Source organism: Coffea arabica, chromosome 1e (assembly GCF_036785885.1).
Source record: "Coffea arabica cultivar ET-39 chromosome 1e, Coffea Arabica ET-39 HiFi, whole genome shotgun sequence".
Lineage (NCBI taxonomy): Eukaryota > Viridiplantae > Streptophyta > Magnoliopsida > Gentianales > Rubiaceae > Coffea > Coffea arabica.
The window spans coordinates 46,074,021-46,210,447 of record NC_092311.1 but is presented as its reverse complement, the minus strand read 5'-3'; the positions used below and the strand labels follow the sequence as shown (position 1 = coordinate 46,210,447).

At 35.4% G+C, this 136,427-nt stretch overlaps 14 protein-coding genes, 1 non-coding gene and 1 pseudogene across 32 annotated transcripts; 8 read left to right on the top strand and 8 right to left on the bottom strand.

Moving 5' to 3' along the window:
• Positions 1-3,567: 3,567 nt before the first annotated feature.
• On the top strand, positions 3,568-8,545 carry LOC113707215 (lactoylglutathione lyase). Of its 6 annotated transcripts, none has more exons than XM_027229448.2 (9): positions 3,568-3,917; positions 4,262-4,393; positions 4,538-4,599; positions 5,115-5,175; positions 5,341-5,420; positions 5,545-5,615; positions 5,946-6,035; positions 7,608-7,736; positions 8,285-8,545. In XM_027229448.2, exons 2-8 carry the CDS (start codon positions 4,298-4,300, stop codon positions 7,706-7,708), a joined length of 561 nt encoding a protein of 186 aa, XP_027085249.1. In that variant the 5' UTR covers positions 3,568-3,917; positions 4,262-4,297; the 3' UTR covers positions 7,709-7,736; positions 8,285-8,545. The 6 variants fall into 6 exon arrangements, with proteins under 6 accessions (XP_027085249.1, XP_071914544.1, XP_027085256.1 ...); XM_072058443.1 differs by having other exon boundaries at positions 3,780-3,917; positions 5,073-5,175; XM_027229455.2 differs by having other exon boundaries at positions 3,780-3,917; positions 8,178-8,326.
• Positions 8,546-14,906: 6,361 nt separating this feature from the next.
• Positions 14,907-16,967, bottom strand: LOC113689597 (transcription factor RAX1-like). The gene is made up of 3 exons (XM_027207356.2): positions 16,701-16,967; positions 16,433-16,562; positions 14,907-15,976 (listed from the first exon to the last, which is right to left on the bottom strand). Exons 1-3 carry the CDS (start codon positions 16,834-16,836, stop codon positions 15,148-15,150), a joined length of 1,095 nt encoding a protein of 364 aa, XP_027063157.1. The 5' UTR covers positions 16,837-16,967; the 3' UTR covers positions 14,907-15,147.
• A 15,915-nt stretch (positions 16,968-32,882) lies between these two features.
• On the top strand, positions 32,883-36,410 carry LOC113707176 (alpha-L-fucosidase 1). Its single transcript, XM_027229373.2, has 3 exons — positions 32,883-33,717; positions 34,380-34,616; positions 35,517-36,410. The coding sequence occupies exons 1-3, from the start codon at positions 33,095-33,097 to the stop codon at positions 36,268-36,270; spliced, it is 1,614 nt and encodes a 537-aa protein (XP_027085174.1). The 5' UTR covers positions 32,883-33,094; the 3' UTR covers positions 36,271-36,410.
• A 308-nt stretch (positions 36,411-36,718) lies between these two features.
• LOC113707184 (uncharacterized) lies at positions 36,719-42,387 on the bottom strand. Of its 5 annotated transcripts, none has more exons than XM_027229408.2 (11): positions 42,234-42,387; positions 41,329-41,363; positions 39,966-40,032; positions 39,398-39,463; positions 39,065-39,158; positions 38,858-38,974; positions 38,533-38,633; positions 38,178-38,252; positions 37,991-38,083; positions 37,217-37,541; positions 36,719-37,126 (listed from the first exon to the last, which is right to left on the bottom strand). In XM_027229408.2, exons 2-10 carry the CDS (start codon positions 41,340-41,342, stop codon positions 37,227-37,229), a joined length of 942 nt encoding a protein of 313 aa, XP_027085209.1. In that variant the 5' UTR covers positions 41,343-41,363; positions 42,234-42,387; the 3' UTR covers positions 36,719-37,126; positions 37,217-37,226. The 5 variants fall into 5 exon arrangements, with proteins under 5 accessions (XP_027085209.1, XP_027085186.1, XP_027085202.1 ...); XM_027229385.2 differs by having other exon boundaries at positions 36,719-37,130; positions 42,234-42,386; XM_027229401.2 differs by having other exon boundaries at positions 36,719-37,092; positions 42,234-42,386.
• Positions 42,388-42,993: 606 nt separating this feature from the next.
• LOC113689586 (uncharacterized) lies at positions 42,994-44,805 on the top strand. The gene is made up of 3 exons (XM_027207349.2): positions 42,994-43,392; positions 43,562-43,682; positions 44,416-44,805. Exons 1-3 carry the CDS (start codon positions 43,108-43,110, stop codon positions 44,586-44,588), a joined length of 579 nt encoding a protein of 192 aa, XP_027063150.2. The 5' UTR covers positions 42,994-43,107; the 3' UTR covers positions 44,589-44,805.
• A 769-nt stretch (positions 44,806-45,574) lies between these two features.
• Positions 45,575-48,717, bottom strand: LOC113707167 (serine carboxypeptidase-like; annotated as a pseudogene).
• Positions 48,718-49,954: 1,237 nt separating this feature from the next.
• Positions 49,955-53,581, bottom strand: LOC113707162 (serine carboxypeptidase-like). Its single transcript, XM_027229351.2, has 8 exons — positions 53,168-53,581; positions 51,951-52,119; positions 51,596-51,715; positions 51,257-51,400; positions 51,019-51,169; positions 50,800-50,888; positions 50,439-50,697; positions 49,955-50,340 (listed from the first exon to the last, which is right to left on the bottom strand). Exons 1-8 carry the CDS (start codon positions 53,509-53,511, stop codon positions 50,120-50,122), a joined length of 1,497 nt encoding a protein of 498 aa, XP_027085152.1. The 5' UTR covers positions 53,512-53,581; the 3' UTR covers positions 49,955-50,119.
• Positions 53,582-56,566: 2,985 nt separating this feature from the next.
• LOC113707143 (serine carboxypeptidase-like) lies at positions 56,567-60,837 on the bottom strand. Its single transcript, XM_027229314.2, has 8 exons — positions 60,485-60,837; positions 59,704-59,872; positions 59,024-59,143; positions 58,475-58,618; positions 58,238-58,388; positions 57,424-57,512; positions 57,058-57,316; positions 56,567-56,969 (listed from the first exon to the last, which is right to left on the bottom strand). The coding sequence occupies exons 1-8, from the start codon at positions 60,820-60,822 to the stop codon at positions 56,713-56,715; spliced, it is 1,527 nt and encodes a 508-aa protein (XP_027085115.1). The 5' UTR covers positions 60,823-60,837; the 3' UTR covers positions 56,567-56,712.
• A 4,973-nt stretch (positions 60,838-65,810) lies between these two features.
• LOC113707157 (vacuolar protein sorting-associated protein 24 homolog 1) lies at positions 65,811-70,354 on the bottom strand. Its single transcript, XM_027229337.2, has 6 exons — positions 69,915-70,354; positions 69,722-69,798; positions 67,979-68,081; positions 66,839-66,960; positions 66,200-66,385; positions 65,811-66,099 (listed from the first exon to the last, which is right to left on the bottom strand). The coding sequence occupies exons 1-6, from the start codon at positions 70,024-70,026 to the stop codon at positions 66,040-66,042; spliced, it is 660 nt and encodes a 219-aa protein (XP_027085138.1). The 5' UTR covers positions 70,027-70,354; the 3' UTR covers positions 65,811-66,039.
• Positions 70,355-81,369: 11,015 nt separating this feature from the next.
• LOC113707151 (xyloglucan endotransglucosylase/hydrolase protein 31) lies at positions 81,370-83,830 on the top strand. Its single transcript, XM_027229324.2, has 4 exons — positions 81,370-81,705; positions 81,838-81,938; positions 82,028-82,245; positions 82,985-83,830. Exons 1-4 carry the CDS (start codon positions 81,402-81,404, stop codon positions 83,343-83,345), a joined length of 984 nt encoding a protein of 327 aa, XP_027085125.1. The 5' UTR covers positions 81,370-81,401; the 3' UTR covers positions 83,346-83,830.
• Positions 83,831-87,285: 3,455 nt separating this feature from the next.
• TRNAY-GUA (transfer RNA tyrosine (anticodon GUA)) lies at positions 87,286-87,377 on the top strand. The gene is given in 2 exon segments: positions 87,286-87,322; positions 87,342-87,377. It is a non-coding gene; the product is annotated as a tRNA-Tyr (tRNA).
• Positions 87,378-89,986: 2,609 nt separating this feature from the next.
• LOC113707138 (probable glucuronoxylan glucuronosyltransferase IRX7) lies at positions 89,987-92,736 on the bottom strand. The gene is made up of 4 exons (XM_027229301.2): positions 91,935-92,736; positions 91,467-91,828; positions 91,102-91,352; positions 89,987-90,996 (listed from the first exon to the last, which is right to left on the bottom strand). The coding sequence occupies exons 1-4, from the start codon at positions 92,248-92,250 to the stop codon at positions 90,531-90,533; spliced, it is 1,395 nt and encodes a 464-aa protein (XP_027085102.2). The 5' UTR covers positions 92,251-92,736; the 3' UTR covers positions 89,987-90,530.
• A 14,904-nt stretch (positions 92,737-107,640) lies between these two features.
• Positions 107,641-110,023, top strand: LOC113707131 (protein NUCLEAR FUSION DEFECTIVE 4). Its single transcript, XM_027229294.2, has one exon. The coding sequence runs from the start codon at positions 107,951-107,953 to the stop codon at positions 109,721-109,723; it is 1,773 nt and encodes a 590-aa protein (XP_027085095.1). The 5' UTR covers positions 107,641-107,950; the 3' UTR covers positions 109,724-110,023.
• A 1,338-nt stretch (positions 110,024-111,361) lies between these two features.
• LOC113707116 (uncharacterized) lies at positions 111,362-115,235 on the bottom strand. Of its 2 annotated transcripts, none has more exons than XM_027229280.2 (7): positions 114,962-115,235; positions 114,627-114,784; positions 113,202-113,284; positions 113,012-113,098; positions 112,384-112,532; positions 112,162-112,293; positions 111,362-111,844 (listed from the first exon to the last, which is right to left on the bottom strand). In XM_027229280.2, exons 2-7 carry the CDS (start codon positions 114,772-114,774, stop codon positions 111,655-111,657), a joined length of 789 nt encoding a protein of 262 aa, XP_027085081.1. In that variant the 5' UTR covers positions 114,775-114,784; positions 114,962-115,235; the 3' UTR covers positions 111,362-111,654. The 2 variants fall into 2 exon arrangements, with proteins under 2 accessions (XP_027085081.1, XP_027085088.1); XM_027229287.2 differs by having other exon boundaries at positions 111,465-111,844; positions 114,627-114,781; positions 114,962-115,163.
• Positions 115,236-117,123: 1,888 nt separating this feature from the next.
• Positions 117,124-123,311, top strand: LOC113707057 (uncharacterized). Of its 8 annotated transcripts, none has more exons than XM_027229244.2 (13): positions 117,130-117,649; positions 117,763-117,949; positions 118,328-118,390; positions 118,490-118,601; positions 118,795-118,899; positions 118,981-119,057; positions 119,169-119,298; positions 120,192-120,264; positions 120,375-120,566; positions 121,537-121,657; positions 122,351-122,575; positions 122,648-122,700; positions 122,843-123,311. In XM_027229244.2, exons 1-12 carry the CDS (start codon positions 117,573-117,575, stop codon positions 122,693-122,695), a joined length of 1,410 nt encoding a protein of 469 aa, XP_027085045.1. In that variant the 5' UTR covers positions 117,130-117,572; the 3' UTR covers positions 122,696-122,700; positions 122,843-123,311. The 8 variants fall into 8 exon arrangements, 7 of the variants coding, with proteins under 7 accessions (XP_027085045.1, XP_027085031.1, XP_027085038.1 ...); XM_027229230.2 differs by having other exon boundaries at positions 117,131-117,649; positions 122,808-123,311; XM_027229237.2 differs by having other exon boundaries at positions 117,131-117,649; positions 122,648-122,723.
• Positions 123,312-124,540: 1,229 nt separating this feature from the next.
• LOC113707108 (uncharacterized) lies at positions 124,541-127,248 on the top strand. The gene is made up of 8 exons (XM_027229272.2): positions 124,541-124,983; positions 125,079-125,116; positions 125,202-125,310; positions 125,413-125,436; positions 125,520-125,588; positions 126,316-126,394; positions 126,481-126,544; positions 126,786-127,248. Exons 1-8 carry the CDS (start codon positions 124,822-124,824, stop codon positions 127,081-127,083), a joined length of 843 nt encoding a protein of 280 aa, XP_027085073.1. The 5' UTR covers positions 124,541-124,821; the 3' UTR covers positions 127,084-127,248.
• The last annotated feature ends 9,179 nt before the right edge of the window (positions 127,249-136,427 follow it).

Genomic DNA, 136,427 nt, shown 5'->3' with positions numbered 1-136,427 from the left:
TATACATTGAACAAAGCTTTTGCAGCTACGAGTTCTTAATTTATTACATTCGTTGATGTTTCGCAATCATCTGTTGTTAACCAAGTTTCTTTATCAAAGGTGTGAATTCGCCTTGATGCAAGATTGGAACAATCTGGAGATATAAATGAAAGTGCATCAGAACGTGGCGAGGCTACCATAATAAAAAAAAAAACAAAGAAAAATTGATGATGATTTTTTGTTCCTCTGTTCTACAACTATAAGTCCTTTGTTAATGCTCACAGCGTTGATTATGCAGCAAAATTTCAGTGAACTTAGAGCTTTTGAAATTGTATCTGTAACCTATTGACTTGTTCAAATTACTTAGAACTTACAACAAATCATGTCAACTGTATCATTGAACATTGGTTCTCTTCCTTTTCTTTAATGGCGTTCATTAGAAGCTGGACAAGAATTTTGACCTCTCATAATGTCTTTGTAGTTTGTTACTATACCATACAAACACAATTGCAATAAAAAAAATTACAGTGGAAATGCTATTCCAAAATTCCCCTTCTCCTTCGATTATTGATTAAAAAAAAAAGTAATGGGAGTACACCCAACCACTAATGATGTTGATCAAATTGAGCATGATATGTTCGATATCAGGTCTTGAATCTGCTTCGGTTGCAAAACAAGCCATCACGGGCTTCAATAGCCTGCATTCGAAATCCTCTTCGTAGTGCCATATTGGAACATCATGTAGTTTCCAAGTTCACCTTACCTGTAGGATCCTGGAACTGTTAATATCAACTATGGGTCCAAAAGAATCAAAGCATTAGCTAGCCTAAACAAGATCAGGCTTAAGCCACCCATATTAGCATAGCGTGGTATTCAAAATTTGACGTGTCGGATGACTCGGAGCAATTTTTGACAATGAATAAGATCTGTCAATGGTTTTTGGTTTGTGGTATTCAAAATTTACTAATGTATTATCCATCTAATCATGATAGTGTATATACTGACAATATATATATAATTTACTCTATCTTTTATTCCAGCAATGATTAGGCTAGTGGACTGAACTCTAAATTATGGGCGAGTTGGAGTAAATTATCGATCTGCCTAAGGACAATAGGATGTAGGTGAGATTAAGGATGGCAATGGAGGCGGCTGGCGCAGGGGGCTATTGGGGCAGGGGGTAGGTGAGATTAATTAAATTATATAATATTTAATTTAATTAGTTACAAACTTATGATAATAATATTATTAGTTATATGTATTATATAATATATATTAGTATATGTAATATAATTGATATTATCAATTATACTAATAATTATATATGACTACTAATAGAAATTATTAATTAGTTATATTAAATTTACTAATACATTTATACTAAATCCCTAATTACACTTAATACAATAACATTTTTTCTCAAAAAAAAAAAAACACAAGCACAATAATGAATTAGTGATTGTATTTGTGCCAAAAGTAAAAACTTGACTACTTTGGTTGTATTTATTTCATCATGTTGGATTGTATTCAAATAATTTTTGTTTGATTGTTTTTATAAGTTTCAATTTTGAAATTACAATGAATAATAATTTAGTGATGTGTTGATATTTTAGTACTTGATTATTTGCTAAAATTTAACTATAATAAAATTATATAACAAATTTTTATTAGCCCGCGGGTGCCCCCGTGGGGTAAGCGAGAAGGGGCGGGGTCGGGACGGGGGGAGCGGGGGGTGAGGGGTGGGGGCGGGGGAGAATTTGTAGGTAGCGGGGCGGGGGGGTGGAGGAGGGGTCCCTCGCCTCAATCCCACCCCATTGCCATCCTTAGGCGAGATGGCCCTTTTACTTGGGCCTATCTAAGGGCCTGTTTGATAACATAAAAAAGTGCTGAATCTGAATTTTTTCAGACATTCAGATGTTTTGAGTGTTTGATAAATGAAAATCTATCTGCTGAACTTGTTAAGCAGTGCTGAACCTGTGTGTATTTTTTTCAGCACAAGAATCCTAACTGAATGCTTAATTCTGATAAGAATCAATAGAATTACTTCAACTATCTTATCTTATCTACCAAATCTACCCTTATTTGTTAATTATGTTCAAAATTCTTATTTAATTAAACAACCTAATATTCTCTATCTAACGATTTTTAGTTTCTCTTTTCTCCCTTTTTAATGACTTTCATATCTTCTCCATACTCCTCATATAATATATTTCATCATTTATATTAATTTGATTTAAAAATAAATATTGTCATTTTCATACCTTACAATTTTAAACTAATTAAATCATAGATTCTATTTCTTTTTTGAATGAAAGGATATAAAGGCAAAATTATCAATTTAAACTTATTAAGCATTCAGCTATAAATATTTATCAAACAGTATAAATAGATTTAGCATTAAAATTCAGACATTCATATATTTTTTTCAGTGTTTAAAATTCAGCAAATTAATTGTTTCAGTATTCATTTTTCAGAATTCAGACTTCAGAATTCAGATTCAGTTTTATCAAACGGAACCTAAGTTCCAAAAATTGTAAATAATTTGAACAAGATGTCTAACTAAAATAAAGGAGTCCAATATTAAGTTGTCTATCGTTTTTGACCCTTCAAATCATCTATTTCAAATTTTGTTTCTGTTCCGTCTGTCTCATTTTTATTTAACTACCTTGTGTATTGTACTATTAGACTTATCCTCAATATAATACTATAATAAAATTCTAAAAGTTATTAATTAATACACATAGCAGTTAAACAGAGACGGGACAAAATTGAAAACGAGACAGACGATTTCAAGCCATCATTTGAATAATATGTCTAACGCACGAGTAGGATGTTAAGTTGTCCATAATCAAGATATCTAACCCCCAGCTAGTTCCAACACCTTAGTAACTACTGACCATTGATCACAAAAATTGTATTATGCCTACCACCATGTAGTGGCGAAGCCAAGATCATAGAGTGAGGAGATCAACCACCATGTAGTGATGGAGCCAAGATCCTACGGTAACGGGATCAATTTTCATTATTACATAAAATGACGTAATAGTATATTTAAAGTTAATCGATGCTTTTGTTAAACATATAATCTCTCTCTCATTTTTAAGTTTAATAAGTTTTGAAGTTCATAATATTCTTAAATTTAGAAGTCAAAATCATTTTTTCTGTTTGAATTTGAAAATTTTGAAAGAATTTATTTTAAAATAACTTCCACAATTGAATTCAAGGAGATCCAAAATTCTAGCATATAGTAATAATTATGAATTTCTAATTATTTGGAGGTCAACGTAGATTATAAAGTAGAATGTATTAAATTTTAGTGGGGATAAATAAGGGTAATTTTAAAATTTTCTAAACCTAAAAATTAATTTTCTCAAATTTAATTGCCCCCACTTAAATATATGCGGTTCCGGCCATGCCACCATGCATGATACATGTTGCCCCCCTCTTCAGTACACGTGGTTCCGTCCATCCAGCCGTGCATGACGACACTTGCGGCTCCGCCCCATGCCACCATGCATTGACTCTCCCCAACCTCAGACAGCTCTCATTATACAAAGCCAAAGGTGGCTGTCAGCTTCTTTTACTTTTATGGGCCAATTAGAGGAAAACTTCTTGGTTACATCCACCACCTTTTTTAAAAAAAAAAGAAAAAAGAAAATATACAGCCCATTAGGAAAATGTTTAAGCGTCAGACCTCGTTGTGAACCAGATTGAACAGTGTATTTGTAATGGAGGTTTTTTGTTTTTCTTGTATCCAAACAATTTGTTCGGTCAACGGTGGTTATCGTTAATAAGCCCAAGGGGCATTTGGTTAAACCCATTGTTATCTCCATAAACCGCTTTGTGCTGCTGACTGCTTGGGTGTATATATAGTTCACAAAATCACAGAAGTTATCCGAAAATTGAAGCTGCTTTTGTCTCTCCTAAAACTTCACCAGGTACACTCACTCATGACTCATCTCGTTTATGTCGCTTCCATTTGCACAGAGTCCCAGAGTGATGTACTCAATTGTCGCAACAAATGGCCGCTTCACTCACTAAAACCGCCATCTCTCAAATTCTTCGATCAACCATTCTCATTACCAAATGTCCTGTATCTAAAATCCCGTCTTCTTCCATCTCCCCTTTCCCCATAATAACTAAGCCAAAGGTCCCAACTTCCCACCACCCCTTTTCTTTTCTTTAATAGTAGGCATCAATGATTATTAAAAAAATCGCTGTTTTGATACTCTTAATACCATCCATTTGCTCGAGCTTTTTTAAATGGTAATTCTGTCTGCAGGTTCCTAATTTTCCCAAATTCATAGCATCACAAGTAATGGCTTCATCAGGGTCCAAGGAATCACCCGCCAACAATCCCGGACTCAATACCAACCTTGATGACGCCACCAAAGGTTACATCTTGCAACAAACTGTAAGCTTTTGATCTCAGTTCATTTCATTTTCCATGATCATGTATTACTGCGGTAATCTATACCGTCAAATTTGATTAAGTATCTCTTTAATAACCCTTGTGTCTTTTTCATTTTTTCCCCCTGCATCTCTTTTGGCTTTTCAGATGTATCGAATTAAGGACCCAGAAGCTAGTTTGAAGTTCTACTCTGAAGTGTTGGGCATGTCGTGAGTGCTTCTTATTCTCTTCTTGTTAATCTTGGTCAATTTGGGAATTTGATCTTATTCATTTAGTTAAAGTGATATGCTTAACCTTTTGCTAACTTCAGAGCTTTAGGTGATTAATTTAGTGATTATCTTGTGGTAGTTTACAAGTACAATTTTGATATGCTCTCTTAGTGTTAGTGTAATTCTTTTTCCGAGACTAGACAATCTCACGGGACGTAGAGATAATGTGTAATATGGATGGTGAAATGACTTACTTGATTAGTTGCTAGAATGATCCACCGTTGTAATTCTAGATGTGCCTGGGGCTGAAACCAGAGCTCCTGTTATCAGAAAGTTGTTCTTATACATTTTTGACAAAGGATATGATTCTCCACAAGCTCTTCCTTCTGCATTTATTTGGATACATTTGAAGTCTTAAAATGGCTTAACCTTTCCTAAAAATTCCATTTTGTCAAGTTTAATTGACATTGCAGTTGTTTCTTGTTGTGCTTTCTGTTGTTCTTTCTGAATCGCAGGTTACTTAAGAGGTTGGATTTTCCAGATATGCAGTTTAGCTTATACTTTTTGGGATATGAGGTGCAGCTCGAAATTTACTTATAGAAGAACTCGATCACCTTCAGTTGCATTTTTTGTTTGGCATGGACTTCTTGTTCACTGTTTGTTCTGAAGTATAGATGTTAAAAGACTTGAAACTTATGATTTACATCTCTTCCATCATCTATTCTCTATCCTGCTCTCTAGGATACGTCATCTGCTCCAAGTGATCCAGTTGAACGTACTTCTTGGACCTTTGGACGGAAAGCCACGATAGAGCTTACTCAGTAAGGATTACCCCCCCCCCTCTCTCTCATATTTTTTTGGGGGGTGGGTTTCTACTTGGAAACTCATTTCCTGCTTCACCTTTTTTATGAGAATGATATTTGACATTCATTGTTTGCATTACAGTAACTGGGGTACGGAAAAGGATCCTGATTTTAAAGGTTATCATAATGGAAATTCCGACCCTCGTGGGTTTGGTGAGTAGTAAATCAATAATTACTTTGATGGGCTTATTTCTTTCTCAATTGCTCACTTTTTGTCTTGTGGATGTGAGGTTTTGCCTTCATTCCTTGTCTTTAGATTGGTACTTTAAATGTCATGTGCAATTGGTTTAAGTTGTTATGTGGAGTGATGTAAAGTTGCATCTGTACCTGTGTACTTTTGGCTGAAAAAAGTTAGAAGAAAAGACCTGTAGTAACAGTTCTTCAATTTAAACAATGAGAACAAGTTGTGGCTTTTTGGGGAATTGCAGTTGGTAGATGTTTACTTTCATTATCATTGGTCATAACTTGGGTCATTTTCTGCAGGACATATAGGCATCACAGTGGACGACACTTACAAGGCGTGCCAGAGATTTGAAAGATTAGGAGTGGAGTTCGTAAAAAAACCTGATGATGGTAATTATGTCCTCATATGTATTCAGTTTCAGTATAAAATTTTGTACTTCCAGAATGTTGGCAAATACATGTGAATGTGCTTTAAGGAATGTCTTCATGTTATGAGATGCCATGTCGTAAGAAACGACTCACTAAATGCTACCACGTGAATTTTTCAGTTCATGGATCTTGTATCTTGAGGTCATGCATCCATATTTGCACAGAAAGTATTTGTTCACTAGAATATTCCTTCCTCTGAAATATGTGAAACCTTAGAAGGGACAAGAAATTTACTTAGAATCAGATGAAAATCCTTATATGATTTTTGAAGTTGGACATATGGAGTGAGAGCAGGAAGTGACTTATCTACTCTAAGTGCTTAACTTGATATGACAAGAAATTAAGGGGAATTTGAGTTCTTAAAAAGCCATGTTTCCTTTAACATGAAATTGTTGGATAGATGACAAGAACTCAGCATTTGGCTATTTAGTGCATATTTAGCATCATCAAGAAACTAAATCTTTTTTTCTTCCCTTCTTTACAATGAACTTGTATAACCTTTTGTGTATTGCATGATGTATCTGTACTTTCAATTCTTGTATACTGGACTGTTTGCATGTCTTGCTAGGAAGAATTTACAGGACAACAAACTCTGTGTCGTGGACAAGTTACATGAATTCTTTTTGCCCATTTTTCCTTATAGAAGGTTGCATCCTGATCAAGTGCCATCAGCAGGTTATAGATAACAAACTTCTTGACCTGTTTGAGTCTAGACTAAGTAATATTTTTCCTGGATATCAGTTGCCATGAAGAAAAAATGACTTTTGGATTGTAGTTACCATTGACCTCTTACTTTTGTGCTTTGCGTAAAAAAATAAGGAAAAACTTTTGCTCTCTGCTCACTTCAGGCATGGTCACTCTATCCAAATTTTTGAGAGAATGCAACCTTAGATGCGTCTTTGCAGTGCATGTCTAGCCTCTTGTCTCCTTTTCTCTCTTTCCCTCTCTTCTTTTATTCGGACGCATTCCATGACTGGGTTTCGTTGGTTTCAAGATCCAAATTTCATGAGGAGCAGGTCCTTGAAAGTGGGTTAGGATGTAAAATAGAAGGTGAAGAAAGAGAGGAAGTGGATCTGGGGCATTTCCAAACTATGAAGAAGAGTAAAGCATAGGCCTGATGAAATAACTTGACGTGATAAGAAACATAGCATATTGATAAATCTCCTTTATTGCTGAACAGGCTTTTCATTCATGTTGTTACACATCTTATTCATCCACTAGATGGAAGGGGTCCCAGGGGGAGGGGTAGTTAAACTACCGATGGTTGTGAATGGTTTCCTCATGGGGAAGTGTGGATAAATGTCATCTTAGAGGACATTTTAGTATCAATTCCTCTCACTTTAGAGTTTAGAGGGCACTTGTGTCAATCCTTGTTCTTTTGTTCAATATGTTTAAAGTACATCAACATTATATTGAAAGTTCAAAGCAACAATACCTCTAAATTTCTTTACTTCTGCGTGATTTGTCTAAGCATTTTTAGTTCTATCTTGTGAAATACTCTAGCTTCTTGTCTAAATTGGCCACTGGTTACAGGAAAAATGAAGGGGATAGCATTCATTAAAGATCCTGATGGCTATTGGATTGAAATATTTGATACCAAAACAATTGGAGGAGTGGCTGCTGATGCTGCTTGATATAGTAATGGACTTGCTTGTATTGCAGGTAAGAGTGTTTTTGCTATGTTCTGAATTCTGATACAAGTTGATATTGCCTATCATGCTGCATCATGTGTTGTTTTGTAGTAAAAATAGGTATATTGATGATATTAGGCATTCCATGGTCAATAACATGAATGTCTGTCGTCGTTGCCCAGCATGTTTATTTAGTCTTTTCCAGCAGTCTTCTGAACTTGATTCTGTTATTCAGTGTCTGTATATCAAGAGTCTTGTATGCCATATGATGATTTTGGTTTTAAGTCAGATTATCCCTTTCAAACTTTCCAATCAAGTTTTTGGCACTAAATTGCTGATCTCGTGCTTCACAGTTTACCCCTTTCAATTCATCGATTAAATAACTAACTCTTCACATTTTGCTCTCTGTTTTTCGAAATATTTTAACTAAATAACTAACTGGCTGGCAATTTTGTTTGGTGAATTTCCACAGAATTGTTTTCAGGGCTTTGTCCGCCAGGGGCAGTAGAGTGGAACATGACTAGTTTGTATGTTTATCTAATAGGGAGGTTTTTGGAGTAAAATTTAATTTTGATGCAGGAGGGCAGAATCTACTGGTCTGGATTCCAGTGATCTCCAAAACGCGAAGATAACTTTGAGGAAGGATATTGTTCATCGTGTTTATTTCATGAATGTACTGTTTCGTCTTGCTGATTTATAATTCTTAGAGGCGCAGTAAACTGTTTTGAGCTGTAGTTGTACTAGCATTTGGTTTTCAACATTAGCTGGTGTCTTGCTTGTATGAACTTGGAATCTGTTGTGAGCTTCATGAGCTAATGAACAAATCAAGATTCAGGGGAAGCAGAGACGTTGTGTCCTTACTTTGGATAGAATATGTTACGCTTCTTTCACAACGCGAAGCATATTATTTGAATATCATGATTTCAAAATCCAGCAGCTGCCTCCGTCAGCTGGCCCTTTTTTATTAAACCCCTGCCGTATTTTGCATATGGGCTGCGTTTTTATTTTATTTTATTTATTGTGAGCTGTGTTTTGTTCTTCCTTTACCATTGAAACGGATTTATGTCATTACATGCTGGTTAGCCTAAGAGTGGCATATGGCGAATTTGAGATTCTCTCCGAAATTATTCAAAATATAGTTGTTTCATTAGGATTGGAATGCCACCGGACCAGACGGGTGTAATGGCACTCGCTGGTGAAATTTTCAGGAAATTCTAGACAAGAATATAGGTCGAAGGATTCGATCTTTTGACCTACACCCAAAAAAAGTTTTTAAACTCTCTCTGGTGGTCAACTACTCTAGAAGTAGCTTGTATATTCCACTAAATGTTAATTTTGGATTTCGAGTTGGAAATATTAATGTTAATTTTTCAAACCTAGCATGAGATATCGAATATTTCTTAGAATCATTTTTCACGAACATGGCAAGGGAGTGGAACAGAAAAGAGACGGAAGATTCCGCAAAGTTTAATTTTACTTAATCCATCCATCTCTTTGCAAACCACAAAAAGAACAAAAGGGGAAAAAAAAGAAGAAGAAAGGTAAAAGGTGAGAGAGACAGAAATGTAGAAGTTAACGAGGAAGAGGAAGGATGTAAGAGGTTCTCCTTGATCTTGTTAGGTTTTGCGGAACCAATCTCTGGCTAAAAGTAGGTTGGAGGACACTGGTTCCCTGTGTAATTCTTTCGTATAAAAGCTGCGAAGTTGGACAGGGTCATATTTCTCGAGACAATAAATAACTCTCTGGTCATCACCATCAACTCCCTAGCGATAAGAAGAGGCATATTGTCATGACATTCCACACTCTCGGATTTGGAGAAAACTTCAACCACAATAATAACTCTCTCCAGCTGAATTCTCAGTGGAAGAGAATTAGAGGCTAGAGACCTCATCACATCATTTGACCTTTAAGGGTAGTAAAAACTGTCGGCAGTAGCAATAAAATTAAATACAAAGCCAAAAAAACTAGTACTACCTGACTTCTCACTTGCCCTTTTGGAAGGTCTCTTTGCCTTTTCAGTTGTAGCCAACAAAAGAAAAAGGAAAGAGATACAACGGAGGATTCCTCGATGTAGTAGCAGTACTAATGTTCAGAGGAAATGGTCCATGTGATCCTACTAGTATTCAATTCACTTGAAGAAAGAGATCTAAGAAGAATCCTACATTTCTATTAAAATATGAATAGCCAGAAGCTGAAGCTTCAGGGATATGTAGGAAATTTTATGCTTGTTTCTTTAGGCAAACTTGTAAAGTTATTATCCGTCGGGCCCTTTTTTTTTTTTTTGGTTAAAAAAAATTCAATGTCAAGACAGCATATCATTATCCAAAGGGAAAACTGTTAATGAATATTTTGGATTTTAGTATTTACATACTTCAGGTGCCAGTCAGTAAGGTTCCATACTTTTTGACCTTTCTCACAATTTCACTCGAAAAGACTTTCCTAGAAAAGAAGCTCTTCCCTTCCCCACAGCCACAGCTAAAAGACAAGCGACGGGATTAAACAACTAAGACTATAGCTGGCAAATGGCAATAGCAGCAGCAGCAGCCCACTAATTTACCCTTAGGAGGAGGACCATTGTACATTTTTGTTTGTGTCTTGCATTCTCTAGAGCTCATTTGGGCTGTCAACACGTGTATTATTATTGTTATTATTATTATTATTTTCCCTCTGCTTTTTTTTCGATGAATAATATAAAATGGGTTGCAAAGTTGCAATTGTTTAAAGAGTTAAGAAAAGACACGCTAGTATGATAGTTAACGTTTGGAGAATAAGATGTACAGATCTTTATAAGGTGAACTTTTCCTCAACAACAAGAAGGTCGTACTATTAAACTCCAACGTTGATAGCTAGTTTGGCTTTGGGAAACCCAGACATAAACATGGGTGTGTTGCAATCTGACCAAGTGGGTTGGCAGGCACCTAAACCGTGGGAACTTCAGTAGGTCTTTCTTCTGTAGTGTAAAATCTAGGATTTAGACATGTTACAAGTTGAGTTGGGACTTTCAAATGTACGTTCAACGAATAATACTTCTGTTTGCATTGCTATTTTATAAAATTTTTAAAAAAAAACATACCGTAGCGATTTGATTTTGACGTGAAAAAATTAGCAAACTTCTAGATGACAAGTGACAATGCGAGGGAGTTCTTGTATTATATTTACAGTTTTGTTTTAATAATGGGAAACATTGAGCACGGAGAAGAGATGCTGATGGTCTTAAATTTTTCAATCCTCGACTTCTGCCTGTACTATGATAGATAGAAGAAGACTAATGATCACATTTACTACCACAAGGATTAGAAATCACAGAAACAAATATCAGGAAATTGTTTTGGCATTTCCATGATTTGTCTATAAGATCTTGGCATCGAAATTTACTTTTCAGTTTAACCCTTTAAACAAGTTGCAGTCGGGCATTCAATCTTGGTAGAGTACAAGTTACTTGAGCATTTGCACATGGAAAAGTTGGGACTCCATTCATATTAATCAAATATCTGCAGGTGGCCGTGGCAGGGGAGGAGGAACTGACGTCAGATGTTGTGTTCGTGTAATTTTGGACCATTTGGGCTTCTTCCCAACGAGGATTCTGATCACTTTGGCACAAAATCAATTGAAGATGTCTGTATCTTTTTATCATTATCTGTTGTTTGCTCACATTTAGGATTTTGACGTTTTAAGACTTGAAGTCATTGTCTCATTAATAAAGCTTGCATTTCTTTTTTTACTTTTTGATCAATTTTGTTGCTGCTTTACTTCTTACTAGTCCTCACCCATGCCAAAATACTTCCTCTCCTCAGAGTTAGTATAATCTTTCTTCTAATTAATTGAATTTTCATCTAGTCTCAATCTCTCTAGTACTTTTACAATATTGGTCTCATTACTAATGGAATACATATAAATGTATTCAGCAACAAAGTAGGATTCCTTACACCATTTTATGTGTTTTATTAGTTAACACTTGACGTAGGTTATGAGTATCCAACACCTTGGAACACATTGATACAAGACAACTCAGATGACTTTTAAGGGCTTCAAATTGAGAGCATACTTGCAAGAACATTAAAAAAGGAAAAAAGAAGAAGAAGAAGGAAAGAATGAATTTAACTCGAAACAAACTTCAAATTGAGAGCATACATGAAATGATATTCACCAACAACCCCACTCATATAATTTTTGTTTGTTTATTGGATTTTTTCTTTATAAAAGACATAATTTTATTGTCATGAATCTACACTAATGCTAGAAAATGCATCAATATGTCACGGGGGTATATAGATATGAAAATCATAAGGTTCTAAAATTTTTTCAGCCCATATGAATTGCTGTAACTTAAAGATCTATGCATGTTTTCTAATAGTAAGATCTAATTAAAAAAATTTATTTCAAGGTCAAAATGAAATTTAGATTTGACTATGAGAAATTTAGATTTGTGAAATCAGATATGTAAAATCTCAAAATCTCAGTTCCTGTACAAAAAAAATGATAGAAAAAAAACTCTCACAAAAAAATCTTAAAAGACAACAAAATTTTCACTGGAAGAATTCAAGAATTAAGGAAGAAAAAACCCTCATTAAAGAATTCTAGGTCAGAAAAAACTCTTAGCGACACCCTAAGAGAGACTTTATTCCAACGACTAGGAGATACTTTATTCGAACAAATGAAAAAGAAAGTAGAGAGAGAGTGTGTGTGTTGTTGCTGTGGGAAAAGACCAGATAAATCTAATCTCTCTCTTAGGGAGAGTCGGAGAAAGTTTTGGTTGGAGGAATTTTTAATGAGAACGAGAAGAGAATTAGCATTAGAGAGAGGGTGAAGGGTAACAAAATTTTGTTTATGGGATTGAGTGTGTGAGTTTCGGTAATTGATGGTGAGATTCAAAACCTATATGTAATCCAAAAAAAGGCTAAACAATCACGTATTTTCTGGAGTGAAAACTGTAAATTTCTGTAGTGTTGTATCGAGCAGTTGCAATCGTACCAACACCCACCCCCAAAAGAAGAAAGACGGGAAAAAAAAAAAACAAGAATCTGCTTCTTTTTTTAATTCTCTCACTCACTGCTAATTTTGAAGTTTCTCTAATGAGACAACTATGAATGTCTCTGACCACAAAAAATCTGGTCATTTTCTGATCAATCCAAAAACATCTCTTGTTTTCAGGTCTTGTCGCGTGGTCAAACCAGAACCTTAAATCAATTTAAAGAAAGTAAAATCTTGTCTAATTTTATCAAAGACCCGTCTCCTATAAGTAAAGGAAGAAGAAAATAAAAGAAATTCTTCCTATACATTTCTGCCTAACATATAACTCGCCTACTCAAACACTCAAACTCGAAAAACTAGATGCTCGAGCCGATCGAACGTGCGTGTTATGTGGAAATGGATAATTGGACCATGCAGATTTGCTTGGTCAAGGACGTATCTTGTAACATCAGCAACTTTCACTTCTATTTCCCTTCTTTCATATCCGTTTTTTAGTATTCATCACCTTTCACTATTCTTGTTGGTGCCTCGACTGAAAACTATTTAGGTAACTGTTCACTTGCTTGAATTTGACAAGAAAAAAAAAGTTAATAAACCTCGAGACAAACTGAAACCCATAAATTGCTACATAACCATTAATTGCACATCTGATATTAGCTGGAGAAATAATGGGAGCTTACGAATTTGCTAAAACTAACAAAACCATCCAATTCGCTCCTTTTCTCTAACAGTAAAATATGCATATATCATCAAAAAAAGAAAAAAAAAAAGGGTTAGATGTAAAGTGCAAGAGCGGTGCAGAAGTTAAGATTGACATGCACATGTATCATTTGACAGTCCTAATTAGCTGGCCAACATATTATTGTCAATTTGAACTTTCTGGCTTCTTCTTCTAAAGAGATTCAACACCGCAGTCCAATTACGGACTTCTCAAATGCATGTTCCTAGTAAAAGAAAAGTCTACTTCGATAACTGTTTTGGGCACTAGAAAGTCAAGTGAAATAAATGCACAACTTTCTTGATGCAAACATGAACACAAATTTTCGAATATGATTGGCACTTTTCGAGTATTTAGCTTGACTGACTTGCCTTTTAGTCAAGAAGAAATTGCAAAAATTATAGGGAGGGTAGGGGTTTACTTTAATCTGTCTAACAAGAAATCATTAATTGTCCCTAAAATAGATAATTATCCAACTGGGAATGTGTGGCTAGACCAATGTTTAGCTTACCTAAGCTGATAATGCTAAACAAGGGTCAACTCTATTTGGGACCCCCATTTGGTTGATGATCACAAAAACAATGGTCAATGATCAACCAATCAACCCAATCGGCAATTTCCAAGTCTTAATCCTTTGGGACCATGTAATTAGCTGTGGCCGACTGCTTGGTTCCGTTCCGTGATCTGCGTGGGAATCAACAACAGCAATCTTTGTTCCAAATTTGTTTATTGGGATTGCTTTTGGATTATTCATAGAAATTCACATGCACGTACAGAGGTAGATGCCTGTTCCACAACATTTTATGTATTATATTTGTATATGCGAGACTAGAGATTTAAAAATTGAGAGACTGGTCATTTTCTGTTCCAAAATAGAAGTAGTATTTGAAGTATATTATTGTTGTTACAAAGGACCTATTATTTTCTTATTTAGTCTGGTTCTGACTCTTTCAAACAACACTTTTCTAATGGACTAAACGAGTATGTATATATATACCTAAAAGGCGGTACGTTTATATAATTTTGTATTAGCAATTCTTGCAACCATTACAGTCTTACGCAACGCAGGTTCTTTCTATAAAGTATAAACCAAAGCAAGGTTGAAAATAAAAGATAAAAGTGCTTTTTTTTTTTTTTGGAGGAACCAGAGTGCCTCAGTTACGGACAATAAACAAAAACCACACAAAAGAAGAAAAAGAAAGACTTAAAAAATGATTTGACAGCATGAAGATATTTACGGATAAACTACAACGACTACTATTTGTTTCAGTGAGGGATCACTGTTGCATGGTGGATTGTTACTAGAATAATGATGACAATTTCTCTCATGCTGCTGCTAGTGCTAGAAACATAAAGGGCAACATTTATGTCTGAGTTCTGACTGGATGTGGGGGGTTGTTGTTTTTGCAGTAGGATTAGTAGCAGTGATGTTTGAGGAGAAACCGTACAAACACAAACACATCATCAATACCCAAAAAGCAATGCACAAAAAGAAAGGCTTTGCCCCCGTACTGTCAAAAAAGAAATAGAACTTTTTTTTTTCCATTGATTTCCATCAATACACACAAACCCCAATAAACTCAACTCAAACAAGTCTCATCTGAATCATATTCATCTCTGCTCTGCCTCCAACCACGCAATACCCCGCCACAAACCCCAACCCTCCCATCACATTCCTTCAAATCTTACTGATGGTACTTGTACTACTGCTAATACTTACACCGTTCAGATTCTTTTTTATCAATAGTTGTGATCAGTAGTTGTAGTAGTACATAGCCTCCCTACTCTCATGTGTCTTGTTTTCATCATTGAAAAACAAGCTCATGTTACTAGAGCTAATCAGTTGCTTAACTTCCTCAAGATCATACTGGAGTTGAGTTGTACTAGTACTGTTTCCACAAAGCACTACACTTGGCTTCTGATCATGATCATTACCTCTTCCATCACCCCATGTAGTTGAACTGATTTGATTTCCATAGTCAACCATGAATTTTTGGTTTTCTTGATGATGATGATGATCATAACCGTTAGTACTGTTAGACAAATTGTAACCCTGATGAAGACTACCACCGTTCATATGCTCTTGTTTGATCTCCTTTCCATAGCTGATCTGGCTGCAACTTCCATCAGATGATGAACAACTTGCTTGATCAGTACCTCCAAAGATTAGCATATTATCCTTTCCAGGGTAAAACTGCATGGGACTAATCAAACCCTCTTGATTGTGCCCTTGAAGATAAGAATGATGATTAGCAGCAGTAATAGTAGCCATAGGATTAACGTTGTTGTTGTTGCCGTTGAACAGCAGATTTGGCTGGACTGAGGGAAAGGATTCAAAGCCTGTGAGACATGACTTTGCTGAGGTCGAATAATAAGGGCTGCAATCATTATATAGTTGAGACAGGCTAGAAAAAGCTTGAGATTGTGGTGATGAAGTTGTATGAAGAGAATTTGAAAATGGGGGTAGTTTTCTTGGGTCTAATGGAATCATCCCCATGAGCTTCTTCTTCAGCTTGGTATTCCAGTAGTTCTTGATATCATTATCTGTCCTTCCTGGCAACTGTGCAGCTATAATTGACCACCTGTATAATTATTAAATGTTCTTTAGAAACTATTTCGACAGGAAATTTTCAAGAAAAGTTTCTCATCAGAAAAAAACACTGAACTTTTCATCTATAGTTGTTAACAAACAAGCATTGCTATCTAGTGGACTTCAGCTTGGCACGCATGCACAAGAATTGTCCAAAAATGGTAGAATCTTTTGACACTTTGCAATTGAAATATCATAACTAGTAGTAAGTTAGTAATATCTATTCCGAGTACATTTTTCTTTCCTTTTCCTTCTCTTTTCCTCTATTGGGTTCTTATTTTTTCTATTTTTGGTTGGACTTTACTGTTCTTCTGTCATGAGAACAGTTAACAATTTAGGAAAACATAGGAAGGATTTGGATCAAATGGGACAGCCTTAGGTTGACAAAATAGTTGCTCAAAACAGCAAATATTCGTGAGCGGTGGTGATAGTAGATTTAGATGCCTACCTGCTTCCAATGCTTGCATACAAACTGCAGATTATTCTGTCTTCATCATCAGAAAATTCCCCATGTTTGATGTTTGGCCTAAGATAGTTAAGCCATCTCAACCTGCAGCTCTTCCCACATCTCTTCAAACCTGATCCAAAACCAAGCCAATCGCGTTCAGAAAATGTATCACAAACTACTAGACACCATTGACAATAACACACACAAAGTTTGAGGCATTTCCTTGACTATGTTCATATGAAGCTTGAGAATAATAATAAAATGTTACCAGCTTTTTGAGGAAGAGCAATCCAGTTGCCACCAGTCCCAAATTTCTCTATAAACTCCTTCAGCTTTGCATCTTCTTCAGGTGACCAGGGTCCCTTCTTCACGTTGGCCTTATCACAGCAAGGAGCCCTTCCCATCTCTCTCTCTTTCTTTTTGTTGATTCTATGTGTCTCTTGTCTCTCTCTCTTGTTTTCTTGTACTATTATATCTATTGCATCTCCTTTGGCTTCTTCTGAGGAAGCTCCCTCTTCTCTTCCTTTCTTCTCTCTCTCTCTCTCTAAAAAACTGGACTCGGTATGATGTGGTCTTAGTGGCTTTTTATTGAGAGACTTGGGTTTACAACAGTTAAAAAAAGTGAATATTTTATAAAGGAATATATACAAGTCAAAAGGATAGGCCTGTTTAATCAAATTTCTCCGCCAAAGTATTGGTGAATTAGTAGCTGACGGAAGTTTCCACCTCTAAATAGTGAAACACTACATGTAACCTTGCTCAGTCTCTTCCTTTTGGTTCAAGAATCAAAGTCTTGCAAGTAGATCTAGAAAATTTAGCAGTATATAACAAACTGATAGAGATAGCTAGCCAGGTCAGTAAATTTTGACAATTTCCAATTGATAATATAATTTATCTTCTGTTAAGCACCTCTAAGGAAAAAGTCCCAAATCGATTCTTTAGAAGATCACTCAATCTCCATGCATAAAACCAAACATATACGTACGTCCTCAAAATTTATACTCCGAAAAGGAAATAAAAAATAAAATGACTCATTAGGGTTACTACTGTTTACCATATACATATATGGCGAAATCCACGCGCGGTCTGCATGTCAAATTTTTTTTTTTTTTTTTTTGAAAGTAACAAAAAATATTCAGTGATGAGGGAATTGGTCAGTTTGCATTGTGATGGATGAGAATGATCACCTTCCATGATACATCTATTAGATTCCAGGTAGCTAATGTTATTATTATGATCAGGTGATCAATTTGCATAGACTAATCAATGCCACCTTTGAACTGTCACCCTTGCACACGCCAGGCAAACCATTTTACTGGTCCTTGATCATTAATCTACCATGTCCTTCTCAACAAGTACCAACCAGCACCACCAGCTACCTAAGGTAATCTCACTCACCAACAAAAAGATCAGCTACAAATTTACATGTCACACTTACTTAACTTTCAACGTATACGTACGTACCCACTGATCAATCAATTCGATTCAAATCCAAAGAAGAGTTTTCCTTCTTGGTTTCATGTGAATCATGCATGCCCTGATCTTCGCCATCATACCACTGATCTTTCCCAAAATGAAAATATTCAACCAATTCAATTCTCACCGCTTTGGAGGATACAAACTAGAGAGGAGTCGTTTTCAGGAGGCAAATTCTGGCGTTTGGTTCGTTACTATTTCGCTCCTTTGTAGAAAGTTGAAGCAGATAATGCATCAAGAAAGTCGTCGTTCCCAATTTATTCAAGACTTTTATGTAGCGAGCTGAAATGGTATAGTACTGGTGAGTAGAACCTTTGGACCAAATAATTTAAACTGGCAAGGCAGAGTAAAGTCCTCGGAGTTTGGCTGTGGAAGACATCGCCCGCGGACATGTCATTTTCATAAAATTTTAATTACTCAGTCACATAATTATAATATTATTAAATAGACGCCTTGATTAACTAGAACATATTAAGACCAAAGACCAACTAATTACGGCTAGCCCAATTTTCTCTGGCTTCACAACTGAATACTATAATTTAACGACCCCTAAGTGGTCATTGGACCTATAAATTATTACATCTCTAAGTGGTCATTCAGACCGTAGATTAATTTATGTATACCACGGTGTCATGTCTTGATTGGGGAAGATTAGCTGACTTGTCGACAAAGTGAAAATAAATTGAAGTGACAGATAAAATACTCATTGCATCGTAGGGTAAAATTCAGGGCAGAGTACCATTAATTACTTTTAGCTGCACATGTTCCTGAAACACTTGCACCCTAGTATGTATTTGAAACATCAATAGCCACGTGGTTTCTCGAGGATTTTGAAGGTTGCTCGAGGATTAGGCTTCTTTACATATTCTTGAGTTCGCTTCAGAAAATGAGAGAAAAATGGCCATATGGTGCTATAAATAATCTTTTTTTTTTTTATTTATTGATGACTTTTTTCGCGCCATCATGGACATGGGAAATGAGGGAGAGGGAGGTTCTACCGGAAGAAATCAACATGAATCGCATTTTAAGTTATAATATGATTTGGGCCCGTAATTCTTGACTTAAGATGAGCTTTGTTCTGTAATTAAAAAGGTAAGCACACCTAGTTTATGTACCAAACCCTTCTAGTACTAGCTATATCCAGGACTTGAGGATCTGTTTAACCACTTTATGCATTATGAATTTAGAAAACCTTATCTAGAAATGTAGCCTTTTTCTATGCAATTATGAAAATGATCTCACTTGTGGCTCAGGATATTGGCTCATTTGAATAAACAAATCGAAATATTTTGATACTAAAACATCATGTATTGACCTTTGAGTTATTCGTATTCGAGAGAGAGATGTAGCTGCCTCGTGCTTAATATGGTATTTTCTCATTTTGGTGTCTGGTGGCTAGAAAACATGCTTTTTAATGCCCATATCTCTCTTTTTTCAATGCAAATGATTGTTTGCATTAAACCTTACTGTTGACCTTTCTGCTACAGCAACCACTATTCCTGCTTGCAATAGATTTTGTTAATTACTCATTGTTTGTCCTTGTGCTACGTACGTACCACAAGAAATCATATAGCAAACCAAAAAAAAAAAAAATCTAATTAATCTTTGTACTGTTGTCCAGAAAGAACTGCTAACACTGGTAGTAGGCGTTTTGATGTTTAGTTTACTTCCAAAAATAATAATTTTTTTAAAAAAAAGTAATGTTGCCTTTTAAGTAAATCAGTAGACTTTCATGGTTCTTGGGTTCAGATTCTGAACATTTCCTCAATTTGTCTTTAATAATAACCTTTACCAGTTCAAACATTTTCAGTGTTCGTTTCCTCAAATAATGGAAGTTTTGAAGTGGACAAAATTTAAAAAATAAAAATAAAAAACGATTGAATTGTCTTATTGCTCAGTCTAAAATCTAAATCACAAGCTGCTATTGACTTCACATGAATTATTGTTTACAACCAATTTACTTTCTGCAAATACTTTTGACATTGTGAAAACCTTTTACTTAAATATTCATTCAATGGGTCGGAAGTCGTAAACTGAGCTGTTGAACACTCATAAGCGATTATGCCATTGCTACGCTTGCACCCTATCCAGCCACTGAAAGTAACATCACCCTACCTTGTTGAATTCTACTGCATGTATTCTTTTCACGTTTGCTTTCTACATTTCCATTTCCCTCTGCATTTTCGACGTGAAAGATTCGTTCAATTGTGGGTGGAGAAAATTAATTGATAGTGGGGTGGTCAAATTAACTACATCCACAGTAATTGTTAATTAGCATCGATCATGAAAAAAAGCTACATTGTGGGATTAAAATTTTTTAAAAAAAAAAACATAAAAAGCAAAATGGGCATCAAATGAAACCCTCAACTTATCTTCTAGGACCATATTATAGCCAAAATTTTATTATGATGTCACAAATACATCTAAACTCTAAGTATCTAGATGCTATGAACCTAAACATGATTTAGATTTCGCGACGTACATAAATAAGTGATTACAAGGCTTAAGTTGATAGACGAATGACTACTTAGGATTTCAAAAAGGAGATGAATTCATGGCACATCCTAATATGATTGTTTTTCTTTCTTCGTTTACTTTTCTGGTTTCTTGTATATATATATTTTTTGTTTCTTAATTACTAAGTTGCATTGCAACAAATGACATGTGTATGATAGTAAAGAAAAAAAAAGACATGTATGACAACGGTTTGAGGTACGTGTGTGAATCGGCCTAGCTATTTGAACACAAAAAGTTTAGTATAAGCTCCATAATTGTTCAAACTTTAGTTTAGGCTCTAAATGACTGGCGTGTGGTTTGAAAGCGTATGAAAATGAGAACATGCAATGAACAAGAGAAACTTTCAACAATACAAGGGAGGAACACAAAGAGAAATCACTTTTTTGTATTGGTAGACGTCCAAATCATAAAACAATAACAACGAAAGGGGTTTTCTTTGACTCTTAACAAGAAAAAGAAGCCACAGATCAAATATATTGGTCGTCTGTAATCCATATTTAAGTCATTAATTTTCTGTCTTTTCTTGTGAGACATCGAATCTCATATTTGAAAACCACATTATTAGAAAAGGTCCTCACAAGTCATAGCTGTAACGCTCTAAATTATTGTGGATCGGATGAATAAGAAAATGAACCGAACAAGAGACAAGTGTCCTCATCGCCATTGACTCTTAGATGGCAAAGATGCGGACTTGTGATGCACTTTCTTCTATGACTTCTCAACGGTTGGCAAACTAAGATAGAAAAAAGTTCTTCTGCAGGCTGTATTTGTTTGATTACTTTAAGAAGGCTTTTATTAATTAACCAGCGAACGTAGAACTTACAACTTTGACAATGTTTTACCTTTGCACTTCTTTGTCTTACTCATACCTAACGCTTGATAGTTTTCAAAGTACTGAATTTCTTCATTTCCAAAAATATTTTCTGTTGGAAAAATCCTAAACATAATATATATAGTTTGCGCTTGGAGAAAATTGGCTTTGAGCCTTGAAATTGGTTTCTTTTGGGGGTAAAGTAAAATATATAGTTTATCATCTTGATTTATGTCATGATAAACTTTCATTGTCACTTGTCAGCATCAAAGTTTAGGCTGTATTCGGGTTAGCCTCTTTCTTGTAAAATGACTGACACCCACTGAAAATAAAGCTTTTGAGTTCTTGTTTTCTTGTGGAAAAAATTTGTTTGACCCCCAAAGATTTATCTCCAACCCTTCCCTCGAACCACTTATTCGAGTATGGCGTTGTGCAATGAAGGGTTTCGTACTAAATTGCAGATAATTTAATGGATTAACCTTTCTAAATTGGTAGTGTAAAGATTCTTCTCTAAGAGTACCTTTAGTTGCATGCAACATATGCAACCTAATTAAACTAAATTTAAATAAAAAAAAAAGTATGCGCCATCCATTTAGACTCAATAATATTTAAAAAATCAAAACTTTTCACACTCGCAAGGTTGGAAAGATTATTCAAATATAAATGTTTAGTATATTGCAAGAAATGATATCTGAACAAGATTGTTCCGTCGTTCCACCAGCAATATTTCATATGCACTTCATTCTTTGAAGAATGCGATTTCGTATATATTCCAAGTAAAGGATGTGGAAGTTCTATCGAGCCTCCTCTTACGTTGTGGAAACGAAACCCCGTCCCAATTATTGGTGAAAGTAAAAAGTTTCAAGAAGTGACGCCTTCGTGTGATCCAGTTCTCACTTCTCATCGGGGCTGCTGCATCATCCAAATGTCCGAAGACTGGAGAAAGATTTTGTTTGAATTGAATGGAGAATTTGTAGAAGATTCTTTTGGATCGATTGGTGTTTTCTATTCCTGGAGGGAGGGTGAAGGCTTCATGGCATGTCACTATGAAAAATGTCGTGGCAGTGCTTAGCTCTCTTGCTTTCTGCCTCTCGCAAACAAATAGAGAAAATCCACTTCTAAACCCATGTGCAGTGGGTGGTAATAGATAGATCTGTCAATAATGTACCTCTAATAATACTTGTTACTTCTACAGTTAAGAGAAAATTGCAAACCCATAAAAGTATGCTCCTACAAGAAATTAAATACAGATAGTTTAGAATTAATTAGTTGTTAATATGCATAGTGATATATAGAATCAGAAATGATTATAGTTTTGGAAAAAATTCGTACGAATATATATATATATATATATATATATATATATATATATATATATATATATTTATATACAGACTATAGTGGATGTTAACGATCGAATTAGTATACTAATTAAGGGGCTCAGGTATTAATTAGTTCATGTTTATAAAGAGCTTTTAATTTTGATGTGCAGTAGTAACACTTCAGCCAACATATATACGCATAAAGAACTATATCATTCATTATATTACTACTTGTTTAATGGGTTTGTGCAAAATATTCGATATTGCTCTCAATAACTACTTGAAAAAGGAAAAGAAAAATGATGTTTGAAGTTAAACGCTTTACATTATTATTTCATGTGGTGTTTAAAGGTAATATTGTTGTCACAACTTAATTTCTATAAGCATGTTAAAACTTAAATAGAAATATGCATGCAGTATCTTATAGCACTTAATTAAGCGTGTATATTTGATTTATAAAACGTTTACAACTCTGCGATCTCTATGTAAATTAATGAGACAAGTGTTTTCTTGATGTTTATTCTTCCCTTCTTCTTTTCGCACCCTCCTATGTTTCTAATTTGTATTAAAGAAGATATCTCTCAATATACTCTAGCATTGTTTAACAATAAAGTCGACCTATGCACAGTGACTAAAAATCACTGACATTTTCTAAATGATAGACACAAACATTAAAATTTCTAAAATTAAAGAGGTGAGCCATTTTTTATCTTTTAGTTTGTGTGTGTGCTTTAGTCGTATATCGCTTAATATAGAATTATTCTTGACGATATTCTTCATGCAATATATTGCAGCTTAAGATGCTTAACCACTAAGTATAGTGCTTCACCAATTGGTGGCTCAATTAGAGAAGATTTCATAATATATAGTACAAGGATTATCATCCCTACTTATCAATTAAACCAGAGTTCATAATCTATATATCATCCCTACTCCTTTCTTTAAGAAAGATTTCCCAAGTCAGAGCTTGACCAATTGATTAAAGAATATAAGTTGAATATTATTATTGTCTCTTTCCCATGAAAATTGCCGGGGTTAATAATTTCGCAATGTTAAACACAAAATCATGAGTAGCAAAATATGTGCACCGAGAAAAAGAAATACGTGACATTGAAAACAAACAAAGAAGCAAAGACAAGAAAGAAAATTGGGAAGAAAACAAGAAAAAGAGGACAAGGAAGAAGCATTAAAAAGTCAAGGTAAGTCTGGGACTGGGATTCGATGGGACAAGAGAGCTCCGCTGTCCGTGATGACGTCATAGGTTGCGTGTTGTTTCGGAGTTGAGGCCCCTCCCCCACATGTGCGCAATATTATGCTCTTCCCCGCCGGGAATATTTTCAATATCATCCCTACTTTTATTTTCGTACGGACCCAATTTTTATCTCTGGCCCAAACGTGTGACTATCACGCTCCGGGCCCCAGCCACAAAATTGAATCCTAGTTATATTTTTACATTTAGTTGTACATTTTTTTTAGAAGGAAAAATTACCAAATGCCAAAAAAAAAAAAAGAGAGAGAGATATTTTAAACACAAATTGCATTTACCACTAAAGGGTTTTTCGGTTCGTGGGCCATTGTAGAGGCGGCGATTCTGATTTCTGAGCTCAATTTGTTTGGGTGAATTTCACTCTTTATCCCTAAGATTTGTGCTAATTGCAAGAACCTCTTTTCTTGATTTATTGGTCACGAGAATTACAACTAAAACAACTCGCGTTCTTTCAAAATTTAAACCTTGAGATGGAAAATTTTGGCCTTGTTTGGATTGCGATTTTCCGTCATTTTTCATGGAAAAATTACTGTAGCGATTTGATATACGTGAGGGAAAAAGATGATAGGAAAATGTGATTACGGAAAACGACAATATTTTCCGACAGAAACAAGCAATCCAAGCATGGTTTATTTTTCAAAATTCTTTTAAAACTTCTCACACATCAAAACCATCATCGTCCTTCTTCAATCGCATTTCTCTCCTTTCCTTCAATGGTTGGTGATATAGGAAAGATACTAATAGGATTACGAACATTTCCGCTAGCCTTAACAAAGAATTTTCTCCCTTAGTTTAACCCCATGTTGTCCCAATTTTGCACAATATGTTACGTCACACTCAACATCCCAACGACTTGAGGAAGGTTCATTTGGAAAACACTGTGCTACCAATACTTTTGTGGCTCAAAAAATTACTAGTGAGAAAAGCTAACTAGTCCCATGTGAGTGAGTCCCCATCGTGGATGGATAGTTGATATCGAATTTCACGGTCTTAAAAAAATTAAGTAATCATAAACAAGAGATAAGAGTAGTAAGACCAAGGAAGCAATTGAATTCAATTTCCATCAATGGATGTTTGTTGCTTTGATCACGATTCACGAGCCACAGTAGATCATCAAGTCCGATGTTGGAATTTGGAGGGATATGTGATATGAAATGATATGTTGTGTTAAACCAAGAAAATTGGCTCTCAAAACTGAAAGGTCAATCTGCAAATGCATACAATAACAGTAGTAATAATGAGGAGGTCCGATTAGTTGACTGGGGCTGGGGCTATTGGTGTTGAATTTTGAACGAATCAAATCAATCATATCAATCAATCCATTTCAATGATGTCTGAGTCTGATCAAGTTGGTGGATTTTTGGTTTCCTTTGAATATCGGAACCATTGTCAAGTGTCAACGGGTTATGGGTCGGGCGTCACATTTGCTGATCCATCTTTCAAGTCGTATATGAATATAATCGTGGAATACTTCTACTGGTAGACTCTATTATTACTCTCTTGCTAGTTAGTTGCTTGTGCACAATGGATATAAAAAAAAAACAAATCATGAGAATGGTAGTTTGGGTTCTAATAAGGCCTTGTTTGGATTATATTTTCTTAGATTTTTTGTAGAAAAATTACTGTAACGATTTGATATATGTAAGGAAAAAAGTAATAGAAAAATGTGACCACGGAAAACGACGCAATTTTTTGATAAAAAATGACAAAATGACTGTCCAAACGAGGCCTAATTTTACTACTACATCATAAATCCCATGGAAGAAAAGAAACCTCTCTTCCTTCATATATTAACCAGAGGACCATTTTCTTTCCACTTTTTCTGAATAGAATTTCCTTTATAATAATGATGGTTGTAATCTAGGAGTAATATCTTGATCTAATTGTATTAGTATTCATTCATTTATCCGATATGTAGCATAAAGTGCATGTATTCTATTTTCGTGTAAAATTTGACATTTTCGATGCCTGCTGTGTTTGACATTCTAAAAGATCCGATGTTGATTCGTTTACAAAATTGTTGTGCATATCCAAAGAGGATTTAATCATATACCCATCAAGTTTATCAATAAGTCGGACCTGATTCTCTCTCGACATATATATTTGATTCAAGACATGACACTCGACAAACTCACCCTAACACTCAATCGAGTATTTTTTTTTCCAAGCCTGGCTACATTTTTCTTTCTTGCTGTGGATGATTTATAATCAAATTTATCTCTATGTGAGAAAAACTTTGCTACATTTTAGTCGAGAGCTTCCAAACAAAGAATTGATGATTATCTTCCAGGGAGACCCCATCAGCAAAAAGAGAAAACGCCTAAAGACAAACAAAGTAAAGAGAAAAACACTAATGAGTCCAAGGGGTTCCACCAACACGTTCAAACTTCAAAGAAGTTGATGCTTTGCCCTGGTCCCTTTAACTCACGAGCAAATCTCACCCATTTTTTTTTAATATCTCGTCCAACCTGTTTCATGGGAGTTTATTATGTATTCTGTCTTCGTGCAAATTTTGACATTTGCATGCCTGTTGTATTTGACGTTCTAAAAGATCTGAACTTGATTGGTTCGCAAAATTCTAAAGCAGATACAAAGATCTGAACTTGATCATCACATATAAACCCTTAAAAGTTTATCATCAATATATCTATCTATCTATCTAGTTCAAGACATGACAATCGACAAATTCACCGAAAAACCCGTTGAGTATTTTTGCCAATCCTGATTAGAATTTTTATCACAATGTGAGAAACTTTAGCTACAGAGTTGTAGTAAAGAGCTTCCAAACAAAGGTCTTCGTTACTTTCCAGGGACCCCCCAACCTAAAAAGAGAAAACCTAAAGACAAAACAAAGGAAACAGAAAAACAAATGAGTCCAAAGGGTTCCACCAACATGTTCAAAGTTGTTGATCTTATGAAGACATACTTTGCTCTGGCCCCTTGACCTGCGAGCAAATCTCACACATTTTTGTTTGTTGAATATCTCATCCAACCTGTGTCATCCAATCTGTGTCATGGATGTTGATATGTATCTCTCAGTCAATTATTGACTCTCAATCACATAAAACGATTATTGGATCGTGATTCACGAACACAACATCGGTCGTGAAACGATTATCCCGTGGCGGTCATGTTTAGTGATAGACTTGTCCAAGAATCGCCATGCACATTTGATTGTTGAGTGGGAATTATTTTCTAGCCTCGTGCCAGGTTTTTCTTCCATCCCACTATGTGATCAAACAATCCCTCCAGTCTCATCTATAGACCTCGAAGGATATAAACGACAACCCTGACTTTAAATGCATGTGACTTTCTTTGATAATAATCAAAATGCACCCCGAATTTATGGAAAATAAAGCACCGTATATCTTCACCGAAGAATAGTTGCTTTGTGCCTTTACATTGCACAAACTAAGCTCTAATTATACCAGGCAAGGTAACCCCTCTATTTAATGATCATTCTTTAATTTTTTTTTTTTCCTTAAAAATCTCAATGGAACAATCATCACATCACACTTGTGACGTTTGCGCTATGTCATTTACTGATCAAATTATTATTTTTTAATAAATTTTATATACACAGACTCACGATATATATATACATAGGATCAAATGCATGCTATACGTGCAGAACATAACATTCAACGTGCATCCAAATCTATCTATGTATACACTCACTTTATCATTAGTTTGTACATCGCGCGAGTTTCTTTTGGTCGGACTCCAAACATGATGGGCTGCTAGTAAGTTAAAGGCAAAGGGCCGCTTCAGCTTGCTAATGGATCCAAGCTTCCCCGTGTTATGGGCCTAAGTGTGTATGACTATTCGTGTATGTATTCTAAAGCTGGCCCAATAGTAATGATTCACTTGCGGTGCTTAACCTAGCTGTTCGAAGGATTTAGTATTTACTATTAAAGATGTAAACGAGTCTAATCGAACAAATATCCTAGTGTTTAAATTTATTTAATTATTTTAATGAGTTTGAAATTTTATTTAAATTTAAATTGTTTATTTGTCGAATCGAGTTTAAACGAACTTTTTATCAATTTTGAATGTTATCAAATATAAAACTCTGTTCAAATTTAACTTGATTAGTTGGTGAACCAAACTCAAACAAACTCTTATCAAGTCGAGTTTGATTTGAGTATCGAGTAGTTAGATTCATCTTTCAGCCATATTTCCTACAATTGCTTTACAAGAAAATATTTAAATACATTCCACATGTGGACAACATTCATCCATACTTGAAACATTGTATTGGTCAAGGAAAATATTGAAGTGACATATTTGAGTAGGCATATGTTTGAAGAGTAAGCAGGAAGTTAAAAAAAAAATGGAACAATATGCTCTCCTGCAATTTGAGTGGCATCAAAGTTAATTTGTTGTAAATAAGAACAAACACCATCTTGTTAGGCTAGTTATCATTACATTGGTCAAGCAAAATTTGGAAGTGCTAGACATATTTGAAGAGTTAGAAGTAACTCAAAAAAAAATTGGAACAACATGCTCTCATACAATTTGAGTTGTAACAAAGTTAACATGCCGTGTAAGAAAATGTACCACTTAAGAAAATGTACAATTTAATCTACCAACACCAAGATTATAAAGAAGCAAAGGAGCCCAATGAAATCTGCATATCTTGTGGGGAAATCATGAGATTTGAGTGTGCAATGCTTGAATCATAAGACCTAAACCTTGAATTTGATAATTGATTTGACATGATTGCAATACATTATTGTACATGATTACCACTTAATGATTTATAATGATGACAAACAAAAAAAAATCCTTATTTCCTACATCAAACTTTTGAACTCATTGCTCATAATTGATCCTAGCGAGGACATAAAGTCACTCTAGATGTTGGATTGAAGGTTCTAATACCTCCGCCAGCATAAAAAACTTTTGTGATCTCCTAGGTAGTGCCCTTGTCATTTCGATAAGGGGTAATTGTAGAAACCTCCTCTAAGGTTTCTACAACTGCACTCACCTCCTCTAAAATTTTGAAAATAGCATTAACTTCCCCTAACATGAATTTGGGGTACATAGTTGATGTAAGATAGGGTGAATTTACTTATATACCCTTAGAATTTAAGGTTGTTAGTAAACAAATTTGGGGCAAAAAAAAGGGCTTCAAGATAACTAATTAAACAAGATTAATGGTTATTTTTTCGTCTGATTAAATACTGTAAGTGCACTTACAAAATGCTGCCATAAAATGGCGCTAATTGATGCTCCAATATGATGTTATTTTGTGATTGACAGCACTTGAGAGGACAATCTAAGTTGTATATTATCTGCACAGAGAGAAGTAGAAGCAATAAAAATGTATGGGAAAGAAACCTCTAGGCAAGACACTATAAGAAAATAAGTTCTAGTATTTTTGGTTGATCTCATTTTATCTTAAGCATTCATGAAACGGAAGGAGAAAAAAAACAGAAATCAAGCTAATCTAAGAATTTTTTGGTTAATAATTTGCGGGAATTAAAAGACAATAGGTAAACAATCCTTTATCATATTAAGTTAATACAAAAAGTTTCTTTAGTAAAGGAGAGTTTTTGGAGTTGGTTGTATACTTTATGTGTTTTAGAATATCAGATTTTTTAAGGTATGTTTTTTACTTCTTCTAGTTGTTGCTACTGTATTTGTTTTCTTTACCCTTGTATCCTCTTTGATTTCACTAACTGGTTTGAACTTTTAATATTTTTCATTATTTTACTAATACAACCTCACAAGAAACAAAAAGGGTACAAATGGAACAAAATTATTATCTCATTTCTCAAAAGATTTTTTTAATGTCATTTTCTCTGACATGGGTTGAATCTTCTATCAAAACCTTAAGTTCAAGGAAGATTAATGCTATTTTCAAAATCTTAGGGGAGGTGAGTGCAACTACTAAAAACGTCAAGGGAGGTTTCTGCAATTATTCCTTTCTGAAATTATCCCTGAATGCATTAGTGTAGTGTAGAAGTTTATGTAGACTTAATTTTTTGGATCCTTTTGTTTTTTAAAAACTAATTTTTCAAATACTATAAAAATTTTTAAAAAGTACTCTAAAATATATTCTAAAAAGTAATCTAAATTTTTTTTTTATGTTTAAAAAATATCCCAAAATATATTTTAAAAATTTTACTACTCTTAAATATTCCAAAATATTTTTTAAAAATATCCCAAAATATGCTCTAAAAACTGTGTTACAGTAAAATTTTTCAAAAACACCCCAAAAACAACTAATTCAAATAGAGCCATAGTTTGTGATCCATGTCAGTAGCAACGTTAATTGCGTTTTGATCCTCCCAACAGAAAAGTCATAGTGTAGTTTCAATTCCCAACAAATACGTGACCCCCTTTTTCCATTTAAATTAAGTGTATACTGAAGAAAAAATTGGCATCTCTAACTACATAAAGCGCCGAAGGCCTCGCTACAGTGATTTTCGCTGGTTATTTTGTAATTTCGGTGTTGATTTTGTCTCTTTTGTCCGCTGGTGCAATTATCCTTCCACGCCGGTTATTTTGTAATTTCGGTGTTGATTCTGTCCTCTTTGTGCTGGTCTCTTCGTAATTTCCCTATCAATTTTGTACCTTGTGGTCTTTAGATGTCATCTCACTTAATTATTGTTTCTTTGGTTTTGTTTGTTCCAGTTGCTACCTTCCATTCCCTAATGCAGCACGAATTTTTAGGGCTATACAAATCTATATATATTATTGCATCCTATTTGTGTGCCTTTATATATATATATATATATATATATATATATTTATTTATTTATTTATTTATTTTCTCCAAAATATATATATCGACAAAAATAATGATTTTCTGAAAAATATATATATTGACAGAAATTTCGTGCATATCTAATAAATATAAATTAATTGTGCCACTTTGTATTAGCTTCCACTAATACGACCAATTGTTTTTAAAAATATAGGATAATTTCCCTCTATTTCAAAAATGTTACTTTGATAATATTTGTTAACTACTGAATTATTAACTTAAAGCTTTTGCATTTTAAGATTGAGTAACATAACATAAATGTGGTCAATACAAAGTGATGATTAATTGTGTGCCTTTTTATATATATTTATTTTCAGCAAAATATATATATCGACAAAAATATTGATTTTCTGAAAATTATATATATATATCGACAAAAATTTTGTGTGTATCTAATAAATATAAATCAATTGTGCCACTTTGTATTAGCTTGCATTATACAACTAATTGTTTTTAAAAATACAAGATAATTTCCCTCTATTTCAAAAATGTTATTTCGATAATATTTCAAAATTTAAAAATGTAGCACTGAAAACCAAAATAAAAAAGACAAACTTTTCTCTAAAACTATAAAAAAATATAACCAAACAACTAGAAATTTATATACAAATACTTAAAACCGAACTCCTATATATATAGCAAAAATATACATGATACAATTCAAAAAAAAAATATCGCACTGACACATGAATCACAAGACAAATAGTAACACCACAAATATAACAAACAAACAAAATTAGAAAAGATAGACACGATAAAACAATATTAAACAATCTTACAAGCTCAAATAAAATATTAAATATACATATATATATACACGTGTTTAAATAAATAAATAATAAAAATATAACAAACAAACAAACAAACAAAACCCCAAAAAATATAAACAATAAAAAATTAAACCATTATATCTCCTAAAATAAAATACTAAACACACGCACACACACATATATATATATATCCACACATATTACAAAATATATCGTATACCTATATATATATATTAATACAAAATTCAGTACAACTTTGAGTACCATAAAATAAGTCGCATAAACATCAAACAGTAAATATTTAAAAATTCTACTGTAAATTACAGTGATTAAACTCTATAATTTTCATATGCAATCATTTCTATTTCTTATAAAAAAAAATTTATATGCATCACCTTACTTTCAATAATATCCATTTAGTACTAACCTATTAATATAAAATCTCTTAGCTCTCAAAATTAATACTATCCTTTACTTATTTAGATTTTATTAATTAAAAAAATACAGCTCCCATCTATTTCAATCACATTCATTCATAACTAAATCAATATCATCTTTACTTATAGAAAAAAAACCTACTTAATGAATAAACACATATTTTACCAAGCTATAGTATCAAATTATTCCAAATTATTAATTTATCTCATCACACAACACCCAAACTATATCAAAATTGACCAAAAAATATCTATTATCCATTTATTTTTCAACAAACTTCCCATTCTTTTGTATCATTTCCATAGACTTTTCCACTGCAACAATGCACACTTACTCATCATAGCTATCCAAATTATGAAAATATCATCATCCTAGAATACATAAACTACCAACACCCAAAGTACAATAAATTATAACACTCTCAATGCAATTCTCCACCTAATTTTCCATCCTATCAACTTTAAAAAATTAATATATATTCCATTAATTTAAATAATATTTACTTATCACTAAATTAAAATAAAAAAACAAAAGTTTTTGAAACCAATATTATCCATCAAATCTGTAGATCGTATTAATTTTAAAAAACACAATACAAATCACATCAATTTTACTATATCTATTTATAAATAAATCAATCCAATATATCACTTCTCTATCCACTATTCCAACTCTATTATCATACAAGATACTCTAAATCTATGTTATTAAATAAATCTTACATTAGCCTAAGTGCACTCTCAAATTAGGATGTATATATAAAAAAAACACATGCTTTTTGCTTTCCTATTCATAATCTATTTCTTGCACAAACATCTTCTTCATAAATAAATGCTCTACATTTACATATACTATCTCATATTTGCTTAATCTACAATCACTACTATAATATTCAACAAAATAATAACCCTCTATTTATGATTCTTTCTACTTTATTTTATATTCCTCATCACTCTACAACACTATAATATGGGCACCCCGCGATAGCCGCGGGGTCCAATGCCTAGTATGATTGTAATTTACGTTGCCATCTCCTTCAATCAAAGAAAGATATTCAGGAGTTGGACCAATTGGTTGATTCCTTAAAACTTGGGACCTTTGGTTTATCAATAAAGCAGCTCAACATTGCACCGTCTGTTGTGGAGTTTCACCTGTTACAGTAACACGAGATCTTAGCCAAATTTGATTAAACAATTAGATTTATATATATTGTTTTCTAATATCTAGTGCAGTCAACCCCCTCTACTTGGTCTAATTGCCCAGAAACTGGTCTCCTTGCCTGGAAAATGATCAAGAATCCCCGCGCCAACCCTGATGAACCTTCAATCCAAAAGCTCAAATTCAAATTCAAGCGCCCCATTTTGTCAAAACCCCAACAAATTAGCATCCTCCACCTCCTAATTTTCACTCTTCTTCAATCCTCACCTTCACTAGCTTCCCTGCACCCAAAGCCGCCCCCACTCCCAATTCTCCCAATCCCAAGTGCACAGCAGCTCTCATGGCAGCTAACAGAAATGGCCCTGTTCCTGCACTTTGGAACCAACACTTTTACGGGCTCAGAATGGGGTACAGGCCATGTTGATCCATCAGTCTTTAATCCCACTAAATTAGATGCCACCCAATGGGTCAAAGTGGCCAAAGATTTTGGCTTTTCTAAAGTTATCCTGACTGCTAAGCACCATGATGGGTTCTGCCTCTGGCCTTCTGAGTATACTGATTATTCGGTTAAGTCTAGTCCTTGGAAGAATGGGAGTGGTGATGTTGTTGGGGAGCTAGCTGAGGCTGCAAGAATTGCTGGAGTGAAGTTGGGGCTTTATCTTTCTCCTTGGGATAGGCATGAGTCTTGTTATGGCAAGACTCTTGACTATAATGAGTATTATATGGGGCAAATGACTGAGCTCCTCACAAGGTATAAAGTCACTTCCTTTATGTGAGTACTTGTATTCTTTGTTACCGTTTTTCCGGGATTGTGCCACTTCTGGGTGTTGTTGCCTGCTGTGCGGGAGATATTGCGTGTGATTTTAATGCTGTTTTGGTATGTTATTTGGGTTATTACTGGATTTGTAAAGTTGGTTTTTTTACTTGATCAGCTGATGTTTAGACAATTATTGAAGCTATTTTTCCTCTTTGGTTCCCTTTTTCTGGTTGAATTTTTATCTTTTTCTTGGTGTGATTTAGGTTGATTAATGGGTATCGTTTTCAATATGCTAGTCCGGTGGAAGATGGGTGGGTCATTTATGCATAACATGGCATTCTGGTTATTTAGAAGTATTTTGTGCTCAAATAGGAGCTAATGCGAAATCATAGGGTAAACGTTTGCGTTATATCATTATCAACCTCATTAGCCACGAAGCAAACTATTTTATGGAAGAATTTTGTCTACTGGAGTGTAACAATTTCGGAGAGGAATTTGCACCTTTAGATAATGTCTACAGTTATAGGGATTGCAGTATGCATAACTCGATCTGAACTTGATATGGTTCTTTATAATTTAGACCATAGCTAAACTCCTTCCTCTTTTCTCTTTTTGTAATATCCCTGTTACTTTGGTTTACTGTAACCGAATTGCAGATATGGTGTGGTGGAAGAGGTTTGGTTAGATGGAGCAAAAGGTGAGGGGGAGAAGGATATGGAGTATTTCTTTGAAGATTGGTTTAGTCTTATTCATCAGCTACAGCCTAGAGCAGTCATTTTCTCAGATGCTGGGCCTGACACTAGGTGGGTGGGAGATGAGGGTGGTTATGCTGGGAATACTTGCTGGTCCCTCTTTAACTGCAGTGCTGCAAAGATTGGTGATACTGATCCAAAGTGAGTCCTATTGTTTTGATCTCACTCTGCATTTGATATTATGCTTACTTTGAAGCAACAAACCAAGTCTGTGCTCCCCTTTGGCCCCCGATCATTCCTTTTTATTTTTCCTTTCCCTTTTATTTCAACCAATTCATTTTTAAGCACTTGTGGTGCGTGTGCTGCCATTTGATTATCTGTTTCTCAGCTGATGATTGCTTAATCTTGCTTACGCTCAGTGGAATGAAAGTCTTTGTGCTGTGGCCTGTAGAAGAAGTTTAATTGGCTAATATTGCAGTTTCCGTGCAATTTTTTCCACCGTTAGATTTCATTTTAACAGAAAATTAAATATTTAAATTTGACATTTTGATATGTCTAAATAAAACCAACTGCATGCATCTAAGTTGGAGCCTCTTGATTTGTATTATTAAGCTTAGCGGCCTCATGTCTTCTGCCATATAATATAGAAGGTGCTGGCAAGTGACATGTGTTTCAGTTAGCTGTTCAAATTTTAGTGTAGAATGCATGCAATCAGGGTGTTTCCTCACCAACTTTGATTGGTATAGGATTTGAGGCTTTAGTTAAGGGGACTTGGAGTATATAATGGAGAGCTTTCAAAATGCATATGAAGGAATTTCCTGTCATCTTTTATTTATGAAGGATATGTTGTTATCTTGAATTTCCTGCTACTCTCACTAAAGTAACAATGCATCATGGTTTTAGGAACCAGCTTATAAAATTGAGATCTGGTTTGGAATAGCAATAGATGTCCCTCTAGTATCAGCAAACAACTAGATACAGTGTAGCAGGCAGCTAATACAAGTCATATATTTGAAACATTTCCATGCTGCGTTTTCTCAACTTTACCGATGCTTATTGGAACTTCAGTGGATATTTCACTGTCATGCACATGTACAACAGATATTCACAGGAGGGAGACCCCTTTGGCTGTGACTGGGTTCCTGCAGAGTGTGATGTATCAATCAGGCCTGGTTGGTTCTGGCATGCATCAGAAGTTCCAAAATCTGCCAGAACTCTTCTCGATTTGTACTACAAATCAGTTGGTAGAAACTGTCTTCTGTTGTTAAACGTACCCCCAAACTCTTCAGGCCTGATATCTGATGAGGATATTCAAGTCCTTCGGGAATTCAATGAGCTCCGAAGCTCCATATTTTCCAATAATCTAGCAGAAGGGGGTCTTCTTTCTGCCAGCAGTGTCCGAGGAGGTTTAGCAGGTACTAGGTTTGGCCCTCAGAATATCCTTGAGAAAGGTATCTTGTCTTACTGGGCTCCTGATAAGCAGCAAGCAAACTGGGTAATATATTTAGATTTTCAAGAACATGTTACTTTCAACGTCTTAGAAATTCAAGAGCCAATTCATATGGGGCAGCGGATTATCGAGTTCCATCTAGACATTTTAAATGAGAAAGGACAATGGCAGACGGTGATAGATGGCACGACTGTGGGATATCGAAGGCTGCTACAATTTTCTATAGTTGAATCCTATCACTTGAGGCTTGTTATAGACAAGTCTCGAGGAGACCCTCTGGTTGCTTATGTGGGAATATATCTAGATTCATTTTCCATAGTAGGATATGCCGCTCATAAAAGATCTAATTCTTTCTTCAATAAAGCACTCAAGCCCTTCAGCAAGCTAAAGCTATCCAGTTTCTAACTCTTTCCCTTTGTTTTGGCTTGCATTTGCTAGAATGTACAGGAGCTGATATTGTACCACTAAAAGCTGCTGTTAATTGTGTTGTATATCTATACTTTTGACAATTACTCGAGGAAATCTCATCTACTCTAGTGAAGTCATTCCCTCTCTTTTTCTTTTTCTTTGAGAAATAAACCAAGAGAAACCTGCATTAACTATTATTTAATCTCCTTTGGGAGCTTTTGGGAAGTCTTCTTCAGGGGCATAATTGAAAATGAACGCCTTTAGCGACTAATGCACATATTTTTGGTTTGTATATGAAGTAAAAGCTGAACTGAGACTGACTTATCGCTAGATTAATCTTGTGTCAGACATTTGAATGGGTAGCCAGGAGGAGGATCTTGATGCATCAACCAAAACACAGACAGCCCTCCAGACGCTCGTACCATATCAAGTAAAATAACAGAAGTTTAAACGAAAGGAAGTTTTGATAACTGTAAATGTAGCATTTACAGGAATAAGATCATATACTCATTAAGCATTAGCAGCCATAATAAGTAAGCATTCCAAACTCTCTTTTTTCACCATATATTGAACATTGAGGTAGATGCAGCCTACAGATGATTGACAAATGGTGAAGCATCATCACAAGGATGAGGAATCCAATTTGCTTAGGCCTGTTCATTGATAATGGCAAGTAATTGCAGAAACTTTTCCAGTTGCAGAAGCAAATCTAATGGCCTTGTGTTGGAGGTAATCCAGATATGGTAGCACGGAACAAGGTCCAGTGTCACAATTCAATAATCTATTGGAGCTCCATTCTTTCTTCATTGCTTTAGCAGTCTAATGAAGGAAAAAAAACACGCCATTTTAGGTGCTGCCTACAAAATAAAACAAATTCAACTTTTGGACTACAGTAAAGCTAAGGAAGAAACATGCTGTATAAACTTGGATTTTTGAAACAAACCTCATATCTTCTAGGATATTTTGATATCGCGAAGCAGCCGAGCAGCCATAGCACCATATCTTCTTGCTTCCCATTCACTAAGCTTTTTATCCTGGAGATCGGGAACTGGGACCATGCGTCCACTGGCATTTTCAACTTCAACCTCAGTCACCTCATCAACTCCACAACTAGCGTCGCAATCTTCATCTGATCCATTTTTAATTGGTCCAGTTTCAACCTCTTCAATTGGTTGATCAACACATTCTCTTGTGATTTTTGTTCTTTCTAAAGGCTTTAGGTTCATAATGTAAAGTTGTATACTTGGGTGTTGGTACTTATTGTCCATCTAAATGGAGAAAAACACGCCTTCGTCAGTATATGAGAATGGACAGTATTCTCTTTCAGGCATTAAGGTCACACGCTCAAACTGATTAGTCCTTTTTTTTTAATTACCAAAAATGATCTTAAAAGGATTTCTAGGTACAAAATTAGAAAAACAGCTCATGATAAAGAGTCATCTTCAAGTTAGAAATCTGAAACCAAGAATTGCAAGGTCAGATTTTGATGATCCAGTAAAATTTCATAAGCCTATTTCTGGTTGCAAAATCACCCATTTTGAAATCTTCCTTGCCGGATTTTGATCTTGCTGACCAAATTTAATGCTTAAGCTTAATACTGATACGTCAACTGAAACCCATCAAGTACTAAATTCCAGCATACTCAATGACCACAGACAAAAAGAAACAGATAAGATCATAAAACGAGTAAACAATCATCCTAAAAGACAGGACATACCTTTGCTCTAGGGACAATTTTCACCTCAAAATTTCCCTTCCACATTTCCATCATTCTTTCATGGACATTTGTCGAACGAATTTCATATCCCAACTGAAAATGAAGTGGCAGCATGACTAACAAGTGAATTCATCACTCATAAGACAAATTGGCTTCTGAAAAAGAAAAGTACGAAAGATAACAATACCAAAATTGTGGTTTTTGGTCCAGACAACGCAAGGATAGTTTGTAAAAGTGGCTCCAAGAGATGCTCCGCATAAACCTTTATGAAAAGTTAGAGAACCTCCAATTATGCAGTTGAAATACTAAAGCAAGATTGCAGTTACTCTTCTCCATTTACTCTCTAATGAACAGTAATGACATCTAGAGGAACAAAAGACATCCAGACGAAATGACGTAAAATGAAAGACGTCCAGAGAAACTGGAAAAAGTGAAAATAAAAACAACATCAAAATTTATTTTCTTACGCAATTTGTTATCTCCAAAAACTCAAATTTAGCAAGAACAGTCATCAGATAAACTTAATTTAGGACGAAACATACAACATCAGTGCCAATGATGTAGTCGAATGGCGGATCAACAGCCCTTATATGATCTTCATTACCCCAGTTCAGCTCTGCCACCCGGATGGAGCCAAAGGAATCTGCAAAATCCTGATTCAGATTAGGTCCAAGCATGACCTGTACCTTTTACATCAGAGACTTAAGCACCACTAGATTTCTATGAGATCTACAATGGGATGAAAAGAGTTAAGCAACTAAACTTTTGTTTTTTATTAAAATCAGAATGAGAAAGCACATAAACAGAAGTTCACAGAGAGACTAGAAGGATCACTTGAATGGTCCAAAGACCCAAAGGCGAGGGTACCTGATCCAGAATTCATCTGCACTATACTAGAAGTATTGCGTTCAACATTTCTGATAAGCAATGGTAGAACCTCAGTTTGATCAGTTGAAGTGACATCACATCCAAGTAATGCCATGCCTGGAGAAGGGAACCCACTTCAGACTATCAAGGGATAAGATATAAAAGTAATCTACACAATGAGAAAAATGGCAGGCAAAAGAAACTCACCAAACCCTGCAACTCCACAGCCTGCCCCAAGTTCAACCACGCGTTTTCCTCTCAGTTTAGATGGGGAAAACCTTCCCCTTCTACAATTTTTCTCCTGGATATCTCTAACTATTACATTCAGGTTTGCAAATACCAGCTTATTAATTGAATAAACCAACAAGTGGACTCATATCATGGTCAAATGGAACAAAAACCAGAAGAATATCAATAACGTTTTAGCTTTCATAACTACATTGCTGCAGCATTGTGGCTCAACATAACACTGTAAATTGAAATGCCATTGTACTTTGGCTATTCAGATAAGCAAGCAAGTGAAAGTGACATGAATATTACCAGAAATTTTGCGAATACCATTGATGCATCCCACACTGTGGTCCCTAAATGCTTGGAATTGGGATCCTACAACAATACAGACAATACTAAATCTGAAAATTAAGCTACCAAGATCCAGGAAAGTACATGAATGCTTTTGAAAAGAAATAGCAGTAGAATTGAAATAGTGAAAGCAAAAAGAGGTGCAAAATAGTTAAGGCACAATAAACTAATACTCGAAGGCAGAAACTTGACATAGGCTCTTGAACACTAAACAATCACTGCATACAATCCTCAAAAGTAAACCAAGGAAAACATAATTCAACCAATTGCACCTGTCTTAAAATAAAATATTAAGTTCCTCTATCTGTGGTAATAAATTCAGGAAAAACAAGTATTTCCAATTCCATTGAATTTTTGCATAAGAAGAACCGAATCAGATACAGTTCCAAAAATCAAGATTAAATTCTCAATTGAATTTAAAGACTCAAAATGACAAAAAGCACGTAAAGTTATAAGAGGAAATGACACGTTTGTGTATCTAGAATAACAAAACAAAAATTGCAACATTGTGTCAAGAATCTACTACCTGAGAAAATTGAAGTTGGTGGCCAAGAACTTCAAATAAAATTGCTGAAGTATCTGGAGAATTTAGCCTATAACAGATAGTAAGTATTGTGTAAGCCTAATTATTTTGAAGATTAATACAATGGAAGGAAGAACACAAATAAAACCTCCATGTTCAAATCACATGAACAAAAAACAATTAGTCAGAAGTCAGAACCCAAAGGAGTATACTTCACAAGCTGCTGACAGCATAACTTTTTACTTTTTTGGGATGACAAGCAATTAGATATGCTCAGGACTAGCTAAGAACGATCTATAAATTCTGACGGCAAAAGAATAAAAGCAGGAAATAGCATAGCGGAGAAGTCTAGGATACCAGACAAAATTGTGAATTTTTCAAAGTTCACTGACTGTTGCATGTTCTCTTGTTTGAAGGTATCAAATTCATCAAAATCAGTTTTCCTTTATTTTCATGTTCTATAGGTGCCACCTTTCATCATATAAGCTTATTGCAAAGCTCTTATCACATTTTGTTAGTTTTACAATGTTCAATACTTCAATACACTATGGGAGACCTGGCTTTATTGTTAAAATTTCCTTTCTGTGGCAGTGTGGTAACCAGAAATCCAAATATAGTGTCAGGATTTTGCCTGCCACTTATAATCCTTTAAGTAGCATCTTTCAATCCATAATTACATAAAACCAAGAACCACAAATTTTCAGTTAAAGGTAATCCCTTGTCATGTTCCTTCAACTGTCATTGCTTCTCTCTTTCAGAGCATATAACTCACAGAGTACGTAATCCACCTCAAAGCAACTTAACAAGAACGGACCACTCAGTGAAGTTTTATTTCTATAACTGCAACACCAAATTCAATCCAATTTTAGAAATCTTAAGTAGTCCATGCTACTTAAAATGGAAAAAAAAAAGTTACTTAACTCAGTATTGCTAAATAGAAACGGCATTTAAATTTTTGAGGTCATTCTTCAAATAATAAGAAAACCTCGCACCCTGTAGATTTCATATCATTCTAGTCTGTCTTGAGTGCAAATGATTCAAGGCATGGAAGATTGCCCTAAAAGGGCAACAATGTGCCTTATCAATGCTAGATTATTTCACCTTAGAGTACTTTTCTTTAACCAATTGGATAAGCAAAATATCCTTTTCTTTGAAACTATTTGGAACTGAAGTGCAAAGCAAAAAGGAAATATGACTCCAATCTCATTGGACAACATCACCAGAACCTGATTGACTACCAATATTAAGAATTAAAGTCACACGAATCCCCATAAATGTGCATATTCAGATGATATTACACGTCACCATGAGAGGGTTGAAATAAAGAGACAAGTAATAACTCAACCAAGCATGATGACTGCTATACCTGTCAGGCTCCATGGACCGTCACCTGCGGCTTAGCTGAAACATAGAGAAGAAAAAAAATCAGATCAAATTGAGTTTCTGCCTTACATCCATGAGATTCCTGAGCAACCAAAGTTCCTTTTCCCTTAAAAAAAAAAAAGTGTTTGGTTTCCCAATTGGTTACTGATATTCACGTCTGCAGGACTGAACATCTCTGTTAGATGACTGCCGACATAAAGTTCCAACATTTCTTCTCCAAATTCCTTTGTCATAATCACAGTCTTCACAGAGGTAACAATGGGTACATCTATTGGCAGGGGATTGGAGGTTTCATGAGTCTTTCACAGCAACGACCAACAGCATTGAAAATTATGATCTTTGAGGAAGAAAAGTTCGATTAGAATAAAAAGGTCTGAAACTATGAAATCTTTGTTTGAGCTGAGTTGATGAAGTGCTTTATCATTCAACCAAACAATGGAAAAAAGCTAAAATTATTTTCAACTCTTGAAAATTACTAAATACTCTAAATCACTTTTATTTACTTGCACAACCCTGAAAAAGAAAAAGACTAAATACTTTGATCCACAGAGAGAGAGAGAGAGAGAGAGAGAGAGAGAGAGAGAAACAGTATCCTGGCACCATAGAGATACTGAAGTTCTAAAAACATGTGTTGCAAGAAAAAAGAAAAGATTCATGTAGGATTGGTAGAATCCAGCACTGTTCTTCCGACAATGAGAAATAGATGCCAAATTCAAAACTGAGTTCAAGTATTCGCTCATCCCACTATTTAGATTCCAAAGAAATTCTTGTTTTTGCTGGAGAATTTAGGAAAGGATAAACGGGGTTCCCACTCGGGTTTCTCCAGAACTAATAGATGGCACCATTAAAAGGAAAAGTACATATTTATATACACAGATGCCAATATACCTAAGCTGATACTTTGAGTCTGTCTGCAGCTTTGCTTGCTTATTTTTCAACTTATCAGCGGCTGCCCTGATCAGAGGGAATGCAATAGCAACTCCCAAAAGGTTTTGTTATGCCTTCTTATCAGACCGAGGTCCCATCAGGCTTGGCACAATTACAATTACCTCTGACAAATACCTCTAAATTCTACTTCTTGCCCCTTCAATCATACTTTTTCTCCAATATCCACCTCCATACTTTAAGAAGTTTGAGCTGAAGCATTAATAGGACACCAGCTTTAATGTACTTCTAAAATTTGTCTGGCAAAAAAAAGAGGGCAACTTTTGTCTGGCAAAGTATAAATTATTATTGTGCATACTTTTAATCCATTGTAGATACATGTGAATTTATAGAGTTAATTGGGTTTTGAGCGGAGAAATCTAATATTTTGAGAGATATGCGTTTTTATTTTCGCTTTAATTGTGTTAAGCAACTCCTACTTAAGCTCATGCATTGTCTTATTAGTACAAAATTTATATTTTGTAAAAAAGCATTTAATTCAAGTGTGACTCAATCATTAGCTGTTTGATGTAAGTAACCTCCCTAATAATGCAAATTACCCTGCATTTGTTTTTCTGGGACACAATCGGACAGAATTATGGGAAAGGACCGGAGCACGAATTTAGGCAGCCAGCCACTAAAGTACTAAAAGCGTTTCAATCTGAAAAAAGCGTGTCCGCCAGAAGACAAACAAGAAATAAAAGCGGGAGCTAAGGCAGAGCAAGCGGAAATTTTCACTCGAGTCTTCTATTTCAAGTCCCAGGTGAAAACGGAGGGAACTTTTCAGTTTAGAACAACCTAAAACTCTCCTAGTCATTTTCCTGCCTCCTGCGATAAAATGAGTTCTGAGAACCCAGTTAGCCAAACAAATCCTAGAAAAAGACCCATTACAGAAGTTGATGAGCCAACCACTCTATTCTGCACAGTAGTAGCCATTGATCACACCAATCTCTACTACAGAGTTTGCTCTGTTTGTGAGAAAACTCTCCCTGAAGCCACCCATAAGAATGCTACTATTAATTCTTGTTCTTCTTCAGCTTCTTTGCCTATTTGTAGATACTGCAACTTTAAGAATGCCTTTAATCCTGGTTCCTCTGGTTCCAAACGCCTCTTTAAAGTTCTTGTAAGTAATTCATTGGTTCAGAGCTTTGTTCTTTTTCTTGTTCGTATAATTGAAAAATGGGTACTTGAGAAAATGACCAAAAAAGGTGGGATTTTTGTTTTACTTTCTTTTTCACTGGAGTTTTTTGGACTAATGTGATACGGGTTCTTGGATGATTTGGATTTTGCAGATGTCTATAGCTACGGATACGAAGGTATTTGTGGTGGTAATGTTTGACAGGGCTGCGAGGGTTCTTTTTGGTTGCTCTGCTGATGAGTTTTTTGATTTTGCCAAGATTCACCCTTTTGCTGGTACTGTAAATTTTATCTTGCATTTTGTGCAATTAATATGCATAAGATTAACAATTTGTATTCTGAGCTCATACACGGAAGTAACTTGTTGAACCATGACTTTTATGCTTACATGAATCGTTTTCTGACTAGCTTTATGCGATCTTTTTCTTGTACTCGGCATTTTCAGCTTTTTTGCTACTTATGTTAAGAAGAGGGAATTTAGTTGAAACATGGCATCGTGTCATTCCTAAACCCAAATTGTATATATTCCAATTAATGATTTAAAAACCTTGATTGGCTTTGCGAAGGTGTCATGATAAATTTTGTTTTCCTGATTAGCCAAACTGGAACCTATTTGTTATTTTCACAACAATTTCTGCAATTTAGTTGCTTAGTGAAGATCTTAGATGTTTGTACTGCAGGTCATGTGTGCAATGCCAGAAATTGAAAAAACACAGAGATATACCTTTCTTAGGCGGTGGAATTCTATTCAAAATCTGGAAAATTGAAATGTTTTCAAGATTATTCTTCTCAATCACAGGTTATGAAGATAACCAGTTACTTCCATAAAGTGTCACATCTTACCTTTGTTTTTAAAAAAAATGGTTATTGATCACTATAACTATGTGCATTTCTTTTAATTATGAAGCTTGCTTCCTGACTAGACAGTATACTCGCATATGTCATGATGCTCTAAAGAATTGAGCCGCTCTTTGTGACTCTTGTTGTTGACTGGGGTATCTTTGTGCAGCCACAACTGCAGGCAAGGTTCTTGAGGGAGAGATGTTAAGAGTGATGCTGTCAAAACCAAAGAATGGAAATGCACAGCATCTACGTGTTGCCTCAGTTGTTCCCTTACAGTCTAGTTTTCAGCCAGCAATTGTGACCTTGAGGAAACTGTATCAAGTAAGAGGTGGTTCTTAAGTACGTCTGCCCCATTTGTATATGCTTCACCCATGGAGTGATTTTTAATTATTTTTCTTTTGGTATGCCACTTTTCTTTACTTGAAATTTCTGGATTAACTTTCATTTTTGTTTCAAGTTAAAACAAAGTCTGTTGATGAATATGATCAGTTGATTGGAAAATTCTTTTAGGAAGGGAAAGAATGAGCAACTACCGGCTGCTCTTGATCTTTTTAAATTCAATGGCACTTCTAGGCAATGTGATTGGCTTTCTTTGAATTTAGTGATTCCCTGAATCTGTGGAGATGCTTAGTCTTGAAAGTGGCAAGAAGCGGGTCTCAGCAATCTTGCCCGTTTGGGTGGATTGAGACACAGGATGATTATGAATATTTGACAGTTGCACGTATCAGAAAATGTACAGTTGGTGACTTGATGAATTACCTGAAGGCTTTGAAGTTGAACTTTGGATAGCAGACTGGTTTAGGCTCTTAGGATATATCCAGAAAATGTGAAAATTGGCTTGCCTAGTGTAGAGCAGCTTAAACGATCTTTAAAAAAAATTCTTAATTACCAAGTCGACTGATCTTCCATGTTATGCAACATTGGTATGTTGAAAAGTGTCAATGATGTTATAAGTGCTTTAGGGGCTGACAAGTATTGCAGTGACTGTAGGGCTTCCCTCTTGATGCATATGTTTGATTTTAATTTGAGGAATTAGTTAATGGCCGGATTATTCCTTTAGGAAGAGAAATCCATGAACGGCTTTATAATTACCATCACTTACAGAATGCCTATAGTCACCATTTATGTTTCCAAGCAGTAGTTTGTTTTATGTTTTGATTTCAGTAATTCTGAAGGTAGATCTGTTCCCTTTAACTCTATGCCTGACTTGTTTTGGAATTCAACGTGGCATGACAAAGGCTAGTGGGTGAACATTGTATTTCAGTTTCCAAACAGTTATTGCTGCACATAATGGTAATTCTAAGCATCTTTTGGATGGATCTCTGTAAGATAACAAGCAAAATCTCTTTGAATGTTTAAAGCAATGTTTAGATGTCATTTTGAAAATAAAAAGTGAAGGCATTATGTATAAACTTTACAAATTTTTTTAGCTCGTATGGGGTAAATCACAATTTAAGTGCAGTTAACCTCCTTCTCTGTCAAAGCTTCCCTTTTATCCAGCTCTCTAACATTTCCAGTGCTGCTTGTGGCTGATCCATTGGGACCATGTGTCCAGCATTAAGTACCTTAAGAAAAGTAAGTGGACCATAGCCTTTTCGCACTCCTGCCTCGACACCATTTGTTGTAAATGAAGTATTAGGAGCAGCTAAATACGCTTTCTGACCAGACCATTCCATGGCCTGAACCCATCTTGAGTTTCCTGACCATGTTAGAACACAATGTTGTTAGTTGGCAGTTATCTTTACTGCCTCCCTTGCAATATGATAGTTAAATAATTCAGCTGAACACTAGATAAATCTTACCAAGCCAGTTGCATACTAGATCATACTCTCCTGCATACACAAGTAACTTGATTCCATCTTCGAGTAATGCTGGAACATCTACTTCAAGATTTCTCATCCAGTCATCAACCATTGCATCGTACACGGTTGAACTACATGAAACCCATTCAATGTGCCCAACACCTAGAGCTTCTCTCACTGTGTCCTGGTTCAGAAAATTCTCCACATTTGAAAAATCATAGCATAGTTGACCCTCACACTGCTTTCGGATGTCATAGTACTGCAGCTCGAAGATTAAAAGAAATCATGTCAGGAAATGAATCTGTGTGCACCTGTTTTTTGATGCTTCTGTTATTGGAAAACTTAGGAAATTGCGTTCTTACATTTATATTTCCAGCACTACTCAATATATCATCGAATATTTCATTGCCCAGTTCATACGCCGTCTCACAAGAATCTGTGCCACTAGTGCCTGGCATTGAACTTCCAGTTAGTAAATAGAAACAACTGAGGAATGATCAGATTTTTTATCTTGTCCTTTTTTTTTTTCTTTTTAGGAGGGAAGGAGGGGGGGGGGGGGGGGGGCTGATGGAGAACGGGATGGCAAAAGGGGTTTACGAAGATCATTCTTAGACCCCAAGAAATTTCTTTTTTATCTTCTTTCTTTACTCTCTTTTCCTTGGGATTGTGTTTTGGAGATATTAGGTCCAATGAATTGGGACTGATGATTACCGCAAGCTTCTATTGCCTCTTCGCACTCTGTGACGGACTCCTGCATGCCGTTGTAATATGATTGACTGATTAATTTATGTTCCAAAGCATAATCAGGCAATCCCTTGTACTGGATTAGTGGGTTTGTGAGTCCATTACCAATAGCGAAGCCCTGCTCAACCATGAATGAATTGGTAGAATCAAACAAAAATTAGTAAAATGCAGCTGAAAAAGTTTGCACTCAGAGGCACACCTTCAAGTTTATAAGGATTCCTTCTTTATTCTTGTTTCCTTGGTTAACTCGTCCAGCAAGAGCAGGAACATAATGCCCTGCATATGATTCTCCTGTATGTAGAATTCATTCTTTGCATACTCAGGGTGCTTCCTAAAAAAGGCCTGTCAGAGAGGAATGTTCTTGTCAGTAGTAATACTGCACCATCACTATAGTTCCTACTTCGATAAATACTACATCATTAGTAGAAGCCAACCTGGAGGAAGTCATACAGGTCATTGCTGACTCCTTTTTCGTCATGGCGAATATCATCGTTGCTGGAACTATAACTGAAGCCAGTGCCGGTTGGCTGGTCGACAAATATGATGTTTGATATCTGCAAAAGTTGCACTAAATTGTGAATGCAAGTGATTAACGAAAAAAAAATAAATTAGGATCCACAGAATGGACGTGCTGCGATGAGACATATGCCTGCGGAGGAGAAAAACAGTCCAGAAAGCAAGAAAAGTGAAAAATTTGGACAAGAAGTCATTTGGATATGTATGGATATTCTAGTATGTAATATCTGCAATTCAATCAATCAATTCTATTTACCCGTTTTGGTTTTGAAATGGAGAATAATGGGGCTAAATTCCAGACGAAAATGCAAAAAAAAAAAAAAAAAATTCCCACACCAGATTACCTTGTCCCAACCAAAATTATTCCACACAAGGGAGAGGCCATCAGTTATATGAAAAGGGCCGTTTTCATAGAAGAGAGCTAATTCACTGCTGCATCCCGGTCCTCCAGTCAGCCAGATGACAAGAGGGTCAGAGTTATTCTTCCTCCTCGATTCAAAGAAAAAGTAGAACATCCTGCTTGCAAATTAATTTATTCGCATGTTGTAAGCACCAACTCAAGCGGTTATAGTTCGTACATTGAACATAATTAACTGAAGCCCTTAGCTGAAACACCCCCCCCCCCCTTCCTACTCTTTATAAAGATTAAATTGATCACCATCCATTTAATCTGATTTGTGCAAAGAATCCATTATATGCATGGCTAGCTAGTCTGCTACAGAAGTCCACTTCTTGATTATCAGGATCCCACTACTTCTACCCTCATGACTACGTATTTGACAGCTTTTACCTTCGGGACTAAGAAGGTTGGTTGCTTTGGCTGCAATAAGATTTGTACCCAACAAAACTTCTTGTGCATGCGTGCTACTGTACTAGTGCCAACTATGCTCTCCTTTAACTAGAGATATCTACTGCAAATTTTATTGAGATTTTTTTAAAAAAATAAATATTTTCTTATAATGGAGTTTGGCAGGCTTGTTCCCGCAACACAATCAAAGAAGGAAAGTAAAGGGGAAAAAAAATAGCGTGCAATGTGTTTCAACATCGGTAGTCTATACCTTGCTCCTACGGTGTGGGGAAGGTTAAAGTATCCAGCATGATGACCCAAATCTGCAACGCTGGGGTCAGGTGCACCAAGAATATTAAGCTTCAAAGGTTTTTCAACAATTCTTGAGTCATTTGCTGCAGCAAAATCATTCGCAACAATGTTAACGTCCTGCTTTGGATGCAAGTTAAATCCTCTAATGAGCCCTTTGGCTGGCGATACTCGAAATTTTGGCACTAAATGAGGGAGAGCTTTTTGATGGTTTCCTATTCTAGCTGAAAAAGTTGCAGGACCAAGGAGAAGTATGCAAAGAAGAAGAAGAGGAAGGAAAGCATTTGCCATTGTTGTTGATATGTACATGAAAATCTTAACTGATGGAATATGTATAGCACTTATCAACAAACTAGTTGACGGGCTTCTCAGCGTCTTGCGTGTCCCTTTCATTCCATCCGCGTTATACAAGAAAGAAGTCAATTAATTATGGAATGTACAAAGCAAAAATTTATTGTTCTTGTTGGCATATCAAACCAAGCATAAAAGGACAGGTTTCTATAAGTTTCTATATTGTTATTTAGTTGTGTTTTAAAGTTTCTATATTATTGTTTAGCATTGTTTTGAAGTTAGTTTCTATCAAAGTTTCTATATTGTAATTTAGCTGTTATTTCTTTAATTCAATACTTGCACAAGAAACTCAGCAGTACTTTAGTCAAGTCAAATTTTGAGTAATTTTATTGTTTAGAAATCAGTATTTTATAATTAGAAAATTTCTTGTGCTTGTAAGATTTGTTTACCAAGTCACTTAATCTATTATAAATAGGGAGTGTTAATATTATTATCTTTTGAGAACAGTGTAGGATTGAGAGCTTGTATAATTAATGATATATTGTTGTGGTGTTTTAAAATTTATGACCTCTTAGGGGTGATTTTGTTTTTAGTTCTACAATTCTGAAAATGCAAAAAAAAAAATAATAATAATAATAATTTTATTGTCAAATAAATTTTAACGACAGGATTGTTGGTCTGCTGGGCTGCTTATTCATGAATTAGGATGATGGTTATTGCATTCTTCCAACTTATTGAATTTTTTAAATTCTCAACTTAGCAGGCACGTAACAACATGGAATGGTTATTATTAGAGGAACCAAAAACAAATTAGAAGTTTCCGCATTTTCTGTCGATAAAGCAGAAGCAGTAGCAGCTAGCAAGACAAACGGGAAGCAGTTCAGATTTGTTGTTACAACTTACAAGGCGTTCAGATGGAAGATTGTCAGCTGTCTGTTCAATTAGATTGAACAAACAGTAACGTCAACTCAACTTGATGGTTTAAGAAATCAAGACTCTGATTATGCCATCTAATTTTGATATAAATGGAAAGAAATTAGAATGAGAATCATCTTCGGGGCTTGATATTTTTGTTTCAATCGGGGAATGATTGGTTTTGGGCAGATTTCATTTCACTTGTGCCTCTCGGATTTTGGAACTCGACCTGATTGTATTGTCAAATTATTCTCATTTTGGTAAGAACCATGATCAGATTAACGTGAGTGGCGTACTTCCCTGTCTGAGTTTGGGGATCAGTAATGCATGCTGTCATGATCTTTATATCGATTTTTGTATCTGATTGACTTCCATTCCCAAATCAATGCGTTGCAGTTGCATAAATATATCAGTACAAAGATTGTGACGAAGCATTTCAGCTTGTGTTTCAAGTAATCCATCAACTAGTGTCTCGATGGAGAGCCCAGACTGAAGCACTGGACCTTTCAGAGTTTGCCTTGTAGCCACCTCTGTATCATATCCAATGCCGCTTCTGGCTGATCCATGGGAACCAAGTGGCCAGCATTGTGTACTTTGAGAAAGATCAATGGTCCATACTTTTTTTGCAATCCTGCCTCCGAACCGTCTACTGTAAATGGAACAGTAGGAGCTGCTGAGTAATTCTTCTGTCCTGACCATTCCATAGCCTCAACCCATCTGGAGTTCCCTGCTCAATGTCAAAAAGCCATCATGTTTGTCGAATTAATTACTTCAATTCTTGGCAAAATCATATCGGCTAAATCATCGATGAATCTTGGAGCTTACCAAGCCAATTGCATATTAGATCATACTCCCCGGCGTAGACGAGCAAGTTGATTCCAGCCTCCAGCAATGCTGGAACGCCAACTTCAAGATTTCTCATGATGTCTGTGATCATCTCCTGATGCACCGTTGTACTGCAGGAAACGAATTCAATGTTTCCAACTCCTAGAGCACTTTTAACTGATTGCTGGCTCAAAAAATGCTCCACGTTTGAGAAATCATAGCATAGATCGCCCTCACATTCTTTTCTGATATCATAGTACTGCAAAGTTCAAAGATCAAAGCAATGACAGTTAGCTTCAGGCCTAAAGCCATGCCACTGATTCTTAATGATCTAAATATCAAAACAAATTTTCTTTCTCACATTTAAACCAAAGGCAATTGATAGTATGTCGTTGAAGATACTTTCACAAACTTGAAACGCAGTCACACAAGAATTTTCACCATTAGTGCCTGCCATAAGATTACAAATTCGATAACTTTGACACATAATGATTCAAAAACATTGACATTGCTGTGTTTTATTTTCTTGATACTATGCATCTAGAAAACTAATTAAGATGAACCAGAGGTTAGAAATTACCACAAGGTTTTAATGCCTTATCACAGTCTGCCACAGACTTCTGCAAGGTGTTGTAATCTGATTGAGAGATCACTTTCATATCCAAAGCATAATCGGGGTAAGCTTTGTACTGGATTCCTGGATTGGTAAGCCCATTACCAATTGCCAAACCCTGATCAATTATATGTATATTCTGCCAGTCAAATCCAAATCAAGGGCAAAGTTGGGTAGCTAAAATTTGATGAATTTTGGGACGCACCTTCAAGTTTATATAAGTTCCTTCTTTGTTTTTGTTTCCCTGTAGGACTCGGGAAGCAAGAGCAGGGATATAATGCCCTGCATACGATTCCCCCGTTATGTAGAAGTTGTTCTTGGCATATTCAGGATGCTGCTTGAAAAAGGCCTGTGATAGAGGAGCAATCATTCATATTAGTCCAATCTAGGCCATGATTTTTTGGTGCCAAATCACTGACTCATTATTGAACATAAATTTGAAATGGAAAGACAATTGCAAATGATAAAAATTCATTTTCGATTGGGAAATGTTTTACATCATTCAATTTCCAAGAAAAGCAGATAGAAATAAGAAGAACCCAACCTGCAAAAAATTGTATAGATCATTGCTGACACCAAATTCATCATGGCGAACGTCTTCCTCGCTTGAACTGTAACTAAAACCAGTCCCAGTTGGCTGGTCGACATATATGAGGTTTGATACCTGCCAAGCCTTTCTACCATGAGAATATAGAGCATGATCTTTTTTTTTGGGCTCTTTAATTGCCTATTCTGGCGTTACTTCGAAAATGCAATACCATTGTCATAGTCTTGTTCTGAGAACCAAAAGATTCTATGAAGAAGCTCCTCTAGATACATATATTTTCTAGACCAAGTTAACGACAATTCGTACATGAATAATATGATCAAAGAATTGGATAAAAATGAAAATCGAATACCTTGTCCCAACCAAAATTGTTCCAGACGAGGGAGAGGTTATTTGCTATCTTGAAAGGGCCATTTTCATAAAACAATGCTAATTCACTTCCACATCCTGGTCCTCCCGTCAGCCAAATAACCACAGGATCAGTCTTATCCTTCCGCGATTCAAAGAAAAAGTAGAACATCCTGCAAACCAAATAACCATTATTAGTTTTGGAAGCTTCCCCGCAAATTTGCTTCTTTAATCCATCAAATTGCTTAAACAATTGTTTGTACCGAATAGCACAACATGTACTGATATAATATTACATGTATTGGTCCTTTTTTTTAATTTAATTTTTCTGTCATGCAGAAAAAGGTAGCAATACAAACCATTTTGTGCTTATATGCAAATCTTCAAAAGTTCTTTTTTACATGCCAAATCAAATGATTGAAATGGCAAAACTCAGTTGGTACATTGACAATTAATCCATTTTTTGTCAAAACATAAGTTATGCCGGTCTATTGGATCCATAGAGGGTAGCGTAGACGAACTGGCAAATATTTAGTCACAAATCAAACAGTGAGAGCCGAATTCTCGAGGGGGGACAAAGGACAATTAATCAATATAAAGTAATATACCACCTTTGACTGATGTCAATAGTGCAAGAATGGAATATTATAATCCAATGATTAACGATTTGCTTTCCCTTGTAATATGAACTGATTTCAAAAATAAAATGCTTAATTAAGAACCCAATGTGGCCTAATACTATTTTATTGGACTAGAAAGAGACAGGTTCATAAAAGTGATAAAACTAAACATTTTAGAGTAGAATATAGGCTGAAATTTTAACTTAATCTAGAGCGGGTGTTTCATGACTAGGAAAGCACGAGTTTGACAAACCATCATAGAACTATGAACCTAATCAAACACAACATCCCATCAGAATCACCTAGAGACCTTTTAACGATACGTATAAAAGAATGTGATCATGTTCAGTTGTCCTACTATTTCTACATCCACCACCCCACTTAGCCTAGCTAATCCTGCTCTTATTGTAACCTCTTAATCTGGGGAGTGGGGACAATAATGCTCACGAGTCCTGAATCATAATCAAACAAACATGTCATAATCAAAAACGACAACCATAAACTCAGTTATTTAACTAATTAAATCTTTTTAACTAAGACATTTTGTATAGCCCCGAAATAAACATCACTTTAATAGTGTGTTAATCATACAATTATGTACCTTGCAGCTTTAGTGTCGGGAAGCCGAAAATAACCAGCATGGTGTCCCAAGTCTTGAACAGTTGCCCCAGAATCACCGAGAACGGGGAGGTTTAAACGCTTTTCAACAACACTCGTGGCGGCGGCGGCCGAGTTATTCCCGGTGTTAATGTTGATGTCGTGTTCAGGAAACAAGTTGAGTTCCCTGATCAACTTTTCCGCCTGTTTCTTGGGGAAGTTTAACGTTGAAGACGGCAAGAGATTTTGGTCATTTCTTGTCGCTCGAATTGAAAAGGTTGGAGAAGGACTGCTGAGAAGGAGAATAAGGAGAGAAAGAAAGTGAGGAAGGAAAGATGATACTACCATGATGGCTTTCTGGATTGGTTCTTGTATTGTAGAGATGATTTGTGTGGGAGGAGAAGAAGTGAATATGTGAAACGGCTTTTTCGGTTAGTGATGATTGTGGGTTTATATATATTTATTAGAGGTGGCAAAATGGGCGGAATGGGCGGGATTTGCTTGGGTTTGAGATCGAACTGAGTCATATGGGTTTGGGTCCAACCTTACCCATATGTGTTTTGGGACTAACTTGGGCGGGATCATTTTGGGATGGGTTTAGATTGATCCCGCCCAATACCCAAATCCATTTTCTACATTTTTTTTTCCTTTAATTCATTTTTTATTTTTATATAATTTTAATATTTTTGATTTATTAAATTTCTTTTAGTTTTATTAAATAAACATGCAAGTGCTTTATACTCAAGATTCCCACCAAAAATTGGATTAACAAATAAAGGAAAAGATAGATATACAGCCATATTCCAACATATATCAAGATGGCCAAGGTCCTTAGGATGTTGAATATTTAACATTATCATTGTCCAAGGATGACAGATCTAAACTAACTGAAATGCTGGAAATTCTTGTGGATAATGACTAGGAAGACTACTAGATTATATTCGCTGGTATGACTATAAAAATTGTTAAAGATAATTTTTGAATCTAAGATTCCGTTTGGATTGACTTTTTTTTCAAAAAATAAGTTTTTCAAATACAATGTTACAGTAATATACAATAACTCAAGAAACATCCCATCCATATTAATATATCAAATATTTCAAAAAAATTTTATAGTAAAAATTTTTCATATATACTGCTACAATAAAATATTTCAAAAACATCTACCAAAAACAGCTAATCCAAACGGAGCCCTTGCCATTTGAGCCCAATGGGTACCCAAGTATTTCCCATCCTTTCCCATTCATTAATGGGTATAGTTGGGATGTGTCCCAACTTAAACCCAATACCAAATTATAATACCCATCCCGCCCAAAGTTCCTTTGGGCATGGGTAGCCCATTGGGACTTGGGACAAATTGCCAGCTCTAATATTTATAGTGCTTTCATCGATCACTGGGATTTTGAATTAGTCTATTAGTGTGGTCACTCGTCAGTAAAGCAATTAAATTAAAGAACAAAACAGCAATCAATACAACAGATCTCCGTTTATCCGTCTCCCAAATCCAATTGTATCCGCAATAATTGGTGGGATTAATTTGTGCCAAGTGTTGCTTAAGTGACAAGGTATAAAGGTGGCAGGTGTTAATTTCTTAAAAGGAAAAATATAATAAATAGGGAAAAAAATATTGCTAAGGGGCAATAATTATGAGTTCCTACAAATATGTAGCCGATAGAAAAATCTACAATGACTTGGAAAAATGTTGTATTTTTGTATGGTAATTTTGTATTCTGAATCAGCCACGTTGAATATCCGGCGCGATTTTTCTCTTAAAATGACCATCTACCCTACTTCTCCTCAAAAATTACCCGCAATTGAAGGCGTGAAATATTAGCGATCAGGGATCACGTCTTTGCCAGGTTTTAGCTTAAAATTTCACCCATCTGGCCGCAATTTTTAGTTCTGCACCGTGAATCACGCCTCTAAGCTCTCTCATTTCTGGCCCTCCTCTCTCGAGGAATTCCTAGCCCTCTTAGTTGGGATTATAGTCATAGATTAATGCAAACCATTTTTAGACATTTTTCAGACTTTTAATTGAGTATGATTGACAAACCAAGAGACAAAAACAGATGAAGAAATTGTCGTACCAGCTTAACCGTGAATGGTAATGACCTATCATAAATTTTGTTGCACGAGTTGTTTGCAGTTGTATGACTTTCCATTCATAAGGTTCAGGCATCACAAAAAAAATTTGGGATTTCCGTATCCCTCTTTTATTTTCCACTGATGATTCATACCATCAATGGTAGGATTCCTTGTCATACGTATAAATGCTGCGACCAATTACACCATGTTTCATGCATGTTTCAGATTAGATACTTTTCTTGGACAATGATGATAATGTTAAACATTAGTGGTATAATCTTGATTAATGATTAGTAGCTGGCTGTCTCACAGTTGGCAAATTCTAAATCTGCTAAAGAAAATGTGCTTGAACTTAACAGTGTTTTTAGTAGCAATCTATAATAGCGGTAGTACGAATGAGCCATGCATCTATAAAGAAGAATTTCATACTTGTGTCATTCATCAAAAGCCAGTTCATTTATTTTGATGGATGATTTCTGCCAATTAATGGTTCAGGAGCTATCTACTCTATAGTAAAATATTTTAACATATTTGCTGTTAGACAACACAAGTACATTGTCGGATTGTACAAGTTCTTGTGCCTGATTGCACATAATCACAAACAAGTGATAGAGGTTGTCAACTGTACAGCTCTTTTAATGAATAAGTGGATGTCTTTGTTTGGAATTACTAAACCAACCCATTCAAGATTCTGTATTTCTAATTATCAAATTGGTGTTTTTATCATGTGGGGTATCAATATCATAAGTCAAGTGACCTTGGGTTCAATTGATGGATGTCGTTTAGGAATTGGTTTCGTGGTTGGTCTTGAACTCCTAGAAAGCTGTGTTTACATCGTATAGTAGGTTTTAAGGCTCGCAGGTTTTGTGCTGCAAAACAGCCATCAAGTTTGTTTCGCTAAAGAGTAGTTTTGCCCCGGACTTGGAGCTTTTCCTTGCGTTTTTGCTGCTTATGATTTTTCCTTTGAGGCTTCCGGATTTACGTTGCTGCGTATTGCTTTGGTACTTAATTTGCTTGGTTTCTCAAATTTAAGAGTTATTTTGAGTTCCTAGGGTCTTGCATGTATATATTTTTATAATTCTAGATTGATTCTCTTTCTTGTTTTTTCATGTTTTAGAAATTAGAAACACAGGAAGAGATTATGACAGCCCATCTGAAAAGATGTTTAGCATACTAGTATCAGCTTCAAATTATTTGTTGACTAGCAAACTGCTTTCCCCATCAAGAATTAAGACCAAAAGATCGATGTTGATACTTTATGGGATGATGATCATAAGCTTTGTCTCATCCAAATTTCTCGAACTAAATAATGCAAGAATAGTATGAAAATTGACTATAATATTGTATTCAATTGGAGTTTTCTGCACCTTATGCTCAGAAAGAATATATCATCCCAATAAACTCCCGAAATTGCTGAAAGATAGTGAAGCAGCAGTTGAAGTCAATTGTGTAGTTAGGCATAAATCACTGGGTGCTCAGCTTATCTGCTATCCCAGTCACTGGAAGTGTGCCCTGCATCCACTTCTCTATCATAACCAATGATGCTTTTGGTTGATCCATTGGAACCATGTGACCAGCATCATGGACCTTAAGAAAAGACAGAGGTCCATGGCCCTTGTGTAATCCAGCTTCGACACTATCTACTACAAATGGAACATCTGGAGCTGCTTCAAAATCTTTCTGCCCAGACCACTCAATAGCATGAACCCATCTTGAGTTTCCTGTCCAGAGTTAAAAATTGCATGATTTAAAACTGAATGTATCCATCTTTCAAATTGTACAAAATTTCAGATGAGTGAAGAAGCTTACCAAGCCAGTTGCAGATGAGATCACACTCCCCAGCATATACAAGTACCTTGACTCCATCTTCCAGGAATGCTGGAACACCAACTTCAAGATTCCTCATCCAGTCTGTGATCAGTGCTTGGTACACGTCTCCACTGCATGACACAAATTCAATATCCCCAACACCCAGTGCATCTCTGACTGATTTCTCATTGAGGAATTTTTCCATGTTCGAAAAGTCGTAACATAGATTAGAAATACACTGCTTTCGGATATCATAGTACTGCAGTTCCAAGAAAAATGCCATGTTAATTAGATGAGAAAATTGTTCGTGCACCACTTTCTTTAATGCTTTGCGATACTCTATAATCAAAAAATTCGCTTGCTTACGTTTATGTTGCCAGCGATTTCCAATATACTGTTGAAGAGGCCATTGCAAATACTATATGCTTGCCTACAGGAAGTTCCACCATCAGGGCCTGACGTGAAACTTCTACTGTTAGTGTTCAAACTACTAAAGGCATAATCAGATCGAAGGTCTTCTTTAGTCTTGTTTTATTGAAATTTGTAAGGGATGCAAATGAAAGGGAATTTATAAAACATTCCTAGAAAAGATTCCGCCACTTAAATTTGTAAACTTACAGAAACTTGTAGAGAATGTCAAAATGAAAAACTGATTCAATTTCTACCATTATTATGATACTACATATGTGAAGTTTCTAATACAAATATGAGGAGAGCTGTGTTTAATAAACACGTATACCACCCGGTCATGCCACCAAAATGATACAAAATTGATGAAATTAATTTGTCCCGTATTACTTAAATGCTTGTTCTTTTTATCTTTAATTATTGTACTTGCATCTTGACATCTATTTTTCTTAATACTTTTGTTCTTTCTTAGAAGAAATCTTTGTTTCGATTGGAGTTGATTTGCCCTGGTCTTGTCTAGTATATAGGATCTCAAAATGGTCAACTTCTCGCACTCTCTATTAAAAATCAAATGTGGATTTTCATTCACAAAAAAAAAAATTATTCCAAATTTGAACCATCAACTATTAACTAATGACTACTGAGCGCAAATTCATGAACCCTTTTTTGAGAATCTCTTGTCTCTTCTTTAGTTTCGTTTTTCTATTTCTTGGCTGGGGATGGAGGGGTAAGATATACAGCATGACCAGAGAGGAATGAAATTGAGAATTACCACAAGATTTAATTGCCTGTTGGCATTGTGACACCAGGGGGCTTAACGTGTTGGCATCTGCCTGTGTAATCAATTTATTGTCCAAAGCATATTGGGTGTATGCTTGATACTGGATTTCTGGATTAGTGAGTCCATTGCCAATTGCAATACCCTGTTCAAGCCCAACCATTAATTAACTATGGCCTTCAGACCAGAAAGAATGGAAGGAACCCAAAAAAACCTGAGATTTAGACAGACCTTGAGGTTAATACCAGTTCCTTCCTTGCCTTTGTTTCCTCTTTGAATTCGAGAGGCAAAAGCAGGGATGTAGTGCCCAGCATATGATTCTCCAGTTATATAGAAGTCATTCTTTGCATATTGAGGGTGCTCCTCAAAAAATGCCTGATGCAGAAGATCAATTAGCCCAACTTAGGCCAGGCTTTACCTTTCTAAGCAGTTCAGATTTATCATTAAGGATGTAGAATAATAGCATCACTGACTTTATTATTCTATGTGAACAAGTCTGACCAACCGAATCAAAATGAAAAAATTTTTGTATGAATGATAGAAAAGGCTTTTACATCCCTGTAAAATTGCTCCTGTAAAATTGAGATGGTTTTGTAGTTTGTTGAAACAATTTTGATGGTAGACAAAGATACGCTACATTCACATAATGAGCCGTCCAGAGTACTATGCAATTTTTGATGAGTTGAAAAGTTAGTGGCAAAAAATGTCAACACTTGATTTTGGCGGATGAACACTCTAAGATTTTCCAAAAGCAATAAATGAAAAGAGAGAAAAGCCAACCTGAAGGAAGTCGTACAAATCATTGCTGACTTCCTCTTCATTGTGGCGGATGTCGCTTTTATCAGAACTATAACTGAATCCTGTTCCAATTGGCTGGTCGACAAATATAATGTTTGATACCTGCCAAAAATGACACTTGCGGTAAATTCTACTATTTACTATAGGAGATAACAATACCTACTACGATTGCAGGTACTCAGTTTTCTGCTCCAACAGTAAGAAGAGAAAAAGGTCAAATAGACTAGTAACTAGTAGATTCGAAATGTTTTTCTGGAACATGCAAGATATTTTTGCAGCTTCATGTAGTTCACAATTTGCAGGCTCGGATCAACCATCAGAGTTTGGTACGTAAAAATTCCATTGCCAGACATTGCTTTACTACCAGAGATTGTGTTTCCAGTACCATAAATGGTGTAAGGTTGAATATAGATTTCAATGGGACAAAATTCAGATGGTCGTGAAAGAGACCCTTCCTTTGACAACTGTCAGCCAAAACATACATCAGTATCACAATTTATGTAACACTGCAAGGATTACTAGCAATATAACAAAAATTTTCAACGCCAGCATTGGGAAAATCAAGCAAGGGAACTGATTTGCTAGCCAATTAAGACTTGAAAAGATACGAACATTTTGAGCCTTTGATAGAATTCGTAGGCTAATTGGAAGGGTAAAAGTACCTTGTCCCATCCATAATCATTCCATATCAGAGACAGATTGTTTGCAATCTTGAAAGGGCCATTTTCATAGAACAAAGCTAGTTCACTACTGCATCCTGGTCCTCCAGTCAACCAAATAACAACAGGGTCGCTCTTGCTTTTACGGGATTCAAAGAAAAGGTAGAACATCCTGCATATCATTTTTAATCCAGAGATCAAATTTCTTTGGCACCAGTCTAAAGAATGAAGTGGAAGAATTATCTTCGCAAGTCCTAACCAAGAATGTACTGGTACATGTTGCAGTTATGCACTCTACCAACTTGCCAACAGTAATAAATGAACATAACCACCAAATACAATGATTCTTTTTTTTTTTTTTGAAGGAAAATACAATGATTCTTGAATCATCTCAAATGCCAGTCAAAAAAAAAAATCGACTCTGCTGATGTAAAGGCACGTTGAAAGGAAATTGAACTAGTAGATGCGCATGCAAGCTTCTTAACACTTTCAAGTCTAAACCATCACAGCTAAGAACATAGCAGGAGAAAATAAGAGCTGCCACGTAGACCGCCATTCAACCTCAGAAAGTCAGGAAATCCACCAATCATAAACAATTTTCACGTTGTCTTAACAAGATAAGAACTAGTACCCTGTAATAACAAACAACTATGAAGCTGTCCAATTCTTTCAATCCAATGACCCCATTTAGTATAACCTCATATAATAGCTCTATATTTAATTTGATTGTGAACAGAGACAAGTAGACAATGGAGCCATGGATCAGAAAGTACTACTACTATACCTTGCATCCTTGGAATGTTGAAGTTTATAATACCCTGCATGATGGCCCAAGTCTTCAACTGTGGCCCCAGAATCACCAAGACAAGATAAACTAAATTGCTTTTCGACAATTCTTGATCCAGACAAGTTACCAGGATGACCAGGGGAGATGTTGATTTCAAGCTCAGGGAACAAGTTAAGTTGTCTAATGAGCCTTTCAGCCTGAGCTTTTGGGAAATTTAAGGTTGAAGAGGACAAGGAAAGTTTCCGATGACTTTCGTTAGCATATGCAAAAGGAATTAAGGTTGGAGAAGTGATCAAAAGGAGCTGAAAAAGAGAAAGAAAAAGAGGAAAGGCCATAATGTCTTGGAATGTTGGTTTTCTTGGGAGGAAACTGAATTATGAGCTTCGATCGATGGGATGAATTTATATAGATTTTCAGGCTTACAAGTTAGAAAGTTGAGTAAGGAATGTGCATTGTATTAGTTGGTACGTGGCTGTTGGGATGATAAAAAGAAAGATGAGAAGAAAGGAAAGGAGGGAGAAGAAAGTGGAAGAAATTGGCGGGGATGCTAACGGCCGGTTAGTTATGATGCTGTTTGAATTGATTTACAACTTTTTGGGATCTTGTAGACTTTTAAAAAAGTATGGGGTCATATCAAGCCAAAACAGAAATAATTTAAAATAGGATGTGGTGACAGAAGAATGGCTTTCATTTTTGCCAATGGCAGCATTAGTTTTGAGATGAATGGATAAACTACCTCAACTACTATAAGGCCAATATGAAAGTTAACTTTATTGTTTTTTGAAAAAATTGTTCAAAGCATCCCTTGTATTTTTTTTTAAATGGATTTTTTCATTCTTTACTTTTAAAATATTAACTTTACGTCCCCTATAAATTTAAATTTAAAAAATTTAGTCCTAACTTAAGTTTTCGATGACTTTTTAGACCTGAAATCACCATGTGATGCATATACAGTGATTTTTTTTTAGTGGCAAAAAATGAATATAAGTTGGATCCAACTCCACTTTTTTAGGAGAAAAATGAACATAATTTGGGTCAGATTCTATTTTTTTTAGGGATAGAAATAAATATGGATCAGGTCATTTATTTAATTACAAATGGGATATAACTTTTTTGTCCCTTAACAATGATCATATGTAGGTTGTGCGATGAAATCAAGGTAAAAAGTAGTTGAAAACCTAAGTTAAGAACAATGTTTACCGACTTGATTTTGTAAGGGATATAAAGCTACCCATTTAAAAGTGAAGGACGTAAGAATTCATTTAGCAAAATGTGAGAGATGTTTTGAATGATTTTGCCTTGTTTTTTTTATCTTACGCTCTCTTTTCAGATTTTTCAAGTTATTTTTAGCTATTATGCTCTATGTTTTTAATTTCTATAACCCCCCATAGGTGAAATATACATTCACCAGTTCAATTTGAGTCATTGGTGGAAAAAAATAATAATTTTTGTGTACATTAAAATTTTATTGGGTGGTCGCTGTAAATTATAAACTTGAAAACAGATATTAATATAGGAAAAAACTTATGAAGGCCAGTAGCTCATGGCTCATGCATTGTCTAGTTTCAATTTTCTATGGTGAAAAGTTCATTCGAGTGAAATGAGGATTGTTATGGTTGCCCTCTAAGAAAAGCAACAGAGAATGTGCATCCCACCTTACGCCCCACAACCAAATTCTTCTAAATCTACACTACATTCCAAGAGTTGTTAAGCAGTTTACTCTATGGAGTACATAATCATCAATGCACTTTATGAATTAGATGCATAGGAACTGTTGATTACTGGATCTTGTAGTCTGAACCTGAGATGCTTCATTGAATCCAAACAATGCATCTACTGATCCATGCATGAATAAATTGGTTCACATATTCAAGAACTACATTCTTGGTCTTTAAAGGTCCAAGTAAATGTCTCCTTGAACTATCTTAAATGATGTTCTTTCATATGTTCATTTCTATTTGATGCTACACCACCCATATCAAGTGGTAATGTCTCAGCTGGCAAAGCGATGGAGAGCCATTTTCAACGCCAGCCATCCCATTTTCATGAAAACTTGAAAAAGATGAACAAAAGCTTAGTTCTTTCATATGCAGAAAAAAAAAAAAAAGGAGTTGTAATTAATATATTAATAATGGCTTTTATTTGGGAGAAGGTGTGGGTTACGTTAATCTGCATTAGCTCATATAGGAAACGGAAAAATGAAAAAGCCATTTTAGTAACCACTAATGAATTCTCAATGAAAATATAACATGATTAGTGGTCATGATCAAAATTAATAGGTTCGTTCAAAGAGCTTTTGCTCATAATGATGTACTATCTGATAACAGGTGGAGGCATAATGACATAGAAAGATGACACTACATATATAATAAAAAGATTTTTAAAAAATGGGGAGAAAAGAAATAATGGGTCCGAGATATTGGTTAATCAAGCGCAACAAAATGTGAGGAAGAATATTAATTGCATTCTGTCAAAGAATTTTGATAAGTAAAAAATCAAACCCTTATCATTCTAAACTCAAACCGTAACTAGAATATAATCAGACTACTAGAACATCTATGAACAAATTAGTTGAGATTCTAACCAACAAATGTCCAAGATGACTTAAAAAAATTGTATCCATTGCACCGGCGACTTTCAGAATTAAAAGGGCTTGTAAATCTTTATTAAATGCATCCACCATATGAACAAGAAATCAATGATGTTATGAATTCCAGTGATCATATTTCAATCTTGATCACAATGACCAAGAACTGCCCGTATTCAATTAGTTCGTTTGGCAACTTTCTATTTCGAGCTGTTCTTTTTAGAAAAAATTTGAGTGAGTTCGGCCATCACCTAGCATGTCCCCAGAACCATAAGTGACTTATAGAAGTTCTTACCAGTTGAGCTAACTTGTGTTAGCGAACTCTTATATCTATGCTATATGTAGTTCCTGAAAGTTTTCAACTGGAACATGGTGTATTGGCAATAATTTGACATGAGGCCATCTTTCAGTTTGAGCTCCCCTCAACTTTCTCATGTTGTCCTTTATCGTTTTCTCCAATTGCTTTATTCAACGTTAAGGTGCTCTTATGATATTTCTTGCGTGCTTGCTTTTTTTTTAAGCCTTCACGAAATCCCAATGAATGAATCTCCAGTTATCATGTTACTCTGATTATTCTTTTGGCTTACTCCTCTTAGATAAATATCACATTACTCATGCAATCCTAATGAGTGGTTGTCATGTTCTATCAAATTGATCTAGATAACTACCAAAAGTAGAAGGTTTTATGTTTATTAGGAAAAGTGTCGTACATGTAACAAAACACGCACATAAAAAGGCTAAAGATTGGCTTAAATTAGATTGGCTTCAAGTGTCATACCAAGAAAAAGAATAATTCTACACTTAAAAAACAAACACAAACTAAAAGATGATTTTAAAAATTACTTTATTTATGTCTATCATTTAGAAATATCGTGTTTTTCAGTCACTCTGTGTAGGTAGGGGTGGCAATTTTCGACACGACCTGAAAACACGACACGAACCTAACACGAAATTAATGGGTTTGGGTTGAGGTTTCGGGAATTCGGGTCAGAATCGGGTTGAACCCGATGAACCCGAAAAGAAAACAGGTCGATTTCGGGTCAACCCGTGGTGACCTGATATGACCCGTTTACGAATTAAAAATAATTTAATAAACATAAAAATAATTTTATCTAACTAAACTAAGTTATTCTTTTTTTCAAATTACTTAATCCTAAATGAATTTATTTAATTTGTGTGAAGTTGAAATTATTATATTTGGACAAATAATATATTATATTATTTTTTACTTTTATATTGTTTTAATTTATTTTATATTTTGTTTGGGATAAAACACTTTTACGGTGTTTAATTTATTTTAGATTTGGTTTGGAATTATTTATTTAAATTTTTATTACTTGATTATGTAATTAGTTTTGTGAGAAATTGATTTTATTAGAAATTACAGTGATAAATTAATAAATTAAAATTAAATTTCGGGTCGACCCGCCAACCCGTCAACCTGAAATTTTCGGGTTCGGGTCAGCACACCTGACCCGTCACGGGTTGGCGGGTCGGGTTCGGGTCAACCAATTTTCTGGCGGGTTGACCCGAACCCGACCCGCCAACCTGATTTGGACCCGAATTGCCACCCCTATGTGTAGGTGGACTCCTTAAAAAGAGTAATTTATGCTCACTCAGAAATTATTGTTATAGGCAATGCAATCTAATTGAAGACATGATATAATGGTCTATAAATTGCTAGTTTAAGCAAAGGTATTTTTGAAGCTTGACCCTTGTAGTGGCTTTCAAGACTACACTTTTGTGTCAGCGTGAACTCACAAACCCGATACATAAACGGACTAGCCCACCTTTACCTACTTGATTGCATTGGTCTCTTTTAAACTGCTACCGAGCTAAAAACTTTTTGCGTTTACCTAACTTGATTAGATTGGTGTCTTCCAAACAGCTACTGTGGCTAAAAATTCTTAAAAGGCAGTTAGAACTTGGAAACAGAAGTCAACAGAACAAATCTTGTAACCTTTAGGACCAAAATTCAGAAAGGTCTTTAACTACCATGTAATCCTGTCCAGTTGCCTGTTGAAAGTAGAAGCAGAAAAGCAATATAAACTGCCCTTTTAGTTAGTGGACATCAAAGAGGGCAAAGCTCTTCTTGCGTCACCGTTTATTTACTTGCGAAAAATTGCTTTGAAAGTATCAATTACAAGCATTATGTGCACTTGTCATCAAAAATAGAATGGTTGAGGCTATCCAGTATTGGTACAGGACTGAATTTTGTAGGTGACAAATTAAGCTGAAAGCAAGAATGCATAGCGAAAGAGTGAAGCATCTGCATTGGCCTGGCTACCCTTTTTAGCTTCAAAAGTGCTCAATCAAGAATAAGTTGTTGTTAATTGGTACTCCCCATCTGCAATGTTGCCACTTCACTGAAAAGGAAAACTGCCAATCCCTCCTCTTGATTTCCCTATCAATGTTATAATAATAGGAATAACTTAAAGTCTCTGGTAAATGACAAAATTAAGCGTCTCTTTTAATCTAAGATTTGTCGGTTCAAGCATTCCAATTCCTCGGTACATTTTGTTATTCCAAACATGTCGTGTATACTGCGCCTTCATTTGGCAGAAGGACAAGACTTATTCTGGTGCGTATTACAGAATTGAGGGGTAAGCCAACAAACTAACAAGACATTGGAGTACGACAATCCAATTTTACAGAATTTAAGGCTTTTGCCATTAGGAAGTGATGCCAGATTTTAGATCGTTATTCTCCCGTAAGGTCAAAGGGCACGGTGAGAACTCTCGGTAAAAACTTGCAACGTGCATTATCATATATACACAACAGCTAGGGTTATCCTTCTAACAAGAGCCCATTCTTGTACAACACGTAATGTTTTTCACAACTTCTGTCTTCCGATCTGCAATAGGAATATGGCTGCAGCATCTCAAACGTTGGCATGCATTAATCAATACAATACTTCTACATTCTCAGGGACACTGGGATGTGGGCAGACAATGTGAGGTTCAAGTTATGATCTAACTTTGGCGAGACGCGCCCTAATTTCTTCAAGCTCTTCCTCATCATCCTCCTGCAGCATGTCACCAGAAGAAATTCTCCTTTTAACTTATTTCAGAAGAGAAAGGAACAAGCATGGCAAAGAATTAGATCAAGTATGGGTCGTTTCGTACCTCTACATCTTCCTGGGCAGGCTGCTTCAACCTCTCCTTCCTGACTGCTTCGGGAAGCTGTGCAGCAGTCTCACCAGCAATAGCAGTTAAGACCTTATCAACTTCTTCTTCAGTCTCCTCTTCAATGTCTTCTGAATCCAGGGCATTGTCCACGGCATCATTCACAAGCTCTTCTATGACACCAGCCTGCAGTAACATATCTCGGAATAAGTATGATGAAATTAAAAAAAAATTTCTTTTTATTGTAGGAATAGATTACAAAGCCTAGACATGATTTTAGCCTACAATTGCTTTTTACCAATGCAATAGACTCAACTGCAAAGCGTTGACAAGCAAATTCAACTTTCAGCTGCTACTACGACGTTTTGCATTACAATCTACTAAATTTTATCACTTTAACACAAGAAATTTGGAGTCTTTGAAGATATTTATAAGCGCACTCCTATACTAAGGATAGATAAGCCTAGCACCATATATCTGAAAAGATCACCAAGCGTAAAAGATGACTGATGGTTCAATAAGAAAAATGAACACGACAAGCAAGTTACGTCTAGCATATCAAACCATCCACATGTCAACAGTCGGTGGACAAAAAATAAAATGATCAACCAGCTTCAAGGACACAAATCAATGCGTTACCTTGGTCATTTCTTTACTAAATTCTTGCATTGTTATAGCCACCTCAGGAGCCTTCATCAGATTATTGACAAGCTTCATGACCTCAGCACTCTTTGATAAATGTCCCACAGTGCGAGCAATGGCTGCAAAATCCATTGTGAATGAAAGCTCAAACTTGAGGTTTATAGGTGCAAAACAGAATCCAAAGTTAAAAGAAAAGGAAGCGGTCACACAGACACACATTTAGAAAAGTCAAAGCAGACTAAACAAAAAATGACTTCTGCTAATGCAAAGATCCACAAGTAGAAAGGAGTTCAAATACATTTAGATCGTCAGATAACAATTGATCATGAAGTAGGCTTGTGGAATCAAGGGGAGAAAAGAGAGGGGGGGGGGGAGGAGAGAGAGAGAGAGAGAGAGCATAACAAGCAACTATATATGGGTGCTTTAAAATATCTTTTAGGGGAAAGATTTCTAATTTGTAGGATGTTATAGTCAAATGAACATGCTTGGATAAGTATAAAAATTCATATTTTGAAACTGAATTTGGGAAACTACAAAAATCTCTGTGAAGTTTCTAAGATTTTGCACCATTCATGCAGTGGCTAACTCAAAGAGGTTTTTGTGTCTACATACCGTGCCAGGCCAGTAACTGTGTACTTATTTCCAAATAAAATTACAAACAATCCCCACTTCTCACCCATCTTATAAAACTCTTTCAAGAAAACCAATCCAAACAGACCCAAGATTCAGAAAAGAACGAAGATCCAATTTCGGAGTAATTGATTATTAAATGCTGACAGCATTTGAACTTAAGTGAACTCCATAAGCTGCTATTAAATCAAATGTCCTTTTCCTTCATGCAGTTTAAGCCAGCATCAGGATCTCTTACTCTAATGATACCATCATGATTTAGTGAACTTATTGCAAACAATATTGTAATTTAGCTGGCCTCTTTCCTCACCAAAAAAGGTAAGAGGGACGGGAGTACATAATCAGTCAATATCAATTGGTTGCAGCTGTTCGTCAAGTAAACATGAGACCCAGTTCCCAGGTGAAGAATGCAAAACCAACTCAATGCACACAGACGAATATTGGTTCACAATAAAACCTAAACATACAAGAGGAAAGAACAGTCATAAAATAGAAGCAGGATCATACCAACACTTTCTCCAAGATGCATTGATATTGAATTCATCTGTGCCTTATTCTCGTAAAGACGGTTCACTGTCTTTCTAGATCTCACAAGTTCTTTAGCAAGGGACTGAGATGAGTACAAAAAGAGAAAGAATGTATCAATAAAGGCTGCGAATTGTTCATTTACTACAGTACACAGCACGCAATGACAACAGTAATAACCTATGACAGAGAGCTCAAAATGTCATAATCAATGTGATATTGAGAATACAGAAGATGAACTGAAATATACAGCTACAAGCAACCTAAAGAAAAAAGTGTAAAATTCCACCACATCTCAAAGTCTACCTTCTTCTGTTTAAGTTCATGGGGCATTGCATCCTATTGAAGCTGCATTCATATCAATGACTTACAAAGGCAAGCATTGATCCATCCACTTAAATGTCAGACAATGAGGTACAAAACTAAAGGTTTTGGGTGAGGGAAAGGATATCAGTTTAGTAGAAAAACAAGCCAAAAACGTCTTTTTTCCCTTCAATAACTTCCTAAAGAGCTTGAAAGAGCATCTCCTTTTACTTTGCTCATAATCACTTGATACAGCTCCTAATCTGTTCCAGAGAATTGGTGCACAACAAGAACACTTTGCAGACAAACAATACAAAAATCATTTTGACACATTATTTCACGTCATCTCAGTTTCATGATGTGAAAGATTGTAAATGAATTGTAGCTAAGCATTGTGAATGATGGGTTTTTGGGCCTTACAAGTGAAATACATTTGATAGCTGCCACAAGAAACTTCATTTAGACACTCCTTCATTTGAAAAACATTTCTTGGAACATCCAAACCAGGATGAAGAAAAATGTCCAACAGCTCAAAATTCAGAAGTCCTAAGAAAGGGAAAAACATTCTCTACTCTCCTACACACCAATCAAGAAACCTCAAATTCTCACCAGGTGACACCTTAGATCACTACTCAGTTTTCAGTCAGATGACTAGGGATATTGTAATAACAATGAACCAAAATCCTTTGACTCCTAAAACCATGTAATAGAAAATCATCTTGCCATAATTTTTGTATCATTGCAAGCTGTAAACATCAAATTGTACTATTTCGCCTCAAATCCAAACAAAAATCTAATTTTTATCAACTATGACATCTGCACTTAAAATTTCTCTTTTAACACCTGGTTGTGTGGCACGACTTGGCCAAGCCATCAATCCATCGTTACCAAACATAAAGAATTAATCACTGAGAGCAGATGCACTGCATGAGAATTGCACCACCACTTCAGCAGGGGTTAACACAAAGCAGCACAAGTCCTAAGAGTATGAAGTGCAGTAAATAGCATTTACCTCTGCATAAGCAAAAATTTTCTTTCATCTAACAAAAGGGAATCAATCAATTAACAAGCTAAACTACACAAAAACTGGAGTATTTACACCTAGTCTCCATTGCACAAAATCCATTTCAAAATTCAGTCTCTGCTGCAAATTTGAGTCAACCAGTCCTGTAGGATCACTTTGTAAACACAATCAACAAACGGCAATAAAAAAAATTCACTAGATCATGCAAAATAGAAAAAAAAAAAAAAAAATCGATCTTTCACATGTAAAATTCAATGGTTCCCATAAATTCAGTAAATTATCAGAATACTCGACTAAAATTCAAAATGGTAAGAATATAGATAAAAATAAAACAATAAGCACAATTACTAAAAGCAATACCTTGGTGTACCAAAAAAAGAAAAAGAAAAAAGCAATACCTTGGCAGAACCCATGTCATTTCTCTTTGCTGCTTCTTTAATTGCTTTCTGCACATTCTTCTCTTCTCTCTGTATATCTAATCACAAAACAAAACGCCCCAATCAATCAACCAACAAATTTTTTTCCCACCAAAAAAGAAATGCAAAACCCAGATCAGTAATCACATCTTATGATCAGAGTCATCATATATACCTCGGATTTGGCGCTCGATATTGCGACACTCTTGACGGAGACGACGCTGCCAATCTCTCAATAACTGTTGCGGGTTAGGCTTCGGCTTTATCATATTCATCACTTTCTCCATCCTTTTCCTCTTTTTTTTCTGTAAAACCCTTAAACCAGATTATCTCTATTCCCCTGCAAAACGATCGGAACGGGATTTGTTGCTATATAATTGCGTGTTTTCTCTACCCCAGTAGAGGAGGATTCCGATTCTTTAACTCGGTGATGGGTTGACGATGTTGATGATTATGGTGGTAGTGGAATTTCTGAACTTTTGGCTTTTCTTTTTTTTCCGAATATTTTTTTAATCTATTTCTCCAAAAAATTGATCAATTTTTTCCCCTTTTTTTTGTTTTTCCGTACAAGCTTCAAAATTTATTAGCAATTAGGAATTTATGACTAACTAGTGTGACGGTCAGCGGGTTCGTGAGTGGTTTCGTTGGGTGACTTCGCTTTAAAATTTTGATTTGGTTCCTCGACGCTTTCACGCGCTGTCTCTTTGGAGTTTGACCAAGGTAAAAGCTTAAGTATTGCTTCCAAAAAAAAAAGGGTAAAAAACAAAAAAACCCCCTGCGGTAAGTTTAATATACAGAAAAATCCCCTATGGTTTCAAAATATACAACACGATACCTCATGCTTTGAACTAAATTGTAAAGGTGACGGAATCCGTTAAATTTAACGGAAATGACTTATTGGAACCTAAAAAAAAAAATTTATACTTAATTTTTATCAAATATACCTATTCTACCCCTTAACCCTCAATTCTCTCTATTTAGAGAATAAAACAAATGATCTTTTTGAGCTGTCTTTTGCTTAATTATATCAGGGTATTTTGGTCATTTTGTCCATTTCCGTTAACTTTAACGGATTTCGTCACCTTTACAATTTAGTTCAAAGCATGAGGGGTCGTGTTGTATATTTTGAAACTATGGGTAGCTTTTCTGTGTATTAGGTTTACCACAGGGGGCTTTTTTGTTTTTTACCCAAAAAAAAAAAAAAAAGAGCTTTGGTATTTGACGATTTCTAGAACACTATCAGTCATAGAGTGCATTTGAACAGGAGATTGTTTGGAATAATTTTTTTGAAAAAATATTATAGTACTTTCTTTTTAAATGATGTATGTAAAATAAAAAATATATTGATAATGTAAACAAGTCAATGTGTGTAAATAAAATGTAAATAATATGTTAAGATGAGGAAACATTTACCTAAAAATAACTGGACAAGTCCAAGATTGATGTCAAGTTTTTGTTTCACAATTTAGAGGCAATTAAAGTAGAAATTTAATTTTATTAAGGGGATAAGACTCGTTATCATAAATTGAGAAATTGTAAAATCATCCATGAGATGGGTAGAAATGTAGGTAAAAAACTTCATTCAATTTTGTATAGGAGAAGTTTGGATTCAACATTTAATACCATCAATCTCTTATTAATAAGTCGTATATTCTAAGGATGCGCCTGATAAACTGATATTTGAAATCTGAAATTTGAATTCATTAAAAAATATAAGTTGTTAAGTATTAAATCTAATATATTTGAATACATATAAGTAAATAATTTACCACTTTTTTTTGAAGTAAATTTTGTTTATAAAATTCAGTGTCACTTAATTAATTCAAATGTTATATTTTTTGTTATCAAACGCATCTAAATATGTTAAAATCTAAATTCATTAAGTTTAAATGCTGAATTTGGTTAAATTTAAGTCATGCAATATATGCAGGAATTTGCCCTAACCTTGAAATGGGGTAAAATTCCCTTTTCTAGAATTTCTAATTACCAAAAAAAGAAAATTGTAATACTCAAAAATGAAAAAGGTCGAGAGAACCTATTTTGCTTGGAATAAAGACAATCCATAGTTTGCACATTAATGTAAAGAGTCATTAAATAGAGAAGACGCCGGTTGGCCTGTCTAGTGGCCCACAGTATGGACTTTGATGAGGCCCAGTATGTCTTTTCCTTCAGTACACAATGGCCATTAACCCATTAGTATGTTTTTAGCTCAGGGATGTTGGGGAGGAACTTATACGAACTGTCATCAAAGTCCACGTGCTGAAGGGTTTTAAGATACTATGAAAAGCCCAAGGGCCAACAAGCCGTTGTCAATCCGAATGACCCATTGAGTAACTGGGAACCAACGGAGCAAAATGAGTTGTTTATTAGAGAGATCCCTTCATATTCCAAGAGTAATGTCTTTCCATTTTCCCAGTGAAATACGTGATGATTTTTATTCTCATACGTAGCTTGTCAATTGGGCTATGTGACCTGAGTTTTAGCATGTTCAAATGTAATTCGCATAAAATATCACTCTTTTGAACCAAAGTTCAAATAAGCTAGGCTTGCATGTTAGTACATAGCCTATACTCGCCTCATAAAAAATATCACGTTTTGAATTTATTTGATACGAATCCAAACTCATGTCATGTATTTTTTGTATTAACCAAATATAGTTGAATGAAGCAACCAATAACCGATAAATGTTCTATTACATCTAAATAAAGTTGCAACATCGACAAAATTTTGAACTTTAACTACAAATAAAAAAGGAAACAATTACCATGAATTTAGCTATATGAAATGCAATCATTTGATTGGATTTAGATCAACAAATCTTCTTAATTTCCATATAAAAATATTAACATACGAAATGATAGAACAAGGGATATTTGATGCTACCACACTGAGTAGAAGTGTAACAGAGAAAAAGGGAGATAACAAACTATATTTTAAAAATTCTAGTATTTTAGTACAACACACTAAAATATAAATAATCCATTTCACAATATCACGCATATGTATATATAAGCCCTAGTGTACATACGTTTGTGTCTATATGCGTGCGCGCGAGCGTATATATGTATATGCAAATTGAATTTTAAGTGGGTTGAGCTTAGCCCAAACTCAAGTCGCATTCAGATTGAGTAAAATATTTTGATCCAAATTCAACTCAACTCACTTGTGCAAGATTCAATCCAATAAATTTAACACCGAGCGGGCAGAGCTTGGCCAATCCAATTCTATTGACAGACCTAATTGTAAGACGTTTCCCACATTATTTCATCTTTGAAGACAATGTAAATTGTATAGGAAAATTTGCCAAATTGGTCCCTAACATTTGTCAAAAAAACTTTTTAAATCCTTAACATTTAAAATCAGCCAGAATTGTCCCTAACATTTAAATTATGATCCATTTTGGTCCTAATGCTCGTATTTGCTCATTTTTTCAACTGAAAATAGCACGCCTCTCTCACGTGAGTATATTTCCAAGGGCAAAATCGAAAAACACACTTTATTTTCGGTTAAATAAAGCCATCTTTCCTTCATATTTCTCCATTTGTGTTCTAATTGCCTCACTGAAAGAACGAAATTGAAGAAGAAAAACATAGCTGCAACTGGATGGCTGTGTAATGGAGGAAGAATAGTAAGAAAATGTAAAGAATAAGCTGACATATTGAAGAGTAAAATGGATCCGAACAACGAGCAATGTCTTTATGGAAAGGAGCCCATCATTGTGACTTATTAGAAACCTGCAAATCCAGGGAGAAGATTCTATGGTTGTCCAAATTATGGAGTAAGCTTGCTAAACATTTCAGGTCAGTTTGGGTTTGGGGTGTGGGGTTAAATTTTGGTCTTGATATGTGATGTTCTTTGTGCATTTTAGGTAACTCGTGCTTGTTGCTACTTCAAGTGGTATGACCAGCCAATGTGTAGTAGATCTGTGTCAATAATACCTGATCTACTAAGAACAATCAACCGGTTGGAAGTTGATCAAGAACAGAAAATCTGAAGAGAGAAATTGCTTTGGACTGGTTTGGTTGCCTCTTGGATGTGCACTTTGCTACTGTTAATGAGCTGGAATTGAACTAAAATTGGAAGATAGTTGTTGGTGGATCTAATATGTTAATAAATTGTTAATGAAGTATGTTTTTCGATTTTGCCCTTGAAAATATACTCACGTGAGAGAGACGTGCTATTTTCGTTCGAAAAAATGAGCAAATACGAGCATTATGACAAAAATGGTTTATAATTTAAATGTAACGGACAATTTTAGCTGATTTTAAATGTTGGGGACTAAAAAAGTTTTTTTTGGAAAATGTGAGGGACCAATTTGGCAAATTTTCCAATTGTATATTTACCCAAATTCTAACTATATTCTATTTTTAATATATTAATAGTTATAATTTTGTGGTTATGCTATATCATAAGAGTTAGAAGTAGGAAAGTTTGTAGAAATTGGGAGCCAAATTATCATAATTCCAAGATCACATTGTGCAACATTGCCCAAAAAAGGGGCACAGTTTATGTGCGTAAGTAAAGTATAATTTGTCCTATTGGGACAAATAACAACATAATGGGCACACAGGAGAATAAAATTAATAAGAAGACTTTTTGAAATAAATGTTGATAAGAGATTAAGAGTAAATTAAAAAAAGAAGCAATCGCTACTGTGAAACAGTGCTTCTGGTGCTGAAACTAGTCTCGCAAATTCCGCTAATTAATGAAGAGAATTGGTGGCTTTGACACGTGAATGACTTGTGCAGCCTAAATTGATTAACGTACAAGAATGAATCAAGATCTTATTGGTGGCTTAATCGTACAAGTCAGTACCTCAAATTCTCATTTAAGCTGACATAATCAGATTCTTCATTTTCATTAGTAGCATCATTAACTTACCAAAATGATGCCAATCGTTTATTTCGGACGTACATTTCCAAAATATAAGCCACTAATTCTGCTTTAAGCATCCCAAGAACCAGGCCAAAGGATAAAAAAAAAAAAGAAATTCATTTTCCAAACGACAGGTTAACAATCCACGATTTGAGGATCAATATTGAATTCAAATACCAGAAATCAACAACTTAAGATTCATGTTTTCTCGTAATATGGGATGTCTCTGTTTGGATTAATATACGAAAAAAAAAAAAATCACTAACGAACCCATGCTTTGTCCTTCATTTCTTGAAGCCGCAGCAAATTTTGTTTGAACCCACATTTCTGATCTCTGTCAACACAAAAACACACATCGGAGATAAGTGTTTGAGTGTTCCTTTTATTGTTGTCGGGACTGCTGATTGTTTTGGTTTTCTTAATGGAGCCCAAGGCCAGATTATGATGAACAAAAATCTAATTCGGCATTTGTCTCGTACGACCCTGCGTCTGATATCAGCATAACTATTTCCGAAGAGACAAATTTATCAGTTGATCGTTGCTGATCTAGGCCCCGGATCTTTTTTGTCTGTTGAAATCTTTCTTGACGTAAAAAGTATATTTATAGCAACCATGGAAGAAGCTGACACCCCTGTGTTGACAAAAAAAAAAAAAAAAAGGAAGAAGCTGACACCAAATTATTAAACTTGCCGAACCAGTTCATCTAAGTGCGTTCATATGTATACCGCATAGAGTCAATTAACTTGCATATTTCTTTCGTAGAAGCTACAAATTAAGGTAGGGGTGATAAGCTCAAAATTGCTCACATTCAGTACAGTCATGCAGCGATGGATGTCACGTCGCACAGATGAAGATTGAAAATTATGAAGAAAGATGTGTATGGTGAACTTGGGATCATTTACAGAATTTAATTTTCACATATTCAAATCAATTTGCAACCAGAATATATATATATATATATATATCTATAGCTTGTAGAGGTGTTCAAAATGATTCAGAAATTCGAAAGTTTGCATAATCTGATCTACTTTGATTCGCGTTTTGCAGATATCTGATCCACTCGATCATACGCATATTAGAAGGTGATCAGATAGACATCTGTGATCCGTGCATACACGATCCTATCCATTTAAACTCTTTATCTTTCAACTTATTCAATCAGTTTTGATATTAAAACTATATATTAATGTACACTAAAATTTCACCTCCTTTTTCTCATTTCTTATGTCTAAATTCAATCATCGATGACAACTTATATATGTGGTCTTCAGTGTTTGAACATACTGTCACAAAATTCGTGAACAAAATATTTACTTTTACTTATTTTGCTAAATTAATGAACAAAACTCATTTACCCCCCCCCCCCCCCCCCCCCCCCCACAAAAAAAAGAATGATAAAAATTGCGCGTATTATGACAAAATTTCTTAATTCATTTAGACTAATATCGTCTACATAACTAACTTACACATGAATTTTTGTAACATTCCTATACGTTTACAATCCCTTTACTAGCTTGTCGATTATTTAGATTGGTCACTGCAGGCAAAATAACAGAGAATTATTCAACCATTTGATTTGTGAACCTCCTTGGATTACGTGGTTTAGGCTAAACTACATAGTTTAATTGGTTCTTCTTTTTTCAATTTTTTTTTTATGTTGAGGCAAATGGAGTCGGCAATGTATAGTTTCCCCCAACTTTTATTGAGATTGGGTGGTTTGACTCATAATTATTTCTATCCCCAGGCCTTTACTTCAATTTTTTTTTTCCTCCAAAACGTCTTCATCCTTGATTAAAAGTTTTTTTTTTTTTGTTTTTTTTTTGTTTAGGGTAGACCATTATCTACATTCATTATTGAGCAATAAGTGACAAAGAACAATCATGTGCAGAACAAGCCCTGAGGAGGCATAGGTTACAACGTTGGTACTTGGAAGGGGGCGATAGCCTTAAATGATTTCACGATTTTCATATCTTCAGATTTGAGCCAACGTTGGTACCAGCAATCAACCTAGGATGCTAAATAACTGTAACTTCACAATCCCTATCGTCGTTTTCCCATTTCGGGGCTCTAACTGTGCATTTTGCGCAAGTACTGGTTGGGTTGTCATCATTTGATTTGATCTGATTAATCAAATTTGAAGAGGAGTCGATGTTCATCCCTTGGACTAATTAATCAATTCCAAGCTGTAATTGCCACTATTATTTCTCCTTTCTTTCATGTTAGCAATAAGTACGACACGTTAAATTTTACTACCACTTCCGAAAGTGTGTTTTTTTAATAAATCATTTTAAATATAACAGTTACCCATGTTTGGATTGTGATTCTTTGAAAAAAAAAATTTTATGTTTATAATGAACACATTTTTTTCAATCACATTTTTACTTGACATACATCAAATTGTTATAGTATATTTTTTTTATAAAAACTTTTAAAAATAGCAATCCAAACGGCTATGTTTTTCAAACTAATTATGCTCGCGTACTTGTGCTTTAGTAGCTTGAAGTCATCACTCCAAAACCATTAGGAACTCTTCTTTGGTGTGCAGTTTCAAATTAAGAGGAGATCATGAGCCTTTACCAGCTGCAAGGATAAGAAAATGATGAGTTTTGAACCCTAAACTTTAGGAAAACAGATTGGCATCCTACCCAAAAAAAAAAAAAACACTTCTGGCCCAATCCAGATTAGATTGGTTCACATGTTGCTTCGATGATGTTAGCTTTGATGGCGCTAGTAAAGCAATATCTTTATCTTAGAACTAATCTAGTTCCAAGCAGAGAAATGGGGAAAAAAAAAAAAAAAGAAATAGTTTACCTGAAACCATCTACTTTAATCACCCAAAGAATTAAAAAAGAAAAAAACAACCAAACCCAAAAGTTAAATCCATCAAAGAAGAAAACATTTAGAACGGTGTTAGCAAAGTCGGCAAGCATGCTATGTCCACCCTATAAAATCATTTTTTCTCTTCTGCATTTAACTACTTTCAAAACACTGCAATTGCTTCCACAGGCTACTCCATCATCTGTGCTTCGCTCTAGAAATTAAGAATAAAAAAATACTTAAAAAATATATGGAATATTTTAGATTGAGTAAACAGTCAAAAAAATTCTTTCAAAATTGGACAAACACAGAGAAATAAAGCTAGAAAAGCTTTTCTTATTAACGGCTCTGCTCATACAAAGTTGAGGAGGAAAACTTTAGAATTAATCTTTCCTACACTGACAGTGTATACACTGTTAGCATTGCATGAATGATAACTATGCAAAATTTGAATTTGAAACTCAACTTTTGCACACATGTCATAAATCCAACCATGACAGTGTATACACTGTTAATGTATATAAGATTTACTCAAAACTTTATCCACAATTGAGCATTCAATTCTAAATAATTCGATCCATTTCTTTTGAAGAATAAATGGAAAAACTTATCGAATCATCTGATAACTTAATTCATCCTAATATTGAGTGCAAATCAAGATCACTATTACTAACAGGAAAAATGCATCTTAAGGCTTCTCAAAGTGTCGGCAGAAAGGACCCATGCACTCATAGTCAAGTAGGGCATGGCCGGCCAACAGTTGAACAAACCATTTTGTCTAAACTCCAAAATTCTGTCGCAGTCTATAAAATACGCTTGAGAAAAGATAGCAAATTAATTATATGATTTTGATGAAAGTTATAGCCCACCCAATCTAGTCCAATGATTTACATTAAAGTATTTTGCTGTGAAATATACGCAAAATCCGTACAGGAAATACATTCAAGTTGTAGCTTCGAAGTCTTTTAGACTTTATAGGTGGCGGGTTCAATCACCAATCATACCACTCGTGATTATATTACCTCCATCTTTCCCACCCAAAAAAAAAAAAAGAGAAAAGAAAAAATTGAGAGCAAAAAGCTTGATGACGTTGCATGCTTAATTATAGATGTCTTAAAATCATGCAAAAGTTGATGGAAGAAAAGCTACTGTTAAGTGTCATTTCATTTGATAAGGTCCCAAAAAAATCTTAGTTCTAACTAATTAGGAAACAGGATGGACATCTTGAACAGAAACCTAAACAAAATCGATCTGCTCAAACGTTGCCCGTGAGTTATTGAGATTTCCAGGAAAGTAGCTTTTGTGCCGTGAACTGCTGGATCAATTTATTGCTTCTACATAACTTCTAAGCTTAAAAAACCCCTTCAACAAAAATGGCCATAATGACCCAAATTTTCAGCTTCCATGTCTGCAAATTTTTCCTTGTGGGACTGGATAATGAAGATGGTTATTTGACTAGTACGATATGCTTTCACACTTAGAAGTTGCAAATCGATCTTAGCGCATTCTTTTCTCTTTTTTTCGTAAATAATTTCATGTACCATTTGGAAGTGAATTTGTGCATAATTCATTCCCAGTGAGATTAGAATTTACGGGCTGCCAATGGACAACAATAAAATGGTAGACCGTTTTTGCACAAATTCTACTGAATCAGTACTACAGGAAGACCTTATTTGAGGTTAAAAAAAAAAATATCTTCTCATATGTCCCTATTTGTGTATTAAAATAGCAGTGGCATTAAAAGCAATGTAGGGAAAATGCATATATTAAATGTATATGGCAAGGCAATGCTAGGAAAACAACAGCTCTGCCCACTCAAAATTCTATCTCTGACTCCAAAAAACCCAACGAAATTGCTGAATACCTTACATAGCTAACATGGCTTCCAGATGGTGTCTCAGGAATAGGCAGAAGTCATTCATCCATTCTAGTCTACAAGTCTTCAATATCAAGAATGGAAATTAATGTCCTTGTTTTTAGATAGGTGGTGATAAGGAAGTTCAGACTTCAGACTCCTTTATGTTGGGACATACACAAGAGATAGGCTAGATGGTGTGTTGGGACATTATTGTGTTTCATCTAAAGAGGAAAAAGAATCAGAAAAAATGTTCTATCTTGTCAACAATTGAAATTTAGGAATTAGCATGTCCACTTCTCATGTGCTTGATAAAAAAAATGTGTAGACTATTGCATTTGGATAGGTTCGAATGAAAGTTGTAGAGTTCGAGTAGTATTCCCTCGCTCATGTCAAAAGAATATGAAAACCCGTGAACTTTGAATGGTAACAAAATTCAATTTAATCCTTGGATTGGATGGTAGTTTTCTATGTTTGTATCCTCGCTTTACAAGAAGAAATCTAAGGGTTTCTTTCTTTCTTGGATCTTTCATCTTTAATGCAGAATCTGAAAGCCAACTCCTTGTAATTTCGAATTTGTGGGGACAGAATTCTTTCGTTAAATTGATGTATACCCCATTGACAAAATCTTCGTATAGATTTGAAATCTTCGTATGTACCGTAGTCATCAAGAAAAAGTGAAGAATTACAAAAATCTTGAACGCAGAAAATCTACACCCCATGTTTCAAATGTCTGCGAGCCCTTTATTTGTCACGGGGGCAGAAAAACGGCAGCTATATCGAAACGTGTAAGTTTGTGTTTATATTTCAGAAGAAGGAAGTTCAGACCACGCCTTGCTGTTTGTTCTTTATTATTGTTTCATGAGATGGGCAATAATTAATCAATCTGGAAAACAGATATATTATTGTAAAGTGGTTCTTTTAAGTAGTGTATATCTTTACACCAATAAGACAGCAGAAGATAATCCTCCGAGGTAATTTGAGTTTTGTTGATATACAATAATGCTCCAGCCAGAGACAGTACTGTGACCGGCGAATTAGATTTTATAGGGAATCCCATCACAAGTAGATAAAAGAGGTTAATTAAAGAGTGTAATTTGTTCCATTTGCCTCAAGATTCTAATTTTAGTAACTTCCAAATAAATTAGGACAAGTGGTCACTTTCTGAAATTCTTAAAATAAAAGTTCAATAGTAACGTTATACTAACTTTCAAATTTTCAAGATGGTGCCAATTTGCAACCTAATTTTATTATATTATGGAATAATTTGCAACCCAAAATAATTAGCTCTGAAGATTTTTTTTTTTTTTTGGGAAGAAAATAAAGGTGTGAATGATGAATTACTCATCCAATATGATCAAGAAAAGCAGAGTGGTGGAATTGTAGCTAGGCTTTGCTCAGGAGTTTATGAATCGACTTATAGTTTGCAAATTAATATATAGCAAACTAGCAAGATTTTTAAGTCTAGAAGCATAAAATCAAGATTTCTGAATTTTTTTTTTTTTTTTTGGTTAAAGGCAAGAGCTTCCATTCCACTGGCATGACCCATACATACAACTATAACAGAGTTGGTGGCTCACACCAAGTTAACTTCTCATGAAGCATCTTGCAGAATAACGTTCTCAGGATTAACAAAACTAATGGACTTGATTAAAATGTATCTTAAGAGGCACTTTTGTTGCATAAACTTACTCAGTTCCTCTAATTAGGTCCTTCTAAATATTCTAACCAAGTTAAAATTAGTTAGATGACAAAATTTCTGATTTTTATCATGGATCTGCTCCACAACTAGAAGCCACGCACGCGTTGAGCAATAAACTACTACTAGGCAACTAAAAAGAGATCATCTAAACCGAATTGAAGTTCCACTTCCATCCACACAAGTTTTCTCGTAAACAAAAGGAAAGAAAAATGGAAACGAATAAGATACGGCTTGATAGTTTCTTCTCCAGCTTGATATTTAACAATATTGAAAATTTTGCGACTTTTGTCTCTTTGTGCGACCTCCTTAGTTATTACTTCATTTCTATGGCAGAAGTGTAGGACCCCGATGCTTTCTCCTTATTTATAGCTCCTTCAATCCCTTGCAATTCCATTCCATTCGAGGACAAGCACATGAGTTCTCCACTACACTTTATTCATACATCTGGTGCATTATTAACAGGGCACATTAGCTCCAATTTTTCGTACGCATTTTTGTGCGCTCTTTCAAGAGTTATGGCCCTGATTCTTCTCTCGTTTTTCATAGTTTTCCTGCTCCCTCCAACCAACGCTCAGGGCGATCCACCTTCCCCGGGCTACTACCCTAGTTCAAGAGTTGCTTCACTAGGGTTTAACCAGGGCTTTAGGACCCTTTGGGGTCCTCAGAATCAAAGGATCGAGCAAGGCTCTTTAACAGTCTGGCTTGATAGAAGCTCAGGTATGATAATTAGGTCCTACACAACTTAGATCATCATGTCTCACTTGCACTTTCCTAGCTAGCTGCACCTTTTTTGGCCTCTCTCACAATGGTAATATCATTGCATTTTCTTTTTTCACAAATTGCATGCAGGCAGCGGATTCAAATCCCTCAACCGATATCGATCTGGTTATTTTGGTGCTGCCGTCAAGCTCCAACCTGGTTATACAGCTGGAGTCATTACATCTTTCTACGTGAGAATTTAACTAAATTTATACTCCTACGTACCAAGTGCTTAACTAACCTAATTAGTATATTAAGCAAAAATTGTGCATAATGACAGCTTTCAAACAACGAGGACTATCCCGGGTACCATGATGAGATTGACATCGAGTTTCTCGGGACAACTACTGATAAGCCATATACATTGCAAACAAACGTCTACATGAGAGGAAGTGGAGATGGAAACATTGTAGGCAGGGAGATGAAGTTTCACCTTTGGTTCGACCCCACGAAAGATTTCCACAACTATGCTATACTCTGGAGCCCTAACGAAATCATGTCAGCCGCAGTATACTTTATAACACATACATAATACCAATTGAGTTTCTCATCATTATAACACTCCCAATTATTTTTCCTCTATTTCCTACTTTGTCAAATTACTTTATACGTACTTGATATCACTGTTCACTCATGCATGTAGGGCTAGGGACCTAATTAATTTTTCGATGGAATAATAGCATGGCAAGATATGTCCATATCGAACATTTACTTCAGCTTAGAAATAAAAGTCTCGGAGGGGTAACTTTTATATATATATATTCCAAGTCCAACGTCAGGTCAGTCCTACTTCGATATTTTTATGTCCTATAATCAGTTTTGTCCGTCTCTAGAAAGCACAAAACTTCTTCATGCTGCTGAGCAAGAGTAAATATACTTGAATTGACAGGTTTGGTGAAAAACAAAAGAAAGAAGTTGCTTATATTACTCTAATTTGGTGAAAGAAAAAGGCAGTAGTAAGTGTGACCTACAATTCTTGTTAGTTGTGTATTTACTAATCTTGAAAAAAAAATTCTTTAGTCGATTCATGCATCAAGTAAAGAATGGCATTTAGTTGTGACCTGACACGGATTGAAAATGACCAGTGAAAATCACAAGCAATTTACACGCAGCTACATTTTCTGAATCCTCATGTGCTTCATCGCCATCATATATAGCAATCATTCATGTTCATTTTTTTTAAACAATTTTTTTCTTGTTTACGTGTGTGACAATTTTCTTATGATGTGATTCTCAGATTTTTTGTCGACGACGTGCCAATTAGAAGATACCCAAGAAAAAGTGATGCCACATTTCCTCTAAGACCTATGTGGGTGTACGGTTCGATTTGGGATGCATCATCATGGGCCACCGAGGAAGGAAAATACAAAGCTGATTATCAGTACCAGCCCTTTGTTGGGAGGTACAACAATTTCAAATTAGGTGGTTGCACCACCAATGGCGCTGCCACTTGCCGCTCTATATCTGCTTCTCCGGCGGGTCCTAGTGGGCTGAGCAGCAAGCAATATGCAGCCATGGCATGGGTCCAGAGGAACTACAAGGTTTATGATTATTGCGCGGATCCTAGTAGAGACCACACCCATACACCTGAGTGCTAGGTCTTATTGGGGGGAAAATTTTTAAATTAATAAAAGAATATATCAAGGTCGAGCCTCAGGATTTAGAAGGTCCAAATCCCCGTTTTCTTAAATTTCACTCTTTCCTTATTTAAAAATTTCAAAAAAAAAAATATGAAGTTGTTTTAATTGTCTGGAGTGTTTTGAGATGGGTCCACTTGCCAAGAATAGATGCAAGAGTAGTTGAAGCGTCCAAGCCTCCAAGATTGGGAAGCGGAATCCATTTTGTTTTGTTTGTGGCAATAAATATTTAATGTAATGATCATGTTATTGTATTTGTAATATAGCTGCAGTAGTTGATAGAGAACGTAAGAAGTAATGACACCAAAAAAAAAAAAAAAAAAAGATCAAAGATGTATGTGGTGAATTGGGAGCGTCTTCATGAGGTTTAACTGTAGATCAGCTCAAATGTATGATTATCTTTTCTTGGTTATAATAAAGAAAATTTGCGCATTCATTTGTGGAAATCACATTCCTCCAATTTCCAAATCCTTTAGAAAAGAAAAAGTACAAAGATTCCAATTATGTTACCATACTCTGTATAAGTCATTAGCTGAAGCAGCCACTTGACAGGCCAAGTTCCATGACCAAAGTCCAATTTTCCTTTGCACCATCGAGCAACAGTAGCCTTAACAGAGGTAAGAACAGCAGCTACAATATTGACTGCAGACGCAGGGATATGATGACACATAGACTGATTCTTGGTTCCTCCAAATATTGATAAATTACAGCAGAGAAGACAAGTCTTTTAACCTATTGAATCTGGAAATGAGTTTGTCTTCCAGTGAGTACAAATCCATTGCAGCTCACTGTGCCATGTTAGTGGAGCTATAGGTATCACGCAGAGTTAGTAGAAGTTTTTGCCACACCTTGCTAGAAGCGGAACAGTTTAAAAAAAAAAGAAAAAGAATGCTTCATAGTTCCAGCAGTGTTTTGACAGGGTTCACAAAGCTCAGAATCTATCTTCATCCCCCAGGCCCCAAGCCTTTAATCTATCTTTAGTTGTCAACCTTCCCTTGCATTAAAAAAAAAAATTAAAAGACAACACAAATTGGTTTAATTGGTAATGACGGATCACTTTATTACAAAATGTCGGATGTTCGAATCCCGTGACTATGTTGTTGGGCTACTGTAAGAACCCTTATAAGCAACTTATGATTCCAAAAGCATACTCTGACTCTTGATCATGACCGGAGTTGAACCCATTCAAACTTTTAATTTACCCAAAAAAAAAATTTAAAAACCTTGCATAATAGCCAAAACGATAAAGGGTAGCATGGCACAGATTTTTGACCCCAAATTAGGTGATGCAGGTTAACTCAATTACCAGGCTGCCTGAATAGAGTCATAGCAGACTTAACATAAAAGTGAATTTTCCAGAAGCAGGGGCAGTCCAATACACTTCATCCCTATCACCAGGACTGGGGGCAAAATACTCAACTTCTATCATGTCTGCCTAACAGAACTCTTGTTTATTTTGTAGGCGGCATCTTGGAAACAAAGAGTGTAGAAAATCGTCTCTCAGAAGTCAGAATTTTCAATGTCTTCAAATTGCTTTATTCCAAATCTATACAATTGGATACGAGATAGCATAGTAGGTTTGTGTCCCCTTGACTTTTAAACTGAAACTTGGTAATCAAAATATACGGTGGGGCATACGATTAATGAATAACGAATATTCAAAGAACAAAGACATTTACACGGTCGGAAGATCAGAACATCTTGGAGAGTGTTAAGTTGGATTTATACCATTTTTCGAGTAAAAGATGTTTCATAATCTCAGGCATTCCCATGAAAATAAATGTCAGCAATGTTGCTTTCCTAATATTACCAATTAGTACATCACTGCTAAATTCCATTACTGAGAACCAGTAATACAGTTAGTATTCTTGGTTGAATTATTGAGACGACAACAAAGATAATTCAATCAAGAATACGACCACAATTCTAAGAAATACGCTAAACAGTAGTTCGATTTTTCCTCATCCCTACGTTTGATGTCTGACTAGTATTTAATGCCATACGACTTTTTCATCCTAGTTGTATCGTACAAGCATGTTTTTATTTTCTAAGGTTGGTATCTATCAGAATTATGGACCATGGTTATGATGCAATGTAGAAGGAAATTACATGCACAAGCAGCAGGAACAGAATTATGGACCACGGTTTGTAATTTTTTTTCTCTTTTGTGGCGTTTTCAATGAGCAGAAATTTTGTATCTGCTAAATATTTTATGCTTCTTGGCTCCTATTGGAATAATGGGAGTGTCGGTACAATTTGATACGACTTGTTCAGTAGAAAACTAGAACCTGGATCATATTTTCTTTCTTCTCGTGTGCGTTGTTCATGTGGGATTCAGAGACAAAAATAAAGCCAAAGGCTTTCAAGATTTCTGATGATTTGCAAGTTAAATCTCAATGGATCCATCGGTTCTCGAAATTTTATCATCCAAGTATAATGTTCATCATATCTTTGCGATTATTCATTATGATCCCTACTTCTTCCCTTAACACGAATAATTGTAGCATCCATGTGTTTTTTTTTTTCCGTTGCTGGTTCCTTCAGACCAATTCCATACAAGACGCCTTAGAGTAATTAACTAGGAAAAAGGTAAAAACCTTTGGAAAAAAAAAAGGAACAAAAAACTTTCATTTGCAATCCTTCCAACATATTTCATGGGAAAAAAATTTTTGGGCTTGGCTTCTTGGTGACAATGCTGGACACAGGAAAATTCCTACTAAAGATAGCCGGAGCTTTGGGCCCGAAGTAGCCACACCGCTTCCTGGTGACTATACTGACGAGAGGAGATGTGGGTCGGAAGTAACCACGAACTTATTGGGCTATTCACACGTAAAAGCCACAAGTTGGTAGGTGTCACCAAGATTTAGAAAAAATTCATCAATTGCCTTTAATTGAAGATGGTTTTAAAATATTAGATATTGATGGTTTTTTTTTTTTTCCACTTAGGGTGTCTCATCCTTTATTTGGCCAGACTAATCCCTAAAGCTAGCAAAGCCTCATCCAATGATGCTAGCGAGTTACCTCACGGGAGTCGAATCCAAAACCTTGCAGTAAAGACTGACGACTAGTCCAGGCCGAACTACCCGTGGGGGCAAATATTGATAGTTAACAATATCAGAAAATCCCTTAATCCATCTTCCTTTGGACGACTGTGATTTTTACCTCTCTCTCTCTCTTTCTTTTCCCCTCCAGTTGGAGGATGTTCAGAAATTGTCAAGGTGCTTTATTGAACATGCTGATGCTTAATTCAACATGCTTATATATATATTAAATCTAGATGCAGGCTTGCAGCATTATGTGTAAGTGTCGAATTTTGAACTTACGAGCAGTTGTATAATAGTATCATACTTTTTTATGTTTGAGATGTTAAAAAAAATAGATTTGGAAGAATTATTGGTTAAGAGCGGTAATTTCCTATTTTTCTTCTGTGCAGTTTCTGGACCTGTACCTTAAGTGGATTGCCATTAAAAAAAAGGCGGATTTGGTTCAAACTGAAAACGGCCCACCTATACGCCGAAAAAATTGGTAAGAAGAAATAGTCCAATGGTTTTTTGTTAACGGACCAGAGCTAGAAAGCAGGCTAGAGACACAAATTTGCTTCGTTCAGGTAGTTACTTTGCTTCTTTATCTTTACATTTTGCGTCATTTAGCTGCTCATTTTGTCACCTATGGAAGCTTCACGGAACAACCCCCACATTTAAGCTTCAAAGCAATTGTCTACTATTAGTCAAAAGTTTGGTAATTTTCGTGTGTTCTCTGGACTTCTTCCTTCTATAATCACGCGGATTCTACGTCCAATCAATCGTATTCGTTCATGGACCAAATCATATAGAGCCCAACAGGCTGGCCGAATTTAAAAGTCATCCATAGGATGTAATTTTTCAGCGCAGGTATTGCGTCTCCGACCTTAGCTCAGTTGGCAGAGCGGAGGACTGTAGTTGTGAAACCGAACAGTTAATCCTTAGGTCGCTGGTTCGAATCCGGCAGGTCGGAGTTTTTGCTTCTATAATGTTTTTCTTTTTTTTCGAAAAAAAAACTTTTTTTTTTTGCTCCCATGTCTATAAACCACCTTTATGTTATGGCTTTTAGTTGACCTAACCTCTTTGTCTTTGTCATCCTTGCAGTGGATGATTTTATCCTGTGGCACTTCATATTTTATTCAAAGGAAAGGAAATAATTTCTAGTGCCTCAACATATTTTTGTTTGGATAGAGTATTATTTGAAATATTATTTGGAATAATTACTGTAACACTTTTTGTGATGTGATGTATGTGAGGTAAAAAGTTGATTGGAAATATAAAAAGGTGAAATATAAAAAGGTGGGTTGAGAAATGTGTTTATAATGCAAGCGAAATATTATTTAGAATAATATGTATATCCAAACGAACCCAAAACAGAACTGCAAAAGATTCCAGCCAGGCCAATAACACTAGTATGTATAAGCAGAAACTTTTGTATAAGCACTCGTTGTAGAAAAACTAGAGGTGGCAAAATGGGCGGGATTTGCTTGGGTTTGAGATGGAACCGAGTCATATGGGTTTGGGTCCAACCTTACCCACATGTGTTTTGGGACTAACTTGGGCGGGATCACTTTGGGATGGGTTTAGATTGATCCCGCCCAATACCCAAATCTATTTTCTACATATTTTTTTTTCTTTAATTCATTTTTAATTTTTTATATAACTTTAATATTTTTTATTTATTAAATTTCTTTTAGTTTTATTAAATAAACATGCAAGTGCTTTATACTCAGGATTCTCACCAAAAATTGGGTTAACAAATAAAGGAAAAGATAGATATACAGCCATATTCCAACATATATCAAGATGGCCAAGGCACTTAGGGTGTTGAATATTTATGCTCATCATTGTCCGAGGATGACAGGTCTAAACTGACTAAAATGCTAGAAATTCTTGTGGATAATGACTAGGAAGATTGCTAGATTATATTTGCTGGTATGATTATAAAAATTGTTAAAGATACTTTTTGAATCAAGACTCCGTTTGGATTGGCTATTTTTTCAAAAAATAATTTTTTCAAGTACAATGTTATAGTAATATACAATAACGCAGAAAACATCTCATCTATATTAGTATATCAAATATTTCAAAAAAATTTATAGTAAAAATTTTTCATATACACTGCTACAATACAATATTTCAAAAACACTCCAAAAAATAATTAATCCAAACGGAACCCTTGCTATTTGAACCCAATGGGTACCCAAGTATTTCCCAAAATTTCCCATCAATTAATGGGTACAATTGGGATTTGTCCCATTTTAAACCCAATATCAAATTCCAGTACCCATCCCGTCCAAAGTCCCCATGGGCATGGATAACCCATTGAGACTTGGAACAAATTACCACCTCTAAGAAAAACTATTGTAGTAATTTAATATATGTAAAATAAAAAATAATTAAAAAATATAGCAATCGAAAATGAAGCAATTTTTCTTTCAAAAATAGTGAAAAATAGCAATCCAAAGACGCTTTCACGGAACTTTTGCTGGAAAATATTCTTGAAAAGAAAAGAAAAAAAAAAAGAAAAAAGAAGGGAACCCAAAGCTTCTTGAAAAGGGTGCCTGGATAGGGCCAAATTGGCAAAGTTGTGCTTGTTTGATTCCTATGTCCGTGACCACTACTGACCCGCTGACCCCTGGGGTTGAAAAATCGGTGGGCAATTCCAGTGGCCACCACCACCGCCATACCCCACCGCTCCGTCACAAATTTTCACCATAAAGGCACTCTGACACGTCTCAGCTGTCACTTTGTTGGACCTTTTAAACCCCTTTGTCTGACAAAATTTCTGCTCTTTCTTTCCTCACTAAATAAATATTGATAATAGTAGTAACAAGCAGATGCAGGCAGGCACAGCGCGAGTGCAGACTGCAGAGCAGATTCCAAATCCCCAAAACAGCCATTCATGAATTTACAGCAGTATGAATACCCTTAAATACACTACTGGTACTGAGGACTAGTATTTCACACGGCTCACAAACTCCCATTCGATTCCTTGATGCATTGCATTACTTGAAACAACATATATCAATTCCTCATAAACCACCTTTACGTTCTTTGCTGAATATATATTTTTTTACCTCAAATACATCAAAATTATCTTTTTTTTTTGTTGTACAAAAGTTTTAAAAAATAGCAATATAAACAGGACTGAACCCTTCGATCGAAGACACTTGATAACTTAAATAAATAAGACACTTGACATAAATATAAAAATGACACTGAATTACCACAAAAAAAAATTACACTAAAGATCCCGTGTAATTGTATGGAACCTGTCTTTTTTACGAAAGTTTGGCATTGTACTATTATAAATATACTAGAGGAAAACCGTACAAATTGTATATGACCGAATTAGGTCCCTGTTGGCAAATTTCTTTCAACACAATTGATGGCTAAAATTGAACTCTCATCTGCCTCAAACACCAACTCTAACCACATATTCCAATGAACCACAAAAGATGATGTCCTGACGCTTTAATACCCAACAATCAAAAAAAGTTCTCTTGAAAGAAATTATGCATTTATTGCATTTCTATTTTGACTTTTCAGCTTTTGTAAACTGCGTTTCTGCATCAAATCTTGAATCAATAAGAAATGCTATACATTTATTATTTTGTACTACAACTTTTCAGTGTTCACATGGCAAAAGCATACGCACCTATACATTTAACAACATATTATTATTCTTTCCTGATTCTTTTACCCCCCCCCCCTCCCCAAATTACCTTATCCTCCACCAAACAAAAACATAAAAGATTAATACTACCATTCCTCTTCTCACATGTACAATAGCGCCAAACCTCAAAAATTATAGTACCACCAATGCCCAATGCCACCTCCAGAAACAGCCCCACAATTGCCAACATCTGGTTATTCTTTATAGAGCATATCAGCTTCATAGGGAATAGGGACCCACACCTACAAATATTCATTAGATATAATCGACCTGTATCTACACATGTTCCCCTGAGTCAGCTGGCAAATCCAAGAAACCCTTAGCTGTCTCCAATTCATACAATCACTTCCATCCACGTCGAGTACACAGCCCCTCTTAGCTGGCATCTATGGGGCTCCGTGGTCCATGTACCCCGCCCCCAAACCCATTCCGCCACGTGTTACGCTCTCATTCGCTCGAAACCCTCCACTTCTTCTGGGACCTGTCGAGCTTCCTTGATAGGGCTTCCAGCACCTGCCACGTGGCATCCCCATCCACCACCGGATCGTTGAAAAGCAGGGCCCTCCTAACACTCGGGTCCCATAGTTTCCTCTGTATGGCGGTTAGGTTAGTAGACGCTACGTGTTCCAGAATCGGTCCTAGCTCTGCCACGTCATTCTCCGCCACCGTGAGGGATATATCCGCCCACGGCACGGCGCCTGGGAAAGGCAACCGGATACCATCGGCTATTATGACCGGCACGCAACCGAGTGCCACGGATTCAACAAGCCTCGGACTCCATGGGGCCCACCCTAGCGGACACAAACAGAACGTTGACCGTACGATCTCTGACTGGTAACCGGCAAACCTATGCCTCTTTAAGTAAAACTTCCGATCGTTCCCGTATTTCCGCCACATCACCGTTCTCACGCGCCTGAACCGAAAGTGACCAAAAGTCAGGGGAATTTTCAAAATTTCAGCGAACGAAAAAAAAAAAAGATAGAGAGATAGCGTTTGTTGGGTTCAAATTTTTTCTTACTTGCCGTAAAACCGGCCGCTGACATTCTTAGGATGGACCTCCATCTTACCCCGGAAAAACGCAAAAATGTCCCGCCGGCCATTGATCGGAGACTTGTCCAGCGTCTTCCGTACACTTTTCGGCGAGATATAGGGAGGTATAACGATACGTTCCACGTCTTGACATGGGTGATCATAGTTGACTCCGAAAGTTTGTAATATTATCGACTTTTTCAAAAACTCAGGTATCCCGTCCGCCTTAGCTCTATCCTCCTATTTTCACATTAAAAAACAGAACTTGTTAACATTCCTTCAAAAATAAAAACAAAAAATACGTTCAAAAAAAATGGTGGTCTCTTTTCTTTTATTCTTGTTTCTTTGGCTTACCATGGCGTGAAAGCAAGCGCCATAATCATGGGATGCAACAAAAATGTGGTCAGAGCCAAGGCTACGATTCCAGAACGGAAGCTCAGAGGAAATAACCTCAATAGCCGAGGCGATGAGGCTTCGTGCATGACCGATGGCTGGGAAGCCATTAACAGTGCTGAAATTGCAGGAAACATATACAGGGACGAAGAAAAAATCAGCCTCCCAAGGATCAAACGTACGGACTTCACTAGTTAACAAAGCTCTGTGGATAGCCACCTCAGAGGCAAACAAATGATTGCTACACCTTCCGTCCTGTAGCCAGTCAGTATTGTATTTAGAGGGCAATTCATATATGTACACCTTCAACCCCCTAAATTTCCCTGAAAAAATTAAGGAAAGATTAGAATTTTTAAATCAAGGAAAAATATTTTTGTCAAACATTGGGTTTTTTTTTTCAAGGGGGGGGGGGGGGGTTCAGGAAATTACCTATTGAGGTGGAATTAGTGGATTCGAATAGAGCACGAGAGGCTTTTAAGCGAGGAAGAATGGTGGTTGTGGAGAGGGAAAGAGCAGAAGGGGTTGGTTTGTGAGTGATGAGAAAAGAAGAGAGGAAGTAAAGAGCAAGAGAAATCCAAAGAAGCCATTTGTAATATCTGTAACAAAAGCTTTTTTCAATGGATTGTTGTGAAGCTCTTCCGCCATGTTTGGAATAATTAACGTTGTTGTGATGGTTTAAGAACCTCATCCTCACGTAGAAACCTCTGTTTCTTGTGGGTTTTTTATGAAGTGATGAATCTGCCATCTTCCCCTGTTTCTTCTCCTATCTTAAACCCCTCCACTCCAGAGAAGAAAGGAGAGGCCTGTGAAAGGGGTTGGGTTGGATGATGTATTTGGTGAGATGGGGTTTTCGTTTTTGGTGCAGTTTTGGTGTGTGGATTAAGGAACAGAGATTGGTTCGTTGAAGGATCGTTTTTGCTTCAAACGGAAAAAAAAAATGATCATCAGCTTTTGGCCTCAAGAAATTCTTCTGTATTTACTGAAAAGAATTGACTTGCAAGTTACAAAATAAAAGAATGGGAGTTTGATCTAGTCCTAATTCTTAAAACAATTATTTTGCTAGCTATGATTTACAAAATCCTGATTGTTTTGGTGTTTCTCGAGGAAAAAAATAATCATGAGATAGCATGCAACAGAGGAGAGAGAGAGAGAGCGAAGAGAGAATGGGGAGCAGATTTGAGAAAGGTTACATTGTGATGGAGCAGAATGAACCAAGGCATTGGTATCGGGAGTCTGTCTAGTGTTTATTTGATATTTCACGCTATTCTTTAAGATGACTAAGATGCCCTTTTTGTGTATGGACGTATAGTGAAATGACAAAATTACCCTTTTAACTCTTGTATTGATTAAAGATTTTGACTTTCATAATGTATTAGGTTGCCACTCGTTTTTAAACACCTCAATTTATTGCATCATTAACTATTTCTATATTAATAATGTATGATATAATAATATGTTAGTAGTTAACGGTCAACTCAAGTTGTCAAATTTAAAATGGATTACTATAAATTAGGTGTTTGGATTGAAGATTATTTAATTTTTTTAAATAATTAATATAGTACTATTCTATGATGTAATATATGTTAAATAAAAAATTTGTTTGAATTGCATTTTCCGTCATTTTTCATGAAAAAATTACTGTAGCGATTTGATATATGTGAGGGAAAAAGGTGATAGGGAAATGTGATCACGGAAAACGACAATATTTTCCGACGGAAACAAGCAATCCAAACAAGGCCTTAGTTTGAAAAATAAAAAAGTGATTGAAAAATATTGATGTACTTTTGTAAGATTTTAGTCCAATGTTGATTATTGACATTTAATAAGAGTGATGCTATACTCTATGAATTTGATTTCATAATTTGTTTGAACTATAATAAGGCAGGAAAATGAAGCATGTTTTATCCATAACTCATTACAAATCTCTTGTCCATATAATTTGTACTGTTGTATACCCATAGAGAACTCATATCACCATAGCATACAAAGTATGGTGTACAATCATCATGTAAGAGCAGAAGTTCAGATTCTTAAAATGAAAAGGATAAGGGAATGGGATGAACTAATTAAAAGGGCAAAGATGGGAGGTAGGTGATGGAAATGACTAATGACTTAAATGAGTGTGGTGGTGTGCATCACAAAAAGTTTGAAAAAAGTTAAATATGTCTGCCCAAAAAATTCATTTTCAGAAATCCTAGAAAGTTGAAATATTCTATGCCTGGAACACATAAAGATGCAGTCCAAAAAAGGAGAGTTCGCATTTGTTGTGTTTCTTACTTTTTAAGTGCTTTTGGTGGTGCTGTACACAATCCATGCATTTTTTACGAATTACCCATTAATTAAATATGTTTAAGATGCTATTCTAATCTTTTGTTTTGCTGCTTTTGGAAGGCAGGTCACCCATCGTAATGTTCGATTAATAGACATCCTCTTAAATAATACAAAACGTAGGAGTGATAAAACTCATGGATAGTACTGCATTATCTCAATTTGAATTTAAATTTCAAACTTTGCACGTAATACATATTTAGACCCGCTTATGTGTATGCTAACAATGCATGTTTTATTTCCCAAAAAACAAAAGCATAAAAGATTTATCCAAAAGCCATTGGAATAAAGCTTCCGGCAAAGTTTAATTTTTGTTTCCAAAAGATCTTCACGTTTTTCGCAAACACATTTTTCAAATGCATTTTTATTTCATATATATCACATCACTATTGTACTTTTTTTTTTACAAAAATTTCAAAAAATAACAATTCAAATGATAAGTTTATGTAAAAAGATCAATATATCTCCTTAAAATTGTTTTCATATTTTCAAACTAATTGTAAGAAGAGAAGATGCATATAGGGTCTTTCACTCTTTCTTTCTTAGGTTCCGTTTGATAAAACTGAATCTGAATTCTGAAATCTGAATACTGAAACAATTAATTTGCTGAATTTTAAACACTGAAAAAAATATATGAATGTCTGAATTTTAATGCTAAACCTATTTATACTGTTTGATAAATATTTATAGCTGAATGCTTAATAAGTTTAATTTGATAATTTTGCCCTTATATCCTTTCATTCAAAAAAGAAATAGAATCTATGATTTAATTAGTTTAAAATTGTAAGGTATGAAAATGACAATATTTATTTTTAAATCAAATTAATATAAAAGATGAAATATATTATATGAGGAGTATGGAGAAGATGTGAAAGTCATTAAAAAGGGAGAAAAGAGAAACTAAAAATCGTTAGATAGAGAATATTAGGTTGTTTAATTAAATAAGAATTTTGAACATAATTAACAAATAAGGGTAGATTTGGTAGATAAAATAAGATAGTTGAAGTAATTCTATTGATTCTTATTAGAATTAAGCATTCAGTTAGGATTCTTGTGCTGAAAAAAATACACACAGGTTCAGCACTGCTTAACAAGTTCAACAGATAGATTTTCATTTATCAAACACTCAAAACATCTGAATGTCTGAAAAAATTCAGATTCAGCACTTTTTTATGTTATCAAACAGGCCCTTAATCTTTCTTTGATTTTTAATGATCAAAATTATGGCGGCTAGCAAGTCGAGTCGCTCACAAGTAACTCGCAAGTGATTCGATCAAATGCTCGACTCGAATTCAATTTGTTCGAGTTCAAGTTTGAATAGTTTGATACATATACCAAGTTGAGTTCAACTCTCCATTTTGTGCTACTCGAGTGCTCGTCGAATAACTTGATTATCGACATATTATTTATATTATATTTTTATTTTAATTATGAAATGACTAATAAGGGTTTATATTTTAGGTAATTTACTATAAGGGTTGTCTACTCAATAAAATTTATAGATGGCAAAAATGGAATATTGTAAAATCTAAAAAAGAAATGAGGATTTTAGATAATTTATCATAAATCTTCGAGCCTTTTTTCGAATTTTATTTCGAACCCTAGAGCTTGTTAAGATTTGACAATAGTCTCGAATCTTAATGAGTCGAGTTCAAATTTGGAAATGCATATTGTCAAGTCGATTTGAGTTACATAATTTTCTACTCGCTCGATTCAAGCTTGAGCTCAAGTAGACTTGTGTAACATCGATTTTGACCTAAACATAGCATAACTCGAACTTTGACTCGTTAACCCCCTAGTCAAAATTCTCTAGACACAACGTTCTGAACATACATTCGTGATGGTATAAATTTTTATAGGAAGGTTACTTTTATGGAGCAAGATAATTACACATCCTATCCAAAACCATCCTCTATAGACAGCAAGTAAAAAATGTCTTCAAATACTTGCTTAGCCTTCGATCCGATCAATCAGGAACAGGACCCTCATCCAAAACTAGCACCTGTCCGATCAGTAACTTGCTACTATTGATTTTTTATTTTTTAGTTTTCTAAATCTTCGTTTACTGATTGTGCAGTTTAGTAATGTTAATTCCATCTCAGCTTCCACCTAATAAATTTTGTTTTGCGTAAAGTCTTTGATGTAAAATATGCTCCTTCGCCAGCCCGTCTTCCACCCACTTAAAAATGATATTAATAAGAAATAGAACTTTAGGTAGGGGTTAGAAATCGAGCAGTTCAGCCTCTCAAAAAATGAAAATATCATACTAAACTTTGACCCAACAAAAAAAAAGAAGAAGAAGAAACCCTTCCATATTATGATCAAAAGATGAATGAAAAGGTAGTCATTGACAGTAAAACTGATGATTGCATCAAATTCACTAATGTTGAAAAAAAAAAAGGGGCGTTCGGGGCAACCTATTAAGCTGCTTCTGCACGTTACGTTTAATTATTGGAAGCTTCCCTCCTTGACTTCGTCATGAAGAACACCCAAGACACGGTAGCTCATTTCTCATGATATTCTAAAAGAAAAGAAAAAGGGAACATTGGATGTGATTTTTTTTTTTTTTTTTTTGCATGTGAACTTAAAGACTAGAAAAGTCTGAAAAAGAAAATTTTTTTAAAACTCTTTCTGGCTGCTTATACACTATGGGACAAGATTGGAATTTTCTTCAGGTCAAGAGAGTGATTAATGGATTTTGACGAATGGAATAAACTTCTTTATTGCGTTCACATACTTTGGAAGTGAGCCGTAGAAAAAATGATCTTGCCTTCGCAAAATTCCATCTCCATGCAATGGTTCTTTGTGGTCCGCGTGATGTGATAAGGGGAAAGAACTCATGAATTCAACAGTAAACGGTTTTCTTATTTTGATCAAATTTGAAGCCAAAGGAATGAAAGTTTTACGATCACTTTCCTTTCCACTATGCTGCAGATCTAAACAGCTATTATGATGAAGTTACGTGTGCTGGACTAAATCCACCAGAAGTCCATCCATTGCATTTTTCTTACGTTTCTTTCATTACAATTCCTCCCTACCTATCGGGCTGGTCCTACTTCTTTATCAAAACCTGTTAGCAGACATGCATAGGAGCTGCGGAGGTAGAAAATCAATCAGCGTCTACCATTCCTTGTGAGTATCAATCATACTCATGGTTGTAATTCAATAAATTTTTATTACATCGTTCAATAATTTAAACTCTTAAAAGTATTGAACTCTTAAAATTACTTGAGGTCTGATATCTATTTTTACACATTTAATGGTAAATTGATACGTAACAATATAGTACCCAAAAAATCACTAAACTTTGGCTTAATGGCCATCAAAAAGAGGTTAATTCTCTCTTTAGATTGTAGGTTGGAGGTTAAACCACACATGCAATGAAAAAAATCAAAAGGAGATACCAGAACACCCCTTTGGTTTATTAGGTTCTGTTTACCTCCTAATCCCTTATAAAGCTTCCTTAGACTCCCCTTCCTGTAAAATAAAATAGATTAGATTATAGAAATGTTATAGTTGCGACAGAGAAAAAAAATTATCATCCAACGTTGAAACGAGACTACGACACCCAAAAGATCCCCATATTTGTTTGTTTTTCATGTGTGATTGTGTGTAAAGGATTTGTTTGCTCACATGATAAGACCTCTTGGTATAGAAATAAAGAGCTTTATGCAGTTACGTGGCTATGAAATTAATGTGGGTCTTACAAAAAATCTTGAAACAATCAAAGTGATGGTTTTGCGGATAAGTACTAGAATAAACCATTCAAAGCGGGGCCTTTTCTGGACAGCTAAACCACTTAGTCAGCCAACCGTCCTCCTGGCTCCTCCTCCTCCATATCTAAGTCGAAGTCCAAACTCCAACCTTAAAAAAGAAGGGGAAAAGAAAATCCAAGCGGAAGTCATTTTTTCCGTAGAGTTTAAGGAACAGAGACAATTTATGCCTTATCTAATACGAGTTTGTTATCAGATTGCTGCTCTAAGAAGGAATCTCCGAAAAGGACCCGCCGGCCTTTTTGTTTCTTAATTTATCTTTCTGTGGATCATTGCTTGCTACGTATTATTGTCTGGGATAATTGTCGATTTTAGCTGACTCTAGACACCGGTGGCTCTTTTTTTTTTTTCCCCTCCTGTTAATCTTTCTCTAAAAGAAAAAAAAGGTTTATTAGGTACGGATGAGGACACAAACATGACGACTTATGCTGTCGAAGCAAGTTAATCCAGCTAGCTCTAGATCAAGAAATAGAAATGAGAGATGGAGGAGTAGTTTCATTATCTTGAAACAAGTTGTAAAGCTGCAAAAGAATTTTTGTCAATTGGTAAATAAAATATGCCCTATTAAATTGGGATGTATGATATAATTGGGATTCCAAATTCTCCATATATTTTTTTAATTCGAAATTATCATTTATTGTTTACCGATTCAGTTGATAAGCGAGTTTGTTTAATAATTACTGCATGAAATTTTTTTTCCCTCCTTTAAAGTAACGTGGGTGACTATCTTTAGACAAAAAGGAGAGATTGAAGTCAATTGCGAAATATAAAAAATTAAAAAGCTCTAACTTTAGTTCATTTTAAATGAAAAATTGGCTGTAAATTGAACAGTTATACCATCTCATCATGCTTGGTAAATGCATTTAGAATTTGGGGATAAATAAATAAAAGGCACATGAGAATCAACAGCTTATCCCCCTTAATCACTTGAACCCTTGTCTTCTCAATTACTTATCAATAAGATTACGCTTTGTAATCACATGCACTACCAGTTAATTGTCGAGAAAATTGCTGCTAATTCTTTACTATATGTTTTTTTTCTAACTTTGTTGGATGGGGACCAAAAGAAAAAGAAAACAGACAGAGACAAAAAAGGCCGCGGGGACTCTGATTTCGGTAAAGTTTGTCATAATTGTGGAGACCGTTTCGTTGGATTTTAGAATGATTCTAATTTGTCTCGTTATTTTTAATAACTACATAAACTTTGTAGTGATTTTCTTACCACACATTCCAAATTCCAATTACAAAGATCCCATTAGTTTCAAAATTAAGACCTTACCAATGATATTTTTACTGTAACACTTTTTGTGATGCGATTTATGTGAGATAAAAAGGTGTATTGAAGATTGTAATGATGATGTAAGCAAATATATTTGTCCAAATAATCTCCTGTCCAAACACACTCGATGTTTCGCAAAGAGATAACTGAAATTACAAATACATTTCTGGTCAGAAAATTAAAAAGCGCGATGGAATGGAATAATTAGAAAAGAAGGTGGAATTTTGACTTATTTGTGATGAATGAATATCAAGAAGCTTTAGTATCAAAAACCCCAGAAAAAAAAAATCAAGAATCTCTGACATAATTTGCAAAAGGGGGTGGGAGTGCTTCCTGTAAAAATGCAATTATGCAGTAAAAACTTGTGCCAGAACGACATCAGATCGGGCAAATCATCGTCAGATGGATCACCGCGCTGGTAAAATCAAGTCATTTGCCTTTGGGGTACTTTTTAATCAACCCCCACCTTGAAAAGGCAAATTATGCTCATCCTTCATGATTGTGGTCTTGGCCGATCATAGATGCACTAATTAATTACTACATGATAAGATATAATCCCTCCCATCATAGTGCTAATCATGTTCTTGGTCAATTTGAACATCTATTTCGATCCCATCGAGAACTATCAGTCATAAAAAAAAAAGCATGATAATGCGGATTCTTGATGTGGCCAGTTATGCTTTGACACATTATTGTTTTTCTTTTCTTTTTCTTTTTTTCAATAGTTGGTTTTTTCAACTTTTGGCCTTGTACGCTATAAAGTAGACATACCTAAGTCCTTAAACCACGGGTAACTAGGAGCATCTTTGGACCTTGAGTTATTCAGTTTCATTTTGAAAATGCAAAACAAGTATTTATAGTTTATATTCTATGTCAATTGTCATGATATATATATATGAGAGAAATTTTTAATTATCATTTTAGTTTTGAATTAATCTTCTTTACGTTGACAGTGTTAACCCAATCGATGTAAATGTATATCACGTCATTTCAATCTAAACCTCAAATTTTACAAATCAGTATGCATCCAAATCCATTAATTTATACACTGTCAGTATAAAAAATATCTATACTTTAGTTTTTCTATAATTCAGTGCTCGCGACGTTGTTGCTTGGATTGTCACTTGTTTGGATGCATTTAATTATTAAACATTCAGAGGAGAAAAACGAAGTTCTTCAAATACTATATATATATATATATATATATATCTCTGGGTTACTGTGGGTGCTCCATTAATTTAGTGGATCCAGCACAGAAGGCAATTTACTGGGGCGATTCTTTCTTGTCTCAGTTGAGAGATTGAGAGTTAATTCACAGAAAACTCAAGTGCCAAAAAGACTAGAAACTAATGGTCTAGCTTAACACGGTTTTCAAATCTAATTCGTGGGTTTACAATGCCTGCTATTTAAGATGGACTGTCTTTAATGGACCAGACCCCTCCTATGCAAGAAAACAAAAGAAAGTTAATTCATACCTGTACACTTTTTAGTCATTGCTTCATGCTCGAAACAGCCCTCATCTTTTTCCCCTCTTTTGGCAACGATATGGATACCATCATAAATCTATGCACTTCTTCAATGTCTTAAGAACCAAATTGAATCCCTGGATTTTTTTTTTTCTCTTTGTTTTTCTTTTTTTTTCCCTTTTCTTTTTTAAGCGAACTTTTTTTTAAAAAAAAAAAAATTTGCAATTTCACCCAATTAAGCAGTTGGAAGAAGTGCATACATTATACTGGAGTATATTGCAGCTCTTTTCAATTGCATTAATATGATGCCTAAAGATTCTTCCGGTCGCTGTCCTCCTTGGCCGCTACGTCGAGTACATGCAAGAAAACGGCATTTCAATCGCTCTGAAGATAAGGGGCAAGATGGCCCGTACAATTATTTCTGTGACAAAACAGCCACACCGGCTCACGTGATTTCAAGACCGTATGGGCATTCTGGACCACTGACTTCCTTTGTCCATCCCGTTCTGGCTCACAATTACAGGTTCCATGTTAGGAGGTGAAGAAGCATACTTGCTACTTTAGTTCTCATCACGTTTGATGATCAAGGGGTGAAGCCCCTGTGTCTCTTCTGCTTTGATAAGGTTTGAGAAAGAAAGGAAAAGAAAAAATAAACTCAAATAGGATCTCAGGAGAATAGGAGATGAGCTTATATATATATTTTACAGTTGCTATACAAATGCACTGTTTCATTGGGTACATGGAGATCTCTGCAGATAGTATTATAATCTTAATCCTGTTTAACTTAGAAGGTGAAAATTAAATGACATAGGATGCGACTAGTTAACTTGGGGTGGGAGAGGCATGGAAAGGGGTGGGAGGATTAAAAAAGAAAAGAAAAGAAAGGGTATCCTTTTCCTTATGTTACATATATTCTCTAATTTACCTTCACTTTCATCTATTACGTAGTACTGAATTGGGCAATGCGGGAAATCTACATAAGCACTCGCCATTATATAATACTATTGATTTTAGTTACCATTATGGAATACTGATTTTGCCTTTCTTACGTACTAATTTTGCATTTTTAAGTATTCATTTCTTGACTTTCGATACAAGTTAACGGTGGCGAAATACACCCTGTCAATAATACTTGAGAAATTGCCTTTTAAAATGGTAACACTTGGGTCTCTTACTCAACTAGTGCCCTAGAAGCAATTGTTAGACAAATCCTTAAAGTTCTTTTGAATAGTTAATTATGAACAAATAAAAGCTATGCTTGATTTATTTTTTCCTTTTAATACTCTCTCTGTCCCACTTTGATAGGCTTGTTTTCCAGTTTCATCCGTTCCGAATTGTATAGTTTAATTTCCAAATGAAGAGTATAGTTAACTTTGAATTTATCTAAAATGCTCTCTTATTTAATGTAAGTTATTTTAGAGTATAACCTAAGTTATTTAATGTAGGTTGTTATTGAAATGTGCAATTTTCTATCAATATTATTGTTGTAATTAATGTAAGGCTAATTATTCATACTTTATTTAATATAAGGGTATTTTAAAAAGATAGTAATTTAGATTTATTATTTCAATAAAATTAATTAATTTTTCTTAAATTGTGTGAAAAAATTAGGACTATCAGAATGAGACGGTAGAAGAAGTACATAAATCATATGTAGAAACCAACTCCACAGTAAATGAGTTGGCAGGTGGTATTTAATTATTAGAGAGTTGACGCATCAAATTGCAGGGCAAGTGTTAGGTTGTAATTGCAAATGCTGTGACAGAAGAACTGTAGAATCAAGCCCAGCAAACATCAAACAAAAGCGAGAAATATATGGCCCATTAAGAATATGCCTTGGGGGCAAGAAAGTCGTGAACGCCATCATAAACAGTATATATAGTATAATTTATAGTCATCTAGAGACCAGACGAACTGATACAACATCTAGGTACTGAATATAATGGAACTTGTGAGGCAGTGGGGGGGGGGGGGGGCCCTTTACCAGCCTGAAAGTCATAAAGGGAACAATAGAAAGGGTTGGGGATTCCCGTATAAGAAGTTCCTAAAACATCAAAAACATTTAGGACATTGGCCCTACTCTTGTGGAGAAATGAGCTGTACATGATGCACATGCACGGTGCTGGGGATGAAGCTTTTCTTGAATTGAAGGGTATATACATAATGCAGAACAAAGAAAGAGTTGCATGTGAGCAATTATTTGCAGAGAACCATAGAGGAATGGACTACTCCTTGCCGAGGGGAACGGGAACAAGTGTGGCCATGTTTACATGTGCTTAGCAAGTGTTCTTGTATAGTAATTGGGATTTTGAGATGTGGAAATTAATGCAACCAATCATTTGGCTATTTATGCTTCTGAGTTTCTTTTTTTTTAGATTTAAAATTTTTTAGAAGGTGAAGGGCGTTTTCGAATATTCAAAGATTACAAGAATGATATAGAGAAGGATTTTTTTTCTTTTTTTTTAAAAAAATATCCTTCTACCCTTTTCACCTCTAACTGTCAGACACAGAATTTAAACTCTGAAGTTCAGAGCAAGAAAGGCTGTAATAACCATCCCTTTGGGATGATTTATAAAGATGCGTACTTATCTTTTTTTTTTTTTTTTTTGTCGACACAGGAGTGTCCGGGTCAATCCTTACGGGGCCCGACTAATCCCCTGCGGCCCGGGCCCGGCGTCCCAACCCGGCCTGAACACGTTAAGTGCGCGGAGGAATCCAGCGTAGCGGAGATTCGAACTTGTGTGTGCAGAGGAATCCAGCGTAGCGGAGATTCGAACTTGTGACCTCAAGGGTCACTGGTGAGAGGCGCTGCCGCTGGACCATTCACGCGTACTTATCATTCAACGTGTAAATATATCAACTTGGAATTGCTTTCCAGGGAAATACTTGTTTCTTTACCCCAATAATTTGGCCGATTCAAACGACCATGCCAATGGGCTTTCAAAGGATTGGGTTTTTAGGTCGGCTGCAAAAGGACTGACTGTTTAGGCGTAGGCCTAAAATTCACATAATTCTGGGCCACTGACATGGATGAGGTTATGAAGTTTTGATGGACTACTAAGTTTTTTTTTCTCTTTTTTTTTTTTTGAGAGAGTTTCAAGGTGGGAACTGGGAAGCACCAAACAGTTGTTAACTTGTCCTCCATTGAGTGGCTAGATATTGCAAGAAAACTTAACGAAATGTCAAAAAAAAAATTTATGTTTTTTGCTATTTTCCGAAAAAAGTTTTTACGTTTTCCATGAATATATTTCTCGATTACCTTTTTACTTCATATATATCAAATATCTACGGTGTATTTTTCTACAAATACTCTTAAAAATGGCAATCCAAACAGGGCCTAAATCAGAGGAAAGCAGCAACTTTTGAAGTTCAGAAGATGCCACCTCATGTAACTGATGGAGAATTTGCATGACGAAAACAACTTAACCCGACATGTTCTCCGAATTGAACGTGAAAGATCATTCAAGTCTTGCATTTTATTTTTTGTTCACTTTAGCCAGAACTACAATAACCAAAGATGGTTTGATCTCAATCTGGTCCAATCTAGTTTGCCCCAAAAGGCCTGCTCTGATGCCTGGAGACAAATTGGGCCTTGCGGGCTTTTGTGTAGGCATTTTGGGACGTCCTAAGCTAATGAAACACAGATCATACTCTACCATTGCTCAAACAAGATCTTTTGTCAATTAAGGAAAAGGGTTCCTCTATTCCAAATTGAGAAAGCTTGAATTTACTATGCCAAATTGAACCCAATTGGGTCTAAGATCGAAGTTTCTAATTTGGGCTTCATCCTTTTTCTTCCCTGCCTGTTTATCTTATACCTTAAAGACACAAAATTTTAAAAATTAGGAAATAAGTTGGTCAAGTGGCTCTAGATTTTTATTTTGTTTTCTGTATCCTGGTGGCGGAAGGAGTTGGTGCTATCCAATCCAGTCCATGGTAGACTTCCAACTCCAGCCACACAGTTTCACTATGTCAATGAAGAAGTGGAAATTAAAATAAGTATGAATTACTTTTCTATATAGTGATAATATATACAATTTTATCATTAGATGCATGATATATAATCTAAATTTTGTATTTATGTCGTGCATCCAATTATGATAGTGTATATACTGTTAATACATATAAGATTTACTCAATAAGTATTAGTAACTAATACGTGCTATTTTCTCCTTGAGTAACGCGAGCGTGGATGATCTCCTTTAGCTGCACCAATTGGTGGGCTACTTACCTTGAATGATTCAAGGATTAGGAAGTCAAGATTGTCATTACATTAAGCTGCGTCCGTGACTATGTGTCTCATCTTATACGTATGATTTCCCTTTTTTCTTCCTCTAAATCTTGCAGTGCAATGCTTGTTCACTAATGAATAGATATGTAGCAGATGTAGTTGAGGATTTAGTGCAGTTGTACGATTATTGTATATTGTACATAGTTTGGGGTACACTTCTCAATCTATAAGCACAACCCTGTAAAAAAAATATACCCCGAAATTATACCAAAAGCTAGTTCTATCTATTCCCAATCCCTTAATAGATGAGAATGGTAATCCAACTCAGTGTGTGAAGGCCGCACACTACCATACGCCTTGTAAATTGATTAAAGGCATAATTTCATAAACCCTCCTCAGGTTTACCACAATTACAGGTAGTACTTTTTAGATTTTAAAAATTATGCTTACCTTCCCTCAGTGCTATAAAATGACAAGAACTTCCTTTCTTTAAAATAATGAGTCTAACATCATTAAGGCAAGTAATGGACTCTAAATTGAAATTACAAAATAGTAACAAAAATTAGAGAAAACTAGGAAGACACTTTAATTTACTTCTTGATCCTACCACCTATTCCGTAACTAAATAGCTCCATAGTCACACACTCCTTCCAACAATTCCATTATTCCTCATTCTCTACCCTAGTCACCATGTCTTTCTCCAAAAAAAAAAAAAAAAGAAAAAGAAAGAAGACCCTCTCGAAAGAACCTTCCATGCATGGCATAAGGTGTGGAGATGGTTTTGGTGACGTTTTGAACAGAGAATTGGGGAATTAGGGTTGATAGGAAGATAACAAAATGATGGTGATTTCTAGTTTTCAAAATATTTTACAGAGGTTAAAAGGTAGGAGATGGAAGGACATAAAATGGCAAGAAATATAAGTTGCTAGTAAAGTAGTGCATTCCTATCTCGAATGATCTTGAAAGTTTTAGTGTTTTGATTTCAAGGGAAGGAAAAAGAAGAGAAGACGATTGGTGTTTAAAGGATGACAGAAATCTTTATTATTAAGATTTTTTGGCGATGGAAAATTATCTCAGTTTCCGAACTTAAAAGGTATTGTTTGCAAATACCATAAGCCTCGAGAGAGGCCTGTGAACTATGAAATTATCCCTTGATCAGATGCAGGTGTAGGATTTGAACAACTCACAGACAAGACAACTGTAGAGGGATTGTGACTGTAAGTCCCACCTTGTGACGAAATGGCCTTCGACAAGTTGATCAGGTTTCCAACTTCTTGTAAGTTTGCAAAAATGGATATATACACCGTCACCATCCCTTCGTAATTAACCAAATCCAGTAGTCACATATGTCCAGTATCCGCCGTCCCACCAGTTCACGAGAATGTTGGAAAGTATTAGTCGCATTCAGTCACCAACATCTGCAGATGTCCGTTCAATTGTGTGCATTGTACAGGATTAAGATGCATGAGGAGCTGTGGGGCTGTCATCGTAATTCATGAACTAGTAGTACTACTATTTTAATTTGAGGAATCAGGATCTCTTCAGTTGAATCTGTCCCACCTCAATCCAATTGTTATATATATATTTTTTACAATTTTTAGTATAAACTTGCACAACTTTAATGTAATCGCAAATTATTTATATGGGCTGATAAAATTCACATTTATAATCAGCAAAGAAATCATAATATTCCCATAATGGAGATAGGGCCAGAGGTCCACAACCATTCTGTAATGCAATCAACTGATAATTCTAGCATTATGGTGCAATAGTATGCACCGCCATGTTATTATTTGGTTTAGTCCAACTCAACACAGCTACTGCTCACTGAGTTCACGTAATTGTCCACTAACATGATGAAGTGGAGGACGATGGATTGATAAGTCCTCCTCTGTAACCAACTACAGTTTCATGGCATTCATGATTGACTGCATCTCCTTTCTCGAAATTATGATGAACAGAGGCAAGAAGAATCGAAATACATCCCCTGCTGCCATCACTTTCCTTCTATCTAGGATATGCAGGTCGTGATCAATTGTTTCAGTTTCTTGTGTCGAAAACAATTTCTTGGTTATAAAACATTAAAATTTGTTGTTATTTCTTTTTTCTTTTTTTTTTGGGTTCTTCGGAACTTGTTAGGCCTTTAAGCAAGAAAAAGTTGAAAGAAAGAGTGTGTGTGTTTGTGCCATCAGAAGAAAGTAAACTAATGGTACCCTTTAAGCAAGAGTTCCAGGATGTGCTGCGTGCAATTTCCAGATCATTTTGAGACTAGGGAACTGAGGACCACCAGTTTCTTGATTGCTAAAAATTAGGCGACTAAAGGTTTTACAAGCGGAAAAGTGAAAACACACCACACAAAATTGAGATTAGTAGCCCATGGATGCTGGAAATTATTCAGAATCACCGTTTCTGGAGTATTTACTTCTATTGCCATATGCGAGTCATGTGACAAAAGCGAGAAAATTAAGGAGCAACCAAGAATGGCAGCCCAGGCTCTCTTTTCTTTTAGCTTATCCTTAAATATGTCCAACATTTCTGTCTAAGAAGGCAAATCCAGCCTGGGGGCGTCATATCTCAATATAGCCCCTATCTGAAACGGATCACTGGGAGCTTTTTTGCAATTAGATTCATTATAAATTCTCATTGCCTCATCTATCATCATTAATTTATCCAAAATTTTTTTGTTTGTTTACGCTCCCAATTTATGCTATTTCTGTTTTGGCTTCTTCTGTTTCTGAAATCTGCTCATATTTTCTTCTTTGGCTTGTTCTGCATCCAAAATCAACCCCTATCACATATTTTGCGTCAAGGCACAAATGGTTGCTCCTGTCTCATCTGGGATGTTTTAGGGTGAAAAGGAATCGCCCGTTTGGGTTGCAGTTTTTTTAAGTTTTTATAGAAGAATATACTGTAATGATTCGATGTATATGACATAAAAAGCTGATTAAAAATATGTTCATAAAAAACATAAAAAATTTTGGATGAAAATTTCAATCCAAATGAGGCAGTAGATGCATCCCAATAGAAATATATATACATATATCCGCACAGTTGATGTAAATAAATTTTGGCCTTGAATGTACATTTCTTTTTTCCTTGTACAGGGTACAGACTCATTTAGTCCTAAAGACCAGTTTACACATGTGAATAGCCGAGGGGCAATCACGTTGGCCCTTGAGTTGATGACAGCATTTCACGAGGCTTCCTTTTTTTTCATTGCCCCGAGGTAGCTTCTGCAACCCCACCCATTGACCAACCCTAGCCTAAGCTGTACATTTTTGCAACTAGCCAACCAACTTTATATGTCTGTGTGCTGGTCATCTGAAATTCTGCAAGCTTTCTACACATAGTCATAGAGAAAAGGATACATGGGGGGAGCAAAAATGAGCAATAGCAATTGCACCGGCCACCGTGGAGGCCATGGGGCTATCCCCTTTGCCGTTCATGTTGTTCGAGGACGATGGTTCTCACTTTTTGCCTCCTTTTTGATCATGGCTGGAGCCGGTGCAACTTATCTTTTTGGAACTTACTCTAAAGAGATAAAGTCTTCTCTTGGATATGATCAAACTACACTCAATCTTCTAGGCTTCTTTAAGGACTTTGGTGCAAATGTTGGAGTTTTATCGGGCCTTATTGATGAGGTAGTTCCAACATGGCTTGTGCTCTTGATTGGTGCAGGCATGAATTTTGCTGGCTACTTCATGATATGGTTAACTGTCACCGGGAGAATTGCCAAGCCAAAAGTTTGGATGATGTGCATCTATATATGTGTGGGAGCCAACTCTCAAAATTTTGCCAATACAGGTGCTCTTGTTACTTCTGTTAAAAATTTCCCCGAGAGCAGGGGAATCATGATTGGCCTATTGAAAGGTTTCACTGGACTCAGTGGAGCTATCTTGACACAAGTATACTTGGCTGTGTATGGGAATGATTCCAAGTCTCTTATTCTTCTTATTGCTTGGCTTCCAGCTGCTTTGTCGGTGGTTTTCGTGTACACGATTCGCGAAATGAAGGTTGTTAGGCAGCCAAATCAGTTGAGCATTTTTTACTACTTCCTATTCGTGTCAATTGCGCTTGCATTGTTTCTTATGGTTATGACCATACTTCAAAAAGCAGTAGCTTTCTCACAAGCAGCTTATGCTGGAAGTGCAACTGTGGCTTGTGCTTTGCTCTTTTTTCCTTTACTGATTGCCATTAAACAAGAGTGGCTAATCTGGAAGCAAAGAAACATTTCTAGTCCTACAGTATCTATCGAGATACCGGTAGAAATTGAGCCAAAGCAGACATCGGCAGCTCAATCTTCAAGCAAAAAGATTGATGAGAATCAGACAGCACTTTGGTACCAGAACGTCTTTAAGAAGCCAAAGAGAGGAGATGATTACACTATCCTACAAGCACTTTCGAGCACTGATATGCTCGTTCTGTTTCTTGCAACATTCTGTGGACTGGGATCAAGCTTAACTGCAGTGGATAACTTGGGACAGATAGGAGAATCATTAGGATATCCCACAAAAACCATAAAGTCCTTCGTTTCACTTCTCAGCATATGGAACTTCTTTGGAAGAATCTTTTCTGGTTTCGTCTCCGAAACTCTTCTTGTCAAGTACAAATTTCCAAGAACTCTAATGATGACATTTGTCCTACTCTTGGCTTGCACTGGCTATCTCCTTATTGCCTTTCCTTTCAATGGCTCAGTTTATGTAGCATCCATCATAATTGGATTCTCATTTGGTGCACAACTGCCACTGATTTTTACCATCATTTCCGAGCTTTTTGGCCTCAAACATTACTCGACGTTGTTCAATTGCGGACAGTTGGCCAGCCCCCTTGGCTCATATATCCTAAATGTTAAGGTTACCGGACCTCTTTATGATAGAGAGGCATTGAAAGATCTTGCCAGGAGGGGAATGACTAGGTCATCCGTGAAGGATCTGACATGCATTGGAACTCAATGTTATAGGTTGCCCTTTATCGTATTGGCTAGCATTACTCTCTTTGGAGCTCTTGCTTCATTGATTTTGGTTGCTAGAACTAGAGAATTCTACAGAAGTGATATTTATAAAAAGTTCAGAGATGCAGCAGAGGCAGATGATGATCCAGATATGACATTGCCAACATCCAAAACGGCCACTTCAAAGTAAGTGAAAAAGCATTTGTGGAGATTTATTTAGTCCTGATTTGGCTGCCATAAAAGGTGAAGGAAATGATTATGCTTTTACCTTTTTCCCTACCTTCTGGAAGGTAAAATATACTGCCAACATCATGATGGGCAGTAATAGATTTTTGCCATCGGCTACAGGTTGTAATAACTACTCCATATGTTAAAGCCATGAGGTTACCTTGACCCTCAGTGTCTTTGCTCAAATCCTTGAAGAAGAGGATCTGTACCAAAGTACCAGAGTTTATTTACATCAAACATATGCAGTTGTATTGCTCCATCAGCTCAAAAGTGTAAACCTTTTCAAGATTTTGTCCAAACTAATTAATCTGCTCGTTGTTGACAATAAAGGCCAATGAAGTAGCTCATTGTTTTGGCCGCTATGGTACAGAAGTGGCCAAGTATTCTGAATGGGATGATAAGATTCCTTCATTTGATCATATCCAAACTAGTGCTGATGAACTTAAAGATTAATCAAAATGAGCAAAAGCTGTGTCATTCAGTAGATGTTTTAAATTTTCTGTTTTCTTTTTACCCGAATTGAATATAACCATTTGGACAAAAAAACACACACACAAAACAATTTACCTGACTGACGACTGATTGAATAACAAGCCCAGGTTTTAAATAATCATATGTCGGTGGAGTTTATCAAAATAGGGGTCACAATTTGTCTGTTTGTCTGTAGTCTTTCCGTCATTTGTTTGGAATCTTTATATCGATGTGCATTACTGGCGGTGGTCGTCCACAATTTCGCTATTGGACAATTCACTATTGGACGTCAATTTTCTGCCATAATCTTCTGTCTCTCTATGCCCGTGGCTGATGATAGCCAGGTCCCCAAGCAGCGCATAGCATACAGCAGAAAATTTGGGATTTGTCAAATAAATCAACTTTCTATTTGTGGGATAATGTCAAACTATAGCCTGCCCTCCTTAACAATGACTTGATCTGAAGTTACGTGACATCCAATCCCTCGCCTAGGTGCTTTCTTGTTTTTGAAACCTTGTGATCAGAAGTGACGCGGGTGAACTGAACGCGTCTTTAAAAAGTAATGATCATCCCAGCACCTGAAGAATTTCATCTTATGGGTTTTGGGTATCAATAAGACAATAGAAGTGAATCTTACTTGGTATTTAGATAGAGTATTATTTAAAGAGTAAATTTTATATAAATTATCAGCGTACACGCTATTACGGTTAAATAGATGACACGTGAACAAATTTTGAATTTGACAGTCATAATACAATATAAAATTACTGTAGCATTTTTTTTAATGATTTAATGTATAAAAAGTTAATTGGAAAACATGTACGTGATACAAGCAGAATTTTTAAAATGTCTCCTATAATTTGTACTTCCATCGGATAATTTTCGCTTGAATTCTTGCCTGCAATACTCGAAATTGATACTTCCTTATCTCCTAGTAGTCTCTGAGAAGAGACAAACCTGAAGAAAAAGCAAAAAACCAAAAAGGCCTCTATATGGCCAGTGCCAAAGCACAAGGAATTGCAAAAACCCAATTTCTGATGATGTCCACTGCAGGAGTTACATTACCAAATCCATGCTCTAAATACTGCAAGCTCTCAAGTACACATGCTGGAAAATTAGAATAAGAAGCTGACTAATGATGCATATCATTCAATTAGGTGTCAAAGAATAAGATGTATGTCACTCAAAAGGAAATTCTTAGCGGAGCTACTCAAGCATTAGGGTGAGACATATTTCCTAATAACTGAAACAAGTGCAATGATAAAACACTTTCGGTGCACCATCATTTTCTCTTCCCTAAACTTGAGCCACCTCACCCGGTCAAATGTCCTTTCTCTCACCCATATCTCCAGCAAATTAAAACGAGGATGTACTTCTTTCACATCGAAGGAAACCACTCAGGGTACAACATGGATTCTCCAATCAAGGCTTCACAAGATTTCTAATGAAGTCTTCCAACTGACTTATCTCACCAGTTAAACCAGAAGCTTCTCCAATGACGACTTTGTTGTGACACTGGGAAAATGCAAAGGCTTCACCAGGTGTCCCAAGTGTATATTCATCAGTGACATCTGCCTCAGATACTGCTGTTCTTGATGTCCGAAGCTTGTCACTAGATCAGCAAGAAAATTAAAAAAACCACAACTCAGGTTCTGAAAAATTTAGCAAATAGACGATCAATGAAGATGAAAAGTCATTAGTGAAATTGAAATTGCTATTAAGTGACACAACTTAGTCACATCAAAATAGGCAACAGCATGCAAAACATTGCACAGAAATAATATATATATGTATTAATCTGAAACCACTTGATCAAGTTGGTGCATGAGATGGTTTTGACAGCCAAAGCTAATAATCATAGAGAAGCTACCCAGAACAAAATTTGAATTTAATTATTAAAAAGCCAAACAACAGATTTGATGAGCTTACATTTCTTTCTCCAGCTGTTTTCTGATGAAATCCTTTGTGTGTGCGGTGACTTTATCCACCTTGTTGCAGAGGATGAGAAGTGGAATCTTCCTCTTTACAACACTTGCAGCTGTAAGAACTTCATAGAGATACCTGGGCACATACCAAATAAGAAATACTAATACATTGGTATCTAGAATAAACACTGGTAAGAACAAACAACGCAAGGGCGGATTTAATTACTCTGAGGCAGCACGGCAGTTAGGTAGGAATTCCACAGCATCAACAACAAAGACAACGCCAGCTGCTTGAGGCAAGAACTCATCTAGTTTGGCTCGAAGACGAGAATGCCCAGGAACATCAACAATGTGAACAGGCTTTATCTTGCCCTTCTGCAAGTCCAGGATAGTATCTCCATTAAATGACACTTCAAAACTTACAAGGGAAATGGAAAATAATGTTGAAATGATTCCATCTCACAATATCTAACTGGAGAATCTACTAGATGACAGGTCAACTATCTTATGTTATTGAAGAGAGAACAACTAACATGTCTACATGCACCTTCACTATCACCAATGAGATGGTGACACATATTTTTCATGGTTTATCAAGTCAGATATTATGATATCTTTAGCACTTTCTGTGTTGTATTATCTAGACCTAGAGAATTTTCTATTCCTGAGATAAGAATGGGCAATAAGAGCTGACAAGGATAGAAAAAAAGTTAATATAAACTGGTGTGTTTTCTTGTGTTATTGACAAGATCAGATATCTTCTCAGTAAAAACTCAGCAGCAAGCATCTCCAGTGTCCTAAATGTATCTGAAGTTTCTTTATGCTCATGCATGCTTCTGGCGTAAGCAGGTTACCTTAGTTGTCTCAGAGTGCAGTACAAAGGTGCCTTCATTAGGTTCCATAGATGTCACAGTACCCAGATGAGAGGAGCCATCACGGAGCTTTGATAAAGGCAACGAACAATATGTCAATAGTGAAACACATCAAGTTAATGAAATTTAACACCAAGAGGTACCAGGCGCCCTAATTATACTAAATTCTTACTTGGTAAAAGAGAATGGTTTTTCCACTTCCACTGAGCCCAGTGAGCACAATGGTATTAGATGTTTTGCGTTTGAAAAGTTTAACTGCAATATCAACAAGATATGTATAAACTTCATTAGCTTCTGTGCAGGAAGAAACATTGCAAAAGTAATAAATATCACAAGAAAACATGCATCCTCCAATCAATCAATGCTCATAGACGGTGGGAAAAAAGCATTTATCATAGCAAATGATAGGCATCAGTTTTTAATTTTCTGCACAGAGTAAGTCGATATACTTGAAGTTATTACATGCTGGAAAAAACTATTCACTGAAAAAAGTGGGCACAAAGAGCCTATCTAGTTTCACCTAATGCAATACTAAAAACAAAATCAAATGCCTTGTTTCAATCATATCCATAATTGCAATTTCATGCTTCACACAACTTCTCTTCACCAGAGACAATTTACAGTAGCCCAGACAGACAAATTAATGTTAAATGTGGCACAATCTCCTCTTTTGAAGATATGAGCCGTTATGGTTAAATCTAACTCAAACTAAAATAAAGGTACGCTTGTGGCCCCTCAAAGAAATCAAATAGGCCAAAAGAGCACATTATTATCAGAGCAGCATGCAGCACATTGAAAATATATGATAAGCACACTCACGCACACAGGGCTCAGATGTACACATGTGTATCCACAGGCATGAAAGTTTCTTCTGAATCTCATAAGTCGATGGAAATCTACTGTATGGTAACTCCACCATGCATTTACCAGAACCAGAAAAGCTACATTTGGCAATATCATTAACATACACCATTTTCAGCATAACTAAGATGGTCTATAGGGCACACCAACAAACATAAATGAAGCAACTCTAAATCAGCAGATACGCTCCCCATCGGCAGGTTAAAGGGAATAAAAAAAGGTTCTAACTAAGCAAATACTTATAAGTATGCGGCCGTCATGCAAAAAACTGAAAAATGAAAATTTCATCGTCAACCAAAGTGTTACCATTGCTAAACCTTAAGTAGGTGACAGGCCAGATAGATTATATCTTGCACCCTAATTTAAACCTACAGTTTCCAGCACTAATTACACATATCAAAACTCTAAATAGCATTCATTTGCATTTTAAATAAATAGTTTGATCTATATATCCGTAACACCACTTGCTCAACCTTTAAACCTAAATTACAAGAATAGGAAAATATGCCTTTCATGTTCCACTGCCTAGTTTGTGATCAATTTAACCGGTTTTGCAGACTGCAAATCTCATCAAGTACAACAGCGCTTTAAAGTCACACCCTTTAATTGTTAAGGCGTCGTGTAATAAACATGCAGGAAAATTGATATAGTTCATTCAACAAATAACTTTAGGGTAGCAGAATAAAGTACAGCAGAAAATTCCAATAAGCAAAGCACAAAAAGAAAAGGATATTACTGAGTATGAGTAAAAGCATGGTGAACACGACTACGGCAACGGCGACATAAAGTTGAGCTGGTGATGTCCTCTGAATCAATAACTGAGCTTCTCCTACCCATTTCTGTACATGAATCTTCACTTCTGTCTCTATCTTTTCAAAGTCCATCTCTCACCTACTAAACATACACCACCAAAGAATAGGGATTAATCTGCAATTCAGATTGCAGTTAAAAAAACCCTAGAATTGATAACTCTCTGCTTTCCTATCTATTAGGGCAATTAGATCCCAATTTCAAATTCAGTTCTTTCAAAACGACAATAAAGAGGATTTATGAGCATGCTATATTTTCTACCTCGACAAAAAGGGGTTGAAGTTGAAGGAAACTCCGATGCCGACGGCGGAAGACAATCTGCTCGTGCTGGTGAAATTTCAACCGAAAACAAGTTGGGAAGTTTAAGGGAACGAATAATGGGGCAATGTTGGGGTGGTGGATTTGGGGGAATACGGCAAAGGAGTAGTGTTTGCGGAGGTTGGAGGTGGAGGTGGAGGTGGAGGTGGAGGTGATGAGTCTGGTGACAGTGGCCAGGACCCAGTAGAGAAAAGATCACAAACGGATTGGTTTATTTGCCCCAGTTACCCAAACCCGTTTCTATTTAATATTTCACCCTCTATTTTTGAATTTTTTTTTGCAAGAATCTCTTTGTCCCTCCAAACAAGTTATAAATATTTATTGTTACGGAGGATTCAATATAGAAATGCGACATAAAACCGAAAAGTTATACTAAGAAAGTTGTATTTTGTACATAATTAAATCTAGTACTCGCAAATGATATAAGTGATCCTGTTAAGGGACGATTAATTTCTTGTTAATGCATCCAAATTACTCATATGCACTTCGGAGATTAGTCAAATTTGTGCAGATACTTATATGTTAAATCTAGCAGCAATTATGGCACAAAATGACACAATGAAAAATATAAAAATTCGTCATTTTTAAGATGATTTTTCGCTGACAGTGCCTTTTAGCGCATTTGTTAACACACCTAATATTCACCTAATTTATTATATATATACACATACAAACAACTATTATCTTCTTTTACATTTATATATTTTTCTTATTTAATCTTATCTACCCTCCCTTGTATTTATTTATTTTTTCTAATTAATCTCATATTTTAAAAATTCAACACAAGAAATATATTTTAACGACTGCCCATAAAAAGACCGTTTTAAGATTTATTGACTAGGGAAAGAAAGAACGAAAGAAAGGGATTTTGTTGTTGAAGATAATAGTGACCCTAGTGCTCGTATTCCACGATGAAAGCAGTCAAGGTTTTGGACCATGCATGTTAGGAAAGTAAGCTGCTGAACACAGAATTCTTCTTCTTGCCATTCATCATCAGATGCTACATTTGACATTCATGGCCACCTTTGGCCATATGAAACACGATAGCCTCTCTCTCCTCCAAGATCATTATTACTTAGTTAAGCAGGAAATGTGGAAGTTGGTTGTTTGGTAATATTGGCATTAAAATTTCAGCATTAAGTTCTTCTGACATTCTTCTGCCTCTCTCCAAAAAACCATCCAGCAGATCAGACCATTATCGATTGGGATGGCAAGTGAGATGTTTTCAGGCTTTGCAATGCATCTGCTTCAAGCTGGATAGTTCTCAATATTTGGGAGATGCATGCAGGTGGAATTGATGTTTTTTGGGAGATGCTCGCAAGAAATAAAATGGTTTGTTTGGATAGTCAACTTATCCCAAATATTATTTCGCTTGCATCATAAACACATTTTCCAACCCACCTTTTTATATTCTCAATCACCTTTTTATCTCATATATATCACATCACAAAAAGTACTACAGTAATTATTTTAAATAATATTTCAAATAATACCATATCCAAGCTTCCCTGGAATTGGGGGTAATGATTCAAAGCACTCTCAATCTCCTAGGCTCTCAAAAGACCATATGGAATCAACCATGAATTTTGGAGGCTCTTATTTTTACTCAAATAGGCTGTGTATCCATCGACTTTTCTAGTCTCAAAATCCACAAGTAGTTGCCCCAGCGGATTATGGAATGTAATTGGCGCGATTTTCACAAGCAAATTTGGAACTTGAGCACAATACTATAAGCATTCAATACATTTCAACTTCCAAGGTGTACATCATAATCATGCATACCACAGAAATTAAATAACGAAAAGTAGCCATTTTTTAAAGAAAAACTAGTAAGTTTTCTATGAACATATTTTTCAATCATCTTTTTACTTCACATACATTAAATCGCTACAGTAATTTTTTTACAAAAAATCTAGAAAAATGTAATACAAACCCACTTTTTCTTCTTTTTTTTCATAACAAAAACAAAGTTTTTTTTTTTGTTTTTTAGGATTCTTAAGACCCAATTAATTGAAAGATAAATTTATGAGACGTAAACATTCTATACCTATACCTGTACCTACTCTACTCTACATTCCAGAAAGGGAGACTATCTCAAGAGGGACTTAAAGACCTTCCCAAGACCGTAGTGATCATTTGACCGATAGTTCACTGGTTGGTTGGAACATTAATGGGTCAATTATCTACTCTCAATTTCCCTTATTTCCTTTCTTTTCCAAAAGATTTTTTGGAGAACACAAAAAAAAAATGAAGAAGAAGAAGCTGGTCTATAAGCAGAAATAAATTGGGCCTCAAAAACAATCTGAATGTCCCAAAAGCAGCAGACTAGGCCCAGCCAAGCCGGTTCCCCAGAAAATGATGATAAAAGACAAACAAAACAAAATTACTACTTAATATACTTTCCTTGCCGCGCCTTTCCTCCGGTATTTGGGGTTGTGATGAATTTTGGCGCCTCCGACAGTTAGTAGTTTTTGGAGGAAAATAAAGGGAAACCATTTATCTGTTCGTAAATTTGCCTTAGAAAGATCAACTGTGTGTTGTGGAAGAACGAGATATGGAGGACATTGGTGATTATTTGGACTTCGAATTCGATGAGCCCATCAAAGTTCCTGCCGCCATAAACAAGAAAAAGTAAACCTTTTTCTCTTGTTCTTCTTCTTTTTTAAATTACAAATTTACGATTGTCATAACTCGTAACTGCAACTTCGGTTGAATCTTGAATTTTAATGTTAAATTTTGGGCAGGAAAAAGGTCATAGGTTTGGATGATCTTGTAGCAGATTATTATCAGGAGAAAAGCCAGGTTATTGAAAGGGAATCCAAAAGGGCCAAGTCTGAAAAGCAGATATGTGATTCTGATGATGATTTGGATGAAGAAGATGCTAGACAAGTAAAAGAGTTTGAGGATCATGTTGATGAGTTCCAAAAGGATGTAAATTTACACCTTCTCATTTACCTTTTATTTTAATTAAGATGAGTGATGGAATTGTTGTGTTAACCTAGTTGAAGTTTGCTTGCCCTCTTGAGTTTTTTCTTCACAGCTCTTATTTTTTATTTATCTCAACTACAAGCACGAATTTTATGTTTAGCGTCTCTTAAATTTCTCAAAGATTAAGCCTCAACTGTGAAACTGCGAATGGCTCATGAAATCAGTTATGGTTTGTGTGGTGTACCTGCTACTCAGATAACCGTAAAGCGTCAATTTTTTGGTGTTGTCATGTGGACTAGTTTAGGTCAATTTTGTTACTACATTGAGGTCGAGAGTCTGTCTAGTTTGGAGTGTTATTAAGCATGATCTTCTGTTCTGTAGATGGGTCAAATAAGCAATGATGATGACACACATTTTTGGGGTTTCCAAGTTTTTGGAAATCAGGTGAACTTTCCATGTTTAATTGAAGTTCTTTTTCATAGCGTGACAGTTTGGTTGGCAACCTTTCAGTATAACTTGTGATGTCATTTCTTTTTATGAAAGTTGCAGGAAGTGCTGTCTCCTGTGCGGTTTACTGAAATTGATTGTTGTGAACTCTTACAGTCTTTCCAAAATCACGAACTGAATTCTATGGTTGAACTCGAAATGGAGAAAGGTCTTCCTTGTTGCTTTCTTATACTGACTTTTAGATGATCTTACTCTAGATTAGTTTTACTAGAGCTACCAGTCATATTCCACTCAGTTTAAAATTTCAAGCTAGCTTGAATTTCACTAGGAACAATGTTCTTATGCAATAAGCAGTTTACATTGGATGTCGAAATTCGTTACTTCCTGTAATGGTATTGCAGGAGAAACGTTTCTTGAAGGATTACTAACAAATGGGTGGCTCTTGAAGTTGGTTTTTATAAGTGGTCAGTTGGAGGATTCCATAGCAACATGGACGTTCAATCTCAGTAAGTGAGAGTTTCTTCTGAAGAGATCAGGTCGCAGTGCTATTTACATTGAATTTAACATTTTTCAGTTACCTTATGCAGTGTTGTATTCATCAAAGGATGTGCTGAGAAGAAGTGCATGTGACTTATGGTGTAGCATCCTTCTGCACAAAAACAAGGTTGCTTATTTTCTGTTTCATAGCGCACTTAGTCAAGTTTTCTACATGCAGACAAACATGACTGTCTTTCTTTTGTTTGGAACTGTATTAAATGTCTTCGTTATTAATCAGCCGGACCATTCGAGTATCAAGTTGGAATGGGTACCTAGCCATTCTGAACTAAAAAAAGCGCTTGAAGTATATGGCTTTCAATTGGATTCTTCTTCGAAGTCATCATCTGATGTTGAGATGGTTCCTGCAGGTTGAAATCTACATCTTCAATGCTTTAGTTCTAGATATTGTATTCACACATCTTCTGTTTTAAGTGGGTAATCCTCCTGAGAGAATGTATAATTACCTTTACCGAAATAATACTACAAGTTGCATGAAAATTCACCAAGAAGATGGTTGGGGTTGGTGGATAAGAAATTAGGAAATCGAAATGGAGAAGCTGCTCTTGCAACATTCTTGTTTAGCCATGCAGCTCTGAATGAAATTATTTGGTTTTTTTTTTCTTTGTTAGGCATTTGATCTGGTCCAAGACGAACTACTATAGGGAGCTTATTAAAGCCATGGAATTCAGAGTATGGTAAAGTAGCTGCGGCGTGGGGAACAACCCCTTTAGTGGGTGTCACAACTTTCTACTGCATGGCCTGTCAAACAAAGCTTGCCTTTGGCATTTAATTTTCTCCTACCAAAACATGCTTCATATACACTGAAAACTGGTGCCTTTCAGGACACTGCTCTGACCTTACCAGTTGTTGTGGCTATGTATATTCTCAACAGTGTAGAATAAGAAACTTGACTAAAGAGAGTTCTTTTGAAATGATTTCCCTTGTGAGAGAAGGAAAGAAAAAATGAAAAGAGACACCGAGAGCACAAGGATGCCAAGGACCATATTGAAATTTATCCTGGATTTTCCTTATCAATTTCAGTCTTTAAGTTCACGCTTGTCTTGCTAAAGTGAATAGAAATAAATAAACAAAAGTAAAAATTCCAGGCTAAGCTATTCTGTGGGTTTTATGCTAGTGTTAAATGCTTAACTGAAAAATGGATTTTAGGTCGTAGGGTTGTTTTTCTTTGATTTGATTCAACAAGGTAGTAACTTACGAATTTGTAACCTTTTTTGGTGGCATTCTTGTCGATTCTTTTCAGATTCTGATTGTCCAGGACCGCCTCAGAATATTCAATACTGGATTAAATATGTTAGAGTTTGCTTCCAAGTAAGGTATGACCTAACTGAATTTTTTGCTGCTTCTAATATTTCAGCTATATAGAGAATCCTCATATTAAGTACTGCAAATCTTCTACTGGTTTGACTGTACTTTTCTTTTGTAGGAACACATGGGGAATCTTATCTTCATCAGAGGCAGAGGATTTGACATATATAATTATCACTATGTTTCTAGATCGCGTAATGTTGGGCCTCTCCGTGGTTCTACATGAGTGTCTGGTTGCAGCTATTAGTTACTTCAAATATGATGAATGGCAAGCAAGCTGTCACCAAATAGCAAAATGCCTTGCATTAAGGTTTTCTAGATGCTTATAATGTTTTAGTCCCTTCTGCATTAATTTAGAGAATTAGTATGTTTTGCTTTATCTGGTGCCTTTCCTTGTCATTTGTCTCTCTTTGGTTATCATATAGGAATTTTAGAAACTGTACTTGGAATTATCCTTAATAATGGGTATGGACGAAACAAAATTGGGAGATTTAAAGGTGCGTAAGTATTGTTCCTGACTTGGTTGAGTTTGATATGGTAAATCGAGAGAATATTCTCATCCATGTTTCATTATGAGACAGAAGGCCAAAAGTTTTGTATCCGACAAGCGTTGTCAGTGTGACAACTAATTGCTCATGTCATGAGACAGAAGGCCAAAAGTCTCGTATGTGACAAGTGTTAATTACTCATATCAAGTATGGGAACTTTCTGCTTGTGGATAGGTTTGTGAAGTTATGGATAGTGCATTTAGTATGACCTTCCAAGGATGCTGCTTCCCTGTCCCAGATTATTTGAGCATTACAAATTTGCACATAGTTTAAGATATATCATCTCTATAATCATGAGACATGTCACAATACACCAAAGTTACCTTCAATTTACATTTTGTGATTAATTGTCCAGAGGACTAATGCATTCTCAAAAAGGGAATGTTGTTTATGAGTCTATGACTTAAAATTCTAGGTTATCTTTATTTGTATCCCACATCCAAGTCTGATACCTACCAATTGGTTCATGAGATTGTACATGAGACACGTAATGATCAAGTGGACATTTTCTGGAGAGAGTGAAGTGGATGGAGGTTAACATTGGGCAGAGAAAGTGCATGAGAATGTTGGAATTGCTTTTTTTTATGCTTTTAGATGATCTGCTAAGCAAAATAATCTGCTATGTTTAAAGCCATTGTCAGCCTTTTTCTTCATCCTTTTGTTTTCCTTCACCAAGTTTTTGCTACAGATAATTTGCTGATCTTTTCTTACTATGGATTTTGTTTAATGAAGACTGCCTGCAGATGTAAATTGCCTGAGAATTGTAGACAGTATCTCAGCAATTGATGGGCGTAGTAAGCACCTCAGAAGTGCTGTGGCTTTCCAATTTCTTGTGAAATGCTTTGATGCTAAGGTACAACTTGATGTTGGTATCACTGTTATATCAATTGATGGTCTGCATCCATTTGTACTTTTGTGCACAATGTGTGCGTGTTATCATAGAAGATACATTTCTTGGCTGATTGTTGGACATAAGCTGCCTTTTTTAGGCTTTTCTCCTACTTTACTTCAGAATAATTTTATTTCGTACTAACTCATTATATCTGAGCACTTAACCTAGCTGAAGCATTCATTAGCTTTAAGGGAAGACATCAGATTCTGACACTAAGACAGATTTTAGAACCTAGCCTTTTTGACCTGATCACTATACGACTAAAATTAATGTGAGAAAATCTGAAAACTGCCAAACTTAATAAGTATTATGTTGCTTGACTCTACCCAGATTGGTGGAAAGTATGTTCTAGAACTGTCAATCTTTAGAAGATTAACTGATTCTTTTCTAGTGCTTTATGCTTTGCTTAGCTAATTTACCGTTGCGGTCACCTTCTTGCTACCTTGATGTAGTTTGAATCTGGTTGTTTATACTATTGGTTGTCTTGCAGCAAGATAGTAATATGTCTATAATATTAGTTTGCAGTATGTGGTTTCTAGCTAATAGGCTGTTTAACTTGATGACTGCTTGCTGGTGTTCCTATTTGCTGCCCTGTGGTTTATCAACCAATTGTCCTGAATTTCTGCTGCTTTTCATCTTGTTACTTCATTAAAGGTACTTGATGCAGAAGAGATCTTGAGGTTGCTGATCTCAATTAATGTGAGAGACAACAAATGTAACCTTTTCAAGATGTATATAGGCTTGAGTTTGGCAGAAAATTGGCTCTTATTCGATCCCCTGTTGAAAGACAAACCAATCCTACGTGAAATGTGGGGTCTCTGTTTACGTAACTGTTCTTGTCAAATTACCAGTACGGATTTGAGGCCCTTTGCTTCAAAGGTAAGAACTTGATGTTCTCTCTCATCTCTTAATAAATTTACAAGTAGTACTGAAAATATATTGATATTGCAGGTCCGGTGTAAAGCTACATATCTTCTTCAAGGAACTTCCAGTAGATGATTAAGGTAGGCCTTCCTTGAGCCGCTAGGTATTGTTCTGGGAACTCTTCTCATCTGCTTTACTTAGTACAGCCAGAATAAGAACATCTGGCGTATAATTTGTCTTTATTCAGTAACAAGTCCAAGGCTGTTCTAACTCGCGAAGCAGCCGACAGGGGATTTGGGTTGTTTAGTTCAGACGAGACTCAGCTGACTCCTTCCAACACTACAGTTACTCAAAGCCAAGTAATACCATTTTCGCTGTCATCATGGTTGTTTTGGACACTAACTGTTTCCTACGGATCAGTGCTTGAAGAGTGTTTTTGGAAGGCAAAGCTAGCTGCCTGCCCTTTTGGATGTCCGGTGAAGTATGATGATGTCCGAGCCATTTTGCCTGTAAGCAAGTCTTTTTTGTGTAAATGTTGGCAATATCAGACCTGGAGATCAACAAACTGTGTCTCGGGTGACTGGGCAGTAGTAGTCCTGTGAACTTGCTAGATTTTTCGCTTCACTATTCTCGTAATCTTCTGAACTATACATGTCGGGTGATTGTCAACAATTTTTTGGCGAGATCATGTTGAAGAATGATGTACAGTGCAAATCAAGAATGAAGTTAATTTCCCGGATCCTTTCTTTTACTAGCTTGGCGTGTTTTATTTTCACATTAGTTCTGTAATGTTGAAAGAAGATTAAGATGGGCATTTGCCTTGTGCCATCGACTTACAATTGATAATCCTGAAAGATAGCATAGATAATCCTCAAATATATAAATCCTCAAATTCAACGTAATTGTACTTTAATTACTATATGAAAGATAGCACCACAAGCCACTCAGATTTGTAATTTAAAGAAGTTGAAGTCGAAGCAGCAGTAAAAAGAAAAAAAAAATTGCAATTCTTGAATCCGTCGAGGAAAAGAATAAATTTATGTTTTTTTTGTTTGAACAACAATTTTTCTGGAAAGTATTCTTCCTCCTTCAATGCAGAAAGATGTGTTCGCAAAGAAACTTGTCTATTACATTACTCGCCAAAAGTTGCATAAATGGTCAAATTATTGATGCTAAAATTTAAAAAAAAAATCAAACTTCTTAGTTTTCTTGTACACTAAATACTAATTTCATAACAGTTGACACATATTAAAACATAAGCTAAACTTTTTCAAAAAAAAAAAAAAATCTTTTGAAAATTACTCTTACACAAATAAGAGAAGATTTAGAACATGGAATCCATAATTATAGACCAACTATGGAAGTGTAAAATATGTAAATCTATCTTTTTCGTAGTAAATAACATTCAAATCATTAGGTTCAGTTTAGTTGCAAATCATTTTTAGGATTTTGCACACCTTTCAAATATATTTTAGGCCAATCTTAACAAAGTAGTGTAAAATTTTTAGAACTCCTTTTTCTTTTTCCTTTCTTCAATTTTGAAGTTTCAAAAACGGGTTAACATAGGCTCAGGGTTCGGAGAAAGCGCTCTGGCAAGTAGCAACTTTTAAATGTAAGAGGCTCGGATCCGTGCCAACCACCCTTTAGCTTCGGACAGCCGTTGGAGATCCGAACCTGCGCTCACTTTTCCAAAACTGTGCCTTTTCAATTTTTTTATCAGTGCTTGCTAAAATACTGTATTGCATCTTTGGCGCTTTCTCAATCTTTTTCTTTTGCTCCCCTTTAATTTCAATTCTCTCGTATCATTGTCTACTGATTCCTTCTGTTTCAGAGGGAACGATTAAATCTTTGGTAGGAAAGTTAAAGGGAAATTCTTGCTTCAGTCTTCTTTACAGACAAGTGTGTTCAAGAATTCTCCCTTCTGATTCTATTTCTATAGAAAAAAAATCTTTATCTATCTATATATATATATATATATACATACACCACATTCATTCATTGATTTGGTAATTTTATTACACAATCAGAAATCCCAGAATACCATTTTTCTTATTTCTTGTCCCTTTTTTATTTTTACTTCTGGGGCTCCGGGTGATTTGAAAATAAACTTTAATCTTAAACATTTTATGATTTCTGTTCGAAAAATTTTCTGGGTTTTAAATCTTGAACTTGTCTGTTGAACACAAACTTGATTTTCACAAAATTGAAGTTTTGGTGTAATTTAAGGTTTAAGGTCACTTCGAGGTTTTATTTGGTACACAATGAAAGGGGATAGAATGGCAAAGAGGTCTTCTTTTGGGAGCGTCGTCAGGAGAAGATTGTCAGATATTACCAATTCTGCTCCACAGCCTAGATCTCCAAGCAATGTAGAAAAGCCCTCCTTGGATCCTTCTTCTAAGGAATATATTGATCATCTTGCCAAGGTAAAGTTTTTCTTGGTCATATTTACTTCTGCTGGTGTTCGTTGTACTTGGTTATTATTTTTTATAATTTGTTTGTATTTGGATGTTTGAAACAGGAAAATATGGCACTGGTCAAGCTTATTCAAGATAAAAAGTACGCTTTAATTGTTGTTTTTGTGTTGTGATAAAAAGTATGCTTAGCAGTTTCCCTAGAACTTATTTCTGGAATCTAATTACAGTAAGGCGATTGAATTGAATGGAATTGAGCTCCAAAAACTCAGAATCAATCTTCAGAAGATGCAAATGCAGAATTGGAATCTTGCTCAAGCCAATAGTGTTATGATAGCGGTTAGTTTCTTTTCCATCAGTTCAAAAGTTAGTCCTTTTAATACTCTGCAAGAAAATTTTGCCATTGTCCTCTATAACGTGTCTAATCTTCTGATTGTGCAGGAACTTAATTTCGGGAAAGAAAAGGTTAGCTCTTCTTATTGCAATAGTAATTAACGAATTCTGCTCATTTCTGAAGGAGTGGTCTTAGAAAATTTAACTTGTTCCAGATGAAGACCCTACAGCACGAGATTTCCTGCAAGGAGGCACTTCTTAAATCAAGGAGTTTGGAAATCAAGGTAAGTTTTTTTCAATCAGAAGAGATTCCTTTAGTTTCAGTAGAATCTTTAGTTTCAGATGTTCACTGATCGGTACATGAATAAGCATTTCCCCTCCGAAGCTGGATATTGCACTGCGAAGCTAGATTTTCTCCTTTTTCAAGAGAAATTGTGTGACTCTTTCAGCTCATATTTGAAGTTTCACAAAGACTAAGAGATCCTCAACCCAGCTTAAAACATCTTTTGCATTAGAAGATCATAGTTCAGCAATTTTATCACAAGAAAGGCATATGGTAGGAGGCCATAATTTAGCGTATCTGGTGTCTGATCTAATAATGCATTTGAAGACCATAACTTAGCATTTTTATGGAATTATTTTTGCTAATTCACATGCCTATATTATGGACGAGTGACAACCGGGAGAGCTTCAAGTAGGACACTGAAGATGCATCTAAAAGTTAAAACAAATTTGTGATTGCATTTTCTCGGACGTTCATGGAAGAGATTTTCCATTATCTCTCGTGTTCATGCTTTTGAAGGACGTAACCGAGTGGAAAAGTTGGACTTTACTGTTTAAACTTGATCAAAATAACAATCATGTGTTGTCATAGCTGAGTTTGATCTATGTATTACTCTGAAATAAAATTGAGAAAGATTAAAGGCAGGAAGATAATAGGGTTCGTAACTACCATTTTCATCAATCAGTAAGTCATTGTAGTAATCAGTTTATGTCACTTGCTGGCTTCAGGAGAGAGAGGTGATTCCTGCAGAAGAAACCAAACTTGATAATAGCAAGAGCAGGAGGCCCCGCTTCACAAGAAGTAGATGTAAGTGCCTAATACATATGATTTTGTTGCCTGCTTATGTATGCATTTTAGTTATTCAAGTTTGTTACTTGTCTATGTTTTTGCAGCCGTAGGCCATTGTACAACTGTATCCCATCAAGTTGCAGCAAAGGAGGCGGCAGAAAACAAGAGGTTCAAGTCCTCGCCCTGCATGATTAAGCATTTGTGACTGAAAAATCACATCTTGAAAGTTCTAGGCAGATAAGCTGTGGGGTGAAATTATCCCTAAGCTTCCAGCTCTCCTTAGAATCCGTACCCCTATGGCCATCTGTTACATTTTAACGATCATTTCAATATCTTATCTAAACAGTTATCAGCCTTTGCACATAAGAAGATGGCTTTTTCTAATCTCTATTCTACATTCTTGCTGCAGGCTCTGTTTAAGGAGGCAGTCGGCTAGTTCCAAAATGCAACAGCCGGAAAACAAAGAAAACTTGTTCGAATTAGAGGACGTGATGCTGCCAACTGCTGGCGTACCGACTGATTTTGGACCAGCTTCATCACCTTTTACTTACAAAGACTGTAAAGATGATAAGCAACATGGTGCTGAACACAGATCTAGACGACCAGAAAGAACCTCAATTGGTGGAAGACCATTAAGAAAGGCAGCTGAGAAGGTTCAATCCTACAAAGAAGTCCCTTTAAATAGTAAAATGAGGAGAGCAAATTGAGCTGTATGAAATTTGAAAATCAGAGTCTTGTGCTATATATTTAGCCTGCAGATTTGCTCTTCTGCACTCATAGATTATGGTTATGTCAATTTGGTTTTGATTTTGTGTAATGTGTGTATACTTCATGTCACCATCTATAACAGTACAGCAACTCTTCATTGTCCCTCGTCTTTTTTTTCTTTTTTTTTCCTAAGATGAAAAAACCCTCATTCTCCCTCATTTTTAATTGTGTAGTTGTAATACATACATACATACATGTATTGAAAAAGGGGTAAATTTAGTTAGATCATTTTTTTCCTTTTCTTTTTCTTTTTCTTTTTAGTAGGTGGGGGGGTGGAGATGGGGTTGCAGAAAATTATAGGCTGGATAGAAAGCAACATGGTTAATGTGACATTTTAATAGGCTTACTATTTAAGGTTGTTGTTTGCTAAATGTGAATTGGTTTGGGCTGATAATGGTACATTATTGTACTTGCCAAGAGTAAGTGTTTGAACTGAACCTTGTAGCCCATGCAACTATCTGTCATAAATAAGATTGGACAAGATAGCAGAAAAGGCTGCAGCGTTGGGCACCTGTCCCCGAATGCAACAATAATTACATGATCGTTGGCTCCATTTAAGTATTACCGTAGAACCACTGAATTCATGGCTGTTAAAAAGGGTTTTTTTTTTTTTTTTTTGTGAGTACAGACTCCACCGATGAAGGTCAATTAAGACCGCCACAAATTGTGACAAATTTGTGGGAGATAGGGATTGAACCCCTGACCTCCAGCATCAACTTTAATGGTGATGACCACTGGACCAAATAGCCAGTGGCCTGTTAAAAAGGGATTAAATCTCTCCTTTAATTGTAAATTGAGGGGTTCGAACTTCACTTATAATAAAAAAAATAATTTAAAGGAGATATTAAAGTATTCATTTGATCTAATCAGGTTCCTATATACAGTCTCTTTAGACTTTTTTTTCTCTAAATTAAGACAGATTAGATTATGAAAATATTATCGATGCTATAAAATAAATAAGTATACCATAGCTTTCTGGTCAAAACAGGAAAAAGCTGATATGATGAGTGATGACCCTAGTCGCAGATCCCAAAACACTGTCCACCTGAATATGCATATAATTTTTGCTGGCTACACGAACGTGCAGGTTGTAACTTGTAAGACGGGGGAAGGATGGTTAGGCAAGTTTGTTTTTTTGGTAAAAGGAGTTCTGGTTAGACGAGTGAGTTCGTACGTGAATGTGCACTTTTTTGGGATAGAGCTCTATTGGCAAAAAAAAAATTTAATAGCACCGCAAATATGTTTTTGTATTACTTTTTAATATTTTTAATTATTTTTTTATTTCATATACATTACATTATAAAAAATCTTATGCTATTTTTTTAAAATATTATTCCAAATAATTTTCTATCCAAATACACTAGACTATTTTATCTGCATCATATTCAATTACCTTTTAATTATTTTACATGCATCGCATCATAGAATGTGCTATAATGTTAGCCTAAATAATTTTCAAGTAATCTTCCATCCCATTTAAGAATATTTAAATGTACAATTTATATTCCAATTACATCACTGCAATGTACTAAAATGAACCCCTCCCCCCCTCCCCAAAAAAAAAAAAAAAAGAATAAAAGGGAGGATGGATTGCGGTTTTTCGTCGGAAAATTACGTCGTTTTCCGTGATCACATTTCCCTATTACCTTTTTTCCTCACATACATCAAATCGCTACAGTAATTTTTTCATAAAAAATCATGGAAAATGCAATCCAAACACAACCTTTATATTCCAATTACAAATCACCTTCTGCAATTAATCACTTTAAGAAAAATCTCAAACACTTCCCCTCCTCTTTTGCTTTAATAAGGGAGGATGAAATGCTTTAGTCTTTTTCATAAAATTCAAATGTTAATTGCTTTCACCTATTAAGCCAAGTGCCTCCAATCTTGTTTATACTTCTTGAACACCAAATTCCACAGGACTAGCACTCAGTTAGTTATAAACCCTTGTCAAGATTCCAGTTTCTGAATGCAACTTACTTCTGGAAATCCGAATTCCACATGACTGGGAACTCAATTAGTTATACTGATACACCCTCGTCAAGATTCAAGCCGATTGCAGATCTCCTGCCATAGAATGGGAAACAGTGAAGAAAACAAAGAAAGGATACATTTACTTTTCATACCTCTCATTGGTAGGGACAAAAGTAATATTAGTCCATCATTATACTGAGTCCAATACCACATCGAGACAAGAAAACGCGTTACATCATTTCTTGGGTCATCCACGTGTTTTTACTTTTCCCTTTTTTTTATGCTTTTGCTTTTGGGTACATATACATCATGATTTTTAGATTTTTGGCAAAAAAAAAAAAAACATTTTTGAATAGTCATTACATTTTATGTTGAAACATGCTCATGTAGAGACAGAAATGTCCATTATATATAAACTTATAAAATCACACAGTCAATATGCACAATTATAATTCTCTATTCTCAATAAAATTTAAACTGTTGATTTAATTTTTTTTATTTAGATCAAAAAAATCGATCTGGAGCGATTATTAAGTATATCTAGTAATTGAATCCAAAGATCCACTTGGACACACGAGAATTCCACTTGATTTTATTCAACGTGTCAAGTGTACTCCACTTAACATGTAAATATGCAAATGGAATCCTTATATATATATTCACAAGAAGCTTCTCTATTGATTCTGGACCAACTACTAGTAGTTGTTTCGAGAACCGTCATAAAATTTCTAGTTTAGTTTAGTTTTTGGAGTACAATTAACATTTCTTTAAGAATAATGTAGCACAGAGTAACACCATACAAGAAATAGTAGTATTTTCTCGTGAATATGATGTATTTAGTGGAGTTCTTATTGGAGTTTAGTATAGATTTTTGGGCTTTGCTTTTGTTCGGAGAAATGACTTGGGATTCTCCCTTCGATTTTGATCTAAAAATTGACGACTCACCTAAATAAGAAGGCAGGTAGAGACCATAGGCATGGACTTTGGGTCCCCAACACTTTCGCCATCGAATGGATTCTACTTCTACCACCACTACTATAGTACTACTACTACTACTTTTTTTGTTTTCCCTTTTAAATTCATATGACGGGGGCCCACAAAGCTTCACAGAAAACACACTGGCCCACACGGATTTAAGACTCGATTTTCCTGGAGTCAGTTGCTTTGCTCATTGCCCTCTGTACTACCGTGAGATTGCGGGTGGGGTCCCCAATCCCCATATGGTGACCGGCAATTTGCAAATTTCAACTCTCACAATTTTGCCCTGCTGCGTCCGGCGCACCTGCGCTTTCAACGGTTTGAATGGGTCGCGTCATTTCGTCTTTGATCTCAGCCGTCTCTTTCAAAAATTATATGTGTCTTTTTTTTTTTTTTCAAAAAAAATCAATTTTCAATTAAACAGTCTTTTTTTTTCTTAAGTGTTCGAGTCTTCAAATCTTACGAGGGAGAAAAGGAATAGGAAAGGCTTGACGGTCAGAACCTAGGAAGGAAAAGTTTTTGTTCTTAGCTCCACATAGTTGATGCTATGTTACTAAAACATGAAAGAATATGAATTGATAGTTTTGGTAGAAAAATTTTAAAATATTTTTTTAATACATTTTTCAAACGTCATTTTATTTCACATATATTACATTATTACACTATAATTTTCTAAAAAAAAAAAAAAAACTTAAAAAGATGGCAATCCAAATGAGACTGAAGTCAATTTTTATGTGTATGACTTCTTAAAACGAAATTCCTAAAATATATATATATATATATATATATATATATATATTTGCTAAGAGTTTATGTCTGATAAAAGAGGGTACTTTTAGTACAATTGGATAATCTTTCAGATTTTTCTATAGCCGTCCAATTGAAAATTTGAAACTGAGTTATCTATATAAGATAAACAAAAAAGAAAAGATTTAAGCACTATTTAAATTGTAAACTGAACCAGAGTCAATAGATTCAGACCTGTTAAGAATTTGGTGAGATTTTGGTGTGGTCTGCCTTTTGGTGGACAGTTTTACTGCCATTAATCCATCACTTGTTCATCCCTCTTTACATTTCAGTTTCTGCGTGAAACTTATAATTAACCTTCTAATACCAAAAATATGTGTGTAGACTGTACATAGAATATTATTTGAGATAATTTTTTTTGAAAAAAAATACTATAATATATTTTTTATATAATGTATGTAATATAAAAATAATTAAAAATATATTTATCATACGAGCAAATAAATTTACATAAATAATTTATTATCCAGACACAGTCTTTACCACGCCCTGGAATGGAAGGGGACGAAAAGAAAAAGCTTTGATACAGTGACATGCAAAGGCTCTTCAGTTAACTCACATCTTTTCTTCTGTGGCTGAACGAAAAAATCCATTTGCGTTTCGATTGACAAGGTACCACCTATCCGACATGGACGGGTTATTCTTGCTTCGAACACAAGCATTTCCATAACTATTGATGATGTCTCTTCGGGGACATCCGATAACTATTTGATGGTGGGGTTTTGATGGTTTCTTTGCCTAATTTTCTAGATACACAATGATACGAAAATGATTCTTGTAACGGGTGTTAATTTGGCTCGGCACTCGTAAGCATATTTAAATTACACTTAATTTATCATGTAATTTCACACATTCACATTTATTATTACTGTATTTAGACATTTTTTTTCAAATTAATTTTAATTTTATAAAAATATAACATCTGAAATATCTCTTAACGAGTGCTACGCTCATATAAAATAAGGATAATGACATGTTTCATCCCTCACATTTCGCAAAAATATTCTTTTCGTCTCTCACTTTTAAAATGAAGCAAATTCGTCCCTGACATTTAAAAATTAAAGCTATTACATCCCTGAACTTAATTTTCAATCTGAATCAAACCATCCAATAATCCAGTAATAAATTTCGAAAATAGAATTGATAGATCATTCAGTCAACTTCATCATATTCACATGACATTTATTAAACCAAAAAAATAAAAATTATAACATAAAAGGCCATTCTTTGTCTTGGAATAGTAGAGTTTTTTTTTTAATAAAATTTTTCATGCACCGTTAGTATATCCGCTTGCGAATCTAGATGTGTATCATAAATATAAAATTTGGTGTTTAAATTTAAATTTAAATGATATGGTGATACATAAAACCGTCAGTGTATACAATGATAATGTATAAAAGATTAATCTTTCTTTTTTATGTTTTTTTTTATTTTTAGGTTCATTAAATTCCACATGAATATCAAGTTGAGTTAACCAAGTGATGTACCAATTACTCCCCCAAAATTTGTAATCAGGTTGATTGGTGGTTTGATTCAGATTGAAATTTGGGTTCATGGATATAATAATTTCAGTTTTTAAATGTCAAGAACGAAATTGTTTCATTTTAAAAGTGAGGGACGAAAAGAATATTTTTGTGAAATGTGAATGATGAAACCGATCATTTTCCCTATAAAATAATGTCTTTTGGTATGATAGTTTTGTTACAAGTGCCTAATATTGCATTTCAAGATTCTTAAAAAGGATCTACATGTTTGATGTTACTCTTCATCCTAGTTAAGATTGAGGTCCCGAAACTTTTTAATCAACCAAGATTCAAGGTTCTACAAAATAGTGGTGGAAAAAAATGGTATTGCATTTGTATAATCTTGCGTGTTCTGGGTGCTCCAATGATCCTTTCCATTAGCAACTAATTTTTTTTAAAAGAAAAAGATTACAATTCAGACAAACCCAATTGTTTGACAAAATTTCTCAACTGCTTTGTAATTCCAAGAATTCTCAAGACCAACATAGAGTTTAAAGGCGAGAATCACAACTCTGACAGTAAAGGATTATATTAGTGCGTTTGGATTGTTGAATTATCTCAAATAATATTTCACTTGCATCATAAACATATTTTTCAATATATTTTTTTTTTATATTTTCAACTACTTTTTTATCTCACATACATTACATCACAAAAAGTGCTACGGTAATTATTCCAAATAATACTCTATCCAAACACTTAAACTCGAACCGAAGAGTGAACCGAAAAATCCATCTGATTCACGGTTCGACCGGTTCAACTCCAGTCCAAAGGTTTCACAATTTTTTATTCATTTTAGTATTAAAAATATTGAATAAAACTAAAATATTTATCTTAGAGAATAATGATTTAATTAGTACCGGTTGAACCTCTCGATTTTTATCGGTTTTACTAGTTCAATCGACTCTTGACCGAGTTTGACTGATTCAATTGATTTTTTAGATTATTAATTGAATTGGATTGGAGGCATAGACAGTTCGTGATTGGATCAGTCGGTCTGGTCCGATTTTCGAAACACTGCTGCAATAAAGAAACTAAATGCAGCCTAAGGGCTTTTCGAATGACAAGTAAAACATCTGACCGAGTTAACCGTACATCAAAGAGTACTGAAGCAAAAAAAAAAAAGATTTCATCCCAATTTGCACATTATACATGCACTTAGATTATTAAGAAAACACTGAGGATTACAACTATCAAAGCAAGCTAGGTTGAGTTGCTAACTTTACCAAGAACATAAAGCATGCCGTAAACATTAATATATAGTTGCAAAATCTTTTATCTTGAAATTACTGATGCACATGCTGTATTAAATAGCCAAATTGTTCGGATAGACCAATAATTCACAATGAGCAGAATAACAAGTCGTCAACCTAGGAAGTAGTAAACTAAAAGTCGTTTTTAAATAATTAACTCAATACCTTGAGTTAATTGGACACACTACTATATCTTAAATAAGTAAATAATTAATGTCGAGGGAGAGGATAATTAGTAGGTAGAGAGTGAATAACTTTTTCTACAAGAGTGAGTATGGAAGAATATTCCAATCATAGAGAAATGCTTTTTAATTTTCCATGAAAGAAGACTTCAGCCCTCGAATGGGTCTTTTTTGTGCCAAATTTTGGTGGGAAAATTTGGTGTTTCCCAGCATCCTTTTCTGACAATCGCGTACATACTTATGTTGACTGAAAGGTGAAAAGAAGATTTTAAAAAATGGTTTTGAAAATGAAGTGAGGAGAAATAGATAGAACTTGAAAAGGGCAGGCTGCATTTTGAAGGGTTTGTATGCTATTCACTTCCACCTTCAACTTTATGTTGGGAAAAGCACATGGAGGCATCAGTACTCGAGTCAAATATAGCCATTCGGTGATGTTACACATTAGACTATCATTACTAATCAATTTCCTTGCATTGAGTTGATGCATAGAATGTTTCCCTTTGTAGCCAAATTAGATTTTTCGGTTTGAGTTACAAATTAGTAGTGATTCATATATTGAACAAGTATTAACGCGCTTGCGGTGTTAAAAATCATCTCAAAATGACTATAAGATTTGACAAAGCAATTCTCGAATCTTTTTGGGGATGGATATAATACTCATTTCTTCAATTACATATATATATATAGTTGATGACTATATCTAACGAGTGCACGTCGGACACTTGTTGAGATGTATTCTGATGTAAAACCTTAAACGCTTGGCAAGTGTCATTTCCGTTCAACTGGGAAATGGGAATCATTGCATGCTAAAGGTACCAAACAAGCGTAGTAGATTACCTTTTTTTTTTTTTTTTTTTTTTCAGTTGGGAGGTATTCGGAACCACCCGACTAATCCCACCAATCCCGAGGATAGCGGGCCCTACCGATCCCCAGGAAATTACCCTGAGCTGCCCAAGCTTGGAATCGAACCCAGGACCGGCGCCTTAACTAAGAAACGCGAAATCCGCCCGAGCAACCCGTGGGGGGCAGTAGATTACTTATATTAAACTTGGAACTCTCACTCAGTACTGTTGCAGAAATTCTAAAGCACAGTAGAGAGTCCAAGACATAACATGACGGTATAACCACTTCCACATAATTAATTAATCAAAGAAGTTTAATTGACGGGACATTTTTTTAAGCCAAAAACAAAAAAAGTTAGCTCGAATTTCTAGGCAAAAAGTAAAAGATACCCACCTAATTCCTCACTTAACTTTTTAAGAACGAATTTTATACATTTTCTTTCTGGTAGAAAAGGATGTGTCTGTGTACCTCATATTGGCGGTATAATACTCGTGTGGTCTACAAAGTCTATGATATTCTGAGGACTGAGGAGACTGCTCATCTCATCTTTATATAATTGCATTGTACTATTCTAAAACAATTGCAAAATTTTTCTCCCTTGTTTTTTTGTCGGCAATAAGAATAAAATTGGAAAGTATAATGCACTGCAGTACCCAATCAATGCTCTTGTATCCAAGAAAATGAAGAAGAAAGAACAGTCAAAGGTGGTTGTTTGTTTGTTTGGATGGAGTATTATTTGAAATAATTACTGTAATAACTTTTATAATATGATGTATGTTAGATAAAAAATGGTTAAAAATATAAAAATATGAGTTAGAAAATATGTTTATGATACAAGAGAAATATTATTTGGGATTTACCGTCTGATAAAAAAGAATAGTAAAAATGACAGCAGTGTAGTAGACTAGACGTTTTCTACTGACTCGTAGTAGTTAAATTTTGGATTTTTGGTAGTCAAGTGGAATAATACTAGTAAGGTAATAGATATGTATGCAGAACCAAGTAAAACTTGGATCCATTCAAATCACTAGAATGTTTGTTAGAGCAGCATCATTTGGCCGTGGATCAATCGATAATTATATATGCTGTTGTGGGTTCCGCTTCAGCTAATGTCAAAGATTAACTCTCTTTTAAGTGCAATTTAAGTAACAAAGAAGTTAAAAGAACGAGAGAGGGAGTCAGATAGAAATTGGAGTGACAAAAAGGTAGAAAGTGTTCCATAGCCCTCAAGGAATGCTCCAACCCTAGTAATGCATATCCACTTCAGTTATCTTTCTTCCACTAGCAATTGATTACTAATCAATTTCCTTGATCTTTCTCGATTTGTCATAACGGAAAAAGATGTGTGCTCATTTGAGGGGAAATTAGCATACAACTATCAAAGACATAAACTAATAACAATCTCTTTGAATAACATCCCAATTCTAGCAGCACACGGTTCCATTGCTCTGTTTGTATTGTAAATTATTTGAGATATTTTTACTGTAGCACGGTTCCAGATGTGATGTATGTGAGATAAAAAGGTAATTGAGAAGATAAAAAGATGTGTTGAAAATTATAATGATGATGTAAGCAAATAAATTTTGACAAATAATCCTCTATCCAAACAAACCCAATTGGACTTGACTAGAATGACAAGTATAAACTTTGTTAGACATGGGAAAGAAACAAAACCAACTGCCGTCAGCCAACAAAAAATGCATTTAACATCAATAAACCT

What these genes read in the sequence shown, in the direction of transcription:
- LOC113707116 (XM_027229280.2), bottom strand. Translation starts at nt 114,774, where the DNA reads ATGGACTTTGAAAAGATAGAGACAGAAGTGAAGATTCATGTACAGAAA. An exon ending in CATGCTTTTACTCATACTCA is followed by an intron (nt 113,285 to 114,626) that starts GTAATATCCTTT and finishes TTGATATTGCAG; the next exon opens with TTAAACTTTTCAAACGCAAA. An exon ending in AAACAGCTGGAGAAAGAAAT is followed by an intron (nt 111,845 to 112,161) that starts GTAAGCTCATCA and finishes TTGCTGATCTAG; the next exon opens with TGACAAGCTTCGGACATCAA.
- LOC113707138 (XM_027229301.2), bottom strand. Translation starts at nt 92,250, where the DNA reads ATGGCAGATTCATCACTTCATAAAAAACCCACAAGAAACAGAGGTTTC. An exon ending in GCGCTTGCTTTCACGCCATG is followed by an intron (nt 91,353 to 91,466) that starts GTAAGCCAAAGA and finishes ATGTGAAAATAG; the next exon opens with GAGGATAGAGCTAAGGCGGA. An exon ending in AGCGGCCGGTTTTACGGCAA is followed by an intron (nt 90,997 to 91,101) that starts GTAAGAAAAAAT and finishes CTTTCGGTTCAG; the next exon opens with GCGCGTGAGAACGGTGATGT.
- LOC113707131 (XM_027229294.2), top strand. Translation starts at nt 107,951, where the DNA reads ATGGGGGGAGCAAAAATGAGCAATAGCAATTGCACCGGCCACCGTGGA.
- LOC113707157 (XM_027229337.2), bottom strand. Translation starts at nt 70,026, where the DNA reads ATGGAGAAAGTGATGAATATGATAAAGCCGAAGCCTAACCCGCAACAG. An exon ending in TTAGTAAAGAAATGACCAAG is followed by an intron (nt 66,386 to 66,838) that starts GTAACGCATTGA and finishes ATGTTACTGCAG; the next exon opens with GCTGGTGTCATAGAAGAGCT. An exon ending in CTGCCCAGGAAGATGTAGAG is followed by an intron (nt 66,100 to 66,199) that starts GTACGAAACGAC and finishes GACATGCTGCAG; the next exon opens with GAGGATGATGAGGAAGAGCT.
- LOC113707215 (XM_072058431.1), top strand. Translation starts at nt 4,001, where the DNA reads ATGGCCGCTTCACTCACTAAAACCGCCATCTCTCAAATTCTTCGATCA. An exon ending in CCATAATAACTAAGCCAAAG is followed by an intron (nt 4,130 to 4,261) that starts GTCCCAACTTCC and finishes TTCTGTCTGCAG; the next exon opens with GTTCCTAATTTTCCCAAATT. An exon ending in GTTACATCTTGCAACAAACT is followed by an intron (nt 4,394 to 4,537) that starts GTAAGCTTTTGA and finishes TTGGCTTTTCAG; the next exon opens with ATGTATCGAATTAAGGACCC.
- LOC113689586 (XM_027207349.2), top strand. Translation starts at nt 43,108, where the DNA reads ATGAGTTCTGAGAACCCAGTTAGCCAAACAAATCCTAGAAAAAGACCC. An exon ending in AACGCCTCTTTAAAGTTCTT is followed by an intron (nt 43,393 to 43,561) that starts GTAAGTAATTCA and finishes TGGATTTTGCAG; the next exon opens with ATGTCTATAGCTACGGATAC. An exon ending in CAAGATTCACCCTTTTGCTG is followed by an intron (nt 43,683 to 44,415) that starts GTACTGTAAATT and finishes ATCTTTGTGCAG; the next exon opens with CCACAACTGCAGGCAAGGTT.
- LOC113707151 (XM_027229324.2), top strand. Translation starts at nt 81,402, where the DNA reads ATGAGTTCTCCACTACACTTTATTCATACATCTGGTGCATTATTAACA. An exon ending in CTGGCTTGATAGAAGCTCAG is followed by an intron (nt 81,706 to 81,837) that starts GTATGATAATTA and finishes AATTGCATGCAG; the next exon opens with GCAGCGGATTCAAATCCCTC. An exon ending in GAGTCATTACATCTTTCTAC is followed by an intron (nt 81,939 to 82,027) that starts GTGAGAATTTAA and finishes GCATAATGACAG; the next exon opens with CTTTCAAACAACGAGGACTA.
- LOC113707184 (XM_027229408.2), bottom strand. An exon ending in CTGTGGAGTTGCAGGGTTTG is followed by an intron (nt 38,975 to 39,064) that starts GTGAGTTTCTTT and finishes TCCCTTCTCCAG; the next exon opens with GCATGGCATTACTTGGATGT. An exon ending in ACATCATTGGCACTGATGTT is followed by an intron (nt 38,253 to 38,532) that starts GTATGTTTCGTC and finishes CTTTTCATAAAG; the next exon opens with GTTTATGCGGAGCATCTCTT.
- LOC113689597 (XM_027207356.2), bottom strand. Translation starts at nt 16,836, where the DNA reads ATGGGAAGGGCTCCTTGCTGTGATAAGGCCAACGTGAAGAAGGGACCC. An exon ending in TGCTCTTCCTCAAAAAGCTG is followed by an intron (nt 16,563 to 16,700) that starts GTAACATTTTAT and finishes GTTTTGGATCAG; the next exon opens with GTTTGAAGAGATGTGGGAAG. An exon ending in TATGCAAGCATTGGAAGCAG is followed by an intron (nt 15,977 to 16,432) that starts GTAGGCATCTAA and finishes ATAATTATACAG; the next exon opens with GTGGTCAATTATAGCTGCAC.
- LOC113707162 (XM_027229351.2), bottom strand. Translation starts at nt 53,511, where the DNA reads ATGGTAGTATCATCTTTCCTTCCTCACTTTCTTTCTCTCCTTATTCTC. An exon ending in TAAGGCATTAAAACCTTGTG is followed by an intron (nt 50,889 to 51,018) that starts GTAATTTCTAAC and finishes ATCTTATGGCAG; the next exon opens with GCACTAATGGTGAAAATTCT. An exon ending in CAATTGCCTTTGGTTTAAAT is followed by an intron (nt 50,698 to 50,799) that starts GTGAGAAAGAAA and finishes TGAACTTTGCAG; the next exon opens with TACTATGATATCAGAAAAGA.
- LOC113707108 (XM_027229272.2), top strand. Translation starts at nt 124,822, where the DNA reads ATGAAAGGGGATAGAATGGCAAAGAGGTCTTCTTTTGGGAGCGTCGTC. An exon ending in AAGCTTATTCAAGATAAAAA is followed by an intron (nt 125,117 to 125,201) that starts GTACGCTTTAAT and finishes ATCTAATTACAG; the next exon opens with TAAGGCGATTGAATTGAATG. An exon ending in CCAATAGTGTTATGATAGCG is followed by an intron (nt 125,311 to 125,412) that starts GTTAGTTTCTTT and finishes CTGATTGTGCAG; the next exon opens with GAACTTAATTTCGGGAAAGA.
- LOC113707176 (XM_027229373.2), top strand. Translation starts at nt 33,095, where the DNA reads ATGATCAAGAATCCCCGCGCCAACCCTGATGAACCTTCAATCCAAAAG. An exon ending in ATGACTGAGCTCCTCACAAG is followed by an intron (nt 33,718 to 34,379) that starts GTATAAAGTCAC and finishes ACCGAATTGCAG; the next exon opens with ATATGGTGTGGTGGAAGAGG. An exon ending in ATTGGTGATACTGATCCAAA is followed by an intron (nt 34,617 to 35,516) that starts GTGAGTCCTATT and finishes CATGTACAACAG; the next exon opens with ATATTCACAGGAGGGAGACC.
- LOC113707143 (XM_027229314.2), bottom strand. Translation starts at nt 60,822, where the DNA reads ATGGCCTTTCCTCTTTTTCTTTCTCTTTTTCAGCTCCTTTTGATCACT. An exon ending in CAACATTCCAAGGATGCAAG is followed by an intron (nt 59,873 to 60,484) that starts GTATAGTAGTAG and finishes AATGATATGCAG; the next exon opens with GATGTTCTACCTTTTCTTTG. An exon ending in ACAGGCAATTAAATCTTGTG is followed by an intron (nt 57,513 to 58,237) that starts GTAATTCTCAAT and finishes GTTTCACGTCAG; the next exon opens with GCCCTGATGGTGGAACTTCC.
- LOC113707057 (XM_027229244.2), top strand. Translation starts at nt 117,573, where the DNA reads ATGGAGGACATTGGTGATTATTTGGACTTCGAATTCGATGAGCCCATC. An exon ending in TCCAAGTTTTTGGAAATCAG is followed by an intron (nt 118,391 to 118,489) that starts GTGAACTTTCCA and finishes TTTTTATGAAAG; the next exon opens with TTGCAGGAAGTGCTGTCTCC. An exon ending in AACATGGACGTTCAATCTCA is followed by an intron (nt 118,900 to 118,980) that starts GTAAGTGAGAGT and finishes TACCTTATGCAG; the next exon opens with TGTTGTATTCATCAAAGGAT.